This window comes from Solanum lycopersicum, chromosome 4 (assembly GCF_036512215.1).
Source record: "Solanum lycopersicum chromosome 4, SLM_r2.1".
NCBI lineage: Eukaryota > Viridiplantae > Streptophyta > Magnoliopsida > Solanales > Solanaceae > Solanum > Solanum lycopersicum.
This window is the reverse complement of record NC_090803.1, coordinates 57,104,634-57,243,499: the sequence shown is the minus strand read 5'-3', so window position 1 is coordinate 57,243,499 and position 138,866 is coordinate 57,104,634. Positions and strand designations below refer to the sequence as shown.

At 32.1% G+C, this 138,866-nt stretch overlaps 8 protein-coding genes and 1 long non-coding RNA gene across 21 annotated transcripts; 7 read left to right on the top strand and 2 right to left on the bottom strand.

The window, feature by feature from the left end:
- The first annotated feature begins 31,913 nt into the window (after positions 1–31,913).
- On the top strand, positions 31,914–34,495 carry LOC101243701 (transcription factor MYB119-like). Its single transcript, XM_004237707.5, has 2 exons — positions 31,914–32,184; positions 33,367–34,495. The coding sequence occupies exons 1-2, from the start codon at positions 32,028–32,030 to the stop codon at positions 34,137–34,139; spliced, it is 930 nt and encodes a 309-aa protein (XP_004237755.1). The 5' UTR covers positions 31,914–32,027; the 3' UTR covers positions 34,140–34,495.
- Positions 34,496–41,625: 7,130 nt separating this feature from the next.
- Positions 41,626–42,084, top strand: LOC101258062 (uncharacterized). The gene has a single exon (XM_004237671.5). The coding sequence runs from the start codon at positions 41,626–41,628 to the stop codon at positions 42,082–42,084; it is 459 nt and encodes a 152-aa protein (XP_004237719.2).
- Positions 42,085–42,588: 504 nt separating this feature from the next.
- LOC101257763 (uncharacterized) lies at positions 42,589–49,167 on the bottom strand. 3 transcript variants are annotated; one of them, XR_002027655.3, is made up of 3 exons: positions 49,028–49,167; positions 42,780–43,235; positions 42,589–42,669 (listed from the first exon to the last, which is right to left on the bottom strand). XR_002027655.3 is itself a non-coding variant. In XM_019213583.3 (2 exons), the coding sequence occupies exon 2, from the start codon at positions 43,227–43,229 to the stop codon at positions 43,023–43,025; it is 207 nt and encodes a 68-aa protein (XP_019069128.1). In that variant the 5' UTR covers positions 43,230–43,235; positions 49,028–49,167; the 3' UTR covers positions 42,589–43,022. The 3 variants fall into 3 exon arrangements, 2 of the variants coding, with proteins under 2 accessions (XP_019069128.1, XP_010320021.1); XM_019213583.3 differs by having other exon boundaries at positions 42,589–43,235; XM_010321719.4 differs by having other exon boundaries at positions 42,589–43,239; positions 49,028–49,164.
- Positions 49,168–52,625: 3,458 nt separating this feature from the next.
- Positions 52,626–57,593, top strand: LOC101257258 (ras-related protein RABC1). 4 transcript variants are annotated; one of them, XM_004237668.5, is made up of 7 exons: positions 52,626–52,879; positions 53,003–53,207; positions 53,992–54,060; positions 55,226–55,291; positions 56,219–56,340; positions 56,522–56,650; positions 57,303–57,593. In XM_004237668.5, the coding sequence occupies exons 2-7, from the start codon at positions 53,072–53,074 to the stop codon at positions 57,408–57,410; spliced, it is 630 nt and encodes a 209-aa protein (XP_004237716.1). In that variant the 5' UTR covers positions 52,626–52,879; positions 53,003–53,071; the 3' UTR covers positions 57,411–57,593. The 4 variants fall into 4 exon arrangements, with proteins under 4 accessions (XP_004237716.1, XP_010320019.1, XP_010320020.1 ...); XM_010321717.4 differs by having other exon boundaries at positions 52,631–52,809; XM_010321718.4 differs by having other exon boundaries at positions 52,639–52,879; positions 53,060–53,207.
- Positions 57,594–58,092: 499 nt separating this feature from the next.
- On the bottom strand, positions 58,093–79,358 carry LOC101256968 (probable protein phosphatase 2C 11). Of its 3 annotated transcripts, XM_069297259.1 has the most exons (10): positions 79,009–79,357; positions 75,414–75,556; positions 74,863–74,946; positions 73,961–74,059; positions 73,711–73,869; positions 68,766–68,852; positions 67,387–67,478; positions 65,057–65,128; positions 59,689–59,831; positions 59,191–59,565 (listed from the first exon to the last, which is right to left on the bottom strand). In XM_069297259.1, exons 1-9 carry the CDS (start codon positions 79,287–79,289, stop codon positions 59,703–59,705), a joined length of 1,146 nt encoding a protein of 381 aa, XP_069153360.1. In that variant the 5' UTR covers positions 79,290–79,357; the 3' UTR covers positions 59,191–59,565; positions 59,689–59,702. The 3 variants fall into 3 exon arrangements, with proteins under 3 accessions (XP_069153362.1, XP_069153360.1, XP_069153361.1); XM_069297261.1 differs by lacking the exons at positions 59,191–59,565; positions 74,863–74,946 and adding an exon at positions 58,093–58,550 and having other exon boundaries at positions 79,009–79,358; XM_069297260.1 differs by lacking the exon at positions 74,863–74,946 and having other exon boundaries at positions 79,009–79,358.
- Positions 79,359–85,292: 5,934 nt separating this feature from the next.
- Positions 85,293–94,243, top strand: LOC101256672 (probable galacturonosyltransferase 10). Its single transcript, XM_004237666.5, has 2 exons — positions 85,293–85,720; positions 92,600–94,243. Exons 1-2 carry the CDS (start codon positions 85,568–85,570, stop codon positions 94,049–94,051), a joined length of 1,605 nt encoding a protein of 534 aa, XP_004237714.1. The 5' UTR covers positions 85,293–85,567; the 3' UTR covers positions 94,052–94,243.
- Positions 94,244–94,496: 253 nt separating this feature from the next.
- Positions 94,497–106,971, top strand: LOC138337019 (F-box only protein 8-like). Of its 5 annotated transcripts, none has more exons than XR_011220828.1 (4): positions 94,497–94,632; positions 94,921–96,146; positions 96,692–96,773; positions 106,919–106,971. XR_011220828.1 is itself a non-coding variant. In XM_069297258.1 (4 exons), the coding sequence occupies exons 2-3, from the start codon at positions 94,943–94,945 to the stop codon at positions 96,770–96,772; spliced, it is 1,101 nt and encodes a 366-aa protein (XP_069153359.1). In that variant the 5' UTR covers positions 94,497–94,632; positions 94,921–94,942; the 3' UTR covers position 96,773; positions 106,919–106,971. The 5 variants fall into 5 exon arrangements, 3 of the variants coding, with proteins under 3 accessions (XP_069153359.1, XP_069153358.1, XP_069153357.1); XR_011220829.1 differs by having other exon boundaries at positions 106,910–106,971; XM_069297258.1 differs by having other exon boundaries at positions 94,921–95,962.
- A 1,216-nt stretch (positions 106,972–108,187) lies between these two features.
- LOC101256377 (F-box/kelch-repeat protein At3g23880) lies at positions 108,188–117,303 on the top strand. Its single transcript, XM_019213580.3, has 3 exons — positions 108,188–108,210; positions 115,590–115,629; positions 115,897–117,303. The coding sequence occupies exon 3, from the start codon at positions 115,927–115,929 to the stop codon at positions 117,046–117,048; it is 1,122 nt and encodes a 373-aa protein (XP_019069125.1). The 5' UTR covers positions 108,188–108,210; positions 115,590–115,629; positions 115,897–115,926; the 3' UTR covers positions 117,049–117,303.
- Positions 117,304–118,576: 1,273 nt separating this feature from the next.
- Positions 118,577–123,920, top strand: LOC138348326 (uncharacterized). 2 transcript variants are annotated; one of them, XR_011220830.1, is made up of 6 exons: positions 118,577–119,052; positions 121,494–121,610; positions 121,713–121,853; positions 122,651–122,774; positions 123,207–123,326; positions 123,470–123,920. It is a non-coding gene; the product is annotated as an uncharacterized lncRNA (long non-coding RNA). The 2 variants fall into 2 exon arrangements; XR_011220831.1 differs by lacking the exon at positions 123,207–123,326 and having other exon boundaries at positions 118,650–119,052.
- Positions 123,921–138,866: the final 14,946 nt, after the last annotated feature.

Genomic DNA, 138,866 nt, shown 5'->3' with positions numbered 1-138,866 from the left:
TACTATTATGATTATTGTTCTTTTATATATAAAAAAAATTACAAAAAAAAAATAGCACAAGTCAACATAGCTAATAATTTAAAATTTAAAAGAAAAATTGAAAAAATTAGAATCAAATTTAACTCTACAAGTAATAACACCTTCACGTAAAAAAAATACCAACAGATATTACGCATCTTTACAAGATAATATAAGTTAAAGAGATCATAAGTGACGTTTGCCACCATACAAACACATATATATAATATACTCTATTTGTCCTAATTTATATGAGAGTCAAACAGTGTAAGTTCGATCAGAAATTTGTGCATGTAAGTTTAATTTTTTTGAAATAAAATTTATATATTTATAAATTACGCAATTGACAATTCAAAAGATTTATGAAAAATTTATAATAAAAAATAAATTTGTTTAATTTTTAAAATTTAAAAGATAGACATATAAAATGAGACAGAAATATATACGCACTTAAAGATGAGAGAGTTAAGCCAAGCGTTTTTTTTTTAAAAAAAAAAATATATATATATATATATTGTTTGGCAACCACAGAATTTAGAACATAGTTTGGTATTAATTATTTTATTCTTCAACCTTGAATTTGTGTCTCTTTCAGCCAATCACAAGTTATTAATTACTCATATATCAACCTATCCTTGCTAGGCTATAAAATGAGGTATTAATAATACTATTAATTATCCAAGAAATGATAATAATGCTCTAATTGTTATAAATTCATTGAATGAGTGGATAGTCCATAAGGTTGGTACATGAACAACCATTCATATTCACTAGGTGACATGAACCTTTTTGGATAAAAATGTATCTATTTATTATGATACTTAATGTGGTGACCTTTGGAGTGATTTCTCACTCTATAAATAGGGTTGTTCATTCACTATTGTAATAGATACAGATGACACTCAAATACACTTGAATAAGAAGAAAATTCCCCTTCTTCTATCTACTTCTCTTGTCTTCTTCTCTTTATGATTATATTCTTATGAGCTTGATTTTATAACACGTTATCAGCACGAGTCTCTATCAAATTGAGAGTGCGTTCTTGTTTTTCTTTAGCTCATATTTTGGTTGATCTCGTTATGAAGATCAAAGTATTATATGCATAAAATCAGGTATGTATTTTCTAGAATATTTTATGATTTAGAATAAAAATAATATTCAGTCATTAACAATTATCAAGAACCGAAGACATATGCTACTATTGGTTGAATATAACATGCTATACAAAACTTCTTAAATAGAAGAAGGTATAAAATTTTAATAGCATGAGTTTGAATGTTATTTTGATTGTTTTGAAAGACTGAAAGGGTGAGTCATGTTGTACTTCGGTTTATTATACCATTGGTTAAGGGTAAGACGATGGATTCAAGTTTCATCGCACCAAAAGGGTAAGACATCAGGTTAAAGTCCGGATGCACCATAATAAAAATATTTAAGGATAAGACGATAGATTCAAGTTCTATCGCACCAAAAGGGTAAGACATCAATTTGAGTTTTGATGCACCGTGATTGGGTTCAAGTCCCATAGAATTATGGCATAACACGCCTTATATGGATAAGACATTGAGTTTGAGTCAATGCACCATAGTGATGATATAATGATGACTAAGACTTTGATGAAAAGTCTTGAAATTCGTCCTATTGAATTGCTCCATTCCTTGAAAAAAATGTGGTAGCAACATATGATAATTTTAAAATCGCATGTTCACTTGTTCCGTTCTATCATATGAATGTGGTAGCAGTAAATAGTTAGTCTGAAAGATGACAAATGATTAACAATATGAAAAAGAGCATGAAGGGACGGAATTATAATAGTCATTATTGTGGTGATTATAAAAGGAAGAACACTATGAGTTCTTTAAATAGTCCTTCAAAATGTGAAGGCAATTTTTATTATCAAAATGGTATGAAAGGTCATTAGACTTGTGAATGTTGTCAACCCAATAATTTGACAAATTTATAAATCCTCTATCATGATACAAGAAGATAAAGTGATGGTACACTTAATCTTTCAAAGTGATGTTGAGGTGTGTCATGGAAATATGATGAATTTTAAAGCCATGACAATGTGCTTATAATGCAAATTTATGAAGTACATATAAATAATTAGTCCAATCTTTGAAGAGAATGTGACTTGTAATGAGTATCGTGAATGCTCGACCATTCTACAAGAGAATGGGTCCAGATGTGATAAAATCATTATGGGTTGGATATATGTCACAATTCACCTCTATGGAAGGTTTGAAAAAAAAAATGATACATGTCACTTCTCATCTCTACGGGAGATTTGAGAGGAAATAAATTTTATTTGGCAGAAATGGCTAATTGTATTGTACGTTTTATACGTCACTATGTTATAAACTACTGAAAGGGCAAAAGAAAGAAATAGTTCTTGCCTATAAGGGTTGTGGTCATTATTGTGTGGCAATACAAATTTGTCATTAGTTGTGTACCTATGGTACAACAAAAGTAAAGCAAGAAAGACGTCTTGCTCGTAATGATTTTGACCATGACAATAATAATATAATTTTCTCCTTGAAGGAGATGCTCACCATAGGGATGGTGTCATGCAATATGTCATAGTACACAAAATTAATTGCAAGCTCTAACGAGTTGTGCTATTATCAGAGGAATAATATTGGGGTTGTAGTAAGTCTCAAAAGAAACTTTTTAAGTTTCGGATGAATGAAAATAAATATTGAGACTATAAATCACTACAACCGAAGAGGGTTATAATGTTTATGTAAAATATTACCCCACTTTTCCTCTTGTTTGTTCCATACAAACATGTACATGCTCATGAAATCACATGTAAAAGTAAATTATAAGTGTACTAAAATAAAGATCAGTTGGCATGACTGGTTGACCATTCTGATTAAATGTAATGCAAATGTGATTGAAAATTCAGGTGATTTATATGATGAAGAAATAAAGATTCTTTAAGAATTCTCTTGTGTTGCTTGTTCTCTTGATAAAATGATCATTGTACCAGCTAAGGTCGGGACTGTAATCCCCTAAAAATTTTTGGAACATATAAAAGGGTGAATATGGGCCTGTTCACCTGTCATGTGGATCATTTGCAACTATATGATTAATGCATCTATGCAATGGTCACATGTATTTTGTTGTCAACTTACAAATTGGTTTTTGTAAGGTTGTTTGCTCGAATTGTTAAAATTAATAGCATAGTTCTAAATTATGAAATTATATTGATAATGCTGGTTGATTTAGCAGAAATTGTATGCCTCCAATTATAGCTAAATCATGGTTATGAGAACAAAACTCCCAAATAAGATTTGGTATGAGATAATTTTGTTTAACATGTAGCAACACATGTATGCATCAAACCAACAAAGTTTCCCCATTAAAATTGGTTCAGGGTCAGGAACCATATAATTTTCATCTAAATTGTTGAATGTGCGGTCATGATTTTAATTGCTCCACCACGCACAAAGATGAACTTCCAAATAAGGTTGGAATGAATGTTTAGATTTTCTAACATTAGGGGGAGAGATGATTGACAGCTGAAAATTATGTGTGAGGTTAATTATGAATTATCTAGATCCTCGTTAAATAAATATGTGAACTTAAAGTTCAAGGGATAATTCAGTTGCATAATGTTGCAAATCAGTTGCCAAATGAATGCACTGACCCTATGATATAATTCAGCTGCGAATGCTCCAATGTGAAGTCCTTGAAGGACAGAGTCTATGATACGCCGAAAGCGTAATAGACCAATTGATTACAAATATAAAATTCCTTAAAGAAGGAAGGAACAAATGATCAATATGGTCATGATAATGAGGCAAGTGCTATAAAAGAGCACATTGACATAACACTTCATAAAATCTTGAAAAAGGTTCAGGTACCTGATAATAAAAATGAAGAGATCTCGATAAGTTATGTCTTGTTGGAATCGATATCAAATAACCGTCGATGGTATCTTTGATATGAGGTAGCGCTCAATGATATAAATTGTGACGAAGATCTTGAATTCAAATCTGTCATATAGTGTGGACAGATAAATGGTTGGCCAAGTAAAATGCACAATTCAAGTATATTTTGTTTCACTTAGAAAAGTGACATTTTGGACTGGTAGTCCATAAATTAAGGTATAATGTCAGTGGGGTACAAATAAGTTATTATGCGATAGTATAACCGAAAGATATCAAATACGGTTTGTGCCTTGGGGCATAAAAGTTTATCGCAAAAATCCTGACATTAGTGGAGATGTTTTCTCATTTAGTGGATGCAATGAGGTTTGTTTTGATCTGGCAGCATATGAAAACTTGAATGCATGTAAATGAATAATTGTAATGTCTAGCTAGACAATGAATGTTATATGAAAATCCTTGAAACAATCGAGGTGTCTGAAGCATATAAGAGTTTGAAAGAAACTTTTCCAATAAAGCTTCAATAATCCTTATATGGATTGAAATAGTCAAGGAAGAAAAAGGGTACAAAAGAATGACCCTAATTGTCCTTGTATTTTTATGAAAAGGTCTTGGTAAGATAAAATTTTGTCTTGACCTACAGATTGATAATTTGACAAATGAAATATTTGTCTAACAGTGCACATACACTAAAAAGTTTTGATGCAATTTTATATGGATAAATCGCATTCATTGAGTACCCCAATGATTATGAGATCACTTGACATAAATGATGATTCAGTTTGATCTCAAAAGAAGGATGATGAGTTTCTTGGTGATGAAACTCTATCTTGGTGCAATCACGACACTAGTGCATCTTACTAACAATATTTGACTAGATATTTGTTTTGCAGTAAATTTACTGGCAAGATTCAGTTTTTCCCCGATAAAAGGACATTGAAATAGTGTTGAACACATGATTGAATATCCTCGAAGGACCATAGTTATGGGCTTATTCTATTCCGAGGAATCCAAGACAAAATTGATTGTTTACGCAAATGCAGAATATTTATCTGATCTGCATAAAGTTCTATCTCAATCACGCTATGTGTTTGCATGTGGAGACACAATAATATCCTGGGGATCAATGAAGCAAATGTTGCTCTGCAGAAATAAAAATCCTCCATGAAGCAAGTCAAAAGTGCGTATGGTTGAGATAAATGACACACCATATTCAAGAAATGTGTGGTTTTTCTTTAAAAAAAAAAGAATATACCAACCACAATGTACGAAGATTGGAGACATCATCACAAGAAATTAAGTGATGTTTTAATCAGGGGGAGTACAATACGTGTTGCACTCTTTTTCCCTTGATCGAGGTTTTTTCCCACTGGGTTTTCCTGGCAAGGTTTTTAATGAGGCAACAAATGATGCGTTTCAAAAGATATGTGTACTCTTTTTCCTTTACTAGAATTTTTTCCCACAGGGTTTTTCCTAGTAAGGTTTTTAACGAGGCACATTATCTATGGACATCCAAGGGGAGTGTTATAAATTCATTGAATGAGCGGATAGTCTATAAGGTTGGTACATGAACAGCCATTCATATTCACTAGGTTACATGAACCTTTTTGGATAAGAATGTATCTATTTATTATGATACTTAATATGGTGACCTTTGGAGTGATTTCTCACTCTATAAATAGGGTTGTTCATTCACTATTGTAATAGATACAGATGACACTTAATACACTTGAATAAGAAGAAAATTCCCCTTCTTCTATCTACTTCTCTTGTCTTCTTCTTTTTATGATTATATTCTTATGAACTTGATTTTATAACACTAATAATATTGTTATCTATTTTTAGTATATATTATTAAACTAATTAAACCTATCACCATATAGAAAAGCTTGTATTAGTATGAACTCTATATATATTATAATTTTATTTATTCCAAATAATTTATGTAACATAGATAATATATAAAGTTGTTAAAGTATTATTCACGTTATTTTTTAAATAATATGTGATATTTATTTTGTTTCAATTTATGTAACACGAATAATATTTGAAGAGTTAATAAAAAAAATTGCATTTTAAAAAAATATTAATATTTTGGTTTACAATATTTTTATGTCATTTTCAAATTAAAAAAATGTGTTACTTCCTTTGTCTAAATTTAATTGACACATATAGATGTGAAGAGTAAATCAATTTTTTTAATATGATTTTTAGTATGTGTCATTCTCCTATAGGATGATATAAAAATTCTACCTCAATTAAATTATTTCTCATTTTTATCCAAATCAAAATAATATTCCTCTTCAAAATTCCAATTTTGTCTTTAAAAAAATCATGTCGGTTTTTGTATTGATTTTTTTTTTTTAAATCCAATTCATCTCCATTTATTTTTTCTCCATTTTCTCAAATTCTTGCATGGATTAAAGAATCATGACATAAAAAAAAATTAACAACTAAGATTTAATTAATTACATTTAAATTCTAAACATAATATAGATTATCTATATGTTATAAATAAATTAATAGATTTATAATCATAACAACATATTATGTTATCCGCAAATACATGGCACAATTTTTTCTCTTTCCTACTTTACTTTTTATAATATAATAGTTATCTAAAATAAACTTATTTTAAATTTTTAGAGCAAATACAAAAACTTCTAGATTATTTTTTTAAAAAAAATTACGGTCTTGAAGAGTTATATATATTTTTTATTTGGATAAAGATGAGACTTTTATTTCATCCAATAAAAAAATTGACACATAAAAATATTTTAAAACTAAAATAAATTTTGGATCGTTAATTATAAAGGTATAAGTGAGTCAAAAAAAATATATAAAAGGATATTTTTAGACAAAAAGGGGATGAATGACGAAAGATATTTTAGATTTTTTCCTATAATGCAAGAGCACTTTTGACCATTTTCTGTTAAATTAACTTATAAGCATTTTTCAATTTATCGACATATTTATTAAACGTTTAAAATATTTTGGCCAAACATATACGCATCCTTAAATATATCTCTAAGTTTTATTTTGACACTCCAATTCAACCTTGTTCCATTTTAACTCCTTAAATTCAATTTTTATATTCCATTTTGATACTTCTTTTCAAAGTGTGTACTTCACATGCCATGCCAAATATAGAACTAAAGAAAACATAAAAAATTAGTCTTTTGTGTTAATTGGTACATTAAAAAATAGACTTGAAGCACAATTTTTTATCATTTTTTTAAAAAGTATTTTTTTTTACACACTCATGCACACACTATGCCACATCACTTTAAAATGCCAAAATGGAATATAAAAATTGAAGTTAAAAGGTTAAAATGAAATAAAATTAAATTGAAGTGTCAAAGTAAAATTTAGAAATAAGTTTAAGGATTTGTATATGATTTTGACCAAATATTTTTCATTCCTAACGAATTCATCTCAATTTGTTACTGTCACTCTTATGAATCTTATACATTTGGTTCATGACTAATAAAATAAGCAATATTGTCTTTTACATTTAGGAGTCGTTTTGTAGAACGTACTAATTAAAATAGTCTTAGATTAAAATTTAATCCATCTAATACAACATTTAGTAGTACATTTAAACTTAAACCCACTTAATACATGGATAATTTAATCCACCATATGTGTCTTATTTAATATCAAGGATACCTAGGGATTACTAATACCATATTTCTTAAGCCTTGATAAAACAACAAAGTGACTGAACTGTCCCTCAATTTCTTTATACAGTACTCAATTGTCCAAGAGAATTCGATTGACTTTTTCAAAAATATTGCAAATAAACGTTGCCAACGCGGATATAATAAACTGAAAACTATGGCTATTAATTTGTTGTTATAATTTAACCCTGTATGTTAATAAATAGAGTTAAATATAATTACCATTAAAGTAATTTAATTATATAAATAATTATATATTATTAATTCAACGATCTTAAACTCTTAATCATTAATTGACAATCTTGTAAAAATGATAATTAAGCTACTATTTGAATTCATTAACTTGCCACATTGATCCTTTTACTATTTTTACTTCGATGTCATGTTCTTTATTTGATGGTTAATGGAAATTAAATATATACTGCAAATTAATTATTCCATAACCATTTTATTTCACATCTTTTTCATAATTAATATGTCATATTGTTATACATAAAATTAAAAAAATCATATAATAATTCAAGGATATAATTGAAAATAAGCTTTGTAGAGTCCTAAGCCACACACAAGATTAGATTGAAAATAATGAATCAAACACTTGATAAAAAATAGTACCCTGCATAATGCAGGGATTACTAATGCATGGATTAGTAATGCAGGAATTATTTTCTAGCAAGTGTTTGGTTCATTATTTCCTATCTAGTCTTATGTTTGGTTTAAAACTTTAGAAAAAGTTTATTTCCTATTATACCCTTTAGTTATTGTGAGATTATGTTTCATTTAACTAGTCAAGTTAAATATTAAAAAATATATAAAAATATTATTAATTTTGAGGTGTGATATGTCACATGGTATATTTCTAATTTTTTGTTGGTCAAATATACCTTAAACTTAACATGAATTTAAGGCTACTTAAATTGTTCAAATACGCTTAGCTTATTTTAAAAATTAAAAAAAATAGTTTACGTGGTCAATTGACGAACTACATTTAAAAACAAAAAAACAAAAAATCAACCCAATATAACAACTCAAACATGGAGAAAAAAATATTAGTTTGTGAAATCATCAAATTACATGGAATAAATTTGGAGAATTAAATGAAAAATTATAAATATTCTCATATAAATAAAAAAAGAACATGAATTACAAAAAAAAAATAGGAAAAAAGATTTGGGGATAATTTAGTCATTAGGGGTCTTATCCAAGGATTGCTAAACCTTGGATTAGCTATCCCTCCTTTCCTAGGGATAAAATAAGACCATGTATGAGGTATTAGTAATCCATGAATTAGGTTAAATAAAGTAACCAAACAATGTTTTTGTTTGGACTATATTTTAATCCATGGATTATTTTGATTACTAATCCCTGCATTATCACTCTTTCTGCCAAACAACCCCTTAATGGGATAAACTCATTGTTGATTTTCTGTTTTTGACGGCTAGAAAAATAATTTTTAGTAATAATAATTATACATATTAATAAAAAGTAATAATATCTTTAATGATATTAGTTAATTGTCTTCACTAGATTCAATGTTACTATCGCTTTTATCGACATTTACAAAGAGTATTAAATGTTAGAATTTTACTCTGATTTTCTTATATTATTTGAAGTTTATATTTTCCTTAAAAGAAAAGTCCAAGTACTATCATAAATGCTTTAATTTTTTTTAAAAAAATTATATAATATTCTTTCCTTAGAGGAAATGCATGAAATTCTATAAATAGAAACACTTCTTCTCACACTAAGAAACAATAACATTTACAATATAATTGTTTAGAGACTTTTGTTTATGGGGAGATTTATATTTCAACGATTTTAATATTATTTTTTAATATTAGTTTCCATATAATAATATTATGTTTTTAGTATAAGTCTTTATCATCTGATTTATCAATTCTATCATTTGCAATATAAGCTTTCGCATAACAACCTAATCAGTAAAAATATAATTTTAGAAACAATTAAACTATTATCATTAATTAATTATTGCTATCTACCATTTTTATGCCCTGGGACATCAATCATCAACCTATGCTTAAAAGGTAGTTAAACTCTTTCACATGTTTGTAAAATGTGACTTTAACCAAGTTGTTTAAAGCATTTTTTATTTAAATTATATTCTAAATACTTGTTTTACAAAATCACCAAAGGCCATCTCCAATTAAAAAAAATTGCTTCAAAGGTAGTTTAACAATTAGTTTATTACACACGCTTTGTTTGACTATTAATAAACACATTTTTTTTACAATACTTTTACACATTTGATTAAAATGTGTGCTTATCATAGCATCCTACTTTTTAAGGTAAATTCGTCCCTAATTACGTAGAATAAATATAATTAATATAAATTACTAATGATAATTACATAACATTTACTTGTTATATTACATAAAATATTCTATTTACTTATCAACTATTTATAAGCAGCTAATCTAAACAGATTCTTAAATTTATACGTCTTTTTGCTTGAAAAACAAAATGGAAAAATAAAAGTTATTGCAAATTAAGGTAGGGGGCTACCTAACACTTGTTGATTAATTTCTCTAAAGTTTTGGTCAAAAGGTATTAACCATAATTGGGAAGTCATTTTCATTGCTTCAAATGATTAGTAGATATGTATTCTCTAATCTAATCCACTCAACAACCCAAGTGGGGTGGTTGAGACTCATTCTTTTAATCAATAAGTATTGCAGTATACACGGCTTGCAAGGACCCTACAATTTTAGCGGATCGAAATATATATGATTTACGAGTTTAGAATTTAAAACTTAAAATTCATAAGAATTTTACTTTTGAAATTTTTTAAAATTAGGTTATTAAAGTTTTCAAATTATGGATTTTATATCAATCATTTATTATAATTTTATTGAATATTTTTATATATATAAATATTTTATATTAAAAAATATTAAATTTAGGTGAAATCGATATTACAAAAGTTTTTGGATCCGCCTTTACTAAGGAGGTGAAATCTCTAAACTTTGGATAGATAACTAATTGGTCAACCATTCAGTTTTTTTTAGGTATATCAATTATGGCCTAATTTTTTCGAATGATTTCGAGTGTTTAATATGTACACATTTTGACTTAGTGGCCTAACAAATTATTCTAAAGGGCCATGAATTTTAGGTTTGATGTTTCCATTTTTTAAGTTGGGTTTGTTTATAATATTTGAATATAGTTTAAATTTTAGTTTTAAATTTTAAATTCATTTGAAAATGCATAATTTTAATTTTTTTAAAAATTGAAATTTGACTTATAAACTTATATTTTACAGATAAAAAATTTGTAGCTTAAAATTTTACAAAAAGACTTATACTCAATATGAAGAGATGTTCGGTGTAGTGTAAGAAAATTATATATATTATAAAATAGTTAAATATTATAATAGTTGATTTATCTTTTTAAATATTGTAATAACGTATATGTAATGATAATCATTTTTTTTAATAAAAGAAAACATCAATCGAATATGTATATTTCTTATGTCATCCACTCAAAATAGAAATTCATATTGTCAACATTGTTTTCAAAGTATTATTTCAACTCTTTGAAAATCAAGAATACCAATCTTTTATAAACTTCACTTATGAAAATATATTATTAAAATAATTATTATTAAATATAAATATATAAAATATTTTATCATTATTATTTAATTTATTAAATTTGTCCATTTGTCACTGTAGTTCACCTCTTTTTTGGTACAAATTGCCTAATAAAAAATGATTGAACAAATGTCGCATTATGAATTTAAGATTCTAGGTGTGCTTTGCAAATTGCTCCGTATTGTGAAGTGATTTTAGGTTCCACAACACAGAAACAGTCTCCTCAAGTTGCTGAGAAGGCCACATATGATGACATTAAGTGTATAAGCAATACGATGACTGAAATAGTTTGACTTATAGATAGCAATAGCCAGAATAACCATCAAATTTAATATAATACTAAGCTTTGTAATATTTCAAACACCAAATATTTCCGCTAGTGAAAAATCATACAAAAATCGCAATCATCGAAGAAGAATAACGTAGCGGTGAAGGCTCTATTACAAAGTGTTAGCACCAAAGCCATGTTCACTGAAAAACACAATGAGGAACGTGAGACAAATCTTAAATAAATGATCTATCAACAAAAATACATTTTCAAATGACATATCAATCAATCTAATAGATGAGTGTAAGAGTGACAATGGTGTATATCAAATGATCACAGTAATCAACTTTCCCCTTGTTTTATTTTTTTCTAAAAAAAAACAAAACAAGCTAAGGTAGAGGTAACAAATAACAAGAATATCAAATTTAATCGGGTACTTCCTTATATTGATTATACTGATATGCATTATGTTACCCATCTTTCTCTAAATTAAGAGTGATATTATAGCACATCGCATCCAAAGAAAAAGTAGCAGAAAAACTTGGGTACTTTGAAGCATTATGATCAAATGCAGAACTAGAACATCGATTGATTTTGCTTTTGCTATTAATTCTACATTTTAGTATATTATTATATCGCAAGGGATTCGTACATGGTGGAGAGGTTAAATAAAACTCTGTTATAATTCTAGAAATTGAAAAGAACAACGGGATTAAATCCATATAAATATTCATAGAGAATTAAAATTAATATAAATACAAAGAACAATGGAACTACATAATCATTTTTGGATGCAAAGGAAATTAAAGTGAAATCAAATCCACTTTGGAACAAACAATGTAATCCTTTGAAACAGATGTGGTGTAGTGGACCAAAAAAATGACCGTATGTACAATATATTTGATGCGAAGCTGTCATGACGTGTAGCAAATACGAATTCATATAACCGATCTCAATTCGTAATCTATGTGTTAATAGTTGTGACCTCTAGCTGAACAAGTTAATAAGTCTATAGGCATGGAAAATACGTATCCTAATTTTTTTTTGTGACTCTTGTTCTTTCAGATGAAAAAAATTGAAGCAATTGTTGGGTTAAAGACTGTTGTCCAGGTAATTTGTTAGGCCGATAATTTTTAATTGTTGACGTTATTCATTTTTTTTTTTTTTTGCAATCTAAAAGAGTTGTCTATAGAGAAAAGAAAGAAATGATTATTTTTCCTTTTATGGGTATTATACTTGCCATGGAAATTTTGTATAAGGCACCGTTTTAAAGTATATATATATATTTGCAAATTGTATTATCATTATTTATATTTGTCTTTTTGGGGTATAAGTCATTAAACCCATTAAATTTAGCATTTTTAGATGTAAATAGCAGTGTCATTCGAAATTCAATGTACTTGTAGCATCATGGTATTGTCAAATTGGGAATGAGTCTATGATGATATATTTTATGTGAATTTTGATTTTTCACTTTTCTATGTAAATGACAATATTTTTCTGATATTTCTAATAAAATATATATTATTCACTATTTTTTACACAAGTCGTAATCTTTGCAGCATTAATAATAATATTTTCAGAAGCATAACAAGTGTATAGACAATATTAATTTGACTATTGGGTCCGTGATTGTAACGGGCCTTTTCCCTCTAGTTATAATAAGAGGTGGGAGAGAATAACGTTAAATTGACAATTTTCATGTTAAAAAAAATAAGAGAGAAAAAAAAAGACTAGCATTGTCGTTTTTCTTCATCTAACATTGATTGAGTTAACCATTTGCCAATCAACTATTTAAAAATTATACTAACTTTATAGAATTTGTACGCTAATTAATCTTTCCTCTAAGACGATAATATAATGTTATATTCAATTATTAATATAAATATTAAGTGAGACAATGTACCTTCTTGATGATTAACTGTTCAACTTTTCGATAAATTACGTTATTCATGTAAGACACCATGGGTGATTCTACTACGTAAGATCGTTAATATTTAATTATCTAGGGATAATTTAATACATTTATAAAATGATAATTTGATATATCGAGCTAGTAAATTTGAATAATTGAAACTTAAAATATAGTTGTAAGTTCATGAAGAAGTGATAGTATAGATATATTTTTATTATTATCTCAAAAGAGAAACCAATAAATAAATAAATAATAAATGCTTAAAATTAGTGACAAAATTAAGATTTCTCTTGGAAATTTTTTTTAAAAAAATTATGCAATCCCTAATAATCAAACCATGGATGTCTAGGCGCATTTTGAATACCCTAAACCATGAGCTAACCTTTGACACAAGGTTTATAAGATTCAAAATTTATATACCTAAATAAACCAAAAAAATGTATTTTATATATATAATGCAATTTTTTATCGAATGAGTTCTAGAATAAACATACCTAGACCCTACTTCAATTTAGCAACATTAATGAAAAGTTTTCTATACTATACATATTCATTTGTATATATGACAAGCGAGTTGGGAGAGGGAGGAGAGAGGCGAGCGAGATTGGTAGAGGACGGAGAGAGGCGAGCGAGAGTGGGAGAGAGGTGAATTGTATATGTATATCGGTTAGATAATTATATATTATACATATGTATATGTATATACTAGTGAATTATACATATATAAACGTGACTAATTATACAAAATCGAAGTCACTCCACGTAATTAATGTATAATATTAATCGCGAATAGTAATTATAGCAAACTATTACTCAACTTATCCGCATGATATTCCCATATATAAACTGGCCAAAAAAAACATGCTTGAACTAAGAAAATTGATGGGCTAGATCCATTTAATTTGTTTATTAATCCTATATGAGCTACTAGACCATGGGCCTTTTTGGTGTCTATAATTTATAGAGTTAAGGGAAGTTTCATAAATAACACACCATTTTTGCAAAACTAAACAGCAACTGAAAAAAGAATAAGTGGTGAACTACAAGCTAAGTATACACAGTTTTTTTTTTTTTTAATTGAGCTTTTCATAGGAAGAGAAAGAAGAAGGAAACAAAGGAAGACAATACGAATTGAATCCACATTTTTATTTAATCGATATAAATTACAATTCACCTCTCTCCCACTGTCTATCCTCTTTCACTCGCCTCTCCCATTTCTCTCCCAATCTTACCGTTTTGATTGATTTATGCAAATATAAATATTTTTCTAATATTAGAAATTGATTGTATATTTTTTAACAGCACATATGCTAATCAAATATTAACATTATATATTGTTCAATATATTTCACATTTTATCATCATGTATCATTATTTTGTAAATAATATATATTAATAATTTACAACATGTTTAATATTCAATAGTTAATAATTCATGACTCATGTGTTGTAATATCTACGTAACTAAATAATATTTACATAACTAATATCCACGAAAGCAAATACCCACAAAATTAAACCTTACATAACTAAACTTTGCATAACTAATATCTACATAACTAAATCCTGTATAGCTAATACCTACATAAGAAAACCCTCCATAACTAAACTTTGCATAACTAATACATGTATAACTCTGACTAGTAACCAAACAGATCCCAGTATATGAAATATACACTATGAGAAGATATGTTTTGAACCAATTCGAACAACTGGATAGTTGATGAACAAGTCAACCTAGTTGATATTTGATTTTGTGTATAATAGTGTGAATACATTATTTATACATATACAATATTATATACTGTATATACTACATAGATACAGTATACATTATATAACAACGTATAAATATCCTGTGTATATATATATTCAACATAAGTATACATTATATACACATGATTATATACTATTTATATAATGTAAATTTTACTATTTAATAACAGAAATATGAGGGACTTGAAGTATACTGTGAAACTAATTTTTAACTACTTGATATAATTATATTAGTAGGGGCAATACTGTAAATAAGGAGTGGTCTGTAAATTGTATAATTATGAAAAATTTTCATGCAATTAAGATCTTTCATTTAACATTTCAACCTTGTTCATAACATTATTGTTAGAAATTATAGATATGTAAGTTGTAACCTTTCCCTTATTTGATTGATTTAAAACTTGAAAAATGAAGGGTTGTGGATAATATGAAGACTTTTTTTTTAAGGTCCCATTTAAAATTAGAACCCCTTTGTGTTTTGTTTAATTTTCTTAAATCACCTAATCTAGAAAAAGAAGAATTTCAACTTTTCTCTCTTTTTTCTTTCCCCTTCCCAACTTCTTAAGTATAGTTTAAAGTCAAAAAAGTCACATTTTGGCTTAAGATAAAAGCAAGCACATTATCATGGATATTATATAAAAATCCATGACTATAAAACACTCTTTTGAAAAGATCAATGAGTTACAATATTTTTGTGGTCACTAAATTATATCAGCCTTAAAAAAATTAAGCTCTTGAAATTGATGGTAGCACTATTTTTGGTTACATAAATATTGTTGTTATTATAATATCTATACCAACGTTTTACCAATAGCAATAACAATTGCTTTTATTTATAATAATATGTTTTTGATAAAATTATTCTTTTACAATAATTTAAATATCAGTCAATTCAAACGATTTGGTAGAATGTATTAGGAAAAATAATACATGTATTAGTTATGTGTATTACTAGTATATATGTTGTTTGATACTCTTTTCTAATCTATGTATAGCTTATGCTTGGTTTAGTTATACATCTTATTGTGTATTAAGATGTGTATTGCTAATACTATGGATTTTCAGGTATTACCAATGCAATGGTTTTAATGTATACATTACCACGATTAAAGAATCAATTACCCTCAAAACCTCTTTTTACATCTTTCCAACCATAATAGTGGAGGGTATATTTGTAAATAAATTTTCTATGCAATGCGTGATATTTTTAATGCATCAAACCAAACTATGCATAAAAATAATCTATGTATAATTAATGGAAGCATAGCTAATACATGCATTACTAATAAAAGCATTACTAGTACACTCTATTTAGCATTATTCTTATATACTATATCAAATCGATCCATAAGCGATAATATCTACGAAATAAGCTACAATTACAAATTTCTTCCACTAATTGCAATTTTTTTAAATTTTCAAGTAGCTTTAGTTATGAATTTACTGAAATTAAATAATAATTTTCATTAATTTTTATTAGCTAAGTATGCATATCTTTGATATTTTAAGGAAAAATACATAAGTACCCCCTCAAACTATGCTCGAAATCTCAGAGACACACTTATACTATACTAAGGTACTATACCCCATCTCGGCGTACGTGACACCAACTTAAAAAAAAAAGTCAACCATCATTGGGCCCACAAGATAGTGTCACGTTGGCCGAAAAGGAATAGAAAATTATTAATAAAATACATTCAGGAGGGTAATAGGACCTTAGTATAGTATAAGTGTGTCGCTAAGATTTCAGGCATAGATTGAGGAGTACGTGGTATCCCATATTTTAACTTTAAACAATTTTTCCATTTTATAATATTTAGAAATGAAAAAAATATTTTAGGATAATTTTTCCTATAACAACCAAATATTATTTGATCTTCAATTACTATTATAGGTATATAACAGACAATCGCTACATAAAAATTATAAGAATATTGAAATACACGATATCGATTGTTATAAAAAGATGTGTCCATATTCAGACAATAATAAACTTTTTATATGTCATGAGTAATTAAGTGAATCAAGTTCAAGGGTGAGAGTGTTGTTATACCCTTAATCTTAACCATATCTTAATTAGTTATATAAAAGAGTCGCAAATATCTTGAAGATTTTAAAGCTAATTTCATCATTCTGAATATTAATTGTTCTTTAACATCTTTGACTCACAAAATAATATATAGTAATATAATTGATGATAGTGTTTTGGGGAGCCAAATATGCAAATGCATAAAAAAAAATTAAAAAAAAAATTATAATCTATAATTGAAGGTTGTGGTTAATAATTATATAGCTTCTTTAATTATCCTCATAAACAGACTTTAGAAATAACATATTTATCTATTTTCTTCTAACTAATGTAAATAGGCATACAAGATAAGTGAAACAAAATTCTAATATGTGTAAATTTACTCCATTCCATGTTAGATTATAAAGATTGGCTCTTTAAATAAGTTCATTTAACTATCTTCCGTTATTATGTCAAGAGTGTTTAACAATTAGTATATATTCACAAATATTGATATTTAATTTATATACTCATAAAAGTTTTTCGACGAAGTTTGTACGTTAAGGTGCATCTCCGCTCTTAAGGTGCACATGTATCATCACAACATCACGTGGGTCCACTTCTACTTAAAGATGTAAATATTCGTCCTAATCCAATAGCTTTGGTTCTATTCTAACTGTATATATATTAAAAAAGTTCACTATATAAATATAAATAATGAAGTTCAAATCGAATGATAATTATTCAGATAAATATGATGGAATTTCGAACTTAAACCCATAATATTTATATCTTGAATTAATTCACCTATAATTATAAGAATAGTTTCCTTTTATAAGCATAACGAATGAAGCATACAATTAACTTAGTCAAAGTACAAAATTAAGTTTGTTTAAGAAAAGCTTATTATAAGTGGTTATATAACATAATTCACAAGAGTATTAATTAGTATGTTCTTTCTTGTCAACTTAACGTTAAAGTAGCTTGGTGGAATAAATTACTAAAGTTTTTGATTTTTTTCTCATTTAGATAACATGGAATCATGCATATTAAGGAGCTATATTCAAAGAATGATTATGACATATTTTATTGGAAACCATTGGCAGTTGAAATATCATTTTCTTATTCCACTTTGCTTTAATTTAATTTTATTTAGTCGAAATTGAGAAGTAATCAAAGTGTTGAATTACGAAATTATTGAAGTATTTGTGCTTGCCCTGAATTTGGAAAAATAATATTTTAAAGGGAATTAATTAGAGTTAGTTTTAATTATTTGATATAACCGTATGAAGTGAAAACAAGAAAATTAAAAGTTTTACTATACATATATTCTTATCCGGCACTTCACTTCCAAAAAATTGTGTCCGATGACACATTATTATTAGGAGTGTCTATGTTCGATTATTGATTAAAATTAGGGAAAATACCTAAGTACCCCCTCAACCTATGCCCGAAATCTCAGAGACACACTTATACTATACTAAGGTCCTATTACCCCCTGAACTTATTTTATATGTAATTTTCTACCCTTTTTAGCTTACGTGACACAAGTTCGAAAAAAAAAGTCAACCATCATTGGGCCCACAAGATAGTGTCACATAAGCTAAAAAGGAGTAAAAAATTATTAATAAAATAAGTTCAGGGGGTAATAGGACCTTAGTATAGTATAAGTGTGTCTCTGAGATTTCGGGCATAGGTTGAGGGGTACTTGGGCATTATCCCTTTAAATTATAATTAAATTAAATATAATATTCATATTGATCTGATTGTTATTGATTTTAGTTTGGATATTCAATTATTAATCATACCTCAAATATAATTTTCAAAATTTAACTTTTTCACAAAAACACTATTTTATTAATTAATCTAGTGTTTATATATTTTTTTTTGTTTTCAATTAATTTGAATTAGTTGATACATAGTCTTAGATCTTAAAATATTTTTATTTGGGAATTGAAATAAAGTAAAAATAAATATCTTTGATACATAGTCTTAGATCTTAAAATATTTTTATTTGGAAATTGAAATAAAGTAAAAATAAATATCTTTTTAAATATGCTTTAAGTGACAAGTAAACGTTAAAATATATTTTTTAAAATACTATACATATAAATTTTTGAAATTCTAACCATATTTTTTGGGTGTATGTGGGTGTGGTGGTGAGGGGGGGGGGGGTTACCTATATATTGTTAGACCAAAATAGTGAATTTAATGAAGCTAACATCATAAACAACAACCGTGTAACAAATTGCATTTAATCGAAATGACAGAATTGATATATAATTATAGGAAAACATATCTTACAAGGATTATATTTTTACACATAACATTAATTCCAAAAATGAAACAGGTACGTTAACTTTTTGGAGTTTAACATCGATATTATAAAAAATATTTATTGATTGATAATTGAAATATCACAGAAAAATTTCTTTTGTTTTGTTCTTTTATAAAAAAGAATTAACATAGGAAAAGGGGAAATGAGAAAAAAAAATACGTACACTATAGAGAATCAAATCCTAATATATTTTTATTATCGATATATATAATTTAAATCGATCAAATACGATTAGAATATAAGAGGGTGGAACAGCATTAGTCAAAGTTGGTTTGGTTGGGGATTTTCAGGATTGGTTGAAATGTAGCTAGCTAATATGGGGTTTCTTAAGATATGGAAAAAAAAAGGTTATATTATGGTTTTCATTATAAAGACATTTTTTGGAAAGAAATAATGTATTTTTTTAAATTTATTTATACAATTATTATTTTTAGTTTTGACACATAAAAAAAAACTCTATTCTTAGAAGCATTTTTATTAATTTATTCTTAATCAAAACAAATATCTTTTAAATGAAGTACTCCAATGGTTTTTTTATTATATAAACTTTCTATTTATTTAAATAATTAGGATATATTTGAAAGAAAAAAGTAAATATTTTATTAGAATCTGTTTGACCTTAAATATATTTGAGAAAAAATTTGAGAAATTGTGTTTAGCTGTAAATATATTTGTCAAACATCTTATGTTCTCTGTTGAATGCCTTGAATCGGACCCGCTACAAACAGAAAGGACGGGGGTCTCGCTGCCCGGTCAGCGAGTCGGGGGGTCCAGGGGGGCGACGCGCCCCCTGGCCTGGGGGTCCGGGGGGGCGGAGACGCCCCCGGGCCGACGGTATACAATGTTGTTGTATTGGGCCCTTAATTTTCTGTTGATTCTGTATGTTGGGCCCAAGCCTGTTAGGGCGTAGCTTAGCACTATATATAGACGCTATGGGAAACCCTATTCTGTAATTCTGTTTTTGCCTCTCCATAATAAAACTGCTCCCTCTCTTCCCGTGGACGTAGCCAATTTGTTGGTGAACCACGTAAATCTGTTGTCTTATTTTTCGCGTTTATATTTTCTCGTATTATCTCAAATTCCGCACAACAAATTGGTATCAGAGCCTCTCGGTTAATCGGTGTTCTTGGAGAATTCGAGATGTCTGCTTTGAACGTGAAAATCGACAAATTCACAGGGAGGAACAGTTTCAGTTTATGGCAGATCAAGATGCGGGCCTTGTTGAAACAGCAAGGCTTCTGGGCGCCGTTGTCGAAAGACAAGAACGCCGTCGTTACTCCTGAGATGGCGATTCTGGAGGAAAAGGCGCACTCGACGATCATGCTGTGTCTCGCGGATGACGTCATCACGGAGGTCTCGGATGAAGAGACTGCTGCTGGTCTGTGGTTGAAGCTGGAGAGTTTGTACATGACAAAATCTCTAACCAACAAGCTGCTTCTGAAACAACGTCTATTCGGTTTACGAATGGCTGAAGGTACACAACTCAGGGAACACTTAGAGCAATTGAATACTTTGTTATTAGAATTGCGTAATATCGATGTGAAGATCGAGGATGAAGATGCTGCCCTGATTCTGTTAGTATCTCTCCCAATGTCGTTTGAGAATTTTGTTCAATCGTTCATTGTTGGGAAAGATACTGTGTCACTGGAAGAAGTCAGATCAGCCCTTCATAGCAGGGAATTACGGCATAAGGCTAACGGCACAAGTACGGACATACAGCCTTCCGGTCTGTTCACCAGTAGCAGAAAGGGAAGGAAAAACGGCGGAAAGAAAAATAAGCCGATGTCGAAGGGTGCAAAGCCGGATGATGTTTGTAATTACTGCAAGGAGAAGGGACATTGGAAATTTGATTGTCCGAAGAAGAAGAAGCAATCGGAAAAACAATCAGTGTCTGCTGCTGTTGCTGAAGAAGACACCAATTCTGAAGAAGATATTGCCCTAGTTGCGGATGAGCACACTCATCATTCAGATGTGTGGGTTCTTGATTCTGGGGCATCCTATCACATCTGTCCTAGGAGAGAGTGGTTCACGACTTATGAGCAGGTAGACGGAGGCAGCATCTCGATGGCCAACAGTTCTGTCTGCAAGGTGGTTGGGACAGGCTCGATCAAGATAAGGACACATGACGGTAGCTTCTGCACATTGAACGAGGTCAGGCACGTTCCATTGATGACGAAAAATCTGATATCTCTCAGTCTTTTGGACAGCAAGGGATTCAGCTGGTCGGGAAAAGATGGAGTCTTGCGGGTCTGGAAGGGTTCAAATTTGATTCTGAAAGGTGTCATGCGTGGTACTTTGTATTTTCTACAAGGTTCCACGGTTACAGGTTCAGCCCATGTTGCATCGTCAGAATTTCACCAGAAGGATATGACTAAGTTATGGCACATAAGACTTGGTCATATGGGTGAAAGAGGGATGCAAATTCTGTCAAAGGAGGATTTACTTGCTGGTCATAAGGTTAAGAGCCTAGAGTTTTGTGAACATTGTGTTTTTGGAAAACTACATCGCAACAAGTTTCCAAAGGCCATTCATAGAACAAAAGGCACACTTGATTATATCCATTCTGATTGCTGGGGTCCATGCCGTGTTGAGTCTTTGGGAGGCTGCAGATTTTTTGTGTCCATTATTGATGACTACTCAAGGATGACTTGGGTGTACATGATGAAGCATAAAAGTGAAGCCTTCCAGAAGTTCAAGGAGTGGAAAATTTTGATGGAAAATCAAACAGGGAAGAAGATCAAGAGGTTGCGAACTGATAATGGGCTGGAATTCTGTTGGTCTGAATTTGATCAATTCTGTAAGGATGAAGGGATTGCTCGACATCGCACAGTCAGAAATACACCACAGCAGAACGGTGTAGCTGAGCGGATGAATCAAACACTTCTGGAGAGAGCAAGGTGCATGCTCTCTAATGCTGGGCTAGATAGAAGATTCTGGGCAGAAGCGGTTAGTACAGCTTGCTACTTGATTAACCGCGGACCACATACAGGTATACAGTGCAAGACACCTATGGAGATGTGGTCTGGAAAAGCTGCTGATTATTCAAATCTGAAAGCTTTTGGTTGTACGGCTTACTATCACGTCAGTGAAGGTAAGTTAGAACCAAGAGCTAAAAAGGGAGTATTTGTGGGCTACGGAGATGGAGTGAAAGGTTTCAGAATCTGGTCTCCAGCAGAAAAGAGGGTTATTATGAGCAGGAACGTTGTCTTTGATGAAAGTCCTCTGCTTAGAACCATTGTGAAGCCTACAACTACGTCAGAAACTGGGAGTCTTGACAAACAGGTGGAGTTTCAAGTCATTCAGAACGAGAGCGATTTAAAGGAACCTGAAGAGGAGGATCAAGAGCCACAGACTGAAACTGATATTCCAGAATCTATGCCATCAGATATCCATCAGAGTATAGCTCAAGATCGGCCAAGGAGGGTTGGAGTTCGGCCACCTACGAGGTATGGTTTTGAGGACATGGTGGGTTATGCACTGCAGGTTGCTGAAGAGGTAGATACATCTGAGCCGTCTACTTACAAAGAAGCCATTTTAAGTTCTGATTCTGAAAAATGGTTTGCCGCTATGGGAGATGAGATGGAGTCCCTACACAAGAATCAGACATGGGATCTGGTCATACAGCCTTCGGGGAGAAAGATTATTACTTGCAAATGGGTTTTCAAGAAGAAGGAAGGGATATCACCAGCAGAAGGAGTCAAGTATAAAGCCAGGGTTGTTGCCAGAGGTTTCAACCAAAGAGAGGGAGTGGACTACAATGAGATCTTCTCACCAGTGGTCAGACATACTTCCATCCGAGTGTTACTAGCGATAGTTGCACATCAGAATCTGGAGCTTGAACAACTTGATGTGAAGACAGCGTTTCTACATGGAGAGTTGGAGGAAGAGATATACATGACTCAGCCGGATGGTTTCCAAGTTCCAGGGAAGGAAAATCACGTCTGCAAGTTGAAGAAGTCCTTATATGGACTTAAGCAGTCTCCAAGGCAGTGGTATAAAAGGTTTGACAGCTATATGGTGAAGTTGGGCTATACTCGGAGCTCATATGATTGTTGTGTCTACTACAATAGGCTCAATGATGATTCATTCATCTATCTGGTGCTTTATGTAGATGATATGTTGATAGCTGCAAAGAAGAAGTATGACATTCAGAAGCTGAAGGGTTTACTTAGTGCTGAGTTTGAGATGAAGGATCTGGGAGCCGCTCGGAAGATTTTAGGGATGGAGATCATTAGAGACAGAGAGAGAAGGAAACTTTTCTTGTCACAGAGAAGCTACATTCAGAAGGTCTTGGCGAGGTTTGGCATGTCTTCATCTAAGCCCATTGATACCCCCAGTGCTGCCAATATCCATCTCACTGCCATGTTCGCTCCACAGTCAGAAGAAGAGAAGGAGTATATGTCACGAGTCCCTTATGCCAGTGCCGTAGGAAGTTTGATGTATGCTATGGTCTGTACAAGGCCAGATTTAGCACATGCAGTCAGTGTAGTGAGCAGATTCATGGGACAACCAGGGAGAGAACATTGGCAGGCTGTGAAGAGAATTTTCCGGTACCTTAGAGGTACATCTGACGTTGGTCTCATTTATGGAGGTGATACTCAGTGCTTGGTTACTGGCTATTCTGATTCAGACTATGCTGGAGATGTTGACACAAGAAGATCGATGACTGGCTATGTGTTTACCCTTGGAGGATCTGTCGTCAGTTGGAAGGCAACTTTGCAACCTACAGTGACTTTGTCTACTACGGAAGCGGAGTACATGGCCTTGACAGAGGCTGCAAAAGAAGGGATTTGGTTGAAAGGGCTGGTTAGTGATCTTGGTCTGCATCATGATCAGGCTACGGTGTATTGTGACAGTTTGAGCGCAATTTGTCTAGCCAAGGATCAAGTCCATCATGAGAGAACCAAGCATATTGACGTAAGGTATCATTTTCTAAGAAGTGAGAAGAGAATCAAGGTGAAGAAAGTAGGAACTGCTGATAATCCTGCTGATATGTTCACAAAGCCGGTTCCACAGAGCAAGTTTCAACACTGTTTGGACTTGCTCAACATCAGAAGCTGTTAATTGCCCTGCGGGGCAACTCTGAGGAAGAGGGGGAGGCTTGGCACTATCATAGTGCGTCTGAAGAATCTGTTCGGAGAATTCAAGTCAAGGTGGAGATTTGTTGAATGCCTTGAATCGGACCCGCTACAAACAGAAAGGACGGGGGTCTCGCTGCCCGGTCAGCGAGTCGGGGGGTCCAGGGGGGCGACGCGCCCCCTGGCCTGGGGGTCCGGGGGGGCGGAGACGCCCCCGGGCCGACGGTATACAATGTTGTTGTATTGGGCCCTTAATTTTCTGTTGATTCTGTATGTTGGGCCCAAGCCTGTTAGGGCGTAGCTTAGCACTATATATAGACGCTATGGGAAACCCTATTCTGTAATTCTGTTTTTGCCTCTCCATAATAAAACTGCTCCCTCTCTTCCCGTGGACGTAGCCAATTTGTTGGTGAACCACGTAAATCTGTTGTCTTATTTTTCGCGTTTATATTTTCTCGTATTATCTCAAATTCCGCACAACATTCTCAAATACCATAAAATATTATTTGGGCCAAGTTCTAGTATTTGAGAAGTTTTAAAAATTATAAACTTACACAAATTTTAATATTTTATTAAAAATACCTATCATTTATTAATTTCAACTAATATTTATATATCAAATAGCTCCATGAATAACTAATAATTATTTCTCTCTGCTATTTATACACATGACAAAAAAACACAATTTATTTTTAGTGTGTTATAATTCATCTTGAATCAATGACAATTTTAAATATGCGATAAATTTAATATTCTTGCCATATAGTTATTTTGTTGTTGATTATGTTGTTATTAATCATTTCAAAGATACCCCTCCTTTGGATCTCAAAATACAGAACCAAATTTTAAATGAATTCATATTAAGAATTTGAATAAATAAAAATTTGTTTTTCAAACCAAATAAAAGAATTAATTCAATTAAATTTGGGTTGAAAATATTTTTAAATCAAAAAATAGAAGAAGGGGTATGTTTGAACTATTAACAAAGGTACATGTATTTTTAGATAAAAAAGTAGAATGAAGATATTTTGAGCCTTTTTCAATAGATTAGGGGTATTCTTTAATCCTTTTGCGAAGATAAGAAATATCACTTATTTTGAAACACAAAGAATATCACTTATTTTGAAATAACACACAAATATTAGTGATTATGGAATTAAAACAAATAAAGATAAGTATTAAAAACACATTAAATTTGATATGAATTATTACTTTAGTTTTCCAAATTAATTATTAAAAATCTTAAAGACATATTTTTGTTTGACTAAACTTTTATTTTTAATTACTAAATTTTAGTATTTAATTGTTTAAATATTTTTTTAAAACTATATATTTATGTATACACTACACATATACACATAGGTGGATGACATGTGATTTAAGAGGGATTTTTTTAAATTACTTAATCAAGTAAAGTATAAGAGATATTTTTAAGATTTTTAATAATTAGGGATATAGTATAATTCATACCAAATTTAAAGATATTTTTAATTTTTAATATTTATCTTATGAAAATTGATAATGAGGTGGCAAACGTATGTCAATAAAGGTAGTGTACGTTCTTAGCGAATTAACTAACAGTCACATAGAAGATACCAATTAATAGAAAGCATAATTATATTTTTTAATAATCTTAATATTAATCAGCATTATCATCAATTTTAAAAACTTTTAAATACGAGGAATCAGTTAGCAATAATGAAGGTCCCCTTCACATAAAATTTTAGAGATTTCGTAAATGAATTAGTTGAATTGAATTTGAATAACTTAAAAATGAGTTGAGTTAATAGATAAGTGGATTGTTGATACGTAGAAAAGGTATATATTTGGAATAAATTGTGGGTCATAACTCAATTTTGATCTAATATTTTAGTATTTAACAAAATTTTGCCCCTTTATTATGTATATTTATATTTCATTTGTTTTAATTTATGTGACATGTTTTCTTTTATAGTCTGTTTCTAAAAGAAAAAGTCACATTAATTTCTAAAGCAATTTAACTTCAAAATTCTCAGACTACCCTTATTGAAATAAGCTATAGTCATACAAATGATCGAAGAATATTTTAGATCACAAATTTTAATTTATTTTTTTTTCAAATTTTATGTTAAGCCAAACGTTACCATATAACTTGAAATAGGGAAACATAACATATAAAAAAAATTTGATAAATATATAGTTATGTTTCTTAATGAGCTGAAATAAGCTAGGGTTAATAACCTGCTCAAATTTAAATAAATTGAACGAGTTATATTTTTATGGACAAATTTTAGGATACGGAGTGAGGATAGAGAAACTGATTTCTACATCCATAATATAAAGTATTTACAACTCCAATGTACAAAAGAAAAGAAAAAATACGCTGCTATATATATCAATATATATAGTAATTCTAAAAGAATGAACTAATAACCAAACAGAATTTTACTTAGTTATTTAAAAATCCAAAATAGTTAAACATGACTATTTAGATATTGATTTTACACCCACCGTTGGAGATGTCTTGTTTGATTGATAAACTTTTTGATGTTAATGGATACACTAATTAATTAATTTAATTAACTCCAAATGTTATATTATTTATAGATGAGATAGAGAAGTGTTTAGTTTCGTAGGGTATAGATTAATGAGTCAGTTAAGAAATCAATTTATTAAATAATTGATTGATTAAAAAGCTTTCAACTATGTGATTGACTTTCCATCTGCATGAATGTAATGATATGTATGCAGTGAAATTGTTTTATTTTTAATTTTTTCTCGAATTTTAGCTATATATATGAAGAAAATTATGTTTGGTTTAATAAGCCATGCAATGCGATATGCATTTGTATTTAATCGAGATTTTAATATTGACTCTGATACTTGATAGAAAAAAAGGAACTATGTTGTACAACTGCAATTTTATTTTATTTTCATATCACCAAATTAAATTATGTGTTTGCTCATGTCAATTGCTAGTCTTTCTTAAAACCTTAGAATGTTTAACAATTTTTTTAATGAATGTAATTAATTGATCATACATTTTTTTTTAACAAATGAATTATGAACTTTGATATGTGATGGTAAATATATAATTTTATGCATGAGTTGAAATATTAGGTAACTTACGTGGAGATTTTTGTTCTTAAGTTTAAATATTGTGTATACTACATTATTTTATTTTAATATAATATTTTTGGACATATAAATATAGGAAGACAACGTAATATTATTACATGGTCAAGCATAAGCAATGAACTTTCACTACAAAAATAAAATAAATCAAATTAGCAATAAACTTTCTTGCTAATATATCGCTAAATTATTCCTAGTTTATAACTCAATTTTTTTGACTGCTAAATAGAATTAGGGATGAATTTTTAACTTAATATTTATTTATCACTAGTTTTTATTTTTTTAATAGTATTTTATTACTTAAATCCTTACGTGAATACTAGGGGTGACAATAACATAAACTGGTTTTCTTTTTGAAATTAATTGACATTGTAACTACCATTATTATACGTTAACGATATTGCGTAAACGAAATTTCATGGATAGATCTTATACTATTTTTTACTTTTTGAATGGTTATAAAAAGAATATAATATTATTTCTTATATATAACTATCTTCATCTTATAGTATATGATTAACTATTCCACTCCCATATTTCAGTATTAGATGGACCAAAGACAATAACATCATATTATACTTTTGTGGAATTTATTAAAATATATACTTAATTATCCTAGTTAATTATGTAGAGTAATAAAATGACTTTTTCTTGCCTCTATAACTACCATAAATATAAATTATTTGTCACAATAATAAATATTGATATTTGAATTAACACTTCAAATAAATGTCACAGAAGGTTTTAACAAATCTAAATGCAATGACATTTTCAATTAACGCTAAATATCTTAATAGTATTTTTTTTTTTTTTGCAATGTATCTCTACATATGGTTTCTTCTTTGTTTCTTAATAAACCGTTTAAAATTGACGTGGCTTTTTACTTTCAATTAAATTTTGCACCTATTAAGCACTCGATAAATCCAAAATATGTTGTATTAGATTCTCTTTTGACAATCAGAAAAAATAAGGAGAAGATAATACACCCGTTTAACAAAAACAATGAATTAACTAATTACATTAGTAAAAAAAAAAAAGAGGAAAATTAAAGCTCTTTTAAAATCTATTTGATAAACTAAATGAAAATGATATTCTCCAAAAAAAAAACTTAATTTACACCCAATCTGGAAAAAAACTTCCCACCTTGTGGAAAATATGAAGAAAAAATTATGTTAAAATCTATTTAATACACGAAATAAAATTATCTTCTCAAACAATTTTTTTTAAAAAAAATAATATACATTCAATTTAGAAAAATAATTCGCAGATTTTTGAGAAAAGAAAACTGAAACAAAAAAAAATCTGAAAATAGAGAGAGTTAATAATTTAAAATTTATTTAAGACATTCTAAAAAAGAAAAACAAAATTTTCAAAAAAATCTCAGCTTATGAAAAAACAAAAATATTTTTTTTTGAGGAAATTCTTTTTTTGAAACTTTTATGCATTAATTGAAAAAACAACAATTTTTTTGTTGTTGATATTTTGGCCTTCTCACACTTGTTGAATATGTAAATCGCGCAAGTTGTCAAGTCAATGAAAATATGTTTTAAATGACACACTTAGGCCTACGTGTTAAATCATTTAATACGTTTAAGTGAAAAATTGTATCAATTTTAAATGTAGATATAAATTTAGGCTCTTTTTTTTCTTATTTAGAAGTAAAAATAAAAATATGCAATCATGTATTAATTAATTTAATAGACGCTAAGGCCAGTCAGTTATATCACATGGATGTAATTAATAAGTTATTAATAATAACATGAACGAATTAAACATTGGAAAACTTATAGGTGGAAGCAAAAGCCTAATTATACCTAACTAAAAAATCTTTATTAAGATGTAATTTTTAAAAATTTTAAAGGTAGAGTGATTAATTTCCATTCTCTATTATTTTTGTAAAGACTGATTAAATAATCCTTAAAACAAATTAAGTGAAATTAATGTAAAATTACACCCCCTCAACAACCTCCATATCTGACTTTCCAACTTTCCCTTTTTTCTTCATTTTTTAATAAATATTTTTCTCTTTCTTTTGTGTACAAACTAATGAAATAGCAAGTCATTCAATGCATACTAAAAGTCCGTTTAGATTGATTTAAAAGTTTATTAAATCTGTTTTTCAGTTAATTTTTAATTTTTGAAAGTGTTTAAATATTTAAAAACTAATTTAAAATAAGTCAAAAACGACTTGAAATAAATTAGAAAGTGTTTGTCAAGATAAAAAATGACCTAAAACAAGTGAGAAACCAAAAGTAGGTCTCGCCCTACTTTTTATTTTTTGACATAAAAGTCATTTCAGTTTGATTTATAATTTTTGACTTAAAAGTTACTTCTTAAAGTCAATCGAAACGGGCTCTAAGCCTATTTGGGTGCGAAAGTTAAAATTTCAATTTTATAATCTTTAAATTTTATAATAATAATTGAAAGTAATAATAACTGAATTTTAAATTTAATATTTATATATACGAAATGAATTTATTAATATAAAATACACTATTTGGGTAAATTTTAGTAAATTCGATCGAACCCCCGTGTCCTTTCATGTTAGCAAATAAGAGTAAGGGCCCGTTTGGATGGGCTTAATAAAAGCAGCTTTAAAAAAGTACTTTTGAAAGTGCTGAAACTTATTTTTAAAATAAGCAGTTATGCGTTTAGATAAAAGTGCTGAAGTTGTTATGCCAAACGTGAAAAGGGAAAAATGGAAGAAGGAGATGTTAGGGTTATATGGATAATTTGGAGATTGTATAAAAATATTAAGGGCAAAAAGATAAAAATGTGGTCAACTTAAAAAAGCTTATAAGCTAAAAAAAAAAAGCACCCCTACCCCAACTTTTAACTTTTTGCTTAGAATAAATTTTTTTCAACTTAAAATAAGTTATTTTGAGTATTGTCAAACAGTTAAATAAGTCAAAAACCAGCTTTTAAGTCAGTTTGACCAGCTTTTAAGCTGAGCCAAATAGGCTCTAAGACCAATTTAACTATATTATATACAAGATTAATTATCAATCGAATGCTTATTAAGATTTAAAATATTTACGTGCATTACTTAATAAGAAATTTGATTGTATAATACTCCCTCCATGTTACGTTTTTTAAAAGTCAATTTGACTAATTTTTAAATTTAAATTAGATCACATCAGTTCAATATTTTAAACAAAAAAAATTAGATATTCTAAAACTATATAAAAAGTATTATAAATTTTAATTTTTTGCATATTAATATGATGAAAGAAAACATCTTAAAATATTACTCAAAATTTTTATTATTTAATTGTGAAAATAGAAACTATGACAAATAATACTGAACGGAGAAAATATCTTTTACACCGTCAACATAAATTCTTTAACTAAATTGCTTCTTTTGTACTTGAAGAGAATTTAATATTCCACAACAAAAATAACTAATTAATTAATTACATTTCCAAAAGTTCTTATATCCAACATTTAGAAACTGTATATTGATATCTCACTCTTTACAATTATAATTTTAATTATTTCCTACATTTTCATGAGTATTTTTGAAATAATTATGAACATGTACTAAGAATGAGCCGATCATCAAAACTATAGTGCCAACAGTGGAGCCACCTTAGGCACGCATGCACTCGTTAACCTCGAAAAAAAATTAAAAAAAAAAAATATATATATATATAAAATTGAAGTGGTTCACTAATTGATTTGAAACGTACATATGGACATTTAGTGGAGACTCGTTTCACCCTAAACTTAACCCTAACTAATTATTATGTGATATAATTTATGTATTAAATAGTGGCACCTTCGATAATTTTAATTTTTGACTTCACCTCTATAGAGTATTTAGACAATATATTCAGAGTCACCTTGTAAAAGATAAAATGTAAAACAATCGATTTATAAAACGTTTAAAATTTTTGGATATAAGATAATGAAAGTCCAATAGAATTTTATTTTTATCTTTCTTCAAACAAGGCGAAACCATTTTGTAACTAGGGTTAATTTATCCGAACTCCTTTATTGAAAAATTACATTGTTTATATTCATTACTAATGTCTAAAATAAAATAGATATTAAACCGTGTACCTTTTTCATATTTTAAATTGTTAATGAAAATTTTGACTCCACGACTAAACGTTTGTTTTTCCTCCTCTCACTTCCCAATTTGTCGTGTAAAACCAACAAAAGTGACTGCCCATCAGTCATCTATATATCTCTAAACCAACCCACTTTCTTTTACTCTTCTTAATTTGATATAAAAACTATATATTATAAATATAACAACTTTATTCCATTATTTTTCTTTCATCTCATCAGGATTACTAATATTACAACTTTTTCCGGCGACATACATGGCGGAAGGTGGTGGTTCCGGTGACGATACGACTAGAAGTAGCTGTCCACGTGGCCACTGGCGACCGGCCGAAGACGAAAAACTCCGGCAGCTTGTAGAACAATATGGTCCTCAAAATTGGAACTCTATAGCTGAAAAACTTCAGGGAAGATCAGGTAATTAATTAATTAATTAATCATATACTTATTGAATTTTTGGATTATAATTAGCAAAAAAAAATAATGTGTTGACTTGATCATCTGAAATAAATAGGCTTACTTTTTCTTCGTTCGATTTAAATTTAATAAATCTAAATTTGAGTATCATGTCATAAGAAAAAAAATGAATCTAATGGATTGATATTTGATGCTATACTGTTTTAAAATTAGGGTTTATTAAATCTATATTGAAAATCATTTTGAGTATTTAAATTTATTGTCAAAAGTTGCTTAAGATCAAATTAAATACTTCTCAAGTCTTGTTCGAAGTTCAATTTGATCCGGGTAAGAAGACCTAAAGGCGGCCAAAAGGTTCTTGGGTTTCTTACGCTTTTATCTCTGTCTTAGCCAATTAAGAAGTCTCAGATGTACTAGCACCGCATCTTTGATGCAGTCATCGATTCTCCCGAGAGGTCACAATTGCCGCGAGCAAAGATATTAATGACGAAGCCCCGCTAGTATGCCTCGAGAGCCTGAGCTACTCTTTTTTTTCCAAGTAAGGGCGAGCTACAACAAACACAAAGGAAAGGTCCGGGACAACCGTTAGGTTACTACGGTTCATGGTCACTGTTCGGGCGAGATGTTAGTGGAAAAGAATAGGGTTCAGTGTGAATCAAATTCATTCCATTCAAGATGGGTTCTTTTCCCCTGGTATTCTTTGGTCTCAAAGGGTTTTATACCCGGGGCTCCCCATGGTTTAGTAAAAGGGAGGGGATATTTTTTCTTCATCCGGGGGTTCATTCATTATGAACTAAAAAGTGGAGGGATAATATCAACCACTTGACGTCCCTCCGACGCATCCGTTATGGTTATCTCATACCCCCCTTTTTCTTTTCGTATGATTTTGCGAAATTATTTTGCTCTTTTTTTTTCTTTTTTTTTAAATATAGATGGATAACATTTATTACTTACTTTTTCCTTATTATAAACTTGGCTAAAATGGAATTATTATTTTTTATCATCATAATTCATACATATATAAAGTCCAACAGTTTCCATTGATAGTATCTTCTCAACTGTTTTAAAAAAAAAGGAAATTAAATGCAAAGATCTTGCTCTAGAAGTTAAGTCACACACATTAATTGTTTTTTTTTTTCCTATTGAAAATAAATTACTAATTTTAATTATTATTTTTAATAGGGAAGAGTTGTAGATTAAGATGGTTTAACCAACTTGATCCAAGAATTAATAGAAGACCATTTAGTGAAGATGAAGAAGAGAAACTTATTGGTGCTCATAGAATACATGGAAATAAATGGGCATTAATTTCAAGATTATTTCCAGGTAGAACTGATAATGCTGTGAAAAATCATTGGCATGTTTTAATGGCAAGAAAACAAAGGGAACAATCAAAGATTTGTGGTAAAAGAAGTTTATATCAACAACAACAACATGATAGTTTTCTAAGTGATTCTAAATCATCATGTTATGGTTTTCGACGAAGGAACAACAACAACAACAATAATAATATGAGAATACAAGAAGGTAATTATGGCTCCAAAATTAACTTTTTTGAATTTCAAAACCCTAATAAAGATAGGGTTTTCTCAATGTCTACTACATATTCGTCTAGTTCACCTGAATTTTGTGGAAGAATTGGGAGTCATTTGTTTAGAGAAAGCTCAATAGATCAAAAATCTTTACGTCAAAATAATTTAAGCTTTTCAAGTCACGGAAGAGGAGGAGATAATAATAACTGCAAAAGGAGTACGACTTTTCAGAATCCTTTCAGTTATGTTGATAGAAACGAATATGACAGTATAACTGAAAGAGTTGTGAATGTTAGCAATAGTACATTTTCCTTTGGAAAAATTCTCAAGGAAAACATTGAACAACAAAAATATGGAGAAGAAGCAAGGGAAAAGAAAGATATTCCCTTTATAGATTTTCTTGGTGTGGGGATTTCTTCTTGATTGTTTTTTCTTCTTTGGCTAAATTTTTTGTTTAAAGATTTAACAATTTTTTTCAATGTCTAATTATAATATAAGTATTTGTTATGCTTCCTAAATCCTAGTTATAATTTCTTTATCATGCCAATTTCACCTATATATAGTTGTTGTTAACTCAAGTGATAGCTTAGCCTAAGCTATTTCTTTAACCTCTAAGGTTAAAAAAAAAGTACTCTTAGGTTTTACCTAATCATCCTAATTTCTTTTAGGGACATGGATTTTGAACACTTGTAGTATAATATATGTAATAAACTTTGATATTATTCAACTGTATATGGACTTTGGATTATGTATATTACATTTGTGTTGCTTTTCTTTTTCCCATGTGTTATATGACATGTAAATATGTCCTTTTTTGGTAGAAATTAAGTGTAAGTATCAATTTCGTGCAGGTAAGATTTAGTTGCTAATCTCTTAAGTAAAAAAGAGAGAAACTAAATTGATGTGATATATTATTATATATCAATGTCAAGAAGATGTAAAAATTGCAACATTTTAAGTTGAAGTTCTCTCTCTATATATATATATATAATGTTGTTGATGGCTATTTGAAACATGCACTGAGAGTTACTACATACTAGTTTGATAGAGGAATGTATATTACATGTATAATGTCCATCCATATATTACTTTTTTCCAGCTATTCATCGTTCGATATTCATTTTGGACCTTGATTTTAGATTAGCGATACTTGTGCACTTGTATCATTTTTAAAAAAAATCACATTTGAAACTTCGGATTAAATGTAGAAGAGATTTTTATCTATTTCATACCATAACCTACGATAATCATAGTAATTCTTATATATTTTGTATATTTCATTTTTTAGTGCAATGAATCAAACGTTTATCAATAAAGTACATATTACCAAATAATTTCATCATTATTTGATTTTTATACATTATTCTCACTATAATTTATTTACAAACCAAACAATTCCACACGGTATTTTACGTATATATAACATGGAATGTATCTTAGTCGAGTTATAGTTAAAGACAGTAAATCTTTCTTTTTATTTACTAATATATGGTGTAATGTTGGATATATTTCTCAAAAATTTGAAGTTATTACTATTAGATTGACAAGCTATTATGTTATATCGAGTTCTTTTATTTATTTTTGTAACCATATACTTTCTCCATCTCAATTATATGGTATTTTTTGGATTTTAAGATTTATAAAAGTCTATCTTTTATCATATCTTTAATAATAGATTATTTAAATAATTTGAATATGTAGTTATTGTGACTTATAATACTTTTTATGTAATTTTCAAATATATATACTTTATTTAAAAAAACTAGAAGATTTCATGCATGTCCAAATTCATTTCAAAATTAAATTATTTAGGCTTAAGTCATCTATAGCTTGTCCGCATAATTCATTTAGATATCTCAATTAAGACTTGTACCAATTGAACACCTTTACCCTCCCAAATTTGAACCATTTATATATTTTTTATTGACAATAAGCTAAAATTATAATTTGTAACAATTTGACGAATTAAATACTAACATTTGATATTTTGGAGTCCAAAAAATATATTATAAAGTAAAAGAAAAAAGAAATTATTTTTATGTTAAATTATTTAAAAAAATCATATAAATTCTGTAAATTACCTACCCTTCTATTCCATGGAGTCCAAAAACCCCAATAGCAACCATCCTCTATAAATATTCTATTATTTTCGAATCTTCTTCGTTCATCTTAAGATTTATTGCTATTTTTGATGAGTTGGCCATAGGTTAAAAAAATTTAAATAAAATTTAACTGTCTTACTCGTTTCATTTTTTACGAAAAAGATGAACTTCGTCGGAAAATTAATCAGTTTCGATGAATATTGTCGAAAAAAATAAAGTTATGTCGGATTTCTTCCAAGAGGTGATTATATTTTCGATTGAAAAACGCCCTTACAAAAATGTGAGCAAAATAAAAAATAAATAGGAAAGTCCTTTAACAAAATTCACACAAATCTCCATCAATTTAACACCAAAACACTATATTAACAACAAAAGAAAAAAAAATTTAAATTTCAAGCTCTCAATAAATTCAATGCCAATAATGATGGTGGCTGCCATGGCGGCAATGAAGGTACCACCAATCCTCTTAGTATGATGGTAATAGAAAAACAAAAAAAAGTTTTGATGGAGGTAGAAGGCAATGGAGAAACAAAAAACAATAATGATGGAGGTAGAAGTGAAGTATCCGAAGAAAAAATGAAGAAGAAGACGGATGTATAATGGCGGCAATGACTGGTGTGGTGGAGGAAGTGATCGGTAAAGAGGGAGGAAGAAAAAGAACATTTTTTTCCTAAAAAAAGCCTACCTAAAGACCTCTCACGCGTCTCTTTGGGGTGAATCACAAACAATGTGCTATGTAAGCAAAAAAATGTTCAGATGGTTCAAATTTGGGAGCGTAGAGATGTTCAATAAATAAAAATCTTAATTAAAATGTTTAAGTGAATTATGTAACAACTTTAAAGGGCTATAAATGATTTAGGCCAATCATTTAATATATGACTGAGTCGTATATTGGAAGGAGTAATGCATGATGCATACTTTGTTGAAAAGAAAATAGTATTTACGCTATAAATAGGTGTTGTAATATGATTTGTTTGGGATTTGAGGGGAAAGAAAATAGTATTTTAAGTGAATTTATCTTTGGACATGAAAAAAAAATAGTTAAATTTTTGCTGATGAAAACTTAGAAAAATTTTCTAACGTGTTTTTTCCAAATTTTCATTTGATATGATGAGTCAATTCAATAAACAAGCAATTGTTTAAAATAAGTGTAAATTATGTATATAACATTTTATGTAGTCATATTCTCATGTTATGGCATAAGAATTTGATTTGCATTGTATAACATTTAATATATCAAGTTATAACATTTTTTAAAAAGAAAATAATGTTAATTTTAAATTATTAAAAAGAGATAATTAAATTATAAAAAAAAACGGAAAAATTTCCAAAAATTATTTTGAATTTTAGGACCAAAATGTATGGACAAACGGAATTTGAAAGCATTTTTATACATGTGTCAAGTCATGGCAAGATTTATTGTAGACTTGTGTTATATAGTCATGAGTTAAGCCGTGAAATCAGTCATTGATGATATTTGCATTAAAATAGATTACCTACGTTCATCATATCTAGATGATCTAGCCATAATACTAGTTGTATCATTGTAGTTCTTGTCCTATGTTATCTATTGTGTTCGGATTACTATACTATTCTGTTGTAGTTATTGGTTTTTGGGAAACTTTCACATATAGCCACTTAAAAATAATTAATTACTCTCCATAGTTATAGTTTGATAATTACAATTTGTAGCTACATGTTACATGGAGAAGAGAGACGAGTGAGACTGGTAGAGAGAGGAGAGAGAGAGGGGGGAAAAGAGTGGGAGAAAAGTGAATTGTATATGTATATTGGTTAAATAATGGTATATTATACATATATATTTGTATATATGACAAGAGAGATTGAGAAAAAGACGAGCGAGACTGGGAAAGGAAGGAGAGAGGTGACCGATATCAAAAGAGGACGGAGAGAGGTGAGCGAGATCGAGAGAGGTGAGAGAGAGAGGACAGAGAGTGAGAGAGAGGTGAATTGTATATTATACACATACATTTGTATATAGGGCAAGCGAGATTGAGAGAGGGAAAAAAGAGGCGAGCGAGATTGGGAGAGAGGTGAATGTATATGTATACAGGTTATATAATTATATATTATACATATGTATTTGTATATTCTGGCGAATTATACATATACTAACATAACTAACTATACAAATTCGAAATCAGTCCATGTAATTAATGTATAATGTTAGTCGCGAGTGATAATTATAACAAACTATAGCTATGATGAGTAATTAAATAATATAAGTTTGCTTTATTGCATAATTTTTCCTTTTTTTTTCTTATAGAAGACTTTACATTAATTTTCTTATTAGTCGTTATACTTTCTTCATAATTTATCTTTTTTCTAATTTGAATTTGATGCACTTAAGTGAAGAGTCTTTCGAAAATAGGCTCTCTATCTCTTCAGACCCCACCTAATAAAATTTCACAGGTACTTTGTTGTTGTTTGTCTATACGGAACACGCACTACGTACTTATATTCATGAGTTTAAGCATCAATGTATATATATATACATTTAGATATCAAAGTATATATATATATATATATATATATATCAACAATCAACAATGATACATTCAATGAAATACAATCACAACAAATCACCAATATAAGTACGTGTATATATATATACACAAAATATTATCATAGATGAGTGTGGTTGCCGATGGGGTAGGAATGTGGTCTGAGATAGATCTAGGGGAGCGGGAGAGTGTTTGCCCAGACCTCCTCGTAACAAAAATTACACTATATATATACATATAGGATAAATTTTTAATTTTTAATGTACATATATATTGAATTACCTAAACACAAAATTCGAGGCACTACATTTTGATTTCGAATTTTCTTAATGAAAATATTGAATGTGACACTGAATATGAGGCGGAAACTACGAGATGGGGTGAAGATGAAGTATTAGAGGATGGAAAAGACACAAATCGCACAATTAATATGGAATATCGTCACTTATTTTTCAAATTATTTCCCTAACTCTTTTTTTTAAAAAAATAATCAAGACAAACCTAATCAACTAATTAATTATAGGCCTCTTGATTCTCTTTATTGTTACGTAGAACTCTGCATATTACATGGACAAATAGACACTTTTCTCTTCATTAGTGGGTGTCAAGATATAAAAATTATGAAATTTAACATAAAATAACATTTATTATCTAATTGAAAATGATGTTTGAAAATTAGTTTAGATATGAATAAAAAATTGATTTTTTTTTGAATTTTTGTGAGTGAATTCAGAGCGAACATTATGAAAATAGTGTCCTAGAGTTTTTCAAATTCTGAAAATTCAACTTCGTAACATTTCAATAATTATATGTTAACAAAAAAAAAATCATAATCAAACAAGCACTTAATATATGTTTTGCTAAAGAATTGTGTCGAGCATTAAGCATTTCAATTTCAGTTTCTTAATTAAAGGTTTCAAATTTAAATTTTCATGTATACAAAATATGTTTGTTTCGAAATGTTTTACCCATCACGTAGAATTTCGACATAAATTCTAATTTAATATATTTAAAATAAATATCGAATATCGAATAAAAAATCGAGAAAACCGAAAACGAAGGCGTAAGAAAATTCGCCGATGCGCGTAAAGACCCGTTGAATTAGTCTTGGTCTTTGCCGCCCAACAAATTTCTCATCATTTAAGGAATTGTTTGGTTTCATGAATAAAATATGATAATTTACCATCTCTTTATTACTTACTTTCGATTCACTTTTACCTATTTAGATTTTACACGATTCTTAAGAAATAATAAATGAGTATATATCACGATATTCAAATACTAATGAACTTGAAAAATAATTTGAAATGAGTAACCAATGCTAAAAATAAAATATTTTCTCTTAATATGTAAATTGGACGAATAAAAATAAAAATTTATTCAACAAAGGATCATTTTCAATTTTCATAATTAATTGTTGCATAATTATTCCCGATATAACTAATTCGTACATTATTATAGAGGGAAGGATGCTTAAGAAAATAAAATATTCATGCCAATGTATTTTAATATTCCACGACTTCACATAATTTTTACATAACTTGTATCTAATCCAAACAACCCATTAGTTTTTTCAAAGTCTATCTATTTCTCATCATTCATCCAATCACGTCTTCCAATTAATTCTTGTCTGTTATATTTTCGTCCCATTATACCTAGCTCTATTTGTTGAATTAAATGATGTGATGGTATTTTATTTGACCATTTTATCTTTTGTGAAACTTAGTTGTAACTTGCATCAGATTAGTTATCATATATTTTCATTTTATTCCAAATATATATAAGAATAATGTGTTTTGTTTTATTACAAATTTTAGTTTTTATCACTTTTTTTGTTATAATAAAATTAGTGATAAGCAATAATCATGATCATCCATGAAGTTGGATCATCCATGAAGTTGAAAAAACCCATGATGTGTTCGATACGATGAAAAATATTTATATATAATATAGATAAATGTTATGGTAGGTAAGGTAGGGGTAGTGACGGGGATGGAGGCGCGAGTGTTTTGGGTTATTCCCTACTTTCATCATTTTAAAGAAACTTATTTTCCAAAACTTTTTGACCAACTAAACATGAGAAAATCAGAAAAATATTTTTGTCTGTACAACCCCCCCCCCCACCTCTCACCCACCCCACACATTTTAAATCAATAATCAAATCCTATAATGCACCACAAATAGCTCCCTTTCAAGATAGCAAAATTGATAGAGGCTCTTTAATTATTTGTGGAAGGGTCTCTGCAAAATGAGTTGACTAGTTGACTTGGACTTCAAATAAATACAATTTATTTTTGTATTTGTTTCATTTCTATAAAGTATTTACTAAGTTATAAAATTAGTTTTGAATTACTTAAACACAAATACCTGTTCCAAATAAATAAAAAGAAAAGAACTTCCACAAATTCTTTTTATGTATAATATGACTTCCTTGAGAAATGCCTATTAAATTTTTGCCACATCTATTGACTTTAAGGAATCTAGAAAAAACTTGTCGATATTTTACTAAACATACGAGCAGTATTTTCTCTAAGGATATTGTACTTATTCAAGCTTCAAATCCTTATTTTTAAATTCTCTTTTTATATTTTTCCAACCAATTGACCTGAGAGAGAGAGAGAGAGAGAGAAACACTAATATAAATATATCCAATTTCCTATCACATATTAAATCTCCTATTCAACTCCATTTTCATATCCTCTTTCTATGCAACTAACCATGGATAGAGAACAAGAAGAGATGCAATTCCTAGGCCTCTTTGATATCTACATAGAAGCCTACAAAGTCATCTACCAATGGAAGAAAATTTTCAGCCAAATCACCCTATCTTTGATCCTTCCTATGTCCTTCATCTTCTTAGCTCACATGGAAGTTTACCATCTTTTCTTTTCTGACCTTAAACACTCTGAATCTCAGCTCAGACATACTCACACGGGCACGGCAAAATACAACAGGATCTCTGATCACATAGATTCAGAGATAACCTCTCTATGGCTTTTCATAATTGTCTACTTCACTATCCTCATCATCTTCTCCCTTCTATCTACCTCTGCAGTGGTTTACACAATTGCTTCTATATACACGTCACGTGAAGTCGGTTACAAGAAAGTTATGAATGTTGTTCCTAAAGTTTGGAAGAGAGTTATGGTGACTTTCTTGTGTGCTTTCCTTTGTTTCTTCATCTACAACCTTGTCTCCTTCTTTCTCTTAGCTTTATGGTTTGTATGGGCTTTCAGCATGCGGGGTGAAAATCATGGTCTTGCTAACTTTATTTTTGTAATCATGGCGATTGTTTATGTTGTTGGATCTGTGTACCTTTCGGTTATATGGCACTTAGCTACTGTGGTAACTGTGTTAGAGGATTCATATGGAGTGAAAGCCATGATCAAAAGCAAGGATTTGTTAAAGGGGAAGATGAGAATAGCCTTGGTTTTCTTTTTCAAGTTCAATCTCTCACTTGGTATCTTGAACTTTGTTTTCAAGAAGTTTGTGGTGCATGGAAGCCATCATATGCATCTAGGGATGTTGTATAGAGTAGGGGTTGGGTTGTTTTGTCTTCTGTTATTGTTTGCTTTGATACTCTTTGGTTTGGTGATTCAAACAATTATTTACTTTGTTTGTAAGTCCTATCACCATGAGAACATTGACAAGTCTGCACTTTCTGATCATCTTGAAGTTTATTTGGGAGAGTATGAGCCTTTGAAGTCTCAAGATGTGCAAATGGAGAGTTATCAAGTTTAAAAAATTTTACTTGTATCTTCTGTGGGTGAAACATTTCTCTATGTATTTGACTTTTTCAATGGATGATATTTATGAGAATTATTATGATAGAAAAGATTTAATATCTTTATCAGCTCTGGTCATTCTGTATGTCATCATGGTTGTGTTAGATATTATTTTATGTCATGATTGATTATGGTTGACTAACAGTTTAGGAAAACTAATAAGTATGTTGGAATCTGATTAAATAAGAATTTCATACTTCTGGCTGTCTGCAAACATTTAAGGTATAAGACCTTCACATATCTTACCGCTAGAGAGAAGTAATGAAAACACCCCTAAACTCGGCCCGAATTATTAGTTTCATCCTCGAACCATTGAAAGGCTTAAAAAACACCCCTAATATTAACAATTTGTGACAAGTTCAGGGGTGTTTTCAATATTTCTCTCGTTAATTTATCATCAAATGGGCAAAGGGACAATGATATTACAAAACAAAGAGATGAAGGGTAACATGAAGAGAGATTTAAAGAAGTAAATATATCCAATAGTTAGTTATTGTAAAAGGAGTTACTCCATTCCCGCGCCCAGAACCAGAAGTTCCATCTGGGTTTATTGACAGATCTCATGTTATAAAACCTTATAAAAACATATATTTTGCTTTTGAAAGTATCACGGAAGCAGTAATATATCCTTTACTGGTAACAGTTACATACCTCAGGTACTGGAGGGAAAACAAATTGCATCTAGCACAGGCACTGAGTGATCACTTCAACAAACTCCAACTTCCACTAGTACAGAACTAACGAGTCCCGCAGTTGTAAGAACCCATATATCTTAGCTATTAAAGATCATCCTGGGAAACCATTTGACTGGCATATTCCACCACCCTACAACTTTTATTTTGACAGTTCAGACGTTACATTGAAGAAAAAAAAATAACACATGAGTTGTGTGCATCACTTGGACGACAACTGCTGAGAACCATCCTTCTTTTCTTCCTGTTTGGATCCTGATACAGCTGCTGTTGCTGCAGCAGTCATGGCAGCAGCAGCTGCACCTAATTTTACTCCTCCTGCAGCTTTAACGGCACCACCAATTTTTGCAAAGGCAGCTATTCCTCCAACGAGAATGGCTCTCAATGCAACAGTTGGTTTTATACTCATATTTTTCTACCTTAGAGAAAAAATATCAGAGTTGCAAAGCCCCAGATCACTTAAACACAAATATCAGATTGGCATATAAAAGGAAAGATATTAACACAATTTTCTTTGAAATGCAGAAGCTTCCGTGAGATGATAAAGAGCCTAAGTTACAATTCCTAAAGTAAAAATAGAATATAACAGATAAGGAACTAGAAAAATTCTCTTTAATGCTATTTTCAGAAACTACACACCACAAAGATCAGTTAATTCATTTCCTGATTCCTATAACAGACAAAAAAATGCATTAACTGCTGCAACGACCTCCTAAACGGCTACGTTGCAACACGAAGGCTGGAATAGAGTGTAGCAGTTTCAAATAAGTCCTACAAATGGCTTCCAAATTACAGGAGTTTCGGAAATAATTCCCAATAACCCAGCACTAGAAAGAACCAAAGGCAAAAAGTACTCATCTATAGATGGTAAAGTTATTCATGGCAATCCCTACAGATTCTTCTTCTGCAAACTGAAAGCAGCACATTCTTATGTAAAAGAAAACCAAGATATTAAGCATTAAGCGTCCAATATAAAATTCAGACCAGCTCTATAGCAATAACATGTGAACCGTTTCTCCACCTAACTCAAACTATGGGATGGAATTTTTCTTCCAAATATGTTGTGTCAGTGCTTGAAGCAATCACATTTGCAGGATCCTCACATCCATAAAAACGAAAAAGCAGCATAAAGATTCGCCGCAATCTTAGAGTCAACCATGAGATATTGAGCAGCGCCTCTACAGCAACTTCTCTATTCTTGTGATTCCAATTGTTCGGTACTACCCAAAATAAATAGGTTCTGGTTCTTGTTGACACATGTCTTGCACCATGTCACTAGCATGCTGCAAGAACATGGCACAGACATGAAGATATACCAGAAGAATGCTCTATCAACAACCCTGCACTGACTACAGGCTAAAAGGCCCAAGTACCTCTGATCTTCCACCAAATCCATGCATTCCATGGCCAGAAATTATACTGTTACACATTGTTCATTCATTAGAACCCTCCTTACAGAACCACCAGCTTCCATATCAAGACAAAAGGAAGAAAACTTGGCACACTTGAAATATAATTAACCTTCATTCCAGCAACTGTCATGTACTTCAAAGAAATCCTAATTGTCCTTCTCGCATTCTTGTGATAACATATGAACCTATAGTACCACTTATTCATCATACAGTAGGTCTCACGGATCATTAGACTTCTAAAACTACCAATATACTGAAAAAGCCTCGTTAAATAAACTAGATTTCTTTCATTACCCAGATATTAAGGAATCCGCACCCGTATCCTTAGACTGCAATACAGGAAAAGGCACTTTACCTTTTTAAAAAACTATTATAACCATATCTAAATATTAGTAAAGTTATCAGACACAAATAGGTTTCAGAACCTCCTCCTGTAACAAATTCATATACAATTTCATGTTTAACAATTCACATTGTCTACAGCACAAGCTGATATCACAAGCAAGTACCTAAACTTTGGCTTCAACTTGTATTTTTCTCATCAGAACACACAGTTTTCAATTACCTATCTAATCATTTAAACCTAATAAAACATGAAAACAAGAACATCACATGATGCTATTTGATCATTGTATCTCACATGTCATCTGCTAAAACATATTGTAAGCAGAATTGCAGTCAAAATTCTGCACAATACATGAAATAATAGCTCTCCAAGCTACATGAATTTTACGGTTTGTAAGCAGAATTGCAGTCAAAATTCTGCACAATACATGAAACAATAGCCCTCCAAGCTACATGAATTTTACGGTCTTTCACTGTATCCACACCATTAATCCATTAAGACTTCTCATTCATATTCATCAATTCAAATTTTGATGATGATTTTCTATAACCATTTGTATGGCATGACCATGACTGTTGTGCTCGGCTTGGACTTGGCCGTGCCTCTTCGGTAAATCAGCCTCATGTGCCCTTGACTTCATTAAAATGCCCTTAATTTTTCCGAAAAATCAATTATAGAGTATTGGAATTAAAAGGCCCAAATGGGGCAGAACTGTTGCAGCCTCAATTATGTGTTTCATCCTTCAAGCAAAACAAGTTCTACAAAATAGTCGTAAGACTAGCAATGTTACATGAGCGAGTGTTGTGCTTCCGGCACCCCAGCAATTTCCATAAAATACGAATGATCAGATGGATGTATGGTGATATGAGTTTAGCCAAGCCCAGAAATGCTCAGCAGCACATGGAAGAAAAAGCTACAACACGCAGATGGTGGTAGAGGCAGATCTTTCAACTGTTGAAGCTACAACCATGCAAATAGATGCAATAAATCATGAAGAAGTGGAACCTGCTTCATCGTTAGATGGTTCACAGGGTACCCTTGTAGATGAGGAAGACGAAGCAACAGATGTTGAGGAAGAGACTGTTAATGTAGAACTAGCAGTTCTGGTATTCAATGATCTCTGGTGATGCACAACAAGGAACTAACAAGGAAGATGTACATTGTTTTGAGATAATGCAAGATTCCTGTGGGTTCGTCCAGATAAGGCAATCTCCGGTGTAGCTTTGTTAGTTGGCATAATTCTGGTGTAAAATGGATCAAGATGGCTATCTTGAAGTCGAAGAAGAACTGGTAAAGTATAAGCATGTTCACATCGACTCCTCTGTTTAGTGGATATTATTTAGCTCTCGTGTTGCTTATGGCAATGTGAGTTAGAAAGAATGTTTTACGGACAAATTTGCTTCCTCGGTACAGCTACAACATTTGCAGTGTGCACCAGTAAAGGGAATTTGAGGGACAAACTTCTGCAGTGGTCATATGTTGCAACAGGAATTGCTATCACTTGGTGCATACCATCTGAGGTACTGTCAACTGATAGAGAGTTTCGCTATGACTCCAAGGTGGACACTGAGACAACAACAAAAGAAGGGGCATAACAGTTCTAACACTGAGATTGCAATGGATCATACTCTTGTTGGTGTGAAGACTGTTCCCTGAATGATGGAATTGTATGACCTATCTAGCAATTTTATTTCTTTAGAAGAGTACTGGAATGAGGCCCAAACTGTCAAACGTGCGCTTCATGTTGGATAGAGATTGAGTACTAAGTTTGCACAGGACCAAATGGAACATGACAACCCAAATGCTTGGGTTCAATAATTTGAACAACAGTGTGGGGTTAACTGCTGGTCACATGAATTTGAGCATGAACAGTTCCAACTTGTACTGATTGATCCAATGATATTGGTGTCTACAATATTACCTTTCCAAGGGCTCTCCATGTGTACGGTGTACCTAATGGTTCTGGGGCAGCACCAAGAACAAATTTGAATTCATGCCACGGCGTTCAACTATAGAAGTCAATCATCTCGTGAGTAGATTGGAGGAGCAGTATCTTGAGAAAAAGAGGGACTTACATACGGTGTTCGAAAAACATACGACAAAGTCATTAGAAGAGTTTTATGGAGATGTTTGGAGGCTAAAGGAGTACATGAAGCCTACATTAGGGAGATTAAGGACATCAGGACATGTATGATCGATCCATGACACGGGTGAGGATAATGGGACTTGGGAGAAGATCCGGAGCATTTTTTAGACATGATAGGGTTACACCAGGGATCATGCTTAGTCCATTTTTATTTGCCTTGATGATGAATGCACTGCGACATATCCAAGGGTGAATGTTTTGCAAATGGCATTGTATCGATTGACAATAAGCTAGAGGTTGGACACAGACCTGAGACTTTAAAGGGTTTAAGTTGGGCAGGACTAAGATTGAGTACTTAGATTGCAAGTGCAGTGACATTACCCATGAGGAGGATGTGGAAGTGAGGATTGATACTAAGGTCATCGCTAGGAGAGAAAAGTTCAAATATCTTGGATCTTTAAGCCAAGGATATAGTGAGGTCGACAAGGATGTAATACATCGTATTGAAGTGAGGTGGAGGAAATAGAGGCTCACATACAGTGTCTTATGTGATTAGAATGTGCCACCCAAGTCTTAAAGATAAGTTTCATAAAGTGGTTATTCGACCAGCTACTTTGTAAGGGACCACGTGTTGGTCGTTCAAGAACTCGCACGTCAAGATGAAATTAGCATAAATAAGGATGTTGAGAGTGTGGGCATACTAGACGAGATATGATTAGGAACGAAGATATTTGGGAAAAGTAGGAGGCAAGTGAAACATTGATGGTTCGGACATGTGAAGACGAGATGTCCATATGCCCAGTGAGGAGATATAAGAGGTTGGCTATAGTGGGTCCAAGAAAGGGTAAAGGTAGGCCAAAGAAGTACTGGGGAGAGGGGAGGTGATTGGACAGGATTTGAAACACTTGCAGTTTATCGAGGACATGACCCTAGATAAGAGGATATGGATGTCAAAGGATAAGGATAGAAAGATTAGTAGGTAGTCAATCTAGTTTCCCTCATCAGTGGTAATAGTATTTCCGCTTCTCCTACTTTCTTATACTTTTCGATTTTATTATTACATGTTTTCTATGCTTCAATTATCGTGTCATTTGCTAATAGTATTATATTTTCTTCTTGTTTTGTTATGCTTTACTTAAGCCGAGAGTCTATCGGAATCAACCTATATACCTTCATGAGGTAAGAGTAAGGTTCCGTTACACACCACCCTTCTCAGACCCCATTTGTGGAATTTCATTGGGTATGTTGTTGTTTGTATCTTATAAGCCTACTAGTGCAGAAGTCACAAAGAAGTTGTTACCCTTGGTTGGAACGAAATTGACTTTTGACTGTGGTGGTACAACATCAACACTGAACCTGGTGCTTGATAAAGCTAATTAAGTTTGACATGGGAGGAGTTGCAGTTGTTTCAGGTGCTGCAAAAGCTCTTGAAAAATAAAGCCAGCAGAACTAGAGTAGCATTTTAATGCTTTTTGGAGCTTTATTCTTTTGATAACACTCAAAAATGTTTACAAACGGTGAATCTACACATGAGTTCTTTGCTTATTACAATGCACACTTTTGAGGACAAGGGTGAGTTGAAGGAGGGAGATTTGATACGATATGAATTTCTTAAGCCTCTTAAAGCAACTGGCAAGGAATTAAGGAGGCTCAAGTTAGCATTGGGCACTTATGGCTTGTTTTAGAGAAGCATGTTTGCTCATTCCCATCCTACTTCCCTTTGTATTAAGCCTATAAATAACTTCCCCCTGAAAGGACTTGCTTATATTTTGAGAATGAATTAGCCCTAGTTTTTAGGGTAGTTCTTAGACCCTCTTATTTCTTCTTTCGTGTTTTGCTGTAATTTCTCAAGCTTAGTTAGCTTCCAATTCCAGATTGTATAGTAAACCAACCCAAATTTGCAACTTAACAAACTTCTTGAGTTATGTTGCTGACACATTATGAGCAGTGAGTACTACATCAAAGTCCTTCGATTGCCCACACATAAAACTATTCTAAAGAAAACTTGTCTTGCCCCATGAGGCCATGATATTGGAATCAACATCTAGTAATCCCCCCCACCCCCAAAACAAAAAACCAGACATTGCCTCCACAGCTTGAATCTCCTAACTTTCATATACATGGACCTGCTGAGGATATTTGTCAAAACTATCATGGGTTGCAAGACAAATACGACCAAAAACTGAACAATTTCGTGTAAGCAAAAGACTGCAAATTATCTTACAAAAGATTTGAGGCTTCATTTTGGCAGTGGGAGACCAGAAAATATCAATGCTACCAAACCCATATTGGGGATTCTCATATTACAGATAAAATTATAGTTATGAAAATCAAAAGGCAGAAACCGCGAGAGTATTACTTACCGCTAGATTTCAGCCGGAGGAACTGATTGCTCGGAGACTCACCGGAGAAAGATACGGGAAGAATGGGCTGAAGCACCGGAGACGGCTTAATTTGAAAATGCGGAGTTTCTGTTTGTTAAATGTTTGAAGGAACAAAATTTGGGCAAATAAGGTTAGAAGGGTGTTACACAATCTAAAAAACAAAGTATTTTTTGACTTTTTTGATAGTGTGTATAAGAATAATTGTATATTTAAATTTTATTTTTTGTGTATTTTATTTTAATTTCTCGTGAGATTTATATTATTCTTACTTACTTTTAATATGATACGAATTTTCAATCTATCAATTGATGGTGGAGGTACTAACACTTAAAGCAGGTCTGACTTTCTATTTCACTTTATTTTATTTATCTAGGATATCACTATTTTATTTTTATAACGACGCTTAAGGTCGTGATTTGCTTCTTTTCTCCTATTTGATTCTCCTCATAGCTTAGGGATAGTATTTATGACTTGTAAGGATGTCTGGTACAATACTACAATTCTTTAATTAATGAGATGTGTTTTAGAAAAGTTTTTCAGTTTTTTAATCTTGGAGTTTTGATCAAAGTCAATATGTTAAAATTGACGGAGTCAAATTTGAGTTTAATAATTCCACTAGGTCCAAAGAATGACTTGTTACCTAGTTGAAATTTCGTCACAATTTTCAAGACTTTTAAGGGGCTTTGGCCGTTTAGTAGGGTTTTAAATTTTTCTTAAGTTTGAAATTGATCATGATCAACATTTTGTGAAGATAACCTTAAAATGATAATTTAACAATTGTCAATTTGCATTATAAATTTATCTTCGAAAGGTCCCAAGCGAGTTCATTTTGAACGATAGGTAACTTTGAGGTTGTTCATGTTGGTGTATCGAGTGTCGTTGCTCCTGCAGTTCAAGAGATGCACCGACGAAGCCGTAAAAGCAAAGAGGTTTCTACACCTATTAGGAAGACTGGGGTCGTGTTCTTATGAAGTCCTTCAACATAATCAAAAGGTACAAGTAATAGGCATATTCATTATCCAACCTTGAATTGTGGTATCATCAATATATAAAAAACGACATGACAACCACTATTAGAGGTTTTATCACCTCTACAAAAAAAAAATATAACATGAATATCATGAATCGAGTACGAATTTCAATCATAATTGTATATTGATTGCTCTATGATATTGTAATTTTAATTTTACACTTTTAAAAAAAAATTCTCATCCTCGTATATTATGTACGAATATTGTTAGCTACTCTCTTCGTTTCAAAAAGAATGTCCCCTTTTTCCTTTTTAGTTTGTTTCAAAAAAAATAATCCCTTTCTTTTTCGGAATCACTTTAACTTTAATTTTTCACATGACATGTGACATTTTGATATATTTGATATTACTTTAATTTAGAACCACATGATTAAATAATCTTCTTTCTTTTCTTAAACTGCGTTTCAAATCAAAGTAGATCATTCTTTTTTGAACGGAGGAAGTAATATTTATAGGGACATTATTATTGGTAGAAATATTGTTGTAAAATTTGCTCCTCCGTTTTTGTCAAGAAAGTGTTTTGGCAAAACTACGTCTAGTGTGGGAGAATTAGAGAGAGAGTTATCCCTATTAAAATTTTAGAGAAGCTTACAGACACAATCATCTTATTATATACATAAATTCTTAATTTGTGACCTCAAATAATATCTTCGTAGGCAACTTCATCATGAACAGATTTGGTACTTGTAGTGACAATGACGGAGTCAGAATTTTAATTAAAGATTATCATAATATAAAGAAGTATTTAAATGTCTATAAGTTGAGAAATGTCAATATATAATTAATATATAAAAAAATATATTTTTATCTAGTTATATAGTATAATTTTCTAACGAAGGAGTGTCAATCGATTTATTATAGTAAAAAATCATATAATTCCTTTCTTTCGATCATGTTGGAAGTAAATCTTTTCACTCCAGCCATAACAATCAACTTTATCAATTTCACAACTATCACTATCTAGTGACGGAGCCACGTACAATTGAAAAGTGTTGATGATCAAAAGTAAAAAGAAGTTATACAATTTTTGACTTCAATAGATTGAATTCTTTTTAATGTCTTCTTTGTAGAGCTAAGAATGAACAATTAAAACAGAACATAAGTTAGCTCAACAAAATACGCTCAAACATTCTTGTCGAAATATATTTAAAGTGTTTTTTCACAATACTTTTAAAAGAAATGAAAAAGTGAAGATGAAAAGAGGACTTGAAATGCACGTACAATGCATAGAATGCATATGTGGTCCACGAGATACACATATGACACATGCAAAAATTAATTTTATCGAATATTCTTAAGACCTCTTATTAAAATTTTACACCGATTTCACAATAATCATAAATTACTTAAAATATTTTTCTAAAAAAAACATAAAAAAGTTATGATTAAAGAAAATTTTGATTGACTTTTCAAATTTCATTTTTGCTACATAAATTATGACCGAGGAAAAAAAATGCATTTTCAATAACTTATATATTTACGAGCTAAACTAAAAGTACTTAAATCATAATAATTAACAATTTAAAATATTTAAATAAAATTTAAAATTGTGATTGGCTTTTTTAATGACTCTCAAATTATATATATATATATATATATATATATATATATATATATATATATAAAATTCAAAACTTGAGAAGTAAGGGAATATTAATAATCATTGTTGAACAGAAAGCGAACGAACGACAAGTGACTTTGATCTCATGCTGGCCTTTACTTCGACTACTAATAAGAGAGGATATATATATATATATATGTGTGTGTCACATAAATTAGAATAATTTTTTCAAAAACCTATGTATCAAGACTCAAATATAGTGAACATTAGTGATCGATTTCTGGTGAGCATAAAAAAGAAGACATAATACAGTAGAATAGAAGTTAGTTGATGAATTTCATTTTCCAGTATTATTAAAATATTTAGTTGATGAATTTCATTTTCCAGTATTATTAAAATATGAATTATTTGGGTCAACATAGATGATGCTAGAGAGTACGATTATTTGCTACCAAATCATTATTTTTTAGTAACGGTAATGATATTTAAATTTTGACATTAAAAAGGTTTATAGTCAAAATTCATAAAACTTAGATTAGGATTCTGCATGAAAATTATCTAATTATACTTCTCATTTTTTTTCCTTCTTAATTTTTTTAATTGTCTTTTTTTACTTTGATTGTATAAAGTCATTTTGAATTGAAATTATAAATTAAATTTGAATCAATAACTCGTTTAAGTAACTGAACTCGAGAATCACTTCTAAAAGTGAGACATTATATTGAATATTATAACAATTGAATAGACAGACTCAACAATTCAGATTATTTTCAAATGCAGATGCTTTAAAATGTTCTATTCTTAAAACAATTGCCGCGATATAAAATTCACACACCTGAAAGGAGAATTTGATTTTAAAAAAAAATCTGTATTACCAATTTACAATATATAAAATAATTTTCTTAATCATAGTATTTATAATAAACAAATTTGTTTACAAGATTTACTTATTTTCTATTTATTAAAATTTGGTTTTATAAAAAATTAATTTGTATTATTTGGCATGATGAAAAGAGACCAAACAAATATTATGAATAATCTCAAATGAAACAATCGGTGTCCGATCCGAGTCGGTAAACTCTCTAAGCGTACAACTTGTTAAAGCATAGTGTACAACCAAACGCTTCACTATAAAAGTTTGCCTTCAAAAGAGAGCAAAAGCTTCGCGAGGTTTCTTCTCCATTCGTCAACTTTTTCTCTGTATTGATCATTATATAATACAAACTTTACCAATTACAAGGTTTTCTCTTCTTTTTTTTCTTCTTCGATTTCGTTTTTTAATTTTGTTGATTTGATATATAGTTTTTTTTTGAATCTGTGTTTATTGATTGTTGTTCTGAATTTTATTTTTTTTGGATCTTAGGGTTTTTTAGGTAGATTGAGTATCTGGGTATAACTGGAAATTTGAAATTGTTGGAAGGTTTTTGAGAAAATGGAACCGTCTTCGTCTTCGCCGGAGTTTGATTACTTGTTTAAGCTGTTGTTGATTGGAGATTCAGGAGTAGGGAAGAGTAGTTTGTTGCTCAGTTTCACTTCTGATGCCTTTGAGGATCTTTCTCCAACTATTGGTAAGTTGTGTTAATATGTCCTTTTTGAAAATTGTTAATTTATAGGCTTGTCTGTTTTTAAGTATATTGTGCAAATATTATTGCTTAAAAATTGTTTTTTTGTTGTTGTGTACATTTGTAAATAAAGAGGAGGTGTGTGTGGAAGTGGGAATGTTAGATTAATCAAATATGAAATATTGGGTGATAATTAATTTGTGGATATGATGGTATTGATGGAAAGATTGAAAATAATAGTTGTGTTTTGTGGGTGTGGTAATTAGTTAAGTGAGGGTTCTTTCAGCTGTTTATGCGCGGAACTTGTGTTGGTCAATGGTTCTATTGCATATTGAAGGTTAATTAACAGTTTGGCTGCAGCGATTCGATAAGTTGAAGCCGCATAAATTGTGAAAGAGTTAATAAGACACTATTTGGAATTGTTATGTGCCTATATCAGAAGTGAAACTAACAGTTCGAGATAATTCAATATGAGTGGACGAGGTGGTGTTGCATAACTAAATTTAGGGGAGTATTTACTGCATTGTGGTATTCATGTCGTGCCGCATGACCAGCAGCAACAAAAAGAAAATAGATACTTTAGGATTAAAATGGTGGTATAAACAGTTAATTGATCTGACCAATTTCATGATGGTCTTTTCCGTTACACAGTGTCTGTACTGACAAATATATTAAGAGATAGTGCACTTGAACTGAACTTAGCAGGTTTTCACCGTGCACTTAATATGCCATAAATGCATTAGATAAATCCTATTTCTTTTATGCATTAAGTCATTTCTCATATTCTCAGGTGTGGACTTCAAGGTAAAACATGTCACCCTCGGGGGGAAGAAGTTGAAGCTTGCTATATGGGATACAGGTAATTCTGTTATTTTATGCCCGATCCTCAATAAAGTCATGCTTTATTTTAAATGTTTTAGTTGCAAACCCTTTTCACCAAGTAGCATTCTTTTAAACCCGGATTCTTATCCAATTATATCCTATGCAAACCAATGAAAGCTCATTATTGATTACCCCTTAAGTTAAATTATATGACATGGTATCCCGGGTTTTATCTTGTGGTTTTCCATCTAAAAGCTAAAATTTCTTCAACCTAAGAAACCTTATTTTGCATCTGTCAAGTAAGAGTGAAGAATTGAAAATTATGTCCCCCTTGAGTCATTTGATATTACAATTTACTTGACAGAAACTAGTACTGTCAACTGTTGGTCGCAACACACACAAGTAAATGCAATTGCACGCATACACCAAAAACTCACCATACCAAGAATAGGACAACGTTGGTTTGTTTAGACAACTAAACTTGCTTCATACACCAAAAACTCACCAATTACCAAGAATAGGACAACGTTGGTTTGTTTAGACAACTAAACTTGCTTAAAGAACCAAACTAAACATGAATCAAATTTTTGATAAATTTAGAGCAAGTAGAATCTTGTCAAATTCTGAATGCTAAAATCTTTGTGATTTCTCTTGGTACTTCATTGAGCTTCTCGTATTCTCCTTACTGTACCTTGATGAATTAATCTACAATCAATTAGATGAACCAGGCGCAATGTTGTAATACACATCTTTTTGATGCCATTAATGAAGCCAATTACTTCTTCATAACCAAGCACAATGCAGCACTTAGGCTCTAAGATTAGAGGACCTAGGCGGGTTGTCCACAAGTTCAAATAGTGATGCCTGTTATTCAGTTAGGTGTGGGGGTGCCAATGGTAAGTTGAATATTGTATATTAAAATGAGGAAGACCTATGAAGTGCCTTGAAACTTAGGAAATCTTAACTAACGAATTCTTGATATTTGTTCATTTATTTAAAATCAATTCATCACCAACTGACCCATCTAACGCCTTTGGAAATAAGGTGGTGGCAGAGTGCGCTGCTGATTGGTATTGCTTCTTTGAATATTGTTGTCAATTTAATTCAGTGATTGAACTCAGCATGTTTTGCTCAATGTGCTAATAAGAGGTCTCCTCCAGCACAATTCTTAGTTATAACATTATGACTTTCTTGTTTTGCAGCTGGACAGGAAAGATTTAGGACTTTAACGAGTTCATACTACCGAGGAGCTCAAGGAATAATCATGGGTAATCTGACATCTCTTCTTTCTGCTTTGTTATTTGGTTTGAGTATTTGACGAATATCCAATATTATGTAATCATCATGCTACACTCACTTCATTTGCTTTATAAGAGATAAGCAATGTTCACTGCTGTCAGGACAAACACTAAGCACAGGACAAGAAGTTGGCACAGCTTGCAGCCTGCGTATATATGACATTATGCTTCCTTTTGTGTTGGTTCATATGGTTGTCGTAGTTTTCGAGTTTCTATAAATAGTAGTCCATAACATTGAAAGAGTGTTCTAGTACCACGGAGAATGGATTGTAGAGTGTCTTGACTTCTTAGAGTATTTCTTAGGAGAAGTATACGTCCTTTCTTGCATTGTTAAAAGAATAGAAACTGGAAAGAGAAAACTAGAGCTGGTGCATATGAAAGTATACATCCTTTCTTGCACTGTTAGAAGAATAGAAATGTTAGTGGAAAGAGAACTAGTGCTGGTGCACAAGAAACCTCTTTAACGAATTGAAACGTTAGTGGAAAGAGAACTAGTGCTGGTGCATAGGTAACCTCTTTAACGATCTGATTGTGAGTTCCATTTAGAAATATGATTCTTCTTGCTTGTTAAAAGAATAGAAACATTAGTGGAAAGACAAAACTAGTGCTGGTTCATATGAAAGTATACGACCTTTCTTGCAGTTTTAATAGAATAGAAACGTTAGTGGAAAGAGCACTAGTGCTGGTGCATAGGAAAGCTCTTTAACAATCTGATTGTGAGTACCATTTAGAAATATGATTCTTCTTGCTTGTTTATTTTTAGAAGCAAATTCAGTTTCTTCTTAATGAATTTCTTGTTGTTCGAACAAATTCTTTCACCTTACTCCCTTGCCACCCCCAAGAATTTTTTTAGAATGTTGTCTTTTTTTAGACTTATCTATCTTTGATTTTCAACAGTTTATGATGTAACAAGGCGAGACACATTTACTAATCTCTCTGATATATGGGCCAAAGAAATCGACCTGTACTCAACAAATCAGGAGTGCATCAAGATGCTTGTAGGCAACAAAGTTGATAAGGTACCTCTCCTCGTTTGCAGAAGAGAATTTCTTCCATCTCAAGCTTCTTCTATTTCCCAAACACAATCGTATACGCTATATTGACCAGGTGCATTTGTTTCTTTTGAGTCAAATTGGCGGTACGTGATGATGCTCGTGAATTTTCAAGGGATGATTCACATACATATGAATTTTTTTGCAGGAGAGTGAAAGGGTTGTCAGCAAAAAAGAGGGAATTGATTTTGCCAGGGAATATGGATGTCTTTTCATCGAATGCAGTGCAAAGACGAGGGTTAATGTGGAACAGTGCTTTGAGGAGCTTGTGCTGAAGGTATGAATCAGCCAAGGGTCTTTCTTGTATATTGTTCATGTTATAGTTTGAATGGACTAGTAAAAATTAAAAAAAGAAAAATAGTTTTGAGTGGACTTGCCAGTGGTCATGAGTTGTTAAAAATAAATGGAGTTACAATGCAACTGAACATTAACAGGGATGTAAGATCTCTACCTTCATTTTAGATGTTTAACTGTCTTCATCGGTGATAACATATCTCGAGTGTACCTAGAGCAGGCCATATCTTAATCATGTCCCATGCATTTCTGGGAGATCTCCTTGTTGAACAGCTGGGCTTTTGCATTCTAGGCAAACATTAAACTGAACCACAGAGACTTTTAACACTAGTGCCATGCTAGAAGAAAGTTCTTTCTTTGTTGGGGAGATGATTGAACTTTGTCAGTCATCTGGCGGTAGTCACTGCAACTTGCCCTGGTTGTTTCCCTGTCCAACATCCTTGCTAGCAAATATTATCTCAATAAATGGTTCAAATATTGCTTCGCGGAACAGAATGCATGCTCTATGAAGTTCAGTTTACATTTTGTCTTCATCTGTAATGTGTTATTGCAATAGTCCCTTTTACTTCCCCTCTCTCTACCGAAGGAGAACATTGCTTAGTCGTGAACTTGTGATGATGAATTTTGGTTTGCAGATTTTGGACACTCCAAGTCTCTTGGCTGAAGGTTCAGCTGGCGTCAGGAAAAATATATTTAGACAGAAACCTCCGGAATCTGATGCATCAACAAGTGGCTGTTGTTGAGATGGACGTTTCTTTGTTTTCTTCACGCTTTCCCTTTCTTTTGTAAAACAAAATGATGTAATTACTTGGAGATGACGAACTCTGTTTCTATCCTTCACGTTTGTAGTTTGTTTGACTGAATGTTCTTCTGTTGTCCTCTTGCTCTTAATTTGATATTTGAAGAAGATGAGGAGTTCTTTTCTATTTGTGATTGATTAAGAAAGATTTTATTTACCACAGCAGTGTATGCACAGGTTCAGATATAAACAAGTCTCTTGGTGCAGAATGGAGAATTTTATCCATAATTATTACAAGTTCTTAGTTTGATTTCAATGAATGGAGAATTTCTTGTTGGGTTGTTCCTTTAATCGACTTGATTTTGAATTAGTCAAGTCCATGTCTATATGACGTGAATCTAAATTAGTGAAATCAGTACATATTTGATATGCCAGAGTAATTCTACGGAAAAGTAAATATATCTGAAGAAAGCTTAGTAGGAGATGGATTGAAATAATCAGTTTGAACTTTTAATCAATTTTGTCGAAATAATGGTCGTCTTCAATTTGATTATTTTATAAAAGTAAGCAAAAGAAATGAAGCTACCCTGTGGAACTTTCAAAGCTTTATCCAAGTACAAACTGAACAGAAGATGAATATCTAAATTCTGTTTTCTACCGTAAATATTACTTGCGAGTAGGGCACAGCCTGGATGAACTCGTTAGCTTCATTATAGATTCAATATTTACTAGTTTATACAAGTAAGGACGAACATAGTCAACACTAGCCAAATATACAATTATAGACATCTCTCGACTTCCAAAGAAACCTCCCAATAAGGAGAAGAAACAATGATCAATAGATGAGTTAGCGTTAAGCAAAGATACCAAAACGACACTCCTAGTTACAGAGAAAATTCCTTGAAGATGGAAGATTGCTATAGTAATCATGATAATTCCCTCAACATCTCCATCTTGTGCCTCCATAACATGATCCACGTTCTTCTCTTTATCCATCTTCTTCTTGATCCGACACACCACAAAATCTTCTTTAAGAACAGGAATGTTTTCCTTAAAAATATTATCCGCGACTTGATATTCAGCATCAACCAAGTTTTATTTTGGCCACACTCACTTGTTTCAAACTTGAAATTTCTCTTAAACCCTACCAAAGGCCCCGTAAAATATACTATGGTTGTCACAAACTCAAAGTAGCATAGTTGAAAAAGGAGAATGGAAATATACAGTAACATCAACACCAGTATCCAGAATGGAAAAAGGATATGCAGCAGTAGAACAATAATGAGTAACAAGTAGTGGATAGGCTTGAACACAAAGTTACTTGTTTACTAAGACACAATTACACAAAAGTACAGTGTGATCATCCATTTTATAACATTTTTTATGTCTTGTTAACAACATATTTATATTATAAATATCGTGAATGTCTTAGGAGAGAAGTTAGAAATGCTAGTTAGGACGAAATCAATTTTCTTCCCTAAATAAAAGGAATTTTTTCCTTCATGGTTAGTGATTGATAAGACAGCTCCAAAACTCAACGTCTACAAAATAAACACCTTATAAGATGTGATAGTTCATTGAGTTGCCCATCATTTTTATTTGATCCAAACATGCAAAAATCAATCAACATAATCTATTAATTGTATAAGAAATATAATTTGTATAGCACCTAAACGTAACAGTGTGTCCTAATAAGTCGAATAATGACTTTACATACAGCCTACGTACAACATTTATCTATGGAGTCTCTGGAAAAAAAATTAAATCGAATCACAACTCAGAAGTCAAAGAAAGTACCAGTAAACATAATCACTATAGTCCCATGAGTAACAAAGTTAGGAGAATACAACGTTAACAAATACTGGATTACGAATTCTAAGTAGGCCAAGTGAAATAGAGAACACCTACAATAATAGATGTATGTAAATAGAGAAGAAGAAACTATGCCAGTGTGATTTACACTTCATCATCATCACATAACAATTGAAGGCAACATTACAAGTCTATAAGCGGAGAGTATCCATAGAAATCCTCATGATCACTACTTCAACTGACATGACCACCCGAATAATTTAATGATCAACAGAAGAATGGAAGAGTTGGAAAAATAAGCTAGTTACAAGGCCTACATCCTCACTTCAGGATCTTTTATCTGCAGACTGAGTAGCATTGACGACAAACATCATTTTTAATGCTCAAGTCTGTTGCAAAACAACGAGGAGAAAGTTTCGCGTCTTTTTGGTTTTTCTTTATGTTTGTAAGTAAAGGAAAGGTAGGCAGACCTTAAAAGGTCCATTCATGTGCTTTCAAATCGAACAACCACACAGGTGATGTTATCTGAACTCCCCCTTGAATAAGCTTCTTCAATAAGCTTACGTGAAGCTGCCTCAGCATCTTTTATGTCCTGCACAATGGTCACGGCCTCCTGTATGTAATGAATAGAAGTTAAACAGTTAATGTTCATAACTGCATGAATCTTTAAGAAAGCAATCAGCAAATAACAACATACTAGACACATCAGCAAAGCTTTCAAGCGAAGCACTATGAAGCTACTCTGTAATGTCCTAACAATCATGAAACTAGAATCAAAGAAGAAGCTTAGTATATTAAGAAAGAAAAACTTCCCTGGTTTATTATTTTCTTCTAACTTTATAAATAAGGAAAGGGTAAAAAGCCTCACACAAGCTCTAGAAATCAACACTAATCAAACTTGAGCTTGCCTAAGCAAAGAAGCATTACATCAAGCTCTAAGCCTATGAACCAATTCTGGCCAATTCTTCTGAGCATAATAGTTCCCACTTTCATCAAACTCCCAAAATAGTGAATACATTAGCAAGTCTTTTCCCCTCAATTTCAACCTCAAACCTACGAAAATTTAAAGCTCAACTTGGAATTACAAAACTGAGTTCCTGATCACTAATGAACTTAGAGAAGATTTTCATCTCTTTTTTGATGTTCCTACCTTTTAATGACAAGCTCCAGGTTGAAACAAAGACCGAAGAAATAAAAGAAACCCATGTATGAGCCATTCAAATTCAGTCCAGGTTCTGAGGTTTCAAATGGAGATGTCTGGATTAATCATCCACCTCAGAGCATCCTCGGTCACCTCCTTCCACCCATCAAATTTATACTCTGTCCCTCCTTTTTAATGTGACATTGTTTGACAATGCAAGGAATTTGAAATTTAAAAAAATTACACTAAATCTATGTACAAGGTCCCAAAAGCCCCTTATTTAAATTGAATGCGGTAAGAGTTCCACGTGTCACTTCTTATTTCTCTTTAATAAAAGATCAGTTTTTGTATCAAGTTGGTTCCAACCAAGTAACATCAGGAAGAAAAGCAAAAAATAAGGTTAGTTACACTAAGTACCCCCATAATATTCAGTTTAGGATACAACCTTTTTACCTTCACAAGGTAAGACAAGGTCTGCATATACACCATCCTCCCTAAACCCCACCCGTTGAATTACACAGGGTATGTTTTGTTGTTGTACACCCCTTGTACTATGAAAATCATACACTTAAATCTCATACGAGGTATATTATTAACTAAGTATATTAAAATATAATTATTAAAAGGTAACTTAAAATTATAAATACCACAAATTACCTAATAAGAAATATCACTTATTACTACAATCTTCTTGCACTTTAAACATGTAACTTATTTGTATGTTTATTTAATTTTAATATTTTTATTATATTATATACAAATTTCTTCTTTTTATTTTTGTTTTGTTTATTCTCTGCTTCAAAATTCTTATGTTAATTTACTTAGATAAAGTATCGTTTGTGTAGGATTTCTATTAGGGAAAAGAGTCTGAAAAATACTTCAACTTTGGCTCAAATTGTTGTTGCGATACCGAACTTTATAGAGACCTTTTACCCCTGCACTATTTAATAGTGTATTTTAAAAGTATATATGTGCTCACGTGGACAAATTACTATTTACAATTATGCAATATTTTTTATGTCCACGTGGACAAATATATACCTTTAAAATACACTATTAAATAGTGCAGGGCTAAAAGGTACTTTCCAATGTCTAGTATCATTACAACAATTTCGGTCAAAGTTCAGATATATTTCCGACCTTTTTCCCTTACTATTATATATAGTAGGTTTAAATGTCAAAAAAAGAAATTGAGATATCATCATTATATTTTAATTGCTTGAAAGATGAAAACTTTTTTGCCATAGTTCTTTTTTTAAAAAAAGAGAAAATAATTATGTCAAAATTTATTCATCCTATTAAGTAATTTGTGGTCATTTCTTATCTAAGAGTTTAAAAAGATGCATATTTAAAGAAAATAAAAATTCTCTTTTAATTTAAGGCATGAATAAATATTTTCAATAAAAAGAATTATCCACTTTTCAAATTTCATAAATACATAAAAACTTTTTATTTATAATTTCAGTTTGTCTATTTTAATATACTTAGTTACAAATATACCTCCTAAGACGTGCAAGTATAGTTAAGGATATACCTCCTAAGACGGTTGTAAGTGTTCAATTTTAAAATACAGAGGTGCATCCAAGAGGAAATCACATTAACAGGGGTATTTAGTGCAATTAACGCTTAAAATACTAATGTTTAATAGTTTCCAAATATTTAATGGTTTTGTTCTTTTGAACATCCTAAAAATAAAAGTGTGACGCAAAAGGGTAGAAAAGTAGTGCAATATTATCTTTTAAAAGACATGATTTACTAGCATATGTTGATTGAAAATTGGGGTTGTGTCTCCTCACAGTAATCATAATTCTTTAAGATTCAAACAAGTTGAATATATTCTAGAACTCAATAATAAAAGTGAAAAGATCCAAATTTGCCCCTAAACTTGGCAAAATGGTCTAAATTTGAACATCATTAGTGGTAGGGGTGTTAGATATACCCCTATCATTGTAAAAAGGGGTTAGATTTGCCCTTTTTAACCAACAAATAATGCTTACCAGCACGTGGACATTTTTGACAAAAAGAAAAGAGTTCAATAAGCCCTTGAATTATGTGAAATGACCCATATTTGCCTTGTGCTTATATAAGGACAGGGTTACTATTCCAACAACAACACTGTCTTCTTTTTTCAGAATTAACAACATTGTCTTCTTCAACACTTATAACCTCAAACGACTAGGTCTCTATCCCCAACATAAAATTAACCATCATTAAGAGAACTCAATTGCTATATCTCATTCTTTCCCGATCATTGTTTGTCTCATCATCTTACGACAAATCAAGTAATTGGTAAGGGACATACATCTGATGATCTTCATATTTTTAATAAGTGGGAGCCTCGGTTTGGTGCCTACTCCTATGGTGTGTTTCCATTTGAAGCATATCATCGGCGAAGCGATCCTTCTTTGCCTACATTAAAGTCGTCCCAAGTTTCAGAATGTTTCTTCTTAGACAATAAGTCATGTGAATTTGTAAAACACTGTTGCACCTCAGTAGGTCCAAGATTAATAAGCTAGTTGAGTCAGCTTTTGAATTAGTTCATTTTGATGTTTGGGGACTGTCCTATTGTTTCCAAAACAGGGCATATATATTTGTTACTTTGTGAACGATTTCTCTCAAATGTCTTGGATTTATTTTATGAAGAGTCGTTTCGAAGTGTTTACTCACTTTTGTGCCTCCCATGCTGAAATCAAAACTCAAATCAATGCTTCACTGCTTATTCTAAGGAGTGATAATGCCAGAGAATACATGCCATAATTGTTTCTATCATTCATGAGACAACACGGAATTCACCATCAGTCTTCATGTATTATACACCATCTCAAATAGAGTTGCTAAGAGGAAAAATAGGAATTTACTTGAGACAACTAAGGTACTTCTAATCCAAATGAAGGTTTCTAAACAATTTGGACAGATGCAGTCTCTACAACTTAACTTTTTAATTAATTGCATCCCACCTAGTGCACTTGTTGATAACATGCCTTAAGTGTTCGACTCCCCAACAAGTCCCTATTTCCAGTGGAACCTAAGGTATTTGGAAGTACATGATATTTCCAAGATGCTCGACAAGCTATTACCAATTTGGTTTCCATGGCATTGAAATGTGTTCTCCTTGGCTATTCTCAACTTCAGAACGGGTATCGGCGTCATTATACCAAACTCAGCAAATATTTGGTGTCAACCGAAATGGTATTTTCAGAGATGCACCTCCCCATTTCTACTAGTTAGGAGGAGGAAAATGAGTGGGTAGTCAATCAATTTACCTATGCTTTAACAGAACAATTAGATGATGCTCCTTCGTCTACTTGTTCTTTTACTGAACACCAATCGACTATTGCGCTTGCTCATTTGTGCTAGCAAGACCGCCAACTGTTCAAGTTTACTCGAGGATGAGAGAGACCAATGAAACATGTCGTATGCCAGTTCCTTTGTCATCATATCTTTGCAAAGGTACAGTACTTGCAAATCTATATATTCCATTGCTAATTTTTCTTCTATGACCACTTATCCTCTACGTCTATTTGCATCATCCTGGATGGTCTGAGGCAATGCTTGATAAATACATGCCTTAGAGGAAAATCACATGTAGGGTAATTCTCTTTTTTATTTAAAAAAGGAGATTAAGAAGGAAAAAATTAGTTTCTACTTTTATATTAGTTGAATTTTTAAAGGACAAAAGAAAAGAAAAAGGTCCTTTAAAAATAATATTTTATTAGGTAAGCAATGTGTTTACAAAGAAAAGAAACATCCTATTTATCAGGAAAATGACAGTTTTTACCCAAAAGTAACAATAGGGGAATTTAGGATCAAACTATTAACACAGGGCATTTTTGTTCAATTTAGCATAGTTTAAGGACATTTTTTACCCTTATCCGTTTTTCTATTAATTGTTGTGTCCTAGCCAGCATCAGTGCATCTAAACTAATAATTCCACATGGTACCTCCTACCTCCCAGCACAGGTACCATGTCAATAGTCCAGCATTATTATAAACAAAAAGTTGAATGCTGACATTATTGTATCTACTTTTATTTATGAGGAAACAAATCCAAGAACCCTAATTCTAAACAACTACGACTCCAAATTCTTGTCAACAAAGAAATTCCCAAGTGGAAAGAAATGAAAGCTTGAGACTAAGCTCCCAATATACGTAGACTCTAGACTCTAGGTAAGGACCGGATCACATTGGATCTAGTGCACCCAGTCTTTCCTATAAGGAAAAGAAATAACCAAATAAGTCCTGTAAGAAAATTTAAGAAAAAATTACATAAATAAAACCCAAGATCTAGATGAACGAGATACAGTTACTGTAGCAAGAAAACTACTGCATGAAGGATACTTGATTTTTTATTATTGTAGCAAGAACATTAATGCATGAAAGATACTCGACTGTTGGCCCCTCGAGTCCTGCATCATTGGCCTTCCTCCTATTTGTAAGGAGTAGCAAGTACCTTACTAAAGGAAGGCAATTCTGCAGCTTATCTTTTTCTTGTTCTGTACTTTTCTTACGATAAGTAATGCAAGTCAGAAATTAGATAAAAGCTAGAACATCTAGGTAAGAAGCCGAACTAAATTATGCAATCAAGACATCTAACTCCATGAGCATTGTCGTCTTACTAAGACTTTTTAAGTTGAGGAAAATTGGTTAGTGTTGAAAAAACAAGAAAGGTTCACCAAATTTACTAAAAGAAACCTGACCTCGTTAGAGAGGACATTCCAAAGCCCATCACTCGCAACTATCAAAAATTGTACACCATCAATTTCTTCTTCCTGAAAAGGAGATCAAACAGCAGTGCACTCACCATCAATACAAGTCAATTAACAATGGAAGCTAATTATACAAGAGAGAGGGAGAGAGAGGAGAGGGAAGAGATGTGCATAGAAATATTTCAGTTCAATAAAACTACTGAGTTACGGTATCATAATAAAACAACCAAATCAAAGGGACAAGATGTGCTAAGAAAAATACAGCATGAATATGAGACCTAAAATACTTTAGCTGCAAAAAAATGGACATAAAAGATACAACTGAATGCCAGTTTCCCCTTGTATGCTTATGTGTATAAGTGCAATGTACCATCTCAAACATTTTCTTATTGAGATACTTGTCTACTGTCAGTCCTTGGATAGGAACTGTCAAACCTCTATGCAAACATATCATTCTTCCATCTACAATCGTGGGACAAAATAGCAACACGTTTTGTGCAATGGTTATAGTATCATCTAATTAACTGTGGTGGAACAGGAGGAAAAGGAAGATTAAGGCTGTGTATTCTATTTTAAACTTCCTTCGTTTCTTCCCTCTTTTAAACTTCATCACAGTCCCAGAGCAATGTACTTGTCACTATTCAATTTTCATACAACTGATTCAGGGGGCGGGGGGATATGATACACCCTCAGCTAGTGTGTAGGGGAGCGGAAGCAGTAAAAAGCGGTAAGGTCTCGCTTCATTGAAGTGAAGCACAATTTAAAAGAAAAAAGACCAAAATACATAAAGACAAAATATATAAGCAAATATTCATATTAAAAACTAGGAAAAGGTTCCCCATTAGTTGTCTTGTCACCAAATAGACAGACTGACATACAATTTGTCTTATTGGTCTTACTAACTTCTTTTCCCATATTTTCATGTTGGGTCAGCCATTTCTAACGGCAGATAAGACTTAAGAATATAATCAACAATATATTTTTATCACTATTAAGTATTAAGAAACAATTCAACAACATTTTAGACATTGTTATGAAACAAAACAATTCAGCAACAGATGATTTAATCAATGTGAAGAAAAAATTAGCAACATATAATTCAAATAATCAAAGCTAAACAGGGAAAAGAAAAACAGAGAGAAGAAAAAACCTAGGCTAGCAATGCCACTGTACCAGAAAGAAGAAGAAGAAGAAGAAGAAGAAGAAGGAGGAGAAAAAAGAAAAGAGAAAAGGTACTGGAAGGAAAGAGTACACTGATACCTTACTGTTCTACTTTCTTAAGGACAAGGCCAGTCACGCCTCTTTTTATCCTTTAAAATCGGTCAATAATTAAGTCAAAAAAAATAAAACCGCTGTTTTTCTCGAGTTGCCGCTTCTGGTAGCACCATGCTTCAAGCCCAAAAGCGGATGCTTCTTTTCACATGCCTCGCTTCACTTCGTTTCGGTTCACCACTTAAAGCAATGAAGCACTTGCTTTGCTGAACACTACCCTCAGCTTACCGAGGGCATGAGTCTAGATAGAAAGATATGAAGGTCGAAATTAAGGTAGAAGTTTAGTAATTAATCATGCGTAGTTTAGTTCCCTTATAAGTATTATCAGCATTTTCCTCCTACTTTCTTATCTTCAATTTTATTATTTAACTTTTATGACAAGGGAAACTCGCCGTCGCTACCCCTTGGGTGCACAGGGCAAAACACCTGCTCGTATGCAATAGCTCGCAAACCACACGAGAGAGGTAACCCGCACTTGACAAGCCGTAGTGCGACGAGCTTGACCCAGAAGGCAAACCCCTTGCTTTCATTGGCAAGGGGTTTCGAACTTGAGACCTCCAACATGGAAGTCTCAAGCCCAAACCTCTGGGTCACCTCGAAGGGTTTCTTCAATTTATTATTACTTGTTGTTTCCTTTACTTCGATTGTTGCATTATCTGTTGTTATTACTACTGTTCTTTTCCCCATTATTTAACACAGCTTCTTCTTTACTGTATTATCTCTTACCTATTTTTATATGTTTTACTTGAGTCAAGGGTCTACCAAACATAGACTTTCTACCTTAAAAAGGTGAGTGACATTGCATACACAACACACTACCCAGACCACCACTTGTGAAATTTCATGTTGTTGTTGTTGTGTTAAAGAAGCTAATAAGACACCATAGATTTCTTTAAAATTTAAAATTTCCTTTTCCAGTAATATATCACAAGGGGACAGCGGAGAACCGTACGTCTAGATTAACACCATGTTCTTGTGCCTTGACAGATCAGGCAATTAGAGCAGCAAATGAAGACAAACTATTGCTTCAAGAAACAAAGCCGAGTTACCTGAATCTCTGGGTCTGCCACAACATATGGCTTTAGCATTTTATCTCCAAATGCACGAGAAACAGCAAGGACCCCACCTACACGCCATGTACCTGAAGAATAGAGCAGCAGGACATTGAACTGAATTCAACTAAAAGGAAAAAGAGGAACTAAGAAATTGTGCATGCATATTTTTGTCATGTTGAGCCATAATAACTTTCAGTAAGAAACACCAAAGGCACGCAAGCACGAATATGTAGTATTTATTGCGCTCATATAAGGAATTGACAGGAAAAGAAACCACATGAAGCATACTGCAATAAACATCTTTATCAATTGTATTCCATACACTGAAAAACTCACTTTGCTCCATGATCAAAGCATTAGCATTATACCTCCAATCAACATAAGCACATACAAAACTACATCCCAAACAAAGCACCAAAAGCTTTTTAGCTCCACAACATAGAAAAATACATCTAAAACTAACACATAAATCAAGTTAGTACCCTTTTTCCACTTAACGAAATGATTCTACAATAGTATAAATAACTACTCCCTCTATTCCAAATTATGTGACTTGCTTTCCTTTTTAATCAGTTCCAAAAAGAATGACATATTTCTAATTAAGTAACAATTTAACAATAAAATGTCTATTTTACCCTTAAAGAAATGATTCACAGCCACACAAATTTCTATCATTCATTTTGGACCACAAGTTTTAAAAGTCTTTCTTTCTTTCTTAAACTGTGCCAAGTCAAAGTACATCATATAAAATGGAGGGTGGTGTGTGTGTTATATTTAACTACAAATTTTCGTAGCCCAGGAAGGGATGGATCAGAAGATGGGGTGTTGAAAGGACTAGGTTATCTTACACATCAAATCACATCACACCTTGAAAATTCAACAATACTTCATGAAGAAACATGGAAAACCTATTGTCACTTCGTGAGCTTCAGATGCAATCTGTGCGTGATCTTACTGGAGGAGACAATAATTTCATGACAAGAATGATACTTTATTCAACCACCAAATTGCAATCAGAGCATATCAAAAATACCTAAGTGTAACCTCGCTAACCTTTAGCCCTAGATTGAGGTTATGTTCACAATGGCAGAAAAGCAATTTTTTGTGAAGTCTCATAATATTCACATGCGATGAAGGTTGAAATACTTATTTTAATGTGATTATGGAAAATTCTTTAAAAAAAATTTTGGGCCTAGTGAAAATTATACACAAAATGAATATGTATAGCACCCGATAGGAAAACTAAGATAAATTTTTTATTAAATTTATACAAGAACACTAGAATAAATACAATTCTTTGGGACTCCGGTAGCATTTACTGGGCCAATCAAGCAGCAATTGATACATACAAAGAAATTGCAACAGGCTTATACCTGCCCAGATAATGAAACCACCGGCCTGTTCTATCCTTTCGCGCTCATCTGATCTGTCAGGCTTGTGATCAATGGACAAAGGAATAGCTGCATTAATTGCAACAGTTATATCTCATAACCAAATAGCTTAAAATGAATTAACATCTTTTAAAAATCTAAAATATGTTCAATAATCATTCAACTGATGAATCACTTCCTAAATTTGATCTAGAAATCTGAGAAATAAATAATTAAGTTTAGGCGTGTTGAAATTTGAGAAGAAAATAGATTCCAACACCTAATTTATCAAGATTTAGGTGTTATACTAGGAATAAAGCTCACGTGGCAAGTTCAATGAGAATGATAGTTTTCCTGGTTTCCATTTGTACAAACATTTAGCAAACACAGTTTTTGCATCGGACACAATAAAGCAGAGAATGAAGACTACTTTCTTGTAAGACAATGAATACAAAAGTAAATGGATAAGGTGGACTTTAGAATTGCTGAAAGTTATTCCAACTGTCATATTAACAGTTTCAAAACATGAGTTATTCCAAGTTTTCAACAGTCCCAAGATATATCACGTCATACCTACTTTCTGGTCAATTTTGAATGTACAATCAAAACCAAATTTAAAAAATAAAAATTATTTATAGATATTTTCAAAGAAGAACTTGGTAAAGAAAAAAGTTGTTTTTACTTCTTCATAATAAGTGCTCCATACAAGTTGGATTAGGAGTGTTTTACTTTTACTTTATTCATTCAATGGATTTCTATTGGTATTTCACTTCCTTTACTGTTTCAATTCAAAAACTGAAGTAGCTAAATCTCTTATAAGAGATAAGAAAATGGATAGGTCCCTTATATTTCTTTATTATGTGGTGGTTATTCAGAAATGATATTCAAATATAAAAACGAATATACATTTTACTCCCTCCATCCCATTTTATGTGATACTATTTGATTTGACACGTTATTTAAGAAAAAAAGGAAGATTTTTAAAACTTATGGTCTAAAACAATAGTTAGATATTTGTGCGGTTGTTAAATCATTTTATCAAGGGTAAAAGGGAATTTTAAAGTTAAATTGTTCCTAATTATAGTATGTGACATTCTTTTTGGGACGGACTAAAAAGGAAAGGGTGCCACATAAAATGGGATGGACGGAGTAGTTATTATTTTGTTAAATTTCCATCAATGATGAAATATTTTTCTTTATTTATCCACTATGTTAGGTCAATAATTTAGTTTGACTTTTAAATCTTTCCATTTAAGTTTCTCGCTAGGAAGATTTACACAATGAGGTGGTTACTTAATTCTATTATCATTAAAGGAATTATAACTTAAACTCTCAGAGATACTTTTATCATAGCTTATTTACTCTTGCATTTGTTTTTCTTCAGAACTGTTTTGGAAAAACGGTTCCTTTTCTCCCGAGTCTGAGGGTCTATTGAAACAACTTCTTCTACTCCACAAAGGTAGGAATAAGGTATGTATACACCCACCATCCTCCCAGACCCGACTTGTGGAATCTCACCAGGTATGTTGTTGAATTATAAATGTAATCTTTTAGTATCACTTGTTTTCTACACCGATAGAAATACCACTATATTTTCTTAATCAATTCCTCAGTTGCAAAGAATCAAGGGAAGACATAGATCACCTATTCTTACATTATCGGGTAGCATCTTTGTTATGGGGGGAGTTAATTAGACGGTTTTGTTTTGAGTGGGTAATGTCGAGAACTATGAAAGAAACAATGTTTATGTAGGGTCATAGAAAGGTGGAGGAGGAGGTACAGGTAGGAGTGTGAAAAACCAAACTGACCGAAAAATCGAACCGAAAAAGTATTATTGGTCTATTGCTATTGAGTTAATGGTTTTATATTAAAAAAATATTATTGGGTTGTCTGTTCGGTTTGGTTTTCAATGTTGGGTTATTGGATAAATCAATAACCAATTAAGACTGCACTGATTTACTACTTTACTCGAAACAATGTTCAGCTAGGCTCATAGAAAGGCAGAGGAAGGTAGCGGTGTGTAAAATCCGAATCGACTCATAAATCGAATGGAAAAAGTATTATTGATTTATTGCTATTGGGTTACTGGATTAATGGTTTTTCAATGATTTAATACAAAAACATTATAGAGTTACCGGTTCGATTTTGGTTTTCAATATTGGGTTATTGGATAAATCGGTAACCCATTAAGGCTGTAGTAATTTACTAAAACATTAAATATTAATCTCAATACCTTACTAGATACTGTCTTTGTCTTTTAGCCTTCAATTCACACTTCACAATGACTTTGAGTTCACAACTTCACATTATTCAAAACGTCAAAACCTAATGTAAGAATCTTATTTCTCTTTGTATTACACTAGTATAGTTCTTTTCACCTTAGTTATTATTTTTTTACGATCATTTGTAAAGTTATAATTATTGTTTTGTCGCGTCAAATTGTTGGAAAATCATATAGTTGCTTTATAAGCATTTTCTTATTGGTTAAACCGAGAACCAAACCGTTAAGGACCAAAATCGATAAAAATATCTTATGGGTTTAGCATATTAAAAACTGTAAATCGAATCAATAATATGTAAAACCGAACTAAGCTGACTGATGCACACCCCTAGACGCAAGGCATATGAAATTACCCCTATAGCACAGATGTGAACCATACGGAGAGAGGGGAATAGCAGAGCTTTTGATGGAATAGAGAAAAATTCTACCCTTGAGAACTACCTTGTTTCCCTTAGCTATCTTTGGTGCACCCGTGAGGTTACTTTTTGTTTAGATGATTTGGTGTCATTCATAAAAAATTATATTTTCTTTAAAGATTTTCTACTTTTTGTATACGGGCTAGTTAATGCTCTTTTGTTAATAATATTCCTACTTCATCTTTAAAAAAACTCCTAAATTGCATAATGATTTTTTCTTAACTTGCAAATCTAATTCAACCACAAGTACCTCCTCCATTTCAAATGGAATAACCCATTTCCTTTTTGGTCGGTACAAAAATGAATTATAAAGTACATTTCCTTATCAATTCATGAGGTGAAAGATCGGAACTTCCCTTAAATGTCCCAAATTATTTCCCTATTAACTTTCCAAGGATGAAATTTAGGTGAGCTTTGACTAATATGTAAAATGTGTTCTTCTGAATTGCGGTGTTGCAACTTGTAGTTCTTTACTTTTAATGTAAGTGCTTAATATCTTAAAAAGAATGAATTTGTTTTAATCTTAACACCAAAATTGATCAAATTAATCCTCAATAAGCAAAATAGGCCAAAACAAACTAGGATTAATGGACTTCTATTCTTTAATTTAACAGCTACTATCTGATCAAGATTTAATTTTTTACACATGGCTTTACTTATAATGAATACACTAGGAAAAATATTTCAATGACGGGTATTTGAGCTCCATCTATCGAACAGGATATATATGAGTCATTTGTGTAACGATAGGGGTAGATATAGGCCATTTTTATGGGAGGATAAATTTGCTCCAAATAGTATAATTCATGGGTATATTTGGACTTTTTCCAATCTATATTCTTAATGGTGCTTTCTAAGAAGTTCTCTCTTCTTACGGAATATCATACCGATAACTTACCCAAACCCGTTGTGACTTCATCAAAAAAAGCATAACCTCACCATGTGTTTACATCAAACCATATGATTTGTCATTGTTCCACTCCATAAATATGGAAAGTCTTAATAAAAATATGTCGGGAACAGACTCTCTACCTCCACGAGGTAGTTGTAAGGTATGCATACATTTTACCCTCCTAAGACCTCACTTGTGAGATTTCACAGGGGATGTTGTTGTTGTTAAAAGGATAATAGGGGGATGGAAAGCCCAAATGTTAAATGGTAAAGGCTGCAAACGGTAAATCATTGAGACTTTACTAGATAGTATACATAAGAAACATCCTATCTTTCTAGTCTTCTTTTTCTTTTTAAATGAGTAATAATGAACCTATATTCATAAGATAAACCCATATACAAAAATTATAAAACACCCCACAGATTCCTTCATATCTTATTCTGAATGAAAAACAGGGCAAGCTTTTCAGTTTTCACAGATTAATAACTCTTGTGAGAACCTACAGATAAAAGACTATAACAAAATTTTACACCGACAAATGACCTTGGAGACAAATATGATTAAGGTCAGTCAATACAAAACATGCTTCATCGGTTAATTTTTTAAATTATACAAGTCATATTCCTTTGTTGCAAAAGTCTCATAGTTAACATCTTCCAAGCAGAAATATGTTCTGCCTGGCTATGGCCAAATCAAAACAAAAGACAACATAACAAGCTTTCTAAATTATTGAATAAATCATTATACAAACAATCAGACCAAAGGGTATAAACAATAGAGGATATAGAAAGCTGATATATGTGATCCTAATGATCAGTTCATTTATAACGCATAGCGGAAGCAACTAGCCAGACAAATTAAGTGTAGTGGTTACTATGATTGTAAGAATGCTTAACATAAATTGTGATAAGCTAGCATCGAGTAACAAAGTTGTTTCAAGTGTCTGAATTTGTTTGAGGTTCTTAATTGCTTGAAGGTTTGAAATGTGCTTTGTTATTTTTAATTTGTTTGTTCAGGTATATGTACTTTTTTACACGTTTTTGATATATTAATGAACTTCCATTGATATGAAAATGTGGAAAGTTCTAGAAATTACAAAAAGTAGTTCCAGAATCACAGTTTTGTACAGACCAAAGAATATGTTATCCTATGCAAACTATTCAGACTAAACCTAATGAAAAACTCCCTCTGTCCCTGTGAGCTTTACGCCTTTACCCATTTTTTCTGATGTACTTCCCTTATAAAAAGTTTGTTTACCTATAACAAAGATAATCCACAAAAGAACTAATGGACCTTGAGATAGCCAAAGTCATGTTTGTGAAAACTTTGGATATAGTAAATAGTCAACAAGCAACAAACCTGAACCATCTCTGCAAGCCACGACTCTAGAGTCCCCCACATTTGCGACAAGCAATCTATCACCTAAAAGAACAGCAGTTGACGCTGTTGAACCGGCATCTTTTTGCTGGCCTTTTTCTTCATTAAGGTAATCGACATCAGTCTGCTTAAATGCTTCAACTGCACTCAAGAGCTTTTCCAATTAAATGATACAGAAGAGAGAAGATACAATGAAACTAGAAATGACATAGAGCTCTGCTTTGGTTCATACCTATAGCTGACTTTGTATCTTTGATAAAATCAGGATGACTACTCAAATTCTTAAAGAGGTTGTTCTTTAAGTATTCTGCTGTTCTTGAACCACCATGACCTAACACCAAGCAGAGTATAAGGGATAAATAATCATCTAGGTTGCAAAGAAACTCAATTCAAGAGTACCCAAAAAAAAGTCTCTTCGTGAGTAAATTTCGTATCTACAACAACTAAAATGATATTTAAACAAGATTAACACTCTGAAAGTAGAAAACGCCCATCCTTCTAAGTTCCTGTCATATGTTGGAAGAGCTCAGCTCATAAAGAGCGTCATTTTATCAATGAACATTCTGGGACAAATGTTTATACTCCATAAGAAGATAGAGAACATATGTAAAAGATATGTGAAGACTAGAAAAGCTAAATTTCTATGAAGCCACCAGTGGCATGGGAAAATCTCTATCAACCTCAATCAGCTGGAGGCTTGAACATTATCAACATCATGATCTGGAATAGAGCTGCAATATGTGAACTCCTATGCAATATTTGCAAAAGGAAGGACAACCCAGGGGTAAAATGGATGCACATCTACTATGGGAAAGTGAGAACTATTTGGCAAATTGAATTAAAACAGGCTGCATGGATGACTAGGAAGATACTCAAATCCAATAAGTATATATATATATATATAATTTTTTTTTTATATGGACATATGGTAAATAGTTTTATTAACATTTTGGGGGAAAGTTGCACATTGACTGAACTCATGCAAATGGATAGCATATCCATTCAAGCAATATACAGAAATTTACAAGGCATCTTCCAAGAAGTAGACTGGACAAGATTGGTATGTAACAACTGAGGTTCTACAAAATGGATATTTATACTAAGACTGGCAATACTGGAGGGCTGGCTACTAACTTGTAAAGTGGGAAATAAATGTTAGCCTCAAATGTCCCCTATGTAATGAAGCTGAAAGTATCCAGCACTTGCTCTTCCAATGTCCTGAAAGTTCTAGTATATGGTTAAAATTGTTACGTTGGCAAAAAATGCAAAGAGATATGGATGGCAAGAGGAGATAAGGTGGCTGTAACCTACTATAAAGGAAAGAGTAGCCAAGCAGAAATCTTTAAGACGAAATTGGCTGCAGCAGTATACTATGTATGGAAAGAACACGGGGTGTTTCAGAATATAAGAAGAATAACAGCAGCAACAGTTAGACAGATTAGTGTTCCATAGTACCTAGGATATTGCAAGATCTAAACTACTACCCTTGATGTATAAGCAATAAATACTACTAAAGTACTGAGTTGGTGATGAAAAGTAGCTTAGCAAAAGAATGGACATGCATGTCCAATCTTGAATCTCTTCTTTTTTTGTTTGAGCTGTAATTTTCCGATTTGGTAGTAATACTTTAATTACAAAAAAGAAACATCATCCTGACAAGATATGCAAGAAATTCTAGGAAATACCATCAAAAACACCAAAAAATGCCACCATTTGACCATCAACTTCTGATATGCTTGTCTCATAGTAGTCCTCCATGGAGGCCCGTTTCCCCTTAAAAGTAGCATATCCATAGCTGAATTTAGCATTTTTGTTTCCAGTCAGAAAGCTTCAAGAAAAGAAAAAGAAATCAGTTGGTTTCTTATAAAAGTTCATCCCCAAACATATCTTTACAAATGTAGGATTACATTAATTGTTTCTCCCCACTATGAAGATACAGTCGTATTAAAAATAAACAGATCCGAACAAAAGAAATGCATTTATCAGTCCAAATATGGATGCAAATATCCACAACCAAAAACAGCAACCAGGCTGAAATTCAAGACTTAACCTGCCCAATGACCAACTCTTAAGCTACACAAGGTACCCCACAGTAGAGCATATTTTGCAGTATTCATACCATCTGGATGTGTTGAGAAACATAAGCATCACTTAGAACAAGGATTAGCAGAGACAGGATTTTTAGCTTATAAGGAATAACAATTTTTTTTGCTTACTAGGTTCTCAATAGATTGTGTTGTACATATTAAATGAAATTTTAAACATAAACTGTTTGATGCCAAAGTTACTGGGTCCCGCCAAGCTCATAGAGGAAATTAGGTTGCGAGGTGAGTAACTCTATTCAACAATCATTTGCCAACATCGTCCTACACTTGCTCCGCCCCTGCAAGGGTCTCCATATAATGTGTGAGACTGTAATGTTAGAAGAGCCTCTAAACTCTTCCATGACGCCATTGATCCATTTTCTATATGCTGCCATTTTAAGCATCCTACTTTATTTGGTCCTTGTTCACTTCGGCATCGATTAGCACAAGATTGTAAAACTAAACAGTGGAATTATATTTCGAAACTGTCCAAAAAGATGTCTTGAAGATCGTGAGATTAGCCATCCCAAGGTTGGAACTTTTCATTAGACATTGTTGGGCATTTATGGAGATTTCCAGTAGAAGAACAGGTCATGTGCAGGAAGGGGATTCTGCTGAAATATGGCATCAGTCTGTCATTATGGTTGATTCACTGAAAACGCCCTTATAGAATGAGTTTGTGGAGAGGGGTATTGAAATGAAATAAGATCAAACTCTTTTGAGTGCATTGGTTCCTAGGTTTGAAGGGGGGATAGAACATATTTCTTGCCGTGTATGGTGTGATATAAAGCTTGAAATGTAAATACACCAACTAATTCACATTTTCCAACAAGCTGGCCTGAAAACTACCACCATTAGCCATAAAAAAGACTCTTTGAGTTCATTGGTTCCTAGGTTTAAAGCGATATAGCAGGGGCAGATCTACGTAAGTCCAAAGGGTGTCATGTGACACTGCTTCAACTGAAAAATTTAGTTAATATACATAACTAAAAGAAAAAGGAGAAACACTGAATATGTTATATACAGTGACACTCCTAGACACATACACACACTTAGCTTAGCTGGTCAGGCGCCTTAGTTCTAAGGTATAGGTCTTGTGTTTGAATCAAGCACTTGTCATTTTTTTTATACATTTGAAGTTCTTCTTTCACTCTTCTTATAGGCTTATTTTTTATGTGGAGGGGGGGGGGGGGGTTACTTTCACCATCTTTCTAATCAGTAAATTAATTAAAAACAATTTATGAAGCATTTAATATTATTAATTTTTTATGTGGGGGAGGGGTTACTTTCACCATCTTTCTAATCAGTAAATTAATTAAAAACAATTTATGAAGCATTTAATATTATTAATTTTAAAAGTTATTTTGAATATATTTCAAAATAAAAAAAGACACGTGAATGTTTTTATTAATTTTTTAAAAGTACTTCTTTTTAGAAAATGTATAGTACTGAGCCCGAACTGTATTTTATTTATATTTTGTTCCTTTTTTTCAATATGAAGTCACATAATTTTATTTATTGTTCATTTTAAAAGGTGATACCCCTCACAAAAATCTTGCTACGCCATTGGGATATAGAACATATTCCTGGATCATGTATGATGTGGTAATAATAACTTTAAATGTAAATTCACCAACTAATTCACATTTCTCAACACGTTGGCCCAGACATAACCAGTGTTATCAAAGGCGCGCTTTAAGCGCACTTAAGCCCTGAAGCGAGACTCAAAACGTATTGAACGCTTCACCTCGCTTTATTTGCGGTTCAGTGTCGTCATCAAGGTTCTAAGGCAAACTTTTCCTTGCCAATGAGCCTCTTATGAAGAACTGACACTAAATAGTTGATATTTCACTTTATAATTAAAAAAATTCAATTTCCTTGGTCATGTATTTATCATTCATGTTTATAATTTATAGTCCTGGACTAAACATATATATTTATATTTTTTCCTCCCTTTGCACCTTTTTTCATTAAAGTCCACGCTTTATTTGCGCTTTGCGCTTAAAGCCCCGATGGACCCTAAAGCTTTTTTGCGCTTTTTGCCTTTGATAACACTAGACACAACCATCATTAGCCTAAAAAAAAAAAAAGCCAAGCTCATTCAAATTCGATAAGCACATGAAGATTACAGTAATGATATTATGTGATATGGAGCTACTTTTGATATGGAAAAAGCTGGTAATAGAAGTACATCTCTGTTACGTCGTGTTACCACTTGTTTACGACGGATCATTATCTCGTGTGGGAGTCTCCTATCAGATGCACCAAAAGAAGAGATATTTGTCACATGTTGTGTTGCATGGGGAGCCTCTCTTAATGGTAGATAATTTAAGGAGTAGATGCATCATCACGAATTGGAGTTGTATGTGTACCAAACATGGGGAGGATGTGAATCATCTCTTACTGCATCTTTGGAATTGTGGTCTTTGAATTTTGTAACTTTCAACAACCAATAGGTACTTCCTAAAATAGTTGCAGGAAGCCAGGAACAACGGAAAGCTAAAGGTTGAACAAAGTGGGTGTGAAGAAAAAGAAGATTAGGATGACTTCTCCTTTTGCGGTTTTGGGGCTTCCTCATTCCTGGAGGGTACAGAGACCATTGCTTAGTGCTCTCTTTAATTCTAGCAAATTGTGCAAGACTTTTGGGATGCCTCTTTTATATGATCATATTACACGTTTGTAAATAACATAATTCATAAACGTAACCCTTAACTTGGCTGCAACGGACAACTATGTCCTCCAACTTTGAGTATGCACAAGTAGATACTCTTGTTCTGCATGGCATAATACACATAGGACACAAAATTTTCATGTAGGGTGTCATGTAGGACAAATGTGTCCATTTGCTCAATTTTGTACAAATTTAAGTCTCTACTTGTGCACCTCCAAAATTAGAGGTCATAATTGTCCGTTGATGTCAAGTTGAGGGTAATGTTTATGTACTATTCCTTTGTAAATACTACCCATCTTTGTAAAACAAAGACTAGCTACGGAAAAAATTGTAACAAAACCTTTTACTAAACCATGATGTCAAGTAGAAATAGCAACTGCGAACTGTCATTCTCATTTCTAATGCTAGAAAAAGGAATCAAATAAAATTGATCATTTCTCGAAACATAAACATTGATAACAACAAACAGTTAATAAATTCAGCAGAAAACAATAAAATTAAGCAAGAGACCAATAATGCAGTTACCTAATACCGCCGCCGCTAAAGAGCGCACTGGGATCAATAGACGGCGGCTGTTTCACCTGCGTCAGAGACGGCGGCTGTTTCACCTGCGTCAGAGACGGCGGCTGTTTCACCTGCGTCAGAGACGGCGGCTGTTTAATCTGCGTCATGGACGGCGTCGGAGCAGTAGACTCTCTCGGTGGTTGCTGTGACGGTTCCGGCGCCGGCTCCGGTGCAGGTTTCTCCATGGACGGTGGAGAAAGTTCTGGAAGGTTGCAATCGGATTGTTCCTTGTCAACGTTCATCGCGGTCGCCGCATTCGGTTTTTTTACTTTTTCATATGTGCGAAAAAAAGGATCAGATTATTAAATGATCCTCTATTTTTTAATTTTTGGAATCGAATTACCTTTCGAACATTTTTTGTGTTACCTTTTTTGCCCCTAATCCTAACTGCTTTTCTCCGTTTTACTTTCCTGTTATGGATTGGATTCTGCACCACAGATACGGTTAAAGCTAGAAAAATTGAATATATTTATTAGTTGATTCTCAAAATTTTATTAATTAATGTTATATAAATTGGACATAATAATGTTATATAAATTGGATATAAAAAGTAATATATATCATTTTTAAAATATGTAAAAATTACTATATATTATAATAATGTAAAGTAATATATATCATTTGAAAATTATGTAAAAATTCTCTATATATATATATTACAATATTGACAATTTCAAATGTAAAAGACTTATTTAAAAAAATGGTTAATTTTTTAATTTTGTTTGTGAGGCGAGGGAAATAATATGTATTATTTGAAAATTACGTAACGATACATAAATTATAATAATTAACAACTTAAAATATTAAAAGCATTACTTCTCGGACTTCATGTATGTGATTTTAAAAGGTTAAAAGGTTTTGTTCTACATTTACAAAAATTGAAATGCTCCAATTCTATTTAGGACGGAATAATTTTTATGTCAAGATAGAAATCAAATTATAATAATGAATTTATTATTTTGAAATAAGGAAAAGTATTTTCCTAAATTATGACGATTATTTCAAAGATACATCCATCCAAATTGATTGTATTTTTACATAAGAGTCTGTCATGTGTGTAATTGCTTTTTTTTTTTTTAAAAAATGTTATTTTATTAATTTTCTTTAAAAAATCTTGTTTTCTTTATCAGATTTTCTTACATTTATTTATTGTTTTTCTCATTTATTTTGCTATTGATTTTATTTACTCCTTTATTTTATTTATCTTTCCTTTGAATTGTTTTAAATTTAATTTTAAATGTCTTGTATTTAAAATAAGTTAACTTTAAATGGATATCAAAATAAATAAAGAAAATCGAATAAAACATAAAAAATTTAAAACGTTAAAATTATAGTGAAAAAAAACAAGAAGTTAATGAATGAAGAAAATTGTTAAGATTTAATTATATTTATATTTAATATTTTCATGATTTACTTTTTTAATAAAATAACATATAATTATAACATAATATAATTAAATTTCAACATAAAAAATTAATGATTGTTGAAAATAGAAAAATTAGTCTATAATCGCAACTATTATGTTATCACACTTCTCTTTGATAACAGAAAAATTAGTCTATCTCTAATCATACACGTACTAATCATATTTAGTAAAGGACTTGAAATTCTTAAATAATATTTACATTAATATTCTACAAAATAATGAAACCTTTTATTTTATCAATTAAATTAATATTCTACAACTGAAACCTTTTATTTTATTAATTAAATTAATATTCTACAAAATAATGAAACCTTTTATTTTATTAATTAAAAAGACTTGTAAACTTAGAAATTAGGAAAAATACCATTATACACTTAATATCACCACACAAAATAGAATAATAATAAGATCTTATGAATTAAAAAGGTCAATTGATAATTAATGTTCACATGTAAATACTAACTTTTAACAATTGAATTGAAATTTTTAAAAAGCAGATTCACTGCATTTCTAATGTCATGAAACGAATTAATGCAAGAAAAATATAAAAAGTTCAAAGTGAAAAAGAAGTTAAAATAAATATTTTATGAAGAAATAAATAAAATAATAATAATATATATATATGAACTTTGATATCAAAATTATTAATTTAAGCTAAATAAATATATAAACTATGTGTATCAACTATTTATAAAATATCAATTAAAAATCGACATGTGTTCAATTAATTCACTCATTACATGCCTTCAGAGAATATTTAAAATTAGTTTTAGGAGATAATATAATTTTAGTTAAATTTAAATATGTCTGCTTTCAATTATAATTTAGAAAGGTACTATTCGTTATGCCTCATAAAATTATCAGAACTTATGCTAAGACTAGTGATGACTAATATAATTTTTGTTATGACTAATATAATTTTTATTAATATGGACATCGTTTTGGAGAAAAATAATTCATTTAATAAAATATATATAACATATAAATTAAATTTCTTATTCATAACTGTATTTTAAAAATATATCATTAATATCTGATCAATATTGAGCTTGGTTAAAATAATTCTAAAGTGATAAATAATGTGGACAGTGGCTCAATATCAATTTCTAAGAGACTTACAATATCCAAATACAAAAGTATATGTACTTGATAAGGTGCTCATCTTAATTAGCATAATAGTGTGTTTTGTAACAACATCGTGAAACTATAGACAAGATCAGAAAAAAATTAAGAAATTTCATGTTAAGATAAATATTTATCATTCAATATTCATGATACTGTTCTAGATAAGTTCAAATGGATATAAAGAATAAAAAAATACACCTAATTTCTTTTTTTGTTTTATACTAAACTACTGATAATGTAAATTTTATACCTATACTATCACTTATTAGTTTGAAAAACATATTTAACTCTTTATTACACTCTCATTATAGAGCGTGTAATGCACTATTTCTTTTATTTTAAAAAAGAAAGAAATAAAAAGGATGAATTTACCCTTGAACTTTAATAAATGTTACGTATATGCCACCCGTTATACTTTGCCTCTACATAAGTCCCTGCCGTCCAATTATAGGTACACATATACCCCTCTCACTAACGGACACCTATTTTTTACACATATCTTAATCATATTGAACTACCCGTTTGACTCCCCTTTTAATCCATAACCCAACTATCGATTACATAACTCAATACCCACCCAATTTTCTCTAAAAGAAATCCTAATTAAAACACCTAAATTAACGAGTAATACTCTTAAACATACAATTTCCCAAACTCAAAATTAAGATAAACCAAGATATGTATATGTGTCTGTGTTAAAGAAATAAAAATTCATAAAAATTAAATCCTAGATCATCCTCAGGCTGCAGAGAAGCCACTGGAGTCATGACTGCGTATCTTGAGCAAATAAAAGCATCCACACAAGAGTGCTAATCGCGAAAAATGGTGTAATCAAATGTTTGTCAGTTTGGGGTGGAGAAGCATTAGTTTTGTCTAATGAAGAAGGTGTAGGAGAAGCTGACAAAGGTTCTTCAAAACATTTATAGCTAATTTCATTTCATGGAAGCATTAACCTCCACTTTGCCTGAGTTAGATGAAAAACATCTCTCCCACCCCTTGTAATGTTTGATATAAAATCGCTCATAGTTCGTCTGGTTCACTTTCAGCACGTTGTAGTTGTGTTTGTCAAACACAAAATCTGAAACAAAACCACAGTTAAGGTTCATCATGCAAGTTTTATTCTGTAGCAAGTTAAATTGCACCTATTATGTTTCAGTTTCAATATATATAAGACAAAACAAAATCATATTAGTATGAGATGGAACGAAATAAATTAAAGGCGAAAGGAGTCTCACAAGACAATTGTCAACGTAAAAATGTTAGATGGTCCCAGCCATGCTTGCCGCCCACCTTGTAAAGTCCACAGGGCGCACACTTATTCCATGTTAATTTGAGTGTTTTAATTAGGATTCCTGGTGGGTATTGGGTTATGGAGCGGATAGTTGATTATGGTTAAAAAAAAGGGTCAAACGGGTAGATCAATACTACTAAGATTTGTGTAAAAAATTAGGGGTCCGTTACTGAGAGGGGTATATGTGTACATATAATTGAACAACAAGGGTTTATGTGGATGCAAAATTTAACGGAGGGCATATGTGTACCATTTATTAAAGTTCAGGAGTAAATCCGTCCCTTTTCCCTTAAAAAAATAATCACGTCACACTCCACATAGACAAAATATTTCAAACAAAAAATAAATAGATTATTAGTATTAGTATTAGATAAAGATTAAAGTATTACTACTTCCCTCAACACCCCTAAAAAATTTATAATAAAATAAAATGTAAAATATTTTTGTCACCGCACTCCTCCACTTTCTCTCACCTTACCCCCCACCCCCCACAAATAAAAGTTTATTGTTTTAATTTTCTTTGAAAAAATCCTAACCCACCATACATAAATCTTCGCTTCTAAATTTTTTTTTTTTATATATATATATATATATATATATATATATATATAAAATTTAGAAGCGGAGATTTATGTATGGTGGGTTAGGATTTTTTCAAAGAATATATATATATATATACACACACACATTAGAATAATATTTTGTATTTGTCATCGGGCTTTTTAAAAATAAATTTTTATTTCTGTCATATCCGGTATGTGAATAGAAAAAAATATTTTCTTAAAAATATATGTATATATCTAAAATAAATAAAAAATAAAGTAAGAGTGGGGTTAGATACGGCGAAGTAGAATTTACTTTTTATATATATAATTAGAAATATTACTTCTTTCGTCCCAATTTACGTGGCACTTTTCAGATTTCAAAATTCAAACAAATCTTTCTTTGATTGTAAATTTTTCTTATATCTTTTTAATTATTATGAATTGTCAATTATTGTGAGTTATAATACTTTTTACGTAGTTTATAACTATATATATTTCATTTCAAAAAAATTAAAGATTCTATGATCAGATTCAAGTTAAACTTAAATTATTTAACTCTCGAAAAATAAAAATTGTCATACAAATTGAGACAGAGAAAGAGTGTCATTCTTTCTAGGAAGGATTGGGGAGGGGTGAAGTCTGAATTTATTAAAAAGTATTTTATAACGGAAAATTTTAAAAATAAGAATATATGGGTTTGTCGGGGTGAGGATGAGGTGGTGGGAGAGGTGAGGAAAATATTTTAAATTTAACATTTTTTTAAAAATAAATAATTTTTTATAGTTTATTTATTTTTTGGTCAAAGTGAAATATTTTATCCATTCGAAATGTCATATGAATTTCTTTTTGCAAATAAAAGAGAGAGTGTACACACTACTGATGTGTGTTTCTCAAATTAATAAGTGATAGTATAAGTATAAAACTCACAGCTCACAATAATTTGGATATGAAACTTAAAAAATAAAAACAGTAAGATATATTTTTGACACTCATCTCTTTCAAATGTATACAATTATCAAACCTACATTATTGCATTCTCTTTTAGTATACAAACAAATTCTTAGGGCTCGTTTGACCATGCGATATGAAATTATAATATGAAATCATGACATGAAATTGAAATTTTGTTTGGACATGCGATTTGAACTTTTTATATTATATGTTTTCTCATAAAAATAAAAACTCCATAAGTTATAAAACTATTAAAATTGTCTAATTCTTTATACAATTTTAACAAATAAGTAAAACAATTAAAATCGCACAACACACTATCATAAAATTATTCTAAGAAATATAACATTTATTAATCAAATATCAATTCAATAAAAAAACTAATTGAACATAAGTTGTATTCAAATTGTTCGTAGCTAAGAAAGTTGTTTTTTCAATTAATACAATAATCAATCTTGTCCACTCAATATAGTGATATTTTTTTTCATTAAAAGTTGACTTTAGTGAAATAATAATGAATTTTGTGAATATAAATAGTAAATTAAGAATTGATTTGAAGTAAAAATAAATTTTATATTGAAAAGAATAATCGTTATATGAGATATAAACGATTTTAATGATATGAATTGTAAAATTTACTTACATATGAAACAAATGACTTTTATATATATATATATATATATATATATATATATATATATAAATTAAATGTTGATTTCTTTTATAATATATAGATAATTTTTATATTTAAAAAATCTCGAATTATAATTTAAAATTTCAAAATCTTAAATTTTGGAAAATTTTAAATTTTCAATATAAAATCAATATGAAATGGCATGTATAAAAATTTAATAGTTAGAAGAAAATAAAATTTATAAAAATCACTATAAAATCTAAAACAAATTTTAAGACAATATAACACAATCAAATTTCACAGTTATTTTTTCTGGTCCTCAAGAAAATTTGACATGCAGCATTCTGCCCTGTTGTAGATCTGAATATCAATCTCCATTACAGTGCCACTCATAACTCCGAAAAAACTCGCTTCAATAAAACCCAAATCTTCAATTCAACCAAATTCTTCGATTTCCCACTTTTGGGTGCCACAATATACTGTGACTGAAGAAGTCACTGTACCGCAGATTTACTCGAAATTATTTGTATTCAGTAGTCGCCGGAAAAATGAGACGGAGGAACTCGGATTTCCGGCGGCCGGTGAGGCGGCGATTCTCCAATGTTTTTTGGTTAACTTTGTGTGGATTGGTCGTATTGCTGCTCATTATTTTGCTCAGCAGAACAACTCGCGATTCATCGTCTAGATTGGTTTATACAAAGGTAATGTTCGTTTTCGTTGTATTATAAATTGCTGTTGTTTTCTGTTTCTAAGCTAAATATTCTTTTTTAAGCTAGATGAGTTTGTGTGGGTTGTGGAATTTGAGCTTTGCGGGTTAGTCAATTACTTGTTAATGTATTTGACATGGACAAACTGAAATGATTGTTGACATTTGCGATCTAACAGTTTGCAGTAGTATGCAATCAGTCTAAGAGTTAACTCTGAATTTCCATTTTAGAGTTCTTGTCAAAATTTACACAGATCCAAACTCACTATCTCATAAACCATAGACTAAAGCTGAATTGTAGATAAAAAATAAGCGAAACTCAATAAGGGAAGTCTGTGCAATGTGAGCTCTAGGTTTATGAACTTTACAAGGCTATATGCTTACACTTGTGTGTGCTATTCACAGAATCTACTAACAAACTATTTTTAGTTAACTACTGGCTAGCCTCCTTATAACAAAGTAACTGGCCATTAAACAATAATTAATCACCTAACTACAAGCTAACTACAACAACAACCAAAGTTAAGTTGCACCACTGTCAATAGTCTCTACCTTTTGTTTTAGATCCTTATTTAGATAGATTTTGATTTTTAATCCAAGTGTTAGCCTTTCCTTTCAATATTATCTCTTAGGTGAGTGTACAACCAATTCACTAAATCTAGTTAATATGTTGTACAGTCGTTAGGTGTAATTTTCATTGCATTTATTGGTTAATAATGGTCATTTTGGTTTGAGAATTGGCAACTAAGGCACATACAGATCTTTTGAAACAAAAAGGGCAAGTTGGAAATTTCTGAAACTTCTTATGAAATTATTTCTATGTCCAAAAGCAGTTTATGCCCGGTTTAATTATTGTTATCCTTTTAAACAGCTAAAAGTACTATGAAGCTTTCTTTCTTTCAAAGATATGTTCCAAGTGAATTTAAAGTAATTGTTTCTTGTCGAAGAACACCTAATTCTTTGAGAATATGTATCAAACTTTTCACCTATTTGGTAATGGCCCATTCCCAGGTCCTTGATCACCGGTATTTTGTTTCCCGACAACAAACTTCTAAAGGATAATTGTAGTCAACTTTTTTTTCCTATTACTTATGGATATTATTGCTATGGGGTAAGTGTCAATAAGTACATTGCTCGACAAATGTCACAAGATCTCCACTGTGCATTGATTAATCAGAAGAGATTATGACTACATTTAGCATTTTGGAGTGAGTCTATAGCTGGGCTTGTGAAATAATTTGACGTTTTTTGGTTACCATGAGCAGTAGTTATTGATTTTGGAAAAATACTTTAATGCTAAAAGAAATCTTGTACAGTAGTAACAGTGTCTGAAAGTATCTGGGCTACTTTGGGGCCTGGAACTAATATCTTTATTTTTTTGGGATTAGGCTATCAAGATGAAATTCATGGTATTGATGGATAAACAAATTTGGTCAAATTAAAGAAACAAAAAGATAGGTTTATTCTTGTTTATGACTTGAGGGTATCGTGAAGATCTGTCATATTAATGCCCTCAGCCTCAAGTAAATCTGCTTCAAAGATGATAAAGATAGCAAATAGAAAAGGAAAAGTTAAGCATCCGAGTCTAAGACATGGAAGAATACCGTAGTCCCTTCCTCCCAAATTTAAGCTTTTGGGAACATTGAGGTGTCCACACTTGGTGGGAAGTTCATAAACTGATCATTTCATATTACACTACCCCATGTCTTATGAAAGAATTAAATGAAACCAAGAGAAATCTGATCAACATGTAGTTTATTGTGGCCTCCACATTTTTCTAGTTTAGCATTAAACAATGTGGTACAATTTGATTATTGTTCAAGTACCTCCATCAAGCTGTGGCAGTCAAAGACAAAGTACAGAGTGGCTCGATCTAGAAGCGTCTTAATAAAAGCCTAGATATTCTTCACGGAATTAACAAAATCAATAGAATACAAAGTATGTATAAAGAAAATAGGTTCCATATAAGTTATGCTGGGAGTTGGGAAAACTTAAAAATTATTTAGGGGCACATGGAAGTAATTAATAGATGAAGGACATAAAAAATATCAATTATACAAGACATACCATAGTTACTTGTCTTCCTTGTGGTCTACGTTGTAATTTGCTAATCTTATTGAATGTCTCAAAGGAACCAAGAATGCAGGGTACCCTTTTCGAAAATTAAGAATGTAGAGTTACATAATATATATTTTAGAAGCAATCAATGTAAAATTGTACCCCTCTGTCCCAATTTGTGAGACACACTAATTTTTTTAGTTTGTCCCAAAAAAGAATGTCACTTTTTATAGCAAAAATAACTTAACATTGAAATTCCCCTTTTACCCTTAATGAAATAATTTATTGCCACACAAATATCTAAGATTTATTTTGGATCACAAATTTTATAAGTCACCTTTCTTTCTTAAACTTGTGTCAAGCCACGCGGTGCTACATAAATTGGGACGGAGGGAGTAAAACATAATTCCTACCTTAGAACATAGGTAATTGGAAAAGAATTCTTCTAACAAATTGAATAATTTATGTAAGCTGAGGACACAAATATTGCTTTTTGAGGTGATCCAGATAAAATGGGGAGGTTTCTGTTATCTGTAGATAACAATGTGGTTCTAAGAGTAGCTGAAAACACTCTGGTATTACTCAACACAGATTTCACCTTTATTCTGGAGTGGTCAATATGGGAAGGTCAAAAAGATTCGGTGAAGTAGTTTTTTTTCTGCTTTTTGAATGATCTACGATATTTTTAAAAAGAAGATAGGAACAGTCTTGGTGGCAGAGGTGTATCCCAGAAGGGGTCACTCGGTTCACTTGAACCCATGCTTCCCTCCTGAAATCATATATAGTAGTGTTATATTTTTTTTAAAAATATTTAAATATAGATACGTGAACCCATAGTTGAAGTATCATACCATGCGATTATGGTTGGGTGCAACTCTCTAAGTGAGGTTAGAAATTTGAATCTTTTATTTCTCTTGTTTTATTTTCCTTTTAAAAATTGGATAACGCTTCTCTAAGTGGTTTGGATAGGTAAAAGTAATTTTGGATCTATAATTTTTAAATTCTAATTATTTTTAGTGATAAGAACCTAAATTTTAAACCGATCAACTTCATATCTTAGATCCAACTGTTCGTAATAGTGTACCCATTATCTCAAAATTCTGGATACGCCTCAGCAGTTGGTGGTTCAGCTCAACTGTACTTCACTCAACTTTCTCCCAAGCAAAAATTTGTTTCTCAAAAATAAAATAAAATCCAAGATTTGCTCTTACGTCATTATGAGTGGTTGACCCATGATTTAAAGACCACATTTGCATCATGCATTAATGTAGGATCTGTCATTGGATTTTTATAATAAGGAATTTTCAGTCAGTTGGTTGGTTCAAAATTAGATTCAGATTGGTGTAATAGATTTTGATATAAAAACCAACTGATTAACAGGCCAAAGTTATTTCATTCCATTAAGTTTTCTTCTCTTCATTTGATTATATTGAATAAAAGTAGAAGAAAATATTAGCAACAACATACCCGGTGAAATCCCAAAAAGCGGGGTCTTGTGAGGATAGCATGGGTAGAGTGTACGCTATCCTTACCACTACCTCGTGGAGGCAGAGAGACTATTTTTAAAAGACCCTTGGTCAAGTGCATCAACCCAAATAACAAAATAAGAAAGCAATGGAGAAAGAGGAACAAATAATAAGAAAAGCAGTGTAAAGTCTACAATACCAACAACAAAATTGTGTGATGATCGAAAATACAATAAACAACATAGGACAAGAACCACAAGGGCATGACTAGTCCTATGAAACACTGTAAAGTCTAAATCTTTATAAGGCAAGGCAACACTCTACCCTTACTAACCTTCTACCCTAATATGCTATCACCATTCCTTTCTGTCTAAGGTGATGTCCTCGGTAATATGAAGTTGCGGAATATCCTGACTACTCACCTCTCCTCGATACTTTTTCGGCTTACCCCTACCCCTGTGCGTATTCCTTACAATCAGCTCTCGCACCTCCTCTGTACTGGGGCGTCAGTGCAGTTTTTCTGCACATATCAAAACCATCTCAGTCTCCCTTTCCTCATTTTGCCCGTCACAGAGGCACACCCACCTTCTCCGGATTACCTCATCCTAATCTTGTCACTTTTAATATGCCCACACATTCATCTCTACATCGTCATCTTCAAAACATACATTTTTTGAATATGTGATTTCTTGACGGACCAACACTCAAACTCATACGACAAGGACGGTCTAATCACCACTTTGTAAAACTTATCTTTAAGTTTAGGTGGTACCTTCTTATCGCACAAGTCCAAAGGCAAGCCACTTTTTCATACATGCCGCTCCATTGTGATGTGTGACATCATCATCATGTCCCCACTACCCTGGAGGCAGACCCGAGGTATTTAAAATTCTCTCTTCGGAATAGACTGTGTGGCAAGCCTCACTTCCACATCCACTTCATCCAATGCAACACTGAAGTTACAATCCAAATATTCCGTTTGGTCCTGCTCAACCCGAACCCTTTAGACTTCAGATAAGTTAAATATAAATAACAATTAAAAAGTGTGCCTATCAGCCAGATAAGTTAGTGAAAAAACATAGATTAGTTTTGATATTTTTTTCTTATATTAAATATCCTTTATAGTATTTCCAATTTATGCTTAATACTTTTTATGTGTATCATATTTCAGAAATTGTAAATTTAAAACATCGAAGGCAAAATTAGCAAGCCATCACAGTTTGGAGTCATAATCAAATCAGAAGAAAATAAATACGTACTCAGTCACTAATTAAAATCACAAAAGAATTGTGCGTTGATTCAACTGAATTCATCACCTATGATTCTAAACTAGGGCTAAAGGAGAGTTGGTGGTATGAAAGAATGAATAAGAAAAGTAAAGAAAATTAAAAAGAAAAACTAAAGGCTTAAGAAAAAAAAAGAATAGGAAAAGGCTGGTAGCGTAAAACCCAGTAAAAAAAAAAATTAGAAGACCACCACCACCACCACAACAACAACATCAACTTACTCTGTGTAATTCCACAAGTGGGGTATGGGGAGAGTTAGGATGTACGCGGATGGTAAAAAAAAAGGAAAAAATAACAAGGAAGTCTGAAGTGGGAAAGTTAGGAGACTAGAGTCAAATTTACTTGAAGTAAAATTAAGTGCATTGAGGGGGATTTCAACTTTGGTTGCAAAGACGAGGACTTGCAAAAAGATTTCTCAACTAGACCACAACACATTCTGCACTTTCAGATGCCTTTGTTTTCATGTCTATTTCATGTTGATATTACATGTATATACAAAGTTTTTCTCAAAGTCTATTGGGAAGGTGGACAATGTAGGCCCCCCCTCTTGTCATTATGCCGGTTCATGTTTGCCAATGATAATTTTTTTCCTATTTGGGAAAGAAACAACAACATACTCCGTGAAACTTTTCTAGTTGGGAAAGTAAAGGATAAAAATAAAAGCAAAAGGTGTGTTGACACTTGAATATATTTTGGAGAATTTATTGGTTTTATGGCGACTGTTTTTGCAAAAATCTTTTCTATTCATATGGCCCTTGATCCAGCAAGGTACTTCTTATTTTCTTCTTACTCCTTTTTAAGCATTTCATCCGACAATTGATATTTATCCATTTATGCTTTTCTATTGCCCAATGCTGTGTTTGCTGCATAGATTCCATGCCATAATGTATTTGCCTAACTGAAGTCAGAGTAATAATTGGAAGAAAAAGCTGTTGGTGATGCTAGAAACTCAAATAGGCTCCCTGTTAGTGCTTAGTGTTTTTAAATGCAGAAACTACACCAGAATCCTGTGGAGCTTTAAGTACAAAGAGCAACTAAACGAGCGGTTTTAGTGAAGACACAAATTAAGGAAGAAACAGAGTTATGATGTAATACAAGCAGAACAACTGTAACAAAAAACAACAATTTTACACAATGGAATTGAAAAACTTCAAAACTTGACATGTAGGAAGTAAAAATCACGTCTATATGCCCTTATCAGAAAAAAATTAGTAAAAGAAAGCATGTCGATGTTAAGAAACCATTTTAAAATTATGTTTCCAGTTGCAGAAAATGAAATTTTTCTAATTTAAATATAGTGCTTGGTTTTCCTCTATATTTCCAATTCCAATTCTTTATCACTAATGTATTTAATTATGACTTTTATATAGAAATTAATAAGACACTTTACCAGCTGTATGCATTGTTTAGTGCTGCCTTAATTAGGTCAAGCTCTTGATTAACAAGACCCATATAAGCTAAGTTGTTCAGACTCTCCAAAAATGTCGGCCGCACCCGTGTCGGATCCTTCAAAAATACACTGTTTTTGGAGGATTTGACACACACTGGTCAACATTTTTGAAGAGTCCGAGCAACATAACATATAAGTGCTTTGGTTCCTGCAGTAGAACACCATGTGAGCAGGGGAATGCATGACCTGCACCTAGCTTTAGGGTTTAAATGCTCTGTAAATGAGCTCAACAACACTATTTGGTTTCTGAAAATCAAAAGTTAAGTGACATCTAGAATTTAGTAATAATTCCAAATTTGTAATACTGATGAGAGGATACATTCTACGGTGTTTTACACTATTTGAATCATACTGTGCTGTTAGCTTATGTGTAGTGGTAAGCTTGATTAAAGAAGTAGGGACTGGGCACAGGATTCCTTATTTACCTACCCAGACAACTACATATGTTTGGAAGAAGAATTTATTAACTCATTAGCTGACGCCTTTTGCAATGAAGACTTCCTCTCTAGTTGGCATTCTCATTTGAAGCTGCAATTTGTTTTTCCCTCTGTCTGACTGTCTCTTGTAAGCTTATGGAAAAATCGGAACCTTTACTCTTTTGTTTTTCTTTGCAGAGACCTTATAGGCATGACAGAATTGCGGATGGTCTCAACATTACTGAAGAAATGCTGAGGCCTGAATCGATGACGAGACAAATTAATGATCAGATTTCTCTTGCAAAAGCAATTCTTGTAATTGCAAAAGAAAGCAACAACCTTCAATTTGCATGGGAACTAAGTGCTCAAATCCGCAACTCACAGATGCTTCTTTCTAATGCTGCTTCAAGAAGAAGCCCCTTGACAAACGGAGAATCAGAAAGTGCAATTCGAGATATGGCACTTCTACTCTACCAAGCCCAGCAACTTCACTATGACAGTGCAACCATGTTTATGAGACTGAAAGGTAAAATCCAAAGCCTTGAAGAACAGGCAAATTCCTTCAGTGAGAAGAGTTCAAAATATGGACAAATTGCTGCTGAAGAAGTCCCTAAAAGTCTCTATTGCCTTGGTGTCCGGTTAACAGCTGAATGGTTCAGAAGTTCCAATTTGCAGAAACAATTCAAGGAAGAAAAGCAAGCAGCTGCCAAACTTGTGGACACTGGTTTGTATCATTTCTGTGTATTCTCAGACAACATCCTTGCAACTTCGGTTGTGGTGAATTCAACGGCTATGAATTCCAAGAATCCTGATATGGTGGTCTTCCACCTTGTAACAGATGAGGTGAACTATGCTGCCATGAAGGCATGGTTCACCATGAACAGTTTCCGAGGAGTGACTGTTGTTGTACAAAAGATTGAAGAGTTTAGTTGGTTAAATGCTTCGTATGTACCTGTTCTAAAACAACTTCAAGACTCTGACACCCAGAACTACTACTTTTCTGGCAACCATGATAACAGCCGTACTCCGATCAAATTCAGAAACCCTAAATATCTATCAATGCTTAACCATCTGAGATTCTATATTCCAGAAGTTTTTCCTGCACTTAAGAAGGTTGTGTTTCTCGATGATGATGTTGTAGTGCAGAAGGATCTTTCAGCCCTATTCACCACAGATTTGAATGGAAATGTAAATGGTGCAGTGGAGACTTGTATGGAGACATTCCATAGATATCACAAGTACCTAAATTATTCTCACCCGCTTATTCGTCAACATTTTGATCCTGATGCATGTGGGTGGGCCTTCGGGATGAATGTTTTCGATTTGGTTGAGTGGCGCAAAAGGAATGTTACTGGCATATACCATTACTGGCAGGACAAGAACGTGGACCGCACATTGTGGAAGCTTGGTACTTTACCACCTGGATTGCTGACCTTCTATGGATTGACAGAGGCTTTGAATCCTTCATGGCATGTCTTAGGTTTTGGTTACACGAATGTCGACTCCAAATTGATAGAAAAGGGAGCTGTGCTGCACTTCAATGGTAACTCAAAACCCTGGTTGAAGATTGGTATTGAGAAGTACAAGCCACTCTGGGACAAATATGTTGATTATAGTCATCCTTTATTACAACAATGCAATTTTCACTAAGTTGTCTTTAATTAATTTAATCATATATAGTTCTCACAGAGGTGGTAATTTTGGGGATCTGTAATGGGTTCTGTGAGATTAAGATATTGTCATCTCTTGTGCTTATTCCAATTTGTTGTAGTATAGCTTTTGAAACAAACATCAAGGCACCAGTATCTTATTACATAAAATTTTCATGTTGTATGTTGGCAAGATGTAATATTCTATTCAGGGAAGAGGGCCATAAAAATAAGCTTGAGCTATTCAAAATAGGTTAAATGTAACATGGTCTTAATTCTCAAGTCAAAGTGCAATAAAATAATGTGATGGTGTGTCTGATTCTCTTGAATTCGAATTTAAGTATCAAAAGATTCTTAATAGAAAATGATATTTATCAGTGAGAATCTAATACAAATATAAAATATAAACGAATAAAATGTATTAAAATATAAAAGTAGGTAGGTAGGTAGCATAATAATTAAAAGATAAAAAGAAAAAGGAGGTGCCAACCCAGAGCTTATCGTTTAGAATAAATTGATTAGGGTTTTGCTTGCCTCTTCTTCACTACTCTCATATCTCATTCTTCTTCCTCAGCTTTCAAGGTTAGATTTTCAATTTCTCTTCAATTTTTGTCTATTTTGGTGATAATTTAGGGTTTTGTCGCTCTTTTATGGTTTTTGTATCCCAACTCACTTTGGGATTGAATGCAAGTTGTGGTAAGATAGTCGAAATTGTTGTGTATTTACTTGTAGAGTTGTTGTATATGCTAAGATCTTATTTTAGCGCACTTTTGTTTCTTAATGACTGACACCGTGGGAGAATTGTGAATTTCATTTTTCTATACTTTTGATCACATCATAATAATTTTTCTTGACATTTTTGCTTCACAGAAGATAAATTGGGAACACCATTATGGTTGGTAGACGTCAGTTACCAAAAGATTTATTAGTGGAGGTTCTATTATGGTTGCCTGTGGAATCACTTGTGCGTTTCAAATGTGTCTCCAAACATTGGTATGCTCTCATCACAAGTCCAAGTTTTGTAGAAATGCATTTCCGTCACAAGCGTAATCATGTCCATCTCTTCATTTGTAACTTAACACTTACGAGGGAATCACATTCCATTGATTTTTCCTTGCTCCCTACCAATATAGTTCAAGGTGTTGTCCCTGAACAAAAAACTGTCCATCAGCTTCAGTGTACCTCTGATTTCTGGTCCATTATTGGCCCAGTTGATGGCCTATTCTTGGTGGAAAATGCATCCTTTTTTGATGAAGGCAATGCTCACTTGGCTTTGTGGAATCCTGCCACCAGGGAGGTCTGGCCTCTGCCTCCTGCGTCCTTTGAGTCTCAGCCATTCAGAGATCACGATGATCAGTTTGCATTGGGGTTTGACCCGTTGACTCAAGATTATAAGGTTCTGTATGTACGAACATTTTGGGATGAAGAGGGACTGGGCATTTCCCCCGATTTCTTTGTCAGCGTCTATTCCTTACACAACAACTCTTGGAAGGACCTGAGACCTGATTTCCCTGACTGTTGTAACTTACACAAGTCCATTGGCGCTACACATCTCAACGGGGTATATTATTGGATCTGTGGGCTTCGAGACAATATCTTCCGCATGTGCACGTTTGATATGGGCAGCGAACAATTTGGGGAGATGCAAGGCCCGTATATTCCATACACACAATGGGGAAAGCTTATGTTGCGTGGTGACTCGCTAGCTATCTTAGTTGGTGGTTTTGGTCGACAAATGACATCCGTATATGATGTGTGGGAAATGAATCTAGAGGGTAGTTGGACCAAAGTTCTTAGTGTTCAACCTCAAATAGGTGCTCATAAGCCTCGCAACGTCTGGGAGGAGGATAAGATGATTTTCCAAATCGCAGAAACTTCACAGTTGGTAGTATATGACCCCACAACAAGACAAGTAATTGATCTTGGCTTTCAGCTGGACCTAATCATTGGTCGCTCTTGGGTTTTCAATTACAAGCAGAGCTTAGTTCAATTAAAGAGAAAAAATGACAGCCAGGGCTAGGATAATGTTGTCTAGCAAATTGAACAACCTTATTAGTTAAGTTAGTAGGCTGGTTACTTGAACTTTCACGTTGTTGGTGAGGGTCTTGCTATCCTCTCTCCCATTTCCACTTCTCCTACCCCCAATTCCCCCCCTCTTTTTAAAAATAAACACTTGCTGACTGTTAGGGGTGCAGATCATTAATCTCTATTCGGATTTTGGATGGTTGGTTATTGTATCTATTTAAACATCAATATGAATTGGTTTTTGGTTTTTACAGTTTGTTTGACCACTATTTGGTTGTCAATATCATTTTTAAGGGTATTATACATGAGTTTGATATATGTACATGCTCTGCCTATGTTAATATAGAGGCATTTGGCGGCTTACACTGCTTAGCTTGTATTATTACAATGAAAATCGTTACGCTAAATGAAGCATGTTGGGTACCCGTCTAGTATTTATATAAGCCGCTAACGAGTAAGAATTACACGCATGAGTTGTACACCAAATTTTGGCCTATAGTTGTGATACAGTGTCATGTCCGTATGTATATACTTGGAAATCAACACTTGATTTGTTATTACACTGTATTTTCAATCCTCTTCTTCACTTTGATTTGCTCTGTTGTTGTTGCTTCAGTTCCTGATATTGGTGTTGCATAAGAAATGGATAAAAAAAGGGGGGACTTATCCAACGGGCTATGCCACCCAAACCAACTGAGGTGAGACTTACTTCTGCTGATATTTCGTATGGGTCGTTATCTTCTTTAAAGCTCTTCTTATGGGGCTTTCTGTTTTTCTTTATATGGTTCTATTCTACTTGATTATGTGAATCTATACTACAAATGATCTAAAAAGCGGTCAACAAATGTTATTGTGAATCTATATATATTTTTTTTACCCTTTACCTGAAAAAATTAGCTTTGTTCAAATGTTTTTTGTGAGTCATAGACTGGCGATTCTGATATTGTTTTCTTCAAAGTATGTTTCTCTTCAGCTTCAGGATTTAGAAGTGTTTATGGCAAGCAAAAAATGGTCAATTTCAATAGCAGAGGCCTAAGTTACGCTTGTGCCAAACAGTAAATTCTGTTGCCAAATTGAATGAATATACGCTAATATCATTAGCAGCTGGACCCTTTATCCATATTGTCAAGATAGGACTGAAAGAGAGACTAAAAGTAAGACATATGAACATCTCATTTATAAATTTGACTGGTTGAAAAATGACACAATATATTTGAGATGTTACAAACTTTGAAGGAGAAAAATAATAGCTCGATTGTTAAAGAATAACAAAAGTCCCACATCGGTGATTAATGAGATGGGTGGACTTCTTATAAGGCTTGGATAATCCTCCTCCATTTGAGCTAGCTTTTGGGGTGTGAGTTAGGCCTAAGACCTAATTTCATATGGTATCAGAGCAGAGTCTGTTTCACCCGATGTTGGGGTCCCCAAAATTAAAATTGCCCACGCACCAAATGCTAACCACTGGACGTGAGGTGGGGTATTAAAGAATGACAAAAGTCCCACATCGATGATTAATGAGATGGGTGAACTCCTTATAAGGCTTGGACAATCCTCCTCCCTTTGAGCTAGCCTAAGACCTAATTTCACACGATGCACAAAGTGATAAACAGGTTCTCCAGATTGTTTTAAAGAACTGTCTACTTACATCTCTTTGTATATATTTCGACCTTTGATGTACTTACAAAAATGCCTGTATACATGTACCAGCCTAATATATATATATATATATATATATATATATATATATTTTGCCATCCTACCAGCAACGTTGAACAGGTCACACTGTCCACCAAAGTTAGAACAAATGGAAAGAATCACCTAGTGTTTTTTGTCTCCTCTAAGTTTTAAATTTGAGGCCTCGGGTTTCTCAACCACTTCATTGATCACTAGGTCACACCCTTGGGTGCCTGTTTAGTATGTATATAGATATCCTTTTGTAATTTTTTTTTGTTTGCTAAAAGCTTTTTATATATTTAATTTGATCTATCATTTAGAATTAATAAAAAGAAAAATGCATAAGTATCCTCTATGATAGAAATTTAGAGACACACCTAAACTTAACTAGAGTCCTATTAACCACTGAAACTAATTTAAAATGAAATAAATACACCACAAATGGTGACATGTCATAGAGGAGAGTGTGTACACTCTCTTGAAGTTAAGTGATGAGTACACAAATTGAACACATGCCATTTTTTAATTTGTCTCTTTGTAATTAGTTAGTACACATATTTATTGATAATAAAACTTATATATATTTAATTATTTTTGTTTCTTTTCTTCGTAAAATATTTATTTTAATTTCTTTTCGCTTTAAATTTTTTTAATTAATTTATTATCTTTTCACTTTAATTGTTCTTAATAAATTGTGTATATTTAAAAAAGCAATTTAAAAGTGTCCTTTAATTTTAATGTCTTAATATTTTTATGTTTTATTTGATTTTCCTCACTTATTTTGATATCCGTACAAAATTAACTTATTTTAAATACAAGACATTTGAAATCAAATCAAAAGGAAAACAAAGAAAATAACCTCAATAGAAAAATAAAAGAGAAAAAATAAATGCAAGTAAAAAAAAATAGTTTCCATACAAGGTAAAAAATGTTAACTTATTTTAATTGCAAGATAAAAAAAATAAGAATATTTTTCTTATAAAAAATAAATTATATTTTTAATAAAAATTGCGAAATATTATTATAAAAAAATTTAAAAATATATATATTTTTAAAAAATTATTTACACACATAGCAGGCGAGTGTGTATAAACACAACCAACTTGGGTGGTTGAAGGTGATACATCAGTACAAAAGGTGCACAAATATACGAATAAAATGAGTTTAGGGGGCAATAGGATATTAGTTAAGTTTAGGTGTGTCACTGAGATTTCAGTCATAGGCTAGGGGGATACCTATGCATTATCTCTTAATAAATTAAAGGTATTTGTAAGATAAAGAGATAATGTCAAAAATCTCTTTGTATTTTTGTAGAGTGAGGTATTTGCAAATATACAAGTACATCCATCTAAGGAAATAAAATCATAAATTTCGTAAATATCTCTACCTATGATCGTGCTATGTATATTATATTTAGATGTACATATATTATGTAACACCACCCTCAAGTTGGAGCATAAATATTAATCATGCCCAACTTGTTACAAAGATATTCCACTCGGTTTTGTTTATAGCCTTTGTGAAAATATCAACCAATTGCTCTCCTGTCTTCACATAGCCAACCATTAGAAATAATATTCTCTTGAATCTTTTCACTACAAAGTGATAGTCGACCTCAATGTGTTTTGTTTTCTCATGATGCGCTGGCTTTAAGGCATTGTGTAGAGCATCCTAATTGTCACACCAAGCCCGAGGACTCTGCTTCAGACCATATAGAGATTTTTCGAGATAAACTTTTTCATACTCCCCTTGAGCAACAAAACAAGTGTTTGCTTCATATGCATCTCTTCGAAGAGATTACCATGATGGAACACATTCTTGATATTTAAATGATGTTAGGGATAATGTTGAGTAGTAGCCAAGGAAATAAACAAACAGACAGAGGTGAGCTTGGATACTCCGCAGAAATAATCCATCCCATAATTTTGAGTATAGACTTTAGCCACAAGTCTCACCTAATGTCTTGCTATAGAGCTATCAGGACTAACTGATTGCAAACACCCACTTGCATCCTATTGTCTTTTATCCTTTTGGTAAATCCACCAAATTGTATGAGTGATTCTCATCTAAAGCATGTATATCCTCAAGAATTGTATCATGTTATTCATATTCAAAATTTCCTTCACTGTTTGGGTACTGAGATAGGTCTACAAAGGAAATCAAGGAACTAGATGCATAAGATAAGTGGTCGAAACAAAATTAGTAATGAAATATGTAGATTTGCACTAATGTGTACTTTTCTGAAGAGCAATAGTGGATGAGGATTCGATGATTAAGGAATTGATGTAGGAAATGAATAATCGATTTCTCGACTTCTTCATTAAACTTGAAAAATTGGTCTTTAGGTTGACAAATATGGAGAATGTTGAATTCTTAATAGAAGAACTAAGAGATAGAGGAACAACATCATTTGATTGCTCTGAATCAATAGAGAACCGTTTCTTCTGTATGAATGATTAATTTGATCGACTAACCACTCGCCTTTCTCTCCCTAAATTGTAGAAATGGGAGGTGTATAGAAGAGTGGTGTAGTCTCCTAAAATACTACATTAGTGGACACTAAATATTTGCCAATTCAGTAATATAAAAAAGTTATCTTCTGAAGGAAAGAGTAGCCCATGAAAAAGCACTTCAATGCCTTGGGCTTCAACTTGGTAACAAATGGTCGAACATCTCGAATATAACATGTGCTCTCAAACACCCTAGGCTCCATCGAAAATAGTAACTTGTTTGGAAAGAGAACATTGTTAGGGTCATCATCAGCAAACACGCCAAAAGGCGTGCGATTAATCAAAACATTAGAAAAAACTAGCTTAAAAATTGAGTAAACTTGTTTATTAACCCTTTGACCCGGCAAAATGTGATAGTGTTTTGCAAATCAACATGACTCACATTCCAATGTAGAAATATTCTGGGATTGAGGGCGTAGCTTCTTCAACTAAGGTAGAGAAGGGTGTCCTAATTGACAATGTGCTTCAAATTGAGACATAACACTTGACACAACATGTTTATCCAACTTAGCAAAAGTCTTACCTGTATTGGATTTCTTTAAGTGATTTCTAATTGCAAGATCCAAAAAATGACTTAGGTGAATCTAGATCCTAACATGTTCGTCGTGTGGTTCAAGGTCCTAAAATGGTTAATATGTGGGGTTTAGACAGTGTCTAAGAGTTTAGGTACATTGGAAGTCAAACATTAAGGAACGACTAAGTCACCTATGTGCCTCATATGTGGTTTTATGTGTTTATGTATGATTCATGATGTCATAAGGTTCTTAAATGATTTATTATAGTGCATATAGGCAGTGTGTCAAGTTTCCTGAAGTTTGGAGGTCAAACGTCCAAGAACGTCCATGACGTTCGAAAGGTTTGCCTTGAAACGACCTTACGTGTCTATTTATGTTTCATCGAGTTTTACATGTTTGTTTTGGATGAAACTCATGTGGTATGTCCTAAACTCGTATATGAACATATTTGGGTTGGAAAAGTCTGGGTACGACTCCACATAGGACCCACAAGGGGCCCTACAAGAGGACCCCAACATTGGAGCTCAACATTGCCAAGCAGTGGGAATCGACGACCCAAACGATGGCCAGTAGACCAGGAAACGGCCCGTCGATGGGTATCATTGATGGAGCCACTTGGCCTTCAGGTTGAGGAGTTGCAGGTGCAACCCATGAGACCCTCGTTGACGGGGCGTGGGTGAGACCATGGACCATCGATGCTTGCGTTGATGGGCTGTGTGTTCTCCTGCCAGCTTTCTGTTAAGTTGAGGGGTGAAGTTGTAAATTCACACCAAGCACCAATAAACCTTTGGACGGTTGTTTTGAGTATTTATGGGTATTTTAAGAGTATATCAGTCATTAAACTCTCATTATAACTCGAACACCTAAATCAAAACACATTCCCTCCAAAAGTTTCTTCAAAAACCTACATGAGAGTTCAAGGTAAAGTTGGAGCTTGAAGATGGTTCTTCAATGTAGTTCTTCTTCAATTATCATTGGGTTCTTCTAGTAAGGTACGAGAGTTCTTCATCTAAGGCTTTCTATCACCTTAGAGCCAATTTCAGAGATGATTTTCAAAATTTATAAAAAGATGAAAAAGTCCAATTTCTACTCTAAGTCTTGGGTTCTTGCATAAATGGTTTTCAAATGTTTATATATGATGTAATTGATGTATAATTGATGTATTCCAATGAAATTCTGCATGAACTTTTGACATTCACAAATCTCTCAATTTGACTAAATTATGGATTATGTGATCATGCTTTGATATTGATGATTCAAGTGTAGATTGTTATGGGCTTTTGATTCATGTATAGATTATGGATAATTAGTTTATAGGCTGTTTCAATTTGACAAAGTGAATATTTTACATTCTTAGATCTATTAAATATTTAGCTTATTGAATTGAGATTGACTTAAGGATTATGATTTCTAATGTAGTTTTCTATGGTCTATCTAATGATGCAATAATTGTAATTAATTGATATCTAGGTTGTATTAGATTGATGAGTATGTAATTAATTGACCTAGTTTCATTGATTATTGTATAATTATATTGAATTGTTGGTTATGACCATAAGTAAGGGCATTATGATATCAAATTGGATGTTGTAGCCTTGAAATCGAAGTGGTAAGATGGAGTGGGGTATGATGCCCTAATTCCTTTTATTTTATGTTAACTAGACATTAATTATGTTGTGATTGGTGTGGTCCACTTATGGTGGCGGTGCTATGTGAATTGACGTGGCCTTGTCGGCATTACTTTATGTAATATGATGATCATAGCTACTTGAAGTATTATGATGTTTTGTATAGTTGTGTTATGTGAAGTATGAGTATGTCTATCTATTTGTGAAGTAAGGTGAAAGTATGTGTTCTTTCTATGTATGTTAGGAAATCATATAGACTATGACTATGTGCTTCTATGTGTAGTCTTAGAGTTGATGCATGATTGTTCCTACTTGACTATATGAGTCTATAATTGTCATATTGATGATAACATGTTTATGTATAGGATGACTTAAAGATGATAATGCTTATTCCTGTGTTTATAAAATGACTAGTAATATGTGTTAAGGTGAAGGATGTGGTGTCTTGTCTTGGTTGACTTGTGTCCCTCGCCATTGGAAGGTAGCCCTAAGGAGACATCTTTGGAAGGGTAAATGTGATTAGGTTATGAACTAGATATGGAACCCAATTGTATGAACCTTTAATGTGAATTACTCTATGAGAACGAAGGCTAGCACCGAGTTAGTATGGTAAGTAAAGTAGTTCTAGTTAAGTATGAGACTAGATTACAAAGAATGACCTTCATATTCCTTAACCATGTGCCTACATTGGATGTGTCCAAGTTCTACCATTGGCAAGTGGAACACCCTCATCGGAGTAGGTTATAATTTCGGATTCCATGTCTTGCTACCATGGAATATGGAATAACCGACATAGATCATTGTAGCAAAGCATGGAATCCGGAGTTGTAACCTACTCCGATGGAGGGTGTTCTACTTGCCAATTGTAGAACTTGGACACATCCTATGTAGGCACATAGTTAAGGAATATGAAGGGTTTCTTTGTACTCTAGTCTCATTCTTCACTAGAGATACTTCCCAAACCATACTCGCTCGGTGCTAGACTTTGTTCTCATAGAGTAATTCACATTAATGAATCATATGAAGGGGTTCCATATCTAGTTCATCACCTAATCACATTCGCCCTACCAAAGAGGTCCCCTAGGGCTGCCTTATAATGGAGACGAAGATAGCTTGATGACTTTCCTAAGGATGATATGATGCCGTTGCAGCCAACAAACCTTAATTCCATCTTAATGACTTTCCTAAGGATGATATAATGCCATTCCTGCCAACCAACCTTAAGTCCGTCATTCATTACAAGAAGGATACCATTACGACTTACGAATTTTGACTTCAAGGTTCATAACCTTACCGCTAGGTTTAAGGTTTCACATAAAGGACCTTCTTAAAATCATTCAAGGTCTCATACATACAAGTTTAAGAGGCTTTAGCATCCTAAGTCAAGACATCTCATATTTACATTCATACATGTATCAAGTAAGGGACACAAGTCAACCACACAAGACACCAATACTTCACTTTAGCACATACTGCATATCTTCTAGAAGCACATAGGAATAACCATTATCATCTATAAGTCACCCTATACAATACTATAACATCATCAATATAACCACTCATAGACTCATATTGTCAAGTAGGAATAATTATACATTAACTCTAAGACTACACACATAAGAACATAGTCATAGTCTAACATGATCACCTAACAAAATCAATAGAAGAACAGATACTTTCACGTTACTCACATGTAGATAGACGTGATCATACTTAATATAAATCAACTACACAAATCATCATTATATATCAAGTAATTTCCGACGAGGCCATGATCGTCATAATACATAAAGTAACGTCGACAAGGACATATCATTCACATAACACCGCCACCATAAGTGGACCATACCAATCACAACATAATACAAGAGCTAAATTACATAAAATAAGTATAAATAGGGCAAAATACCACCAATCCATTCTTACCACTTCAATCCATAGCTAAATCACCCAATTCAATACAAAAAGCTCTTACCCATGGCCATGAACATCAATTCAATTCAAAAACTATAATACCCAATGAATCTAGGTCAATTATATATATATTTATGAATCTAATACAACCTATACATCAATTGAATACAATCCTTACATCATTCAATATCTCGTAGAATATGGTTCATAGGTATTCAAAAAATATGGTTCATCAATTACATGGGTTCACAGGTTAATTGAGTTAAAATCATCTAATTAATATCAATATAATGAATATATAATGATTCAAAACCTTTAATGCAAGAATCCAGTGATAGATCATAAAATTGGACAAGGTCATCTTTAGAAAACTTTGGAAATATCTTTCAATTCTGGGATCCTTGATGAATAGAGTTTTAAGGATGAAAAACCATACCTCAATAATTTTAATTCACGAAATTGATGAAGAATATGGAGTTCTAGATAATTTCTTAGAGATTTTGGGGTTTTGATTTGGAAGAATGAATTTATCTAGGTATTTTAGGACTTCTAAACCCACTTGAAATACCTAAAATACCCCTAAGTAACCTCCCAAACGACTTGGCCACAGACGGACCGTTTGTCCACAAACGGACCGTCTTGTCTGGCCGTTGTTTGGCACTAAGACTGTCAATAGTGATCTTGATCTCCCTAGGCTAAGTCTTGACGAACGAATCCCATCGACGGGGCTTTGAATGGCCAATGAGCCGTCGTTTGCCTCAGTTAATTGGGGTTGGTCTTGACAGCCTTTGGCTCTAGGAAGGGTCCTTTCTCAAGGACCGTTAGATGGTTCTTGGGGACTTTTTCTAAGACATTTACAACTTGATATGTTTGTATACGAGTTTAGGACCTCTCATATCAATTTCATAAAAAACGAACGCGTAAAATTTGACGAAACGTGCTAAGAAACACAAGGTCGTTTTAAGGCAAACCTTCCGAACGTCATGAACGTTTTTGGATGTTTGACCTTCAAACTTCATGAAACATGACACACTTCCTACAAACACTATAATAACTCATATAAGTACCTCATTAACTGAAAAAACACACATATAGGAACATAACACCACATGAGGCACATAGGTGACTAACTGTCGAACGTGTTGGTCGTCCCTTGACGTTTGATTTTCAATTCACCTAATACTTTTGACACTGCCTCAATACCACATTATAATTCATTTTAGGACATTATACCCTTATTAAAAACATTTTAGTTTCTAATTTCACCTAAGTCATTTTCGAGGTGTCACACAAAGTTATCTCTTATGACTTCCCTAAGCTCATCAAAACAATCCCTGTCAATAGAAAATCTTGGTTTTTGAAACTCAAGACTGTTTAACATGTGTTTTGAAATCCTTTCAGACTTGGTTCTTTTGATGGGTATTCCATTAAGTTCAGGCTTATCTTTCTATTTTTTCTTCTTTTTTAACTTTGCCATATGTTGTGAAGCTTGTTGCAGCTTCCCTAGCATCACTAATGATTCCTGTAAATCAAAGGCGCCTTTCAACAAATCTTTAGCAATATCATTGTAATGTCTTTTTATGGTGATGCCCTTAGACCATAAGTCAATTACTAAATGGGTTAATGTATTTTTATTTTGGTTGGGTAGGATATTACTAAATGGGTTGGATAGAATACTAAATAAAAAGTAAAATTTAACTACAATTAAAAATATATACAAACGGAGCCACATAGGCACCATTTAGGTGCCACATAGACTAATAAAAATGGTGACACAACACTTAACCTTACATGGGAAAATATGTACCCAAAGTTGGATGGTAAGGGCAAATATATCAACAAAGTATGACGAAGGGTACATATGCCCCTTTTTTAAGAATTCAAAGGTATATATGACCCTTTCCCGTTTAATCAAACAATTTAAGGTGTTTTAAGTGTATGTTTCTTCAAAGTGTTTCAAAAGTTATTGTAGAAACACAACTGATATTTGACTAGACTCTAAAATCATTTTATTTTGAAAAGTGCCTTTAGTAAAAATCTTTTTAAATAAATTTACTTTTGTGAAAAGTAATTTTTGTTTAACCAAAATCTAAAAAATAATTGATTAATCATTAGTTTCGCCAAACTTATAAAAATACTTATAAGTGCATTTTTTCTCAAAATTATCTTTCTACCTTTTTAGCTTCTATAAAATAATTTTGTTACATTTCAACAAAATTTATTTTCTCACAAAAATCTAATCAAAGATCTTACTTTCTTAAAAGGCAAAATTGCTTATTACCTCCAAGAACTTGAAACTTTTTATTTATTGTACACCTAAACTATATTCTGTTTTAATTACCCTTGAACTTGTTTATTCCTCCATCGCGTACACCTTTATTATCCACCTGATCCAATCGTAACTACACGCACGTGACAGGTTGACAAAAGTGGTGATGTGGATTTTTAGCTGGATAAATATTAGCCATCTAAAGAAATAAATATGGCAAAAATAAATATCAATTCTTCTAACCTAAAACTTTTAGCTGAACTTCTCACTAAGCTCAAAACTTCTTACTATGCTCCAAGAAGTGTAATCGACGATGTGAAGTTCTTGCAGATTTCAAAGCTTTTGGCTCTCTAAGAAGTGTAATCGACGGAGTAAAGGGCAAATTTCGCAAAAATCTTTCTGGATTTGGATCTTCTTAGACTTGAAATTGTTCGATTAAATTTCAAAATTGTCTAAAATTCTTAGCAAGTAAGTGTTATTGTTTGATTCTTTTACTGTATCATTTAAATTTTTCCTTATTTTCATTTAAGAATTCGCCAAAATTCGACTAGGGTTTCGTCATATTTCCGATTGAGTTTCCTGTTGATCTTCCAATTAGGGGTTTGATGGTTTTCAACTAGAATTTTCACTTAAGAATGCATTATTATGAACTTGTTCAGCTTGTGTATGCCAGAGTATTCGGGTTTTTGGTAATTAGTTCAAATAAATTAGGGCTATTTAGTAAAATTAAGATTCTAGGGTTTTGATTTCAATATTCTATTTTGGTATTTTTGAATGTTGAGTTTTTTTTTTGTAATTTCCTTTTGTATGTTTGTATGATGTTGAGTAAAATCAATATTTTAGGGTTTTAGGGTTCCAATCCATCTATTATGTTTTTGTATTGTTAAGTATTATAATTTCCTTGTATAATTGTATGCTTATGAGTAAAATTTGGTTTTGTTGCCTCTTTTTTCTTCTTGTTGTCTCTGTTTTGGTGTTGTTTCGTCTGTTTTGCTGTTGTTGTCTCTGTTTTGGTGTTGTTGCCTCTGTTTTGCTGTTGTTGCATATGATTTGATGTTGTTGACTTGTACAATATATTGATTATTATTGTAGTTATAGGTTGACACTATGACTACTATGTACCTCAATTTAAGGTTCAAAATTGGGGGTATCTTGGTGAGTGAGGTTGGTCCAGTATATGTTAGGGGCAGGACTGAATATGTAGAGAATGTGAATGAAGATCATTTGTCATTTCCTGAAGTTGCATATTATGCTATGTCTTTTAGGATTAGTGAGTTAGGAAAAACTTATGCAGTTCCAATTCAAATCTTAAACAAAATATTTCTTTTTTGTATTCTATTATTTTTCAAAGGATGCATGTACATGCTTATATAACTATTAACTAAGTTACAATATATGGAAATAACTGTTATCTTCCTATTTTACAAGGATTGTTACAATCGAGTTCCTATTTTAAAAGATCACAAAGTATCTCTACAAGTCCTAAAAGTATCTCTATGCTCCCCCTCAAGTTGGTACACAGATGTCGAACATGCCTAACTTGCTCTCAAACTTGGAGAACATTTTACTCGATAACTGCTTTAGTAAGAAGATCAACCAATTGGTCCTCCGATGAATCTTGGGTAACTTTAATATCTTTCCATCCAACTTTTCCTTGATGAAAAATCCGTCTACTTCTACATGCTTGGTACAATCGTGTTGTACTGAATTGTGTGCAATATCACGTGCAGCCTTATTATAGCAATATAGTTGGATTGATGCGTTAGTTGGATAAACCAAATATGTTAAGAGAAGTCTCAACCATAATGCTTCATGTATTCCAAGTGCCATTCCTCTGAATTCCGCCTCCGCACTTGAGCGAGCAACAACCTTTTGTTTTTCTATCCTCCATGTAACAAGATTTCCTCCCACAAAACTATAATATCCCGAAGTAGACTGTCTATCATCGATAGCTCCAACCCAGGATTTGTACATTTTTAACATGCAACTAATCAATATATAGTATCAACAATGTTTAAGTTCATAATATACATATCATATATCATCATAAACATATTTATACATAAAAACATCCTCCTAAGACTCCCCTCAAGGATAACTAATGCAATGTTTAGGTAGAGTCCCATACCTCTACCTAGACTAAGCTAGACCCCTTAGGTTATCTTAGTTAGAGTTCATTCCTTTAGTTTATTTTACCTTTTGGGAACATCTTTACCTAACCGACATTGATCACATGAGCAAATGTGGAATCCGATGTCATGAAACCCTACACTGAAAGAAGGCGGACTACTTGCCGAGGTAGTACCAAAATATGAACGTAGCAACTACGTGGATCCTCTAGCTAGTATTCTTATGGGGCAACATAGTTCAAGGAACTAGGATATATAGTTGGGACTCTCTTTATGCTACATGCATTATAGTCTCCAATCTCAAGAGTACATTAGTGATCCTACCTTCCCTATGTGGGAAGGGAAACTCCTCACTCTAGTTCACTCGGTGCTAAGCTAGAGACTCTTTTGAAATGTCTTTATTAATCATCATAGCTTATTGTAGGTCATAAGGTTTAACCTTTGTATAAACATCATCATCATCATGGTTCAATAGGAATTGCATGAGTATTGTCCTTTCATTAAAATTCATATAGGTGAGGTTAGCACATTAACATTTTCATATCATGATAACGCATATTGGTAAATCATTCACCATCCTTATAACATTTACATATTATGCCAACACCTCAAAAATCATGGTCAATACATTTCAATTCAACATCAGACCACCATATCAATCCTAATACAACATCATGACTTAATCACAATTATCCATAGTTTGAAGTAAAGGATTAGGATCATAAGACTTACCAAGTCTCCTTCACAATTCATCATCAAGGTCTTACCATCAACCATTAATTTAACCCAGTTAGGATATAACATCATCATAATTCAATGACCAACATGATAACAAGGCTAGAAGAATCACTACATCATAATTCAATACTAGATCATAGCTTAAGACAAAATACTTGGGTCAAACTTACAACATACTCTATGACCTATATCACTTCTAAAGAACTAAAATAAAAGGACTATAAATCACCATAATTCATTCATTATTAGTATAACAACATCATATAGTAGTAATTAAACCAATAACCAAGTTCATTGAACCAATATAACCTAATTCATATCAAGATCATAACCTAGGATTAAGGGGTAAATGTCATCTTCGACAAACTAGACCAAACCATCAAAATATATCATAATAAATTTAAAATACATGTTAATATATTCATATATCCAAAATAAATCATAAACAAATCAATCCATAGCATCAATATCGAGATTGGATGAAATTCACTTGAATACTCAACTTTTGAAATCAATTTGATGGAACCCTTTGAGGAAAGAGGTCTCAAAGGTGAATTATATCCATACCTTACTAATTGATTAATATTGATGGTGAAAATTGACTCTTTGCATTCCTTAAACCCTCCCCTAGCTTGGTCTTCAATGGAGTTCTTCACTAGTGAGAGAAAGAAGAGAGTTTGGGTTTGTGAGTTATGAGAGTTTAGTCAGTCTTAATTAGGTTAGGACTTTAAATAGATTGTTAACTAAGTTAATTAGACCTCTATAATACACCAACTAATTAAATAAACCTTTAATTCATTAATCGGAACTAACTCAAAACTTGCAGAAAATCTCAGCCCTTACAGACGAGACCTCGACTAACATTCCGTCAGTGAGTCGACGACCTGCACCCTTCCGTGCTGCATATCCGCAGGTAAGTTAAAAGATTGGTCCAAATGGAACATTAGCCAAATGGATAAGATTTGGTCGACGGATGACATCGACGCCCCGTCGATCCACACACGCCTCGTTGACTCTCTTCATGGGTGCACACTACCCAGGCAGTGCTTTTGACCCCAAAATGCAAGGGTCCTCCTCAAGGTCCCTTGGTTGGTCCCTGTAGAGTCGTACCCAGACGTTTCGACCATGAATCAACTTAAACACATGTTAGAAACCCTTCCACCAAATTTCATGAATTTTCGACTCCTAAAGCTAGTCAAGTAGGCTAAGGCACTCTAGTACCTCCTTGAACTAGTTTCCAGACGTCATGGACGTTCTTGGACGTTTTGGTTTCTAAACTTCCTAAATGACTTATATTCATTAAAATGGACCTTAAAATAGTTTCTAAATCTTATGACACTTATGTTAGGCTCTAGAATACGTCTTGGATTTTGAAGTGTTACAGTTGTCTCTTCAAGAACAAAGTGTGATCAGTGTTGCTTTGAGTATAGCCATATGCCTTCATAAATTTGATGAATTTTTCAAACCACGCTCTTGGTGATTGTTTCAGTCCAAAAAGGGATTTCTTTAATCTGCATACTTTATGGTCATGTGATCTCGATATTCCTTACCCTGGAAGATAGTCCATATAAACTTCTTCAGACAATTCACCATGTAGAAAAACATTTTTCACATCAAATTTATACTGGCCAATCAAAATTTGCAGCCATGTATAATAGCCCTTGAATTGTGTTGATTTTGGCAACAGGTGCAAATGTCTCGGTATAGTCGATTCCATAAGTCTAACTATATCCCTCAGCCACCAACCTCACTTTGAATCATTTTATCATATCATCTGCTTTGTACTTGACTGTATACACCCATCGACATTGAATTGTTTTCTTTCTTAGTGGACAATTGACAAGTTCTCATGTATCATTTTTTTTCAAGGATTCCATCTCTTCATCCATAGTTGCTTTCCACCTGGGATCAGTTAAGGTTTCCTGCACATTATTAGGAATTGAAACAATATCCCTCAGCCACCAAGTCATGTATACGTAGCTCCGGAATCAATTATCCATGTGATAGGTTCTGAAGAACCATTAGTGGTGGAAATATACTTTTGTGACGATGGTTTAAGAGATGAAGCTTGTCTAGAATCCAATGTCATGTATACGTAGCTCCGGAATCAATTATCCATGTACTATTAGAAACAAGTGCAGATGAATTAAAAACTTGACCATTGTTACCACTCGTTACTACCAAGGCTGTTTATTGTTGATCAACATATTCCTTGGCATTTATTTCTACAATTGCAGCAACAAAACTCTTGCTTGCATTTCTCTTTCTTAAATCACGATTATGATCCCACCATTCTGGATATCTCATTATTTCAAAACAAAGATCTTTTGTGTACCCTGACTGATCACAATGAGTTCACTTATAAGTGGACTTGATACCCTTAGACCTCATTCGATCTGGTCGATATTGATTAGATCTATATTTTCTCACCATGGCTGCTGCTTCAGATTTTTCAAGATCTCTATTCACTGTTACATGCCGAATAGATTCACGACGAACCATTGAGTAACATTCTTCTAAGTCTTGAATAGGATACTTCCTTAAGATTTCCCTACAAAACTGTTCAAATTCACCATCCAAACCAGCAAGAAAGATGTGCACCCTTTGTCATTGAATAGACTTGTGGTAAGAACTTGCATCCTTCTCATTTTCCTTGATCACCTTATCATAGTGATCTAACTCACACAAAAATTCAATCAATTCTTCATAGTAGGAAGAGAGAGATCTGCCATTTTGTTTGGCAGAATAAGCTTTTTGATTCAAAGTGCAGACATGTAGTTCATCTGCTCCATCATAGAAGGTTGTTGACAGAGCTTTCCATATTGCTCGAGCAGTAGGTAAGTGAATATATCGCTTCATAATCTCAAGAGACATAGACATCAACAACCACCTCTTAGCCTTTTGATTGTCTGTGTACCATTTCTCATACCCTTCATCCTTTTTAGTAGGTGGTTGTGTATTCCCATAAAAAAAGGTGTGTTTCTCTTTTTCAACATTATGCATTTCTATGATTTGAGACCACACATCATAATTTGTTTATTTATAATAAGTCCTGAACTGAAAGAGGAACTTTCAGATTGAATGATAATGGGGTAAAATTAGAAGCATCTGATTTGCCCATGACTCTGATACCAAGTTCAAATCTTGATCATAATATTTACTTTTTGTATTCTATTATTTTTAAAAGGAGAGTAATATCTCTACAAGTCCTAAAAATATCTCTAGATCTCTAGGGGATGATCTGGTGGTATTGAAAAATGACATGACATTTCTAACATTGCATTATTTATGCATGATGGGGACACAATAGATACTTTGTTTTCCTTGTTGTCTCTGTTTTGGTTTTGTTGCCTTTGTTTTGCTGTTGTTGCATATGTTTCACTGTTGTTGCCTTGTACAATATATTTATTATTATTGTGGTTATCGGTTGACACTATGACTACTAAGTACCTAAATTTAAGGTTCAAATTTGGGGGTATCTTGGTGAGTGAGGTAGGTCCAATATATGTTTGGGGTAGGACTGAATATGTTGAGAATGTGGATGAAGATCATTTGTCAATTCCTGAACTTGCAGATTATGCTATGTCTTTTGGGATTAGAAGTTATTATGCAGTTCCATCTCTAGGGGGTGATCTGGTGGAATTAAAAAATGACATCGACATTTGTAACATTGCATTATTTATGCATGATGGGACATAATTGATATTAATATGTGTCATGACACTATTCTGAAGGATGTCGGTTCAATTGAAGGTCAAATTAGTCAATCTTTAAGTTAAGTTGGTGAGTCTTTTAGTGCACATGGGAAATCTGATGGGTTTTTAACTGCACAACCAAAAATACCATATCTAGGGTTAGGTTTCTATTCTTCCTTTCCATCTAGTGAAAAACTTGAGAATGATGGGGTTGCAGGTGTCCAAGAAGAAACTGATGATGTTAATTTTTCAATATACTGGAGTGATACTAAAGAAGAAGTTAAATCTACTTTCCAACAAAAAACTAAACCTTCTATTCAAGAAAAAGTTGAACTTGATGAGGGTATGACGATATTGAAAAAGGCAAAAGAAAAAGATTCAAAAAATAAACTAACAGAGAATGAGCCATACTATGACAGTTCTGATTGTGATAGTTTTCAAAGTTATGAAGAAGAACCTATTTCTGATGTGAACTTGAAGGAGGGATTTTAAGAGGGAAAAAGAAGAGTGATAGAGTGATATATGATTCTACTTGTGATATTGTAATATGGCAATGTTGATTGGTATTTTAAAATGTAAAGGAATTTAGAGAGGCAGTTATAAAATATGTTACAAAAAAAGGAGTTGTGTTAGGCAAGTATGTGAATGAGAGTAGAATTAGGCAAGTATGTGATTGAGGGTACTAGAATAAGAGTCAAGTGTAAAATGGTTGTCCATGAATGTTGTATGCAATCTAGGATGGGAGGAGTGAAAATTTCACTATCAAGACCTTGCATTTATAACACTTAGATTCACAATAAAATTTCAATGCTTACATATCAAACTAATGTCCAAAATCAGTTTTAACATCCATCTACACTAGAACTGTTTTTCTTGTTTGTTGGTCTTCTTTTGAAAAGACCCAAATCACAGTATTCACATGGCTAGCGAATTCTGGATCATACCAATCGAAAAACTTACAAGGAGTTTGAAACAAGGACTTGCATTTCATAAAATCAAAGTTTTTTAAAAAATTACATAATAAAAAATTGGCAAATTAAAAACAAAAAAATGAAATAATACATATCTCATAATGTCTACAACCGAGAAATCTAAGATAAAAATGAAGTATTACAATAATATTCTTAAGTAGTATAAATATAAATATTACTTGAGTAAGCCTTCTCTAAATTAATTAGAGGATACATGAATTAACAAAATAAATACTACAAAATCAGCAAGACAACTGAAAGAAAGTGTTTTCTATTTTTCTTTGGTATGTTCTCACTTAATGAAGTCAAAATTGATCTAATAAGTGACTTAATTTGTCACCAAGTAAAGATAATACTTGGTCACCAAGTAAAGACAATGCTTTGGTAAGGCAATACTTGGTCACCAAGTTGGATAACAATGTTGTAGAAATGTCACATGTTAAATGTTATACTTTGGCTCAAAGTAACTAAATCTTTTGAAATAATTATAATATTGCTAACGCAGTGTATGGTATTAGTTGTTTCATCTCCAAATTATTGACAAAGTTAATACTTGGTCACTAAGTAAAGACAATGCTTTGGTAAGGCAATACTTGGTCACCAAGTTGGATAACAATGTTGTAGAAATGTCACATGTTAAATGTTATACTTTGGCTCAAAGTAACTAAATCTTTTGAAATAATTATAATATTGCTAACGCAGTGTATGGTATTAGTTGTTTCATCTCCAAATTATTGACAAAGTTAAAGCATCTAAATGAACTTAAATACACTTCGGATCTTGAAATACACCCCTAAATGCTCGTTAAATTTAGGGGTGTTTTCAATGCTTTTCTCGGCTTTTTATTAAGATTCTCTTGCTCCTGCAAGAGTTTGAAACCACTTGTTATGTCTTGTGGTAGGTTGGGGTTTGTATCTAAGTCTAGTTAGTCAAGTAGATGAGTGTTTCAAGTCTATCAATAGTCCGAGGATGAAACTTATAATTTGTGCCAAGTTAAAGGAATTTTTTCAATACTTCTATCTTTTAACTTCAAGATGAATTAGGTTCTGGTTTTACAGTTTGTTTGACCACTATTTGATAGTCAAAATGATTTAAAGATAATGATTTGTTCTGTTGCCATGTTCTGCCTATGTTAATATAGAGGCTTTTGGTGGTTAAGTGTACTTTAACTGCTTAAGTTGTTCTATTACAATGAAAATCATTGCATTAAACCAAGCCTGTTGGTGGATCTAGTATTTACATAAGCTGCTAAGGAGAACGAATACCACATTTACAATTAGTATGCGCAATGTTATCTGAGATGTACAACAAAATTTGGCCCATAGATTTGATACAGTACCATGTCCGTATGTTATATATCTTTATGGAATGATTCGTGTAGGTCATTGTAAAATGTCACCGTATATTCAATCCTCATCCTCACTTCATTTTGCTCTGTTTGATTTTTTCTCTCATTTTTCTGCTGCAGGTCCTGATCTTGGCCTTGCATTATAATACTCCCTTCAACGGTGAGACTTACTTCTGCTGATATTTCCTATAGCTTGTTATCTTCTTTGAGCTTTTTTTCCTATGGTTCTATTCTACTTGATTATGCGAATCTATACTATATAAAATTTTTAGAATCGATCATCAAATGTTATTGGTTTTTTGGACTAATGTTGGGAATGGATCCTCTCGTTAAATGCATGTTTTCTAGACACGTTCTCTTTCTATATGTATCTAAGTTGTCTCATTCTGTTTATTATTCTAAACGAGAGATGTGCTTATATTTCCAGTAATATATTGGTGAGCAACGGACCACCAGTATGGATTGTTATTGTCCTTTACCAGAAGATATTGTGGTTGATATTTTATTGAGGTTGCCAGTGGAACCACTCTTGCGTTTCAAATGTGTGTGCAAGCACTGGTATGCTCTCATCAAAAGTGAGAGTTTCATAGAGAAGCATTTTCATCACAAGAACAATCGTTCCCGTCTCCTCATTTGCAACTTGAAACTTGAAGCGGAAGAACACATCGTCTTTCAGTCTGCTGTAGTCTCCTTGCTACCTGAAAAAATAGTTTCGGGTGTGACCCCTGAAGAAAAAATTCTCCTTTATCTTCCAAGGGTCGATTATTTCAAAATTCTTGCTGGCCCAGTTAATGGCTTATTCTTAGTGCAGGAAATCTTTTTTGAACACGGTGAACGCTTGAGTTTGTGGAATCCTGCCACCAGAGAGTTCCGACCTCTGCCTCCTGCGCCTTTTGTGACTGAGCACTCCTTATGGAACTATGATCATGAATTTGGATTGGGGTTTGACCAACTGACTCAGCATTATAAGGTTGTTTGGATTCGAGTATTCTTTGAGAACCGGGAACAAGGACAGGGACAGAGACGGCGCTTTTACCTTCATAATTTTGTCTGTGTCTATTCCTCATGCGATAACTCATGGAAGAGCCTACAATTCCCTTCCAGTTTTACCTTAGGTTTTCCCTATTCCGTCACATATCTCAACGGGATTTATTATTGGATTTGTAGGAGCGACAATAATGATATATGCAAGATTCAGTCATTTGCCATGGGCAGCCAACAGTTGGGGGAGATGCAAGGCCCAGATATTCCAGGTGAACACTGGGTGAGGCTGACACTGCGTGGAGACTCTCTTGCAATGTTAGTCAGTGATAAGTGTATGACATCCATATACGAAATGAAACAAGAGGGAAGTTGGTCCAAGGTGTTAACTGTTCAACCCCGTATAGATGCTGCTCATTTGCCTAAAGGTATTTGGGAGAATGATAAGATTGTTTTTTACCTCACAGAAACGTCACAGCTGGTGCTATATGACCCTACAACAAGTCAAGTTACGGATCTTGGAATTCAGCCGAGGCTTATGGGCTGTGGTGTTTTCATTTATCAGGAGAGCCTAGCTCTAATTACGAAAGGGAATTAGTCTCAAGACTAGGATAATACTGATCGATCAAATGAAGTAGTACAACTATTTGGTGGACGAGTGCTACTATATTCGCTGGATGAACCTATTATTATTGGGTTATTGGCTTCTAATCATTCATCATGTCCTATTTATACTTTGGTCATTGATAAGAACATAAAGTGTATTTGTTTCATACATTTGACTAGTTGCTGAATTATTGGCCAAACGTATAATTTACCTTTTTTTTTTGCTAAGTTTGATAACATGGTAAAACTGCTGCTTGATTTTTTTTTCTTGCGCTTTTGTTCTATTAATAATGCATGTTTTCTAGATCTTTTCACATCAATAGGTTTGTAAGTTGTGTCATTCTGTTTATTCCAATCAAATATTACCATGTAAAAGATTGGGGAGCAAACACCGCTATGGATGGTCATTGTCCTTTACCTGGAGATATTGTGGTTGATATTCTATCAAGATTGTCACTTCCGTTTCAAATATGTGTGCAAGCCCTGGTTTCCTCTCATCAAAAGTGTGAGATTCAAAGAGAAGTATTTTCATCAGAAGAACAATTGTGCCAGTCTCCTCCTTTAAAGTAGCTTTTGGCACAACACTTATAAAGTATGTGTTGCTGGCTTATTCTCACTGCAGGAAAAAATTTACCCTCATGTCTGGGATGAACCGGTACATGAAGTTCCCCTCATGTCTATGCTATGTCTATTCCTCGATTTAAAATGAGAGGAAACCTCGATTTCTAAACGAGTTCATGCAGTATTTTTGAGTATTATCTCTTTTAAGAGAACCTTTTGGTTTTGATGAGGAAAATAGTTATAATGATCCACAGTAATAAATAACAAAATTATAAAATTGATTTTGTCAATCATTTTCTTCATCTTCTTTGCATGAACCCTCTTGTTTGAGTCCAACCGGACTCCCCTCTCTTACATTTTCCTCTCTTCGAGTCAACCTTATCCGAGTAGTGAAAAGGAAGCAGCGGAGCAGCAGTAGCCTTGAAAAGGCTAAAAATTGATAATTTTGGACTCTCAAAAGTCCACTAAAAACAGGAGCAGCAGCAGAACGAAGAGCAAAATTGGGTTAAAACCCGTAACGGATGAAGCAGCAGTACAACAATTTCAGTCATTTAATTCACTGTTTCCTTTTAGTTCCTCATTATTATGTTTCCCATAGCCCATAACTTTTGTTAACCTTTTCTCCAACTTAGATAAATCCTTGGGAGTATTTTAATGACTCTACTATTTCGTTATTTGTTTACTTTAAGTATTGAATTTTTCAGAACTCATTTACTTAAACAATCTAAGCTTATTAGAATAACTTAAGAACCTTTCATGTTCGCGGTTATTTAAAAGCTTTGATCCATTTAAATTAGTTGTATAGTTCAAAAACTTGACTATGGATAAAACTTAAGATTAATTACTCTTATATTAGAAAAAGGCTTGTTTCAACATGTCTGTTTCATTGTATTTTTGTCTTTTCAGTTCTAAATGTAATTATGTGTCTTTTTCATGTGTCATAAATTTTGTCTTTTCAGTTCCCGGTGAAAACGTGTCTTCCTCCTATGTTATATCACTTCATTATACTCCACCATCTGTGCACTCTTCTTCAACATTCTCCAGGTAAGGCTCTTTCCTGTTTCAATTGTGTTTTTGTGTCTTCTTTCTTTTCGTCTAGGTTGAACTTCCAAATTAGATGTGGTCTGTGATATTTTCTTATTTAATCATTTGAGTTTGTTATTGATGTTTGATTATTCTTGATTTTGTTGTGTTTTCTCTTATGCAATAATTAATTTGTTGTTTTTCCGTCGAAATTAACTTTATGAGTTTATTTATTTTGGTTGAGTTTTTCTTTGGGATGTTGGTGAGAAGAGTTTCTGAACAAAATATCAAGGGGCCTTAGCTGGTTTGTTCTACCATTGATTTTGGATCCATCAGTGTCTGTTGCTTGAGGCATAAAAAATGAGTAAGCTCTGGTGTTCACTCAAGTGTGTTTGATGTGATTTTTCCTCAGGTTAGTTTACTCCGAATCTACAAATTTTTCTATAATTTCATGCATTGAGCCTTGGCGTTTTTATTAATTTTTTTACTTTAGCATTTTGAGACGATCAGGATTGCATTTTTCTCTATTTCTTAAACGTATTTGGAATTAGTTGTTATTAATTTTATCTTCTGTTGACAAAATTTACTTGTGTGTCTTCAAATTAGCTTCTTTCTTTATTTGAGTTTCTTGTTGATGTTCGATTTTTCGACCGCAAAAAATTGAATCAATGGTGTTGATTATTCTTGAAATTTATGTTATTTTAATTTTTACTTCAGACTGCGCTAATTGAAGATTTGGGGTAATACTCTTATGTTTTCCTGAACCTTTGGAAGAGGTACTAGAATAAGGTTTAGTTACCGATCGGCATGAAAACAAATCTTCTTCTTGTTGTTCTCTCCTGTTTCTCATCCTTGTGTTTGTCCTAACAATTAAATAAAGATACGTCATGATAAACGCTATTACAAGCGTCGAATCGATTTCCCGTATACCTAAACAAACTTAATACCTCTAAAGAAATCTTTCATTGTGAAAATACCGAAAACTTTCAAGAGCTCCAACTGCCTCTCACCAATGTTTATTGTTTCATTTCAAAGCACATAGGCAGCTAAGCTAGAAGAAAGTTGTGAACACGGATGGCCAAGAAGCAGGTCAACCTGCTGGGCCCGGGGCTAAACCACAACGACGCCCAAGAATTAAAATTGTAAAAGAAACTGTCTGATGCTCACAATTTTCTAGACTCTAAACCTCTTATCCTCATTCTTATGTCCATCTTTAGTTACTCTTATGTCCATCTTTAGTTTGCTATTTTCATATTTCCATTGTTTTATGGAGTTGCTATATCCAATTACTTTAACTTGACGTTTTTCCTTCAAAATTCTGTGGAAAGGTTTCTTTGTTATACTTCACCAACCTTTTGTTCTTTATTCCTTGGAGGGAAGTGATTAGTGAATTCGTCTTAGATTTCTGCAAGCTACATTTAAATGAAGTTTTGTGATAGTTCTCTTTGCTTTTGTGGCTTGATTTTCTTTAGATCAAGCAAAAACACTTTACTTCCAATGTTTCAAATTTAATTTACATATTTTGATTTTATCATTTATCTCAAATGTCTTAGGTGAGATTTGGTTTTAAATTTTGGAAAAAATATGTCTTTCTTTGATTTTATCATTTATCTCAAATGTCTTAGGTGAGATTTGGTTTTAAATTTCGAAAAAAATCTATCTTTCTTTGCATTTGGTTGAAAACAGTTTTTATAACAATCTAAAGGTAGTTCTGCGAAAGCTCTGTTTTGAACTTTTAAACCAAACAACACCTCTTGTATTTTAATCATCCGCTACTTTACTGAATACCACATTTCTCTTACTTTTCTGGAGAAGCAAAAAGGCTACCATTGTGCTTCATATGCTTCACCTTTAGATTCTCATCTCTTAATTGTAGAGGGAGGAGCAAAACAACACAAGTAGGATACAACACCTACAAGGATCGACTTCAAGACTATCAACCAATTATACTTCACCCAATTTACCAAAAGAAATTCACCACTAAATTAACCAAGCTCAAATCAGCAACATATCAAAAAAATCACAAGCAAATATGAATAATAAATATGCAAGTGACACACGAGATTTATACGTGGAAAACCCCTTCGGTGTGAAGGATAAAAACCACGGGACTTGTAGGAGTCCACCCTTCTTCTTCTCTTATTATGCAAATTGAGGGTAAAGACACCCAAATCAGTCTACAAGGATGTCACAGCCCACCAACAACAACATACATAAGAGCCAACACAAAAGAGAAGAGAAATTGGGAAATATCACCCAAAAAATGCAGGTTACATCAGCTGCAATAACAGACGATCAAGAGCTCCGATTGACGATCTGAACCATCAAGATGTAGTGCTATATGTTGTGAACCAGCTGTGAAAATTTCAGAACGATCCAACGGTCGGATCTCCGGAAAACTGAAATTTTGTCAAGGCTGTCCAGAAAATCTGCACTCAAACCCTCTCTCAAAAATCTGCTTCTCTCTCTCTATCACACACCCTTTTTCAATTTCTTTTCTTCACGTCAAAAACCCTAGAAGAAAACAGCTGCTCCCAAAGACTTCTAGAAGAAGTCAACAAAGCCCAAAACATATGGGCCACACATTAATAAGTGATTGGGCTTTCACTTAAAAAAAATATAACAAATGGGCTGGACCCTTAACATTAATATGGCAAGTCAAATTGGACATTCAATATTGAACATAGTAATTATTTAGTTTATCTATCCAGTGTTTTCTTTTACATGATTGTCTCTATATTGTGTTTGTATGATTCATCATGGTAATAAGCTAGCATCTGTTGGAGTTTGATTTTTTATTTCATTGATGTTAACGGGTGGAATATCATTTGTAACTTGTTTTGGGATTGCAAGGGCTCGAAAATATTTCCTAAGTTCGTATCGTTTATGAAGAGCAAGGATTCTAGTGATTGTACTGAGCAGGCACTCTTTGATGAATTGAAGGCTTTGGAAGAGCATCTCAAGGCTCATGTATATAGTTTTACATTGAACTGTCTGATATGTTTAACTTAAATGTATGCGTCTCTAATTTTTACGATGATCTTAGCTTTTGTTGGCTGTGAATTTCATCAGGGACCATATGTCAATGGACAGAATGTTTGTTAAGTTGATATGAGCTTGGCTCCAAAAATGTACCATCTCGAGGTGGCTCTTGGACACTTCAAGAAGTGGAGTGTGACTGAAAGCTTGAGTCACGTGCGTAATTACATGAAGGTATGCAATCTTTTTCTCTCCGTGTCCTTGTGTGCGTGCATGGTTGGTATCTGGTTTTCTATGGGTTTTGAGAACATTTTTGCGCTGGAGTAATTTGTTTATGTCTTACCGGTGTGTTGAAGTGTTTTGTATTTAAAAGAATAGCCACATTATATATATATGTATATATAAGAATGTTTGTTTAAGACTCTTGCAAACTTAAAGAACTCAAGTTACATGTTATTGTTACATGTAAAATTCGAGAACAAATTTTCCCGATCATCTCGAAGGGAATTCTTGGAACTCAGCCATTAGAGTTTTGACTCATTTGTTATGCCTTGCATTTACAGCTTGATCCCTTCTTGCTTCCAGTTGTCCAAGGCAGCATCCTTGTAATTCAGTTAAATACATGATTTTTTTCAAGTAGTATAGCTACTTCAACTACTGCATAATGAGAGTTATTAATGTTCCATTTTGATGTATGCCTTTACTTATCATAAGATTTTCTCAATTTCCAATTTGCAACTGGGAAAGACATTATTGATGTTACGCTGATTGCAAGGAGGTGCAACAGGAGACCTGGTATATCTTCTTCTTGTTTTTTCTTTCAACTTTGCAATTTGGCCAAGCATGGTAAATGCAAGTGATGAACTAGGTCAGAATATTGTTATGTGTTTTACGTATGGTCATCAATTCTCATTAACTTATAATTGAACTTAATGCAAAATAATTAGAATCCATGTTCCAAGTTGCTTCATGTTATTCAGGTCTTCAGTTTATTTTATATAGTTAGTCTTAACATATTCTCTTGGTTATAGCAATTGGCTCGTTAATGTAGCCACTCGAATGGGAGAAGAGGGGCTGATTCTGATGGATTTGTTGCAATTTTGTGGAAAGCGAGCAAATTATCCAGTTGAAAGGGTATAAAGTATCATTGTTCAGGTACACTTGTTTGAAGTTTGATTACGACTTTTCTACACCAACAATCTTGTTGCTCATGAAATGCCCTTTTATACATATGTAGATAACTGAGGGGATACTTAAAATTCTGTCACATTAGAGTTTATTGTTGAATAGATATTGTTGTGATAAAATGTTTAAACTAATAACTCTTGTAACTTGTATTACTTTCTCTGTGTGCAAGTGGTGTGTGTGTTCCCTCTCTTTTAATGATAGAAGAGGGGTTGATAAAAAAAGGAAGAAGTAGAAGGATTCGATAGTACTAGGGTGGAGAACATGATGTTATCAGAACAAAGACAGGTTTTGGTGTTTGGACCATTCTATATAGAAACTTCTAATGTATTGCATTTTTTGTTTGACTTATCCGAGTTTTATCGTGAGCTTACTGATAAAAAAACTCTGTTCAATTCTCAGTACAGGACCTCTCAGATGCAATGTACATTTTGGTACAACAGAGGGCAATAAAACTGAATTTTCTGCCTGATAATAGCACATATTTCATTTGCTAGAACTTTCATTAGTTACTTCCCTCAGGTATATAACTCCCTCTGTCAAAAAGGAAAAGATTGAATCCACGAAGGGAGTAGCACTTGGACTATGAAGCAGTAGAAAATATCTCGCATTAACATATTCCTGGACAATGATCATGGTTTGGTTGTTATGATTACTTTCGGCAGGTTCATGTTCTAGAAGAGTTTGATGAGGGGAAGCGGAGCTGTCGTAGGCGTTTAACTGGTCATAAAAAACGAAGAAGGAAAACACATCCAGAAAATGTAGCTAATGGAGCCTCCGTGAATGATGAGGGCAACTACTTATTAATTAGTCTGCTGAGGATACTGGCCAATGTACAGTGTAATTCCTTATATGGATTCCATGGTTTTCCTGCGATATATTCATTTTGTATGACAAAAGATGTTGGGAAAATTAATAAGGTGATAGCATTTACACAATAATGTGAGTTCTTTCACTGTACGGTAATTGGCTAGAGTGTTATCCTTTATGTGGTGCAAGAGGGCTAGCGTGCCATTCTTTATGTGGTGCAAGAGGCTGAGAAAAGAAAAGATTGTATAGTTGTCCTTTGCCTGGTATAACATCGACTTGATGAATACAACGATGTCTATTCCATAACAGCAGTTCGTCTCTGGGAATAACAGTTGTTAAATCTAACTGATTCCAATTGTTTTATCATTAGCTCTGGAAACTCGGATTTTGCAGGTTTACCACCCGAATATTGACTTGGAAGGTAATGTGTGTCTCAACATTCTTCGAGAAGACTGGAAACATGTGCTCAACATCAACACAATAATCTATGGCTTGTATCATTTGTGTTGTCGTATTCTGCTCTTACAGAAGGTTGTTTGTACATGAATCAACCATCATTGCCACAACTCGGACAAGCTAATTAAAGTATGTGAATTCACAATGCTAAATTTATTATCCGTGGCTTTTGAACAATGTCTTAAGCCAACTTACTACTTTACTTAAGGGTCCTATTGGTGTCGACTGTAAAAAGATAGACTTTTTTCCAAAACAACTTGTACACATTTTGAGTTGCTTCTTTTCTTGGTGCTGCTCCCATCGCTGAAAGATCCACTGAATTGTTTAGGTAGTACTACAGTTCATAAAGAGTGGAGAATAAGTTCATAAAGAGTGGAGAATAAATGCACGCACTTAGTTGCATAAATAAATATTTCACTTTAAATCTAAAATCATTTTTCCTCTTCTGCAGGTACATTTTCTAGGTACTAACACTGAAAAGAAACTAAAATGTAGCAGTATGTAAATAGTATAGGATGTAAACATCCTATGTGAATGTAGCCACAACTACAAACAAATGATTGGCAACCATTTATATAAAGTTTGTTTGCGTAATCAACTCGCAAAAATTTAGCTCATAAAAAAGTCATTCATAGTCCATAGATACGTAAGTGCGCAATTTAACTCGCAAAATTTTTTGTTGGGCCCGTGCTTACACGGGCCATCACTGCCTAGTCTTGATATATTTTACAAGTGACAAGAAATTTTTGTCTAATTTTTAGAACAAGATTTTTTTAAGGAACCTTTTTACAAAATTAGCTAAATTTTTAAATCCGTTGGTCAACCACGCGATAGTAGATTTTCTAAGATGTACAAATGCTTCCTTTGAGAATGACATGAACCCTTACGCGACTCTTGTTTTATTTAAAACTACATATCAATATCAATAATTACTTTAATAAAAATAATTTTTTGTTAATCACATAAGCTATGAAAAATATTTAGATTAAATATGAAATTTGTTAAGAAATAAATATATGTGAACTTCGAAAAGTTAAATATTAAAAATAAATTTCATAGAGAATAAGGAAAGGTAATAAGAATTGGGTAATATTAGAACTATTTAAATGTAAACTTGTGATCATTTTTTTCTTTTTTATTTGAGATTTTCTTAGTATAATTTATATATATTTATGTAGATTGAAATCTGATTGTTCTTTTATGCTTATTTGTAATCTTTTTAATTATAATCTTAGTATATACTTTTCGGCAATGTGTAACTTCGGATTGCTATTAATAGTTAGTATTCATGACTATATAGTTAGCCAACACTATTATAAATCATTATCCACAATTACTATTACTTGTCCTTGTCATCACCCAGTCATCACAAGTTTAAATTATTTTTATTATACAACATTAGATTAATTTAATATTTATATTAATAATTTTTTAATAATTAAATTTTTAAATAAAGTTTAACAATCTTAATTAGTTAAATTTCATATATTATTATTAGTATTATTATTATCATTATACTTAGGTTCAGATATTTATATTGGGAAAAAATATAAAATTTAAAAATAACATAAAAGAGAACAAAATAGAGAATTAACTACACAAAAAAGATTCAAGAAAACGACACATCCAAAATTCCTATTTCTTTTAATTTTATTTGGCTTAAACACAAAATATTAAAAAGTATATTTCACATTTTAAATAAATATTACCTTTAATATAATAAATTTCTATGAATAAAAAGTCACAGTAATTAAAAGGATTAATAATATGACTTTGAACTGTTGTAACATAATAAGAGTAATATTTGTACATTATTACACAAATAAAAAACATTAATTATAGAAAATGAAATGACAAACAAATTAGAGTTATTGAGACAAATATTTTATTATAAGTAAATAGAAAGGTTGGAAACCAACTACGCTTTTAAAATTATAAATTAATTGCAATTTTGAAATAACGTTAGAACTCCCGAAAAATAACAAAATATGAAAAATATAAAGACTTATTAATAAACAACTTGAAATCTTCTAAAAAGAACAACAAAAATGAAAAATTAAAGAATTGCAATTTTACATATCAATAAATAATTTATTTTTAATAAAACCATGTGTATTTTCAAAAATTATAAATTAACTTTACATTCTTATATGTTGTATCATATTTGTTAATAAAAATTGTTTCACCGGACTATGAAAGTATATGTACGTATTTCTTTAAGTAACATATCAATATTTATTTACTCATTTTCAACTTTTATGTTTTAAAATGTTATATGTCACAAACACAATAAACTAATATTACCAATAAAAAAGTGAGAGATGAATTCACTTGAACAAATAATTATTTTTGAAGAGTGTAATCATTATAATATAATTAAATTATCTAAGAATCATATAGAGGTCTAAAGAGAATAAATTAGATATTTTTCTTAGAAAAACTCAGGATTTGTATCTTCATGAACGCAAATAAATAATATTAAATGTATGATTCAACAAAGAAAGAGTTGTAATTATATTATACATATCAAATTATTTTTCTTGTAAACTCAAATTATGCAAGATTATCTAACCATTTTCATTATAGATATGTCTCCTATAATCGACAAATCTGATTAAATAAGTTAAAAATTATCTACCAAAAGAAGAAAAAGATAAAGAATAAAGAGAAAATTACATTTAAACACATATAATCATTTTTGACAAAACATAAATAATCCAAAAAGAAACTAATATAATAGAAACATTACTTTTTAAAGACCTAAAAAAAATAAAGAATAATAACTATATAGCTCAAAATACATTAATCTCAATATCTGGATATTTTCATTTCATCCTATATACAAGAGTCAAGAAAAATAATAACAAACAAATTATTAGTCCTAAAATGAATCTCAAAGTTATAAAAACAAAATATTATAGCTCATAAAAAATAAGGAACAATTACATTTAATCATAATTTTTCCTACATAATTATTTTTGACAAAGAATCAATATATATAGCTCAAAATACATTAATCTTCATCGCTTGATATTATCATTTCATCCTATATACAAGAGTCGAGAAAAATAATAACAAATACATTATTAGTCATCAAATGAATTTCAAAGATAACAAAACAAAATAATTTATCTAGAAGAAATAAAAATATGTTGACATATTAGCCTTACTTGCTAATTGAAAGTAATATATGAAATAATATTTGAAAAATAATGCACCTCAAAGCTTACAAATATTGTAACATGTCTTTCACTAATTCTCTAACCAAAAATGACTACAAAATAACACACAGTTTTAGTGTTATTTTATAGTGTTAATGTAACCTTTCACATTAAATAATTAGAAGTTATGAATATGAAATGTTTGAGAGTTATGAATATTGTTAATACTAATTTAAGAATAGAATTTATGTATTGAAGAGGTATAAGTTTATTAGAAAAAAATAATTGAAAAAAATAAGAAAAAATGTCAAGTAAAAGAAGAAAAATAGAAAAAATGAATGGAGGTCATGAAGAGGTGCCACATCACCTCCTCTATGATCCTCATTTATATAGATATATATATGTTTTATTTCAGAATTCCCTTTTAAATGGTTTTTCTTATTTTTTTTCCTAATAAAATTAATTGACGACTCCAAAATTAGTCATTTTTCTAGAAAAATCGATAAATTTGTCAAAGTTGCAAAATCAATTTTGAAACCTTTAGTTCGTAACCGATATGTGTGTGTGTTTTTGTGGGGTTTTCTAGTTATTTGTATATTGAACAATTTATAAAATTGATACATATTAAAATTACAACTTGTAATTTTTATGTGTTAATGTAGATGATTTATTCAATTTTACTATTGTTTTTCGTCTTTTTATTTTAAAAGTTGATAGTTGATTTTTGTAAGAACTGAAAATTGACATTTTGTACGAGATCAATTTAATAAGATGACAATTATCTATTCTCAAATAATTTAATTTTAAAAAGGAAAACATGACAACAAAATTATTCTTCACATATATAGCTAGTTAGAATATCATAAAAAAGATAATATTGTCCAACAATTATTTACCTTAACCAATTGCATAACAATTCAAAGGTATAGTTGGAAATAAGTTTTTTTTCTTTCTAAAGTTTGAATCAAACGCAAGATAATGTGGGAAACAATGAACCGATCACTTGGTAAAAATAATCCATGCTCTATTAATCCCAATATTACTAATCTCCTACATTATAAATCTTTGTACCAACGACCCTTGGAATCATTTATACCCTCAGTATACATCAGATTCTACTCGAAAAACACAACTAACAACGTCAATCAATCTCAAGAAAACTCCAACAAGACAACCCACAAGAATTCAAATGAATTTCATTAAGAACTCAAGGATTTACTTTCAAATCTAAGAACATCACTGAAATTGAATCATGATTGGCGCGTGGTTGAACTAAGACAACGCTATGTGATCTCACATACCTTGTATGGATCACCCCAATAAAATCCACAAGTTAATGCGACGATCTCGACGAATATTGGACGTTCTTCTCTTTTCTCCTCTTTTTTTCTCTTCTCTCATAACCCTAACTCTTTTTCCACAAGAGAAAACTGACTCAATTCAGTTTAGACCCCAAAGTAATTACCAAAAACGAATTCAAATAAAAGGCTACCCTTTCAAAATACGGATATGGACTTTCCTTATTCCAACAACCCAACTTCCGAAGGGAATAACTCACTCATACGAACTTGGAATCACGTAAACTTAGCGGTGTTGGAAAGATTATTCCAAGAGCTTTCCAAGCATAGATGAAAGTACACCTAACTCATCTTGAGATAGAAGTTATGTCTATTTAAAGTTGACCAAAAACTCACTTGGCCTAAATCAAATTCCCAGATTTTCATTATTTCAAAAAATGACTATTTCTAGTTCTTAGTTTCTTCCTAGCTTTTTTAATTTGCGAGATGTTACACGATACATGTTATATATGATTAATTGATCGAGTTCGGAAAAGAAAAGGATTGTTAGTATGTTCTTTTATGTTAGGAATAATTCCTTGTTTACTCTTATTAGCTTAAAAAAGAAAAAAAAAACTATTTCCTTAAAAGAGGAAAGAGGATACCAGGTTTCTTTATTTTTTTAGAAGATGAAAGAAGCAAATAATAGTGTTTAATAGTTATTAATAGCTATTGATGATGTTTAATGACTGTTGATTACCCTTAGTGCTTAATGACTATCTAAATACACTTAATAATATTTTGTGGTTGGTGATAACTATTGATCATGGTTGTTGGAGACCCTTAACGGTGTCAAATACACTTGATGATATTTAATGGTTGTTGATGACTATGGATCATGGTTGTTGAATACACTCAACGATGTCTAAATACACTTTAAGGTATTTAATGACTATTAATTATGACTAGAAACATTTCATCTTTCAAACCTTCCCTTCTACTGAAAAGTATAAATAGGGTGGTTTTTTCTGAAATTTTCTTGTCATCACAAGACTTGATTGAGATAGTTAGTCAACAATTAGTAGATGACTATAATCCTGGAGTCTCAAGGTCCCTGAACGAGTTGTGTGAAAGCTACAAAAGATTTGTCGGAATGTATGCGTCCACCAATGATCACAGAACCAGGTCCCTCAAAAGAATAACAGTGCAGAAGTGTAGAAAATAAATAGCACAATATAAAACAGGCACAAGAGTTTTATGTGGAAACCTCCTTACTCATGGGAGTAAAACCACGACCTGTCAAACAAGATCTTCAAACTATTTTCATTAATCTTCTCAAGCAAAAGCGAAACACAGTTTACAACCACAATTGTGAGATTAACACCCTAATCCCACATTGAGTAGTACTCCTATTACTTAACCGAGCCAAAGCAATAATCCTATTGCCCAATAAACCAACTAAATCTAGTTGATATAGACTTTAAGAACCCCCAAGGGTAACTCTAGCCACCAATTCTGATCTCCAATCTAAACAAGCAACAACTCTGCTGCACCACATATCAACTACCTCTAGTTGAATTTCCTAGGTAACTCTACCCAAGAGAACACCAAAACAATGGTGTAAAAAGGCTTGACCAAATCTTAAAAGATTCAACTAACTCTAGTTAATACGACTCAAACTAAATATTTGGACAAGCAAATGATTTACTATCCTTTATAACTTATAAGTAGATTTACAATGTAAGCACATATGACACAAAACTCAAAATACAACAAGACTCTTCTTCACTCCATCTGGTCTCCTTGTTGAGTTGAACAGTTTTATTCCTTGAAGATTATTTTCTCTTTGTAAGCTTAAGAATTTTTTTTGCCAAATCTTGAGTTTCTTTTACTGAGAAGAGACTATATAAAATTAACACTAACTCGTTGAGACAACCCTATTGGCTTAAAAACTGTTGTTTAGAAAAGTTGTGCACCTACCACATCATAGATGAGAAATTTTCTGACAGCTATCTTGTCACCTTTACATGTAAGCAATCTTGCAGGTACCAGGTCCCTAGCAATGTTCTTTGTGAGTTCTTGGAAGGCTTGCTGACTCACTCTCTTTTTGAATGAATTAATTAATTTTTTATTTGTCATTTTCATTAGCAAATATACACATATATCACATGTACAATATACATATGCCGACTAGTTTTTTTTGGGGATGGGCAACTATTTATGTTATTTTCGTAGGAAAATAAAACGATGAGAATTCTTAATAAAGAACTAGTCATTTAGTTTTCTTTTAGTAATGAAAATAAAAGTAGCAACGGTGATGCTGGTGGGTTATTTATGAATAATAGTAGTTGTCCTAAGAGATTGTATGTCCTACTTTCTGATAAACTTAACAACAAGCAAACAATTTGTTTTTGTTGTTACTTAACCCTCGCTTAATGAAAGAGGATTTGGAAATTTTGTTGATGATTTTTCCATTGATATATGTATGTGTGTATATAAATTGTTGTATGGAAAAAAGAGTTGCCTAGTCAAGAACTTTCATGCACAAAAGATGCATATTGTTGCAACGAAGTGGATATGGAGGTGGATTTTCGGTCATACTAGAAGAGATAAAGATTTTAAATAAGAATATATGGGATTAGATGGGAGTGGCCTTCCTGATAGATAAAATGAGGAAAGTATAAAAATATGTCATAAAAGCGAGAAAGCTAGATTTTGTTGCCAATGTCAGAACCTATGGAAATGATGCACTTAAGGGATTGATTCAGCGTCACCATGTATACTTTGGTCATGCAATACCATATCACGATATGGAATTGTGTGATGGAATCAGCGTTTGGACATGTGATTTTACGCTGATTCCATCTCATGATTTATTATCATGAGATGTGATTTCATATTCTTCCAAAACCATGATATAGGAATTCCATATCATGATTTGAGATATTTTAAATATAAATATTGATCCACAAGTTTATATTTTGTTAAAACAACCCCACATATTTATCTACTAACCATTTATTTTATATGCAAATAAAATTTATAACAAGATCATTACTTTTTAAAATTTATTATTCTCACCAACATATAGTCACTTTAATTCACACCAACCGATTGTTGAGTAATATAAAAGACTATCTTAGTACACTACAATTTATGTTCAATTTTTTTATTGAATTAAAGTTTGATGAAACAATTGCTTAAGTGGAGAACATATAACAATGTAATAATTTATTATGCTATTTTATAATTTTTGTTTATTTGGTAAGATTGAATAAACAGTTGAGTCTATTTTAATAGATTTACAACTTATTAGATTCTTACGTTTATGAGAAAATATACAACACCAAAACTTCATATCGCATATTCAAATTAAACTTCAATTTCATCTCATAATTCTATATTATGATATCATATCATGATTCCATTTCATGATACCATCTCGCATGGTCAAATAGGCGAGTTACCTTACCCTAAATTTTGTTTCTAGTTTTAACAGCTCAAATTCTAGTAATTATTTAATATGAATTAGTTGTATCAATCAATGAACTAGCACTCACTCTTATGTGGATCAGACCATTTACTATTATGTTTACATAATTTTCCTTAACAAGGGATAATTGACCAGTGAAGTTAGAAAGTATGAAAAAAAAATTAAAAACAGGTACCACTCAGGGCGAGGAAAATGCAGTCAAGCAAATTGAACACTACTTCAATACTATACCAGCGGATGAGGCCTTATCTTAGAGATTAGACGTACAAAATATCTATAGTGATAAAAAAAATGGTTAAACAGACAAAGTATTATGATGTTCTTGGTGTATGTCCTTTAGCAGGGCATATTATCTCAAGGTTTTTCTACTTCTTTCTTAAATTATTATTTTTTTAACTTTTTATGTTGATTGTAGATTTTCTGAGTGTTGGGGTTGATTTAATTTACGTGGCATTAGTATGAATTTTGAGATTGAAATTTCTATAATTTGACAGTAAATTTAGATACACAAGCTTTAAGTTTTTTTCAATAATAAATTTTTGTTTTTTGAAATTATGTGGAAAGCATTGTAAATCACAATAATTAACAATTTGAAAGATAAAATCTCAATATCATTTTAATTGAGATGGGGGGAGTATTGTTTATGTTTCATCTATTCATGATTTTTCCATCTATATATGTACGTGCATTTTATATAGAGTATGTTTGTAAATTGTTGTATGGAAATGAAAGTTGGCCAGTCAAGAACTCTGATCATGTCGAGAAGATGCATGTTGCAGAGATGTGGATAGTGAGGTGGATGCGCGTTCATACTCGGAACAATAAAAAATATAAATGATGATATAAGTCCTAAGGTAAGAGCGGCATCCGTGATAGATAAGATGAGGAAAAAGTATATAAATATGTCAATTCAAGCGAGAAAGCTAGATTTTTTTACCAATGTTGGATATATGGAAATAATGCACCGAAGGGATTGATTCATAAATAGAATCAACCATTGGATATAATTAGTCCTTTAAAACTTCCTATTTCCTAAAGGGAAAATATCCAAGTACCCCCTCAACCTATGTCCGAAATCCCAGAGACACACTTATACTATACTAAGGTCCTATTACCCCCCTGAACTTATTTTATATGTGATTTTCTACCCCTTTTAAGCCTACGTGACACTAGTTCGAAAAAAAAAGTCAACCATCGTTGGGCCCACAAGATAGTGCCACGTAAGCTAAAAAGGGGTAAAAAATTATTAATTAAATAAGTTCAGGGGGGTAATAGGACCTTAGTATAATATAAGTGTGTCTCTGAGATTTCGGGCATAGGTTGAGGGGGTACTTGAGCATTATCCCTTTCCTAAACGAGAAACTTTTGATACTAATAAGGAGAAGTGAAGTTAATAATGAATATTTCCCTTATCCTAAGTCTTGTTTCTAGTTTAACAGTTCAAAAATGTAATAAGATTCTAGTTAGTATTAAATGTGAATGGGCATGTTGGGAAGCGACATTTCCGAATGGGCCCTACGGTGCGCAATTCGAATTCAATCGGTGTTTCAATAAGGGCATCAAACATCAGGCGGAAAAAAAGACGTTGATGCCAAAACTCTCCTAGAATAACCTAATCGAAACCCCCTGGAGTGGCAAACAAGTATAGTAATAATGAAGGAAGGAGATATCATCCTCGTTTGTAAAGTTAGATTTCAATTTCTTTCTATAATATATTTTGTTATTTATTTTTTTTGAATTTGGTCATGTAGGGTTTTGCTTCTAAATTATATCCTGCCCGATTTTGATCATCCTTTTGGTCTTTCAAATTTTAACTTTTAGAAATACTTGCAAAAAGTGCCAACTTAAACTTGCTAAATTTTCAAGTGTTGCTGATTGATCTTAACCGAAAGAGTTGACATATTAATTAGTTATGCCGAGTTTCATTATCCACTACAACAAAAATGATCATTAGCAACAATTAAGAATTAATTGTCGCTAAATATGTATTTTTAGTGGCAATTGTCACTGGTTGTATATGTCCCTAAAGTCTTTAGAGACATTGATTCTAATGGCACTTACTAATGCCGGTAAAGACTTTAACACTCTTTATTAATGTCAATATTTAATGCCGCTAAAAGTTATTTTTGTTGTATTGATTCCATCTTTTGCCTTGTATAAAATAATGCATATGTTTTGTTCTCAACTTATACATTTAAACCGGTAGTCAAATACCACACTTGATGTGCGGATATAAACACGTAAATTACTCACCAACTAACCGGAAAGTCGTTTACTGCTTTATGGCTAATGAAAAGTCTAGACAAGCAAATGGCCAGTTCCTTACTAGAATATCTTGAATGAATTTCCATTTGTTCGCTTTTCTAGGTTAGTTAACACTAACAGAGGGAGTGTCATCCCTAAAACTGGCCAGTAGCAAATTCAAGATTTCTCGTGTGTTGCTGATCCAGTTGATGGTTTATTCTTAGTACAGAAGTTGTTTTATGGAGACGATGTGTGCTTGGGCCTGTGGAATCCTGCCACCAGAGAGTTCAGGTCTCTGCCTCCTGCGCCTTTTGAGATCGAGTCCTTTTTCTCGCACCATAATCATCAGTACGGATTGGGATTTGACCTGTTGACTCTAGATTACAAGGTTGTATGGCTTCGAGGGCTCTGGGATGATCTTGGACTAGGTGATTATAATCGTGTCTATGTCTGTGTCTATTCCCTATGCAACAATTCATGGAAACACCTTACTCTTGAATTCCTTCCCGGTTTTTTCTTATATGCACCCCTTGATGCTACTTATCTCAACGGGGTTTATTATTGGCTTTCTAGGGGCCTTGATGGATCTACATGAACTTTATTTTTACATGGGCAGCGACCAGTTTGGGGAGATGCAAGTCCCTGCTATTCCAAGTAAACATTGGGGGACGCTTACATTGCATGGCGGCTTACTTGCTATGTTAACTGGTGACCCTCGCAAACCAGTTACATCCATATACAATGTGTGGGTAATGAAAGAAGAGAAAAATTTGGTCTAAAGTTCTTAGTATTAAACCTCATATAGATGTTCATTGGCCTCTCAACATCTGGGATAACAATAAGATGGTTTTCAAGATCACAGGAACTTCAGAGCTGGTGCTATATGACCCTAAAACAAGACGAGTTACAGATCTTGGATTTCAGCTGGACCGTAACATTAATGACTGTTGTTTTTTCAATTACAAGGAGAGCCTAGTTCCAATAAAGAGAGGAAACAAGACTCAGGGCGATGACAATGCGGTCAAGAAAATTGAAAACTACTTCGATATGATACCAATGGATGAGGCCTCATCTTAGATATTAGACGTACAAAATATTTATAGTGATAATAATGGTTAAAGAGACAGTATTATGATGTTTTTGGTGTAAGAAGTCCTTTAGCAGGCATATTATCTCAATGTTTTTCTACTTCTTTCTTAATTTTTTTTACTTTATATGTTTGATTGTAGATTTTCTGAGTGTTGGGGTTGATTAAATTTACGTGGCATTAATTAATTTTCAATCGGAATATGATTCACAAATTTGAAGATTTTATAGAGTGTTTTCTCCGTTGTTTGATAAAATATGTAACTCCTAAAATTAAAATAATTTTTATATTACATAGAATAGTTAAAAACGTAAGAATAATATTGCACAAAGCCTTATATATATTATCAACTTGATGAACTTTGCGAAATTAATGCTCCTAAAATAAGTTACACTAGTTACTTATAGCCTAAAAAATCATTACCACAATAACGAAATCAGTATCAAAATTATTTTTCTAAAATGTGATTACAAAGCCACGTCAATATACTGATACGAAAAATTTCTATACTCAGAATATAGGCATTAAAAAAAAAAGCAAAAAGAAGGCAATATCACAACATATAATATTTTTGTTGTGACAAATGTCAACTACTATACTTCACTATGTAATTTAAAGACTTGCTTTACGTATCTACATTTATATAGGAATACATGAAAGAACACAATAAATTACTATAAATTTACGCATTTAATTTTGGGTGGTTGTGAACACAAAAGGAATGAAAATTATGAAGATTATTACAAATATAGGTTATAGAACTGAAGATGTGTGGATTATTGAAATGTGACATTTTAATATTACCCCCTTGCACAAGTACCCCCTTAACCTATGTCCGAAATTCCAGAGAGACACTTATAATATACTAAGGTCCTATTACCCCCTTGAACTTATTATATAAATAATTTTCTACCCCTTTTGGGTCTACGTGGTACTATCTTGTAGGCCAAGAGTGTGTTGACATTTTTTTTCAAACTACTGTCATGTAGACCGAAAAGGGATAGAAAATTATTTATAAAATAAGTTGAGGGGGTAATAGGACCTTAGTATAGTATAAGTTTTCCTCTGAGATTTCAGGCTTAAGTTGAGGAGGTACTTATGCATTTTCCCTTTCTACTTCCTTTAAAAAGTCATTTTCTTCATTTTGAAGTGTCACATATGAAATTTGTTTTTCCTAAAGAAAATCATTTCCAAAAATTTTGATTAGAAACTATTTTCTATGGAACACACCCTTTATCCGATGTTAAGTTGGATATTAATACACGAAGACCAATTATGTATTATATTTTTGGCGAAATGGTTTAGTAGAGTCTTATACTTGTATCAGTTTGTATTCTGAACCTTTCTACTTATCCTTTTGTCATCTGGACTAAATAAAATATAATATATTAAACTCCTCTGACCATCGACCACGCTTATGTATCATTAAAATAGCTGAGTCGACGAGAGAATGTGACTACACACATTTAAGGCGATTGAACATCATATTTAAAGCTTTAAATTTTAAAATATTAAAATTATATAATTAAAAAATTCTAATAAAAGAAAATAATGTATCTTCTTCACCACACCACTTTTTCATCAACCCCATCCCATCGCTGCCCAACCACTTTTTTTTTCTCCACACCATAATTATCATCTTTAGCCCGATTTTGGTATTGACACCTTGGTGACAAGGTTTCATGACAATTATCAATGGACAGAGAGAGAGAGAGAGTCATGTTGCTTTCATGGAGGTAGTCGGCAATTCACAATGGTGTGAGACGGAGATAGACGACTCTAGTCCCTTTTTGCTATATTGGGACCGATATTGGTCCTTTTTGCTGCCAGAATGTAAGGCGGCGAGCAACAAGGGAGTTTATAGGTACGCCGGAGAATATGGAGAGGGGAGTTCGCAGGTCCCCACCTTTTGGCTTATCTAACATCCAAATTTCTCCCACGCGCCTCAATTACGTGAAGTCACGGAGTGTGCCATGTAAGACAAAAGGTGCACAAAATTACAAAAAAATAAGTTTTTTTTTTGGGGGGGAGGGGGTCATAGGAACTTAGTTTAATTAATGTGTGTCTTTGAAATTTCGGTCATAGTCTAAGGGGGTACTTGTGCATTTTTCCTATATTTTTCAAAAAGATAGTCTTTCCGGTTGTATCCAAGTTTACAGTTCACAAAATTTAGTTGAAAGAAGTCAGAAAGACTTATTACTTATTTATCAAAAATTTAAAAATTTATCAAAAGCATGAGTTATCACTACAACAAAAATGATCTTTAATGATAATTAATAGTTTAATTATCATTAAATATGTATTTTAAGAGACAATTGATACTCTGTATAAATGTCCCTAAAGTCTATAACAACATTGAATTCAATGACAATTAATTAATGTCGGTAAAGATTGTAACACTCTTTGTGAATGTGCATAATTATTGCCAATAAAAAATATTTTATAGTGTATTTTGGACATTTGTTGGTTTCAAGAAAACTTGATCTTTTATTATGCTGAAATAGAAGAGAAGAAGAAGTATGACAAAATAGTTAACTTACAATAAAAGACGTGGACTAATTGTCTCGATACAAATATTCTATAAATAGTGCAATGACATACAAAATGTTTGTATTACTAACTGTGGCAAGCAAGAGAGCAATCATTTATTTTCTTTTAACAAACTTCATCGTTGGTTCCATATTAGTCATCAAATATTTGTTGTTGTGTGCTATCAAACATAGCACGCCTACAAGCAATTTTCCCAAAAGTATATGAAGGAACCCTGTAAAACGGACAAAAGAGAAGATAAATTTTCAATCTTTATCACTGGAATTTTGAAGATAATTCCAAAAAATCACCAAAATAGCAAAAAGAAGTTGCAATATATACAAAAATCACTATGATTTATAGTAAAAAAAATTAAACTTCATGATATAGGAAGAAGAAAACTTTGAGAAATGAAATACACTTTATAAGAAACATAGTTAATGTATTTGAATTTAAAAAAAGTACAAATAATAATGACTGAAATAAATGATTTATTTACTAAAGAACCAATGTAATGAATTCAACCATCAACCATTTCAGGAACGTTATAAGTTGCTCTCTCAGAGGTCCAAGAGTAGTAACGTCACATTGCAATTGAAATCAATTTGCTTTGTTTATATGAAGAACCCTCTAGAAAGTGACAAAAGAGAAGATCAATTTTCAATCATTATTATTGACACTTTAACAGAGTTAAAAAAGATCACCAAAATAAGAAAAAAAAATTACCATAGTTAGATGAATCACTATAACTTAGGGAAAATGCACAAGTACCCCCCTTCCCCCCCCACCAACCTATGTTCGAAACCTCATAGACTCACTTATACTATACTAAGGTCATGTTATCCCTGAACTTATTTTATAAATAATTTTCTACCTCACATGAATCTGCATATGAAAATTCAATAAATTTGACCTACTATTGACAAAATAAAATAATAATAATAATAAAAAAAACAGACAATGAATTGTGCTAAAAAGATTATGTTAGAAGGAAATGTCACTTAC

Coding starts and splice junctions, on each gene's coding strand:
- LOC101257763 (XM_019213583.3), bottom strand. CDS start 43,229: ATGAGTATAAAACCAACTGTTGCATTGAGAGCCATTCTCGTTGGAGGA.
- LOC101243701 (XM_004237707.5), top strand. CDS start 32,028: ATGGCGGAAGGTGGTGGTTCCGGTGACGATACGACTAGAAGTAGCTGT. Junction 32,185..33,366: donor AAAACTTCAGGGAAGATCAG/GTAATTAATTAA, acceptor TATTTTTAATAG/GGAAGAGTTGTAGATTAAGA.
- LOC101256377 (XM_019213580.3), top strand. CDS start 115,927: ATGGATTGTTATTGTCCTTTACCAGAAGATATTGTGGTTGATATTTTA.
- LOC101257258 (XM_004237668.5), top strand. CDS start 53,072: ATGGAACCGTCTTCGTCTTCGCCGGAGTTTGATTACTTGTTTAAGCTG. Junction 54,061..55,225: donor GCTTGCTATATGGGATACAG/GTAATTCTGTTA, acceptor CTTGTTTTGCAG/CTGGACAGGAAAGATTTAGG. Junction 55,292..56,218: donor AGCTCAAGGAATAATCATGG/GTAATCTGACAT, acceptor GATTTTCAACAG/TTTATGATGTAACAAGGCGA.
- LOC101256968 (XM_069297259.1), bottom strand. CDS start 79,289: ATGAACGTTGACAAGGAACAATCCGATTGCAACCTTCCAGAACTTTCT. Junction 75,557..79,008: donor TTTAGCGGCGGCGGTATTAG/GTAACTGCATTA, acceptor CTTTTCTTGAAG/CTTTCTGACTGGAAACAAAA. Junction 68,853..73,710: donor GGCTTGCAGAGATGGTTCAG/GTTTGTTGCTTG, acceptor CAATTAATGCAG/CTATTCCTTTGTCCATTGAT.
- LOC101258062 (XM_004237671.5), top strand. CDS start 41,626: ATGGCGATTGTTTATGTTGTTGGATCTGTGTACCTTTCGGTTATATGG.
- LOC101256672 (XM_004237666.5), top strand. CDS start 85,568: ATGAGACGGAGGAACTCGGATTTCCGGCGGCCGGTGAGGCGGCGATTC. Junction 85,721..92,599: donor CTAGATTGGTTTATACAAAG/GTAATGTTCGTT, acceptor TTTTCTTTGCAG/AGACCTTATAGGCATGACAG.
- LOC138337019 (XM_069297257.1), top strand. CDS start 94,943: ATGGTTGGTAGACGTCAGTTACCAAAAGATTTATTAGTGGAGGTTCTA.